The sequence below is a fragment of the Macrotis lagotis genome, chromosome 1, assembly GCF_037893015.1.
Source record: "Macrotis lagotis isolate mMagLag1 chromosome 1, bilby.v1.9.chrom.fasta, whole genome shotgun sequence".
NCBI lineage: Eukaryota > Metazoa > Chordata > Mammalia > Peramelemorphia > Peramelidae > Macrotis > Macrotis lagotis.
In genome coordinates, this window is record NC_133658.1 from 915,022,393 (window position 1) to 915,166,571 (window position 144,179).

General features: G+C 41.7%; 3 protein-coding genes and 2 long non-coding RNA genes across 12 annotated transcripts in view; 3 read left to right on the top strand and 2 right to left on the bottom strand.

Annotated features, from left to right (window-relative positions):
• Positions 1 to 5,157, bottom strand: part of LOC141509844 (uncharacterized) — a 65,616-nt gene extending 60,459 nt beyond the window's left edge. For all 6 annotated transcript variants that reach the window (XR_012474723.1, XR_012474722.1, XR_012474720.1 and 3 more), the window contains exon 1: positions 4,920 to 5,157. This is a non-coding gene — a long non-coding RNA (uncharacterized LOC141509844). The remainder of the gene's footprint in view (positions 1 to 4,919) is intronic.
• Positions 5,158 to 57,393: 52,236 nt separating this feature from the next.
• On the top strand, positions 57,394 to 87,329 carry LOC141509841 (uncharacterized). Of its 2 annotated transcripts, none has more exons than XM_074219665.1 (7): positions 57,394 to 57,462; positions 73,603 to 73,759; positions 74,427 to 74,514; positions 75,962 to 76,088; positions 77,290 to 77,385; positions 81,899 to 82,073; positions 82,527 to 87,329. In XM_074219665.1, the coding sequence occupies exons 3-7, from the start codon at positions 74,488 to 74,490 to the stop codon at positions 83,758 to 83,760; spliced, it is 1,659 nt and encodes a 552-aa protein (XP_074075766.1). In that variant the 5' UTR covers positions 57,394 to 57,462; positions 73,603 to 73,759; positions 74,427 to 74,487; the 3' UTR covers positions 83,761 to 87,329. The 2 variants fall into 2 exon arrangements, with proteins under 2 accessions (XP_074075766.1, XP_074075767.1); XM_074219666.1 differs by lacking the exon at positions 57,394 to 57,462 and adding an exon at positions 70,025 to 70,737.
• Positions 87,330 to 88,836: 1,507 nt separating this feature from the next.
• Positions 88,837 to 99,069, bottom strand: LOC141509845 (uncharacterized). Of its 2 annotated transcripts, none has more exons than XR_012474725.1 (5): positions 98,658 to 99,069; positions 98,115 to 98,260; positions 92,884 to 92,962; positions 91,166 to 91,249; positions 88,837 to 89,187 (listed from the first exon to the last, which is right to left on the bottom strand). It is a non-coding gene; the product is annotated as an uncharacterized LOC141509845 (long non-coding RNA). The 2 variants fall into 2 exon arrangements; XR_012474726.1 differs by lacking the exon at positions 98,658 to 99,069 and adding an exon at positions 98,493 to 98,640.
• Positions 98,987 to 101,506, top strand: LOC141509842 (platelet glycoprotein VI-like). The gene is made up of 6 exons (XM_074219667.1): positions 98,987 to 99,178; positions 99,435 to 99,470; positions 99,843 to 100,127; positions 100,490 to 100,777; positions 101,065 to 101,109; positions 101,256 to 101,506. The coding sequence occupies exons 1-6, from the start codon at positions 99,145 to 99,147 to the stop codon at positions 101,411 to 101,413; spliced, it is 846 nt and encodes a 281-aa protein (XP_074075768.1). The 5' UTR covers positions 98,987 to 99,144; the 3' UTR covers positions 101,414 to 101,506.
• A 4,896-nt stretch (positions 101,507 to 106,402) lies between these two features.
• Positions 106,403 to 114,860, top strand: SLC27A5 (solute carrier family 27 member 5). Its single transcript, XM_074219664.1, has 10 exons — positions 106,403 to 107,012; positions 108,137 to 108,346; positions 110,291 to 110,449; positions 111,465 to 111,589; positions 111,882 to 112,076; positions 112,379 to 112,469; positions 112,631 to 112,829; positions 113,066 to 113,163; positions 113,868 to 113,998; positions 114,110 to 114,860. Exons 1-10 carry the CDS (start codon positions 106,436 to 106,438, stop codon positions 114,284 to 114,286), a joined length of 1,962 nt encoding a protein of 653 aa, XP_074075765.1. The 5' UTR covers positions 106,403 to 106,435; the 3' UTR covers positions 114,287 to 114,860.
• Positions 114,861 to 144,179: the final 29,319 nt, after the last annotated feature.

The following is a 144,179-nucleotide window of genomic DNA, read 5'->3' on the forward strand; positions in this document are numbered from 1 at the left end:
AGCTTTCACCTCCTATTCAATTAATAGAGAGTAAAGTCAAGACCAGGAGAAGGGCAGGGACTGGTACAACTCTCAAGATGGACTATCCAGCCTCCATTTACCAAGAAACCCAGCACACTCCATGGATGCAGGGGATGCGGGTCTCCTGAGAAACCGAGTCAGTGTGTCTGCAAAACAGCAAGAGGCCAAGAGGGTCTTTAAACCATTACCTTTGTCATTTCACAATTGTGGTCCTCAAGGATCCCTAACAATTCCCCCCTTTTTATTTTTCCATAATTGGGTTTTCATTCGATTAAGATTATTCTGCAAAGCAGACCACGCAAATTGAGCAAGAAATGATAGTATGATTAAAACCAGAAGGGTTGCTCCTATAGTGGTAGCAATGGTGTATAAGGTGTGCTATCCCCAAGATCGATCACTAAAATAATCAATGGTTTTTGAACTGTCTTATCTGGTAAAAGATCTTGTTTAGAAGCATCATTAATTTGTTGTTCTAAATAATATTAATCTTCAATTTGCATAGAAATATAACATCATCTATAATTCCATTAAGATGATTCTTAATTCTTTCCCATGAGTGATAAGACTCATTATACTATAATTTTGTCAAGTGAAAAGATGAATATTGATAATCACATGCCAAACTATCATATCTATTTTATCCCCAACATTCTCAATAGTGTCCCTTAGTGCTTTCATGGCCTTATAAAATTCCTCATCTATAATTCACTGTTCCTTGAATCCCAAAGAGACATTCTTAGCTAACTCTTCTAGGAATTGAACCTGTACCATTTCATTCTTTCCAGTGCTTACAGACATTGCTAGAGAAAGTGATGAAGTAATAATAGATACTAATAAAAATATTCCCAGAATAACACATGAAATGCATCTTTTTCTTTTATTTCTATAGGATATTGAGATACCTTTTTTCTATTTCTGAAAACACATGATCAGCCCTACTGAGCTTTTACAGGTATCATCACATACCTTGGCCTAGTAATGATAAATATTGTTCCTAGGGTTTTACTACCAATACATTCTGTTACAGTACAATTTAGACAGGACTCATTGTAATAACCATTCATTACTGATATATTTACAGTAGATCCATACATGGAGGCATAATTGTTCCCCAGACAAGTCCTCCCCATCAATGTCTCATGTGAAGTGATTCTGTTGGAAGTATCTCTTCGTGTGATATTGCTTAGTCCCATAATCATAGCTATTTTCCAGTCATCTCCTAAAGTTTTTCCCCACCTACCCATATATAATGGAGCAAGGAATCCATGATAACATGTAAACATATCTATTATAGCAGGTAGCTTGTCTGCAGGAAAGGAATAACATCATTGGGTATCTCTGTTAGATGATAGGTTACCAGAACTACTGGAATACACATGCAGTTATTTTGGAGAAACAGAGAGGAGATTTTGCTGATAATCCAGTAAAATTAGAGCGAACAGGAGGATTAGTGTGATTGTAAAATGGATCATGTTCAAATTGTGGTTGAACTATTTGTGAAAGATTTAGGGGTCTTTTTGTCTTCTTCCACAACTCGGACCTAAAGATAGTTGAGGATAAAAAACCCCATCTCTTTTCTTCCTCTGGGCATTCTGCCATGCTAGTCTGCATTTGCGATAACAGCATCACAACAGTCTGTAGTTTTTGTATGCTCTGCTTGTTTTTTTTCTTTTACCCCTTTTATATAATCTTCAATGATAGATCTCACATTTCCTTGAGCAATCTGGCATTCACCTCCATCTGTAGAGATACAAAGGAAACCTGGCCCTTTTGTTAATACCTTGTTAGGTCCTCTCTATATTCCATCCTGATCCTTCCACATAACTTGTTCATTATGTACCTTTTGTACAACTTGTTTATTTAGTTTAGAATTGCTATTGCCATTCACTGGAGGATGGCAGTAGTACCTCATGGCCAGAGTTATCCATTGTTATTAATTGTATGTATAACATGCCATGTCTATTCTAACTTTAGGTTTATTCCCAAAATTTCCCTTCTTTTGTTTTTAGAGAAGGGTTTTCAATGTCCTGTTTGCATGTTCTACAATAGTCTGACCACGGGGGTTACAAGATATTCCTGTTATATATGTATTTAAATTCCTTACAAAAGGTTCCATAAGACCTAGAAACATATGCTGGACCATAATTTGTATTAATGGAAACTGGGAGAAACAGGAGATCAAATGAGAGCGATTTCCATTTTATTCTAGGGGAGCATTAATTTTTCTTTTCTTTCAGTGGCCCCTATGAAAAATCCATAGAGATGTTAAGTCCTGCTTGCATGACTAAGTCTCTTCCCTATAAGATCTTGGGAAGTCCTTGTACCACATATGGTCTAATTTTCCCCTGTTTATTTTCAAATTCCCAATCTCATACAACCTTCTTCTAAGTTTACCATTTTTGCCTCTTTAAAATTAAACATTAAATTCTTAACCTACAATCTTAAAGTTTCAAAAAGTTGTCTGAATCTGTTCTTATACAAAGTTTACTAATTATACATAACCCATTTCAATTCAATGTATATTCCCTTTACTCCCTAAAACTTTTATAATACATAAAAATTCTTGAGACCAGATGTTTCTAAAATCTTTTTTTATGATTACAAGATTTTCTTTATAGTTCTCTTAATAATCTTATAAATTCCAAATTCATATTCAAAGTTACCTTAAATTATTTTCCTTTTCAAAAATATAGAAGTTTACAAATCCTTCTTATCTGTATCAGTGCTTTTCTAACTTCTCAGTGCTCTAATGTAAAAGAACTTTCCATCCTCACTGACAAATGATGTTCTGGGAATTGGAGATTCCTCACGTTTTGAGATATCAAGGTAGTATGCACTAATTATTTAAACATGCTAATTAAGACCAATTCAAAAATAATTTTAGGGACAATTTCAATTTCTTCTAGGTCCCTTATAAGTATAATTTGCAAATCAGTAAATAAAATTCTATTAGTCTATCAGACCAGAAAAGAGACAATAGAAAATAAGAGAAAATAACAGAACCCCTTCTCCTCCAAAAACAATATTATTGTCAGGAAAATCTCCCTTTTTTGGTGCCAATCATAAGTTTTGGGGAAAAAAGATCTACTTTTGAAACGAGAGAATGGAAAGAAGACTGGTCAATCAGAACACAGAGAGCAACAGGTCTGAGAGACAGCTGAGGGTTTTCCTCTGACTGTATTTTAAGGGAAATACATATAGACATGTAAACAGAGTCAGAACATTTAGAACCAAAGAGGCCCCCAAAATCTGCTCTCATACTAGAGGCTCTCTTTAAACATTACACAAAGATACCAGATTACAACAAGATACCAGATAAACACACACACACACACACACACTCTGGCCAGAAAAACAAGACAAAACAAAACCAAAAGAAGCAAATCTTCCAAGAAACCAGAAGAAAAATGCAAAGAACATTCCATTTTTCACAATCCATTTTTCGATTCAAAGGTTTTGATATCTAACATTTCTTGATTTTTAACTATAAATAACTATAGCTTTGGAGAAGGCAAACAGTCATTCAAAAATCCCTCAACTTAATTATGTCCCTATTCAGCTTAGAGTAAACCAAATAGCTTCTTTTAAAGGAACAGCCCTCAATCTTTTCTGGGAGGGGAGTCTTCTAGTTTTAAATCCTCAATCGTCCCATTATTTTCTGTAATAATCAAATTATGTACTTCAAAATGAACCTGATTATCTTGTCTTTCTGATCTTAAATAGCATTTTTAACATTTTATTTTATCAAGTCTTCATGAAACAATTCTCTCTCTCCTATCTACTGCTTTTTCTTAATTCCTCTCTCAGTTATCTTCAAGCTGTCCAATCTCTCACAGCCCTTTGAACCATCTTTATGGTTATCATAGGTCTAGAGGACTGTATTTTTTTCTGTAAACATTCCCATTACTGGTGCGGAACCTGAATTTTCTAAGAATATTCCTTGTGCTACTATTTGGCTTCAATCTCTATATGATTTTGTAGGGGATTAAAAACTGAGCTTTCATTCCCTTCTGATATAGCAACCTGGATAGGTAAGCCAGTATATAAGACAGTATAGTCTGTACTCCGTGTGTTTGCCACTAAACATTTATTACGACCCATTTTTGGTTCTTGTATAGGAAGAGTAACTGTGGTACCAGCTCCAATTACATAATTTCCTCGGGAACAGAGATGAATTAAGAATGCTCCTTGTGAGCGGTTAATTCCCGATATTTCTTTCTTAATTCCTTTGTCCCTGATCTGACCTCTTCCTCTATTCCTAGCATTCCACATTTGTTTTCCTGGGCATTTGTTTTCCTGGGTGGGAGTGGCTCGGCCCGACATTGGGTTTCAATGACATTCATTTGCCCAATGTCCTGGTTTTTGCACTTTGGACAGGGAGTTATTGGCTGAGGACCTCCCCCCTTTTTTCTACAGGCCTTTTTTATATGTCCAATCTTTCCATATTTAAAACACTTTATACTATTTTTTTTCAAAATACTGAGCCATGGTTTGTGCCATGATTTGTGCAGAATAGGTGGCAGAACCTATGCTGGAACATTTTTGAATCATTTCTTCCAGTAAAGCATCCTGCCTACTCCCTATTAAAGCTTTTTTACAGTCAGCATTACAGTTAATTCTTATTAATTGTTTTAACATCGAATCTATGCCAAGGATATTCCCCTGTGCTTTTAACCACTGCAACCTACATTCCTGGCTTTAATGAGGCTGCCACAATTCTGCAGCCTTCTGTAATTTCTGGCATCTGATCTAAGACCCAGGGAGATGCTTTATAAACAATTTCCAAATATTTCTTTATGTCTCTAATTTCTACTGCACATCCCTTCTTCTTCAAAGCCTTGTATGAGTTTCTTTATCTGAAATTCCTAGTATTTGTCCCATGATAAGATTTTTCTTACCTCACCAATCCATATATACTGGGGCTGCAGCTGGAGACCTCTTTTGCTTCTAGAGGCTGATTCGCCCTATGGTAGAAGTAATCTTCCCCAGTCCCCTAGGAGACCCCATGTTATGGGCGCCACTTGTAAGGTGCACCGGCTACTCTGAGTTCTCTGACCAGAAGAGAACTGTTCTTGGCTTCAGTGATGAGACAGGGAGGCAGAGATTTTATTAGGTTCCCATAGCTGCTTACATCCTAGTCTACCTCCGTACTCATGGACAACTCATGCTACCAGCTTAAGCACCAATCATGTTAAAGATTACAAATTGGTTCAATCATTACACATTGGTTCATTGCTCTTGCCATAATGCGATTCTTGGTCAATGTCAGGAGATACAAAGGAGCCGGGTCATGCTGATCTTATGGAAAAGCAAAGGGGTTTGGGTCATGCAGGTCTCCTGAGAAACCGAGTCAGTGTGTCTGCAAAACAAGAGGCCAAGAGGGTCTTTAAACCATTACCTTTGCCATTTCACAACTGTGGTTCTCAAGGATCCCTAACAGGCAACTGATAGAGAAACTGAGAAACCTGGCAAGGAGAACATGAAGGAGGATGCCCCCAGGCTCAGCATGTCCAGCCTTGGAACCTTGGCGGCTTTAGGGACCTCTTCCTGTCTCAGGAACTGCACAAACTGCCCATGAGCAACAACCCTTCTGGGTTGGACTGATGTTCCCCTCCCAAAATTGTGTTGCTCTCCCATAGGTCCCCTCAATGACCCTTGCTTTCTCACATACTGCCAGTCTCTCCCTATCTACTTCTTCATTGCCTAAACACATGCCTGTGCTCCCCCACCCTTTCCTGTCTTAGCTCCTGGAGGAGGGGGGGCTGCAGGAGGAGTCTCCACTTTCTCTCTCTCACTTTCTTTTCTTGTGGCAAATTTTTTATCTATCTCTTAAGATTACAATGAAATGAATGAACAGAAAACAGATTATGGAACATGAATGCAACAGAATATTACTACAATGTGAAAAAAAGAATGGATGTTACATTAGATTGTTTTCTGAGGGGGATGGGAGGGAAGGGAGGAAGAAAATGTAAATCTCATCATTTTATTTAAAAATTTAAAAAATGAATGTTGAAAACTGTCATTTTGCATATAGTTGGAAAAATAAATAAATAAAATAAATAACATTTTTAAAAAATTGAAAATATAATTAATATAAAGATGTGAAATATCCAGAAGACTTAGATGAACTGATGCAAAATGAAGTAAGAAGAATCAGGAATACAATATCTAGACAAAGGTTCTTAATCACAGATATTTCCCTAAATGCCCCCTGCCCCTCATGCCTGCTCAGTACAGGGAGTTGTCCCCAGGGCAGCTACAGGGAAAAGAAGGTGGGGCTGAGGGTCGAGGGGTGAACTCTGGGAGAAGGCCTGGGAGTGAGCCCTGGAGAGGCAGGGGTCAGGGGGACCCTTTAGGCTCTGCTTTTCTTGAGGGCCCATTGCTTAGACCCTTCCTCAGGGCTGAGCCAGGCTTGGTGATCCCCTGGGTGAAGCCGGTGACCCTCTGGTGTGAAGGACCCCCGGGAGCTGATCTGTACCGTCTGTGGAAGGGAGAAAGCTACCTGAACATGGAGAAGTCTGGGGATGGGGGGGAGGCCTGGTTCCTCATCTCTTACCTGACAGTCCAGACTGCTGGGAGATACCAATGTGACTCCATGAACCAGTCATTGTGGTCAGAGGCCAGTGACCCCCTGGAGCTGAGAGTGACAGGTGAGAGGAGACTCCCCCCACCTCTCAGTCCCAGTCTTAACCTCTGGCCTAGCCAGGGCTGGCTCTGGGCCCCTGCCAGCCCCGGGCTCCCTAGAAGCCAGGAGAGGGAGAGGACCATGAAGCAGCTGCTGCTCCTCTTCTGCCAGCTCCTGCCTGGGCACAGGGGGGAGGGCTGTGCTGTTCTCATGCCAGGCTCTCTTTCGCCCCCAGGCTCCTTTCGCCCCCCTCCCTCTCAGCCTTGCCCAGCTCCCAGGTGGCCTCAGGACAGCAGGTGACCCTCCAGTGTCAGTCACGGCTGGAGTATGACAAGTCTGCTCTGTACAAGGAGGGAGAACAAATCACCCACTGGGTGTTCCAATCCTATGGCCGGGGGGCTCAGGTGAACTTCTCCATCCTGGCTGTGACCCTGGCTCATGGAGGGACTTACTGATGCTACAGCTTTATCAGTAACTACCCATATGTGTGGACAGCCCCCAGTGACCCCCCTGGTGCTCAGGGTCACAGGTAAGAGACCCCCAGCCCTCCCCACCCCTCCGACCCCCACTAATTCCCCTCACTGACCCTGGGGCCATACAGTCTGCTCAGGCTCCTGCCCCAGAGGGCCCCAGGGGCCAGGAGACTTGGGGGACAGGAGGCTCAGAGGGAGGGGGTGGGGAGTGGGCAATGGGTCTTCCTCAGAGAGAATGGCCTCCCCTCCCTGACCCCAGGACCATTTTCCACTTTGATCACCCCCCCAGACATTCCCCTGGATGCAGACCCCCAGGCAAGGTGCTAGGAAGTCAGGGGGCCTCTTTGAGGAGGACAGAGAACAGCCAAGATTAGGCTAGGGGTCTCTCCCAGCCTGTAAGCCCCTAGCTCTGCTCTCCTGCCCTTCCGGGGGGGCACCAGAACCTCCCAGCACACAGAGGCAAGTGGCAGGACTCTGACCCTCCTCCCCCCTCCCCCCACTGGTCCAGGAGCCCATTTCACAGATGGGAAAGTGAGGCCCTAGAGGGCAGGGACTTCACCCATCCCACTCCCCATCCTGGCTTCCCTCCAGACCAGGGTCCCCCAGCTGTCTCTTACCTAGGGGCCTCACCAAAGTGGGTCGGGCCAGATTAGTCAAGGGCCAGGAAGGGGTCATTCTGCCCCTGCTGCTCTTGTTTCAGCCCCAGCCACCCCAGGTCTCTCCAGGCTCCAAGTGGGCATCTTGATGGGCACTTCAACCCTCCTCCCCCTCTCCTGCCGATGCTGGCAATGCCGAACAAGACTCAGTGAGTTCTTGAGTCTGGGGCTGGGGGAGGGATGTGGGTGAACTGAACCCCACTAAAGGCTGACTCTTCTTTACAGGGAAGGGGGGCAGAGAGGTAGAGGCCAAGGCCACCAGGAGGTAGGGTCCCCGACACCCCCGATGCCCCCCAGCATACCTGCCCACCTTCCCAGACCTCCCCGTTCACATTCTGTGTCTTCTTGCTCTCCAGCTCTGACCCAGCTGGGAAGCCCCTGAAGGAGAAGTTGTGTGAGTATGAGGGGCAGCAGGGCCAGGGCAGTGTAGGACTGGGGTTCTGGCCCCTCATGCCTTCTCCTCTGGCCTCCAGATGCTGTTGTGAGCGAAAAGAGATAGACAGAGGAGGCCGGACCAGGGGTCATGGCTGTGAGTCCCTCCCAGAACCCTCCTCCCTTCCCCAGCTCTCCTGAAGGGAACAGAAAGGGGAGGCTCCCCCAAGGTCACACAGCTAGGGAGGGGTCAGGGTTCTTTGGTCCTTTCAGCCCCCCTGTACCATGTCCACCTCCATCCCCTCATCTCCTCCTGTTGGGCTCCCCCAGGGGAAGACCCTCAGGAAGTGACCTACACCAAGGTTAGGGGTAAGGACCCTCCCCCTGGCTGCCCTGAGGTAACCTTCACCAGAGCCCAGGGGACCCCAGGGGACCCCAGAAAGCTGGGGCCTCCCTAAGTCTGTGGCTGAGAAAACGGAAGCTGCCAGATGTGATGGGGAAGCTCCGTGTTTACACCCACCCCCCTCAGAGACACTGGGGCCACATCTGGAAGAGGTCCCCCCAGCCCCCAGTGCTCTTTGCCTTTGAACCCCAGGGCTGGGCTCAGCCCCTTCCCACTCATGGGGAACTTCCAGAAAAAAGGCCGTTTATGACACATTTTCTCTGTGCTAGGGAAAGGAGAAAAGCCCCTATTCTGAGGGGAGGAAGAGACCCAGGGAGAGTTTCAGCTGAAGATGGGAGTCATTTGTTGTGATGGAATGGCCTCAGGTTCTGATGTTGGGCCATTTGGTCTGAGGACTTGGGTGCAGGAACCTCTTTGTTCAGCATCTGTTCTGGCCTAAGATACCTACAGATGACTCAGTTTCCCCATTTGCCTGGTGCATGGCGGCCTGCTCCATTCAATGGTGGTGGTCTTCAGGGCCGGTTGCCTCCCTACAGATTGCTTTGCAGCCATGATGGGAGGGGCTGGGGGGCTGCAAGGCTCACTACCCCAGGGGCCAGGTGGCAGTCCCCCTGCCTCAGGTACCCCACCTCCCCACTCCATGCCTCCTCCAATGACCAGCAGAGTCATGTCCTAAAGCACTGAGTGCATGGCAGCCCCCTCCATCCATAAACCCCCTCAGAGACAATGCAAAATGGGGGGTGGGATTGCAGGCCCTTCAGGCCTAGGCCAGCCCCCTCCCACCTGTCCTCTCACACTTTCTCCTCAGCAATTGAGCTCACTTGTTGCCCCCTAATCAAGACCCTTGGGACTCTTGTGGCCTCATCTGGCCCCTCCCCCCATTCCTCTGCCAACCTCCGTTCCCCATTTCTCCTCCATGTGGCCCATTCTCTCCATTAGACTGGAAGCTGATTTAGAGCAGCATCTGCCTTTATCCTCTTTGGGGGGCCCTAGCCTTGGTGGACCAATGGGGTGGGGGGCAAGGTGGAAAGGGGGCTGCTGCAGGGGTCCAGTTTCAGTCCCAGGCCTGAGGAGCTGCTGCTGCTGCTGGTGGGAAGCTTTCTCCACTTCCACCCCCCTAAGGGCTGCAGGGGCTGGCAGGGAGGTGGAGGTCACCACCAGAGTCCCCCCCAGAGTCCCCTCATCTCCTCCCTCTGGGGGGGAGGGTGGGCTCAGCATCGTCAGGACACCTTGACATGTCAAAGAACTTTATTCCAAAGTGTAAACCTTGGGGGTGGGGGGCTTTATTTAATCTTCCTCCTCATAGTCCTTGGTGCCACCGGACCCCAGACCTTCTTGGCATTCTTCTGGAACAATTCTGGGCAGGTGGGAGGGGCAGAGGGGCAAGGACGGGGAGGCAGGTGCTGGGGGGGTCTGTGGATGCCCATGGAGAGCCATCTATTCATCAAGAAACATCTGGGAGGCACCTCCTCTCTCCCACACTGGACCAAGGGTTGGGTTGGGCTCCAGAGGCTCAGAGGAAGGGGTGCTGCCTCCTCCAGAGAGAGAAAGGGACTTGGCCTACCCCACCCTTCTCCTCTCCTACCTCACTTTCCTCTACCTAATACAGCTTCCGCCCCATGACTATCCCCAGCAGGGATGACCCTGGACATCCCTGACTTCAGTTCAACCAAAAAAATCCAAATGTGAACCCCCAAAGCAGGGGTGCCAGGAAACCCCGAGGAAGAAGAGAGCGTAGAAGCAGGGCAGTGCCCTGCTCCCACCAGGAGCATTAGTGAGGAAGAGCTGCAGCCAGCCCCCCCCCCCCCATGGAAGCAGGGATGTCTGTCTTGGGAGAAGCCCCAGTGACAAGAAGCCTGAGTCTAATCGGGGCTGGCTCCCAGAACAGGCCCCCGGAGGAGGGGTTGGCAGAGGGGCAGGTGCCAGCCACCAGGCTTTGGGCAGACACACTGGCACTGGAAGGAGGGGGACCTTGGAGAAGGGGGGCTGAGGGAGGGAGGAGGAGCCAGGATGAGCACATCACTTAACACAAGGGTTCAGTTTCTCTCATAAAATGGGGGCTCTGCTACTGGGGCTCCCTGTTCCCCAGGGCCATGGAAAGGAGAGCATTGTGTAGACTAGGAGTGTAAAATGTGGCCCAGGATCCGACTAATAAATGCTTTAGTAAATGAGACCCAGAGCTCTCACTAAAATGAAAGGTCAAAAATATATTATCTATTGTTTGCTAAAAACTTTAAACGTAAAGTTGTAGAGAATTGGAGGGAACCACTGGCTGGGACTCTGAGGCCCAAAATGAACAACATCATGGGACCTCCAGGGGCAGACACCCCCAGGCATCTGTTCTGGAGGGCCAGCCACCCCCACCCACCTGGGCCCCCTACCCACACACTCACTGTGCCCCCAGGGCAGGACCAGCTTTATTCTATCTCCTAGAAAGGGTAGAAAATGCAGAGGGCTCACAGAAACCCACCAACAAGTAGTGGTACCCTCCTCCACCCCCAGAACTTACTTCCCACAGGGAGGGCCTTATGTATAGCAAGAGGTAAATAAAGGCAAGGGGAGGGGGAGGGGAGCACACACATTCCTGAGAGTCAGTGATGAGAAAAATATATGTTGACCCTCCCTCTAATAGTCACTGGTCACATGGATTTATTGACTAGATAGCCAAGAAAAGTCAGATGTTGGAAGCAGCCTTAGTCACCAGCCTTGTTGGCTTTATAATATACATATGGAAAGAGAGAGATGGGCAGAGGTGGGGGCTGACAGGAGACCCTCACCCTAGATAATCTTCACCTGAGGGTAATTTGGAAGAAAGATTTATAGATGAGATGACATGGGCCCTGGTCAGGGACCACCTCCCCTGGTCATAAAATGTATTCTAACACAACTTCCCAGGTCATTTGACCTTCTCCGAAGTTCAAGAAGACTTTGGGGAGGGGGCCAGAAACAAGATGGCTGAGTGAGGGCAGGAACCCCAGAAACTCTTCCCCCCAAAAATCTGAAAACTGGTAAAATTATGACTCTAGTCAAATTTTAAAGGGGCAGAAGCCAAAGAATGACTGAGTGATGCATCGTGCCTGTCCAAGACAACTTGAAGATCCATAGGAAAGGTCTGTTTCCCCAGGACCGGAGCTTGTAAAGAGCTGCAGCATATCAGGGCCGTAGCAATTCCACATAGGAGAAAACCAGCTCTAGCTTTCCAGGAACAGGACCGAGGTGCCTGGGTCCCTGGGATGCCTGGGCCCATCTCACCAGGAACCAAGTGGGGTTCAGTTCACCCACATCCCTCCCCCAGCCCCAGCCCCAAGAACTCAGTGAGTCTGGTTTGGCAGGTGACAGAAGAACAAGAAGTCTGGGAATCCCTGGAGACAAATTGAAGGGACAGTGAGAGACCTCTGCTGTACCAGAGTGAGCCAAGCCAGGGCCGGTATGGAGCCCCCCAACACTTCCAGTGTGCTCAGCCCACAGCCACCGGTAAGGGGGTGTGGAGAGACTGCAGGGGTCTCTCTGCTCTCCCTGGGGAAGGACTCGATGACTTTGCCCAGGCTCAAATCCAGGGCCCAGTCTGGGCCCCCACATTACTGTAGAGAAGCATGGACCCTCCTCACAGCTCTGGGGCAGTTGGGGAGGGGGGGTTGTGATCATCCTCAGACTAGAGTACAGGCTTATAGAGCTGGTAGAGCCTCTCATAAAAACTTGAAGGAATTGGAGTTCCAGGCGTTATCCCCCCCCCCCAAAGCATTAGAAATACATTAAAATCAAGTCATAGGCCGGGGAAATGAGCAGACAACAAAAAAAGAAGACTCCGGCCATAGATAATGACTGAGGTCCCAAGGAGGATCAAAACTCACACTCAGAAGGTGATGAAGTTGAAGTTTTTGGATCCAAAGTCTCCAAGAGAAATAGGAAATGGGCTCAGTTTGTGGAAGAGCTTAGGAAAGACTGTGAAAAGCAAGTAAGGGAGGGAGAGGAAAAACTGGGAAGAAAAATGAGAGCGATGCAGGAAAATCATGAAAACCAACTTGGAGAAGAAGATACAAAAATACTGAAGAAAATAACATGTTAAAAACCATGACTGGCACATGGTGGTCCTCCATAAATATTTGTTGTCTGGTTGGTTTGGAGAGAATCAGAGTCTTAGCAGGGGAAGGGGCTTTGACCTCTGGTTCATTTAGCAAAGGGAGAAGTGAAGACCCAGAGAAGGGCAGGAACTGGGTCATATCTCAAGCTGGGCTCTCCAGCCTCCCCTGCCAAGAAACCTAGACCGCCTGTATGGATGCAGGGGAAACCACGAAAAAGGAAGGGCTCATCTCTTCTCTTCACTGAGGGCAGGGCTTGGGGAACTTGGTTTGGCACAAGCCTGACCCCACCGTGTGCTGATGACTCTCTACTATGAGGTTCATGTGTCCACTCTGTCCTCACCAGCCTTGGAGGGCACAATGGGCCCCACAATCTCTACCCACCACTGCCTTGGTAAGTTCCAGGAAGAGGGGAACTTCAAGCGGGAGACCAAGGCTGGCAGGAACCTGAGAGACATTGCACCCACTTCTCCTTCCCATTGTACTGAGAGGAAATGGTGGTACCAGGAGAAGGGGCACAAGCAGAACAGTGGCCCAGGGCTCCTGGTGCCTGTCTGCCCCCCCCCATCCAGTCCCAGCTGGAGCTCTGGGGCCTCATCCCCTTTACCCTCAGGTTTGGGGACAAGGATGTGGGTTCTGGGGCAGGAAGCTGAATCTAGCCCAGAGCCTCTCCTCCAGGGCTGTGTCTGTGCTGGGGCATCTGGGCACAAGAGGGAGAGTCCTGTCCCCAAATGCCCCCTGCCCCTCCTGCCTGTTCAGCACTGGGAGCTGTCCCCAGGGCGGCCAGAGGGAAAGGAAGATGGGGAGTGGGTCCAGGGGAGGATTCTGGGAGGGGGCCTTGAGGTGAGGCCCTGTTGGGGCAAGGGAGAGGGGGATGATGGGCTCTGCTTTCCTTGTAGGCCTATTGCCCAGACCCTACCTCAGGGCTGAGCCAGGCTCAGTAGTCCTCTGGGGGGTGCCAGTGACCCTCTGTGTGTGAAGGGCCCCCAGGGGCTGATCTGTACCTTCTGCAGAGTCACTGGATGGGGAGGATGTCAGAACCTGGGGACTCTGGGGTTTTGGGGGAGGGGATATTTCTTTTTGGTGCTTCAAATCAAGAGAGGACAAGAAGTCCATCAGTCCAATGTGAAGATTACAGATGGGAGGGAGGCCCAGGTCCTCCTTAGAGACCAAAAGCTACTAAGAGATATTAATGTCACTACATGAACCCATCATCTTGTTCAGAAGTCAATGAACCCTGGAGCTGATAGTGACAGATGAAAGGAGGATTGCCAACCACCCCCCAACATTCAGTCCCAGCCTTGGACTCTGGCCCCAGCCAGGGCTGGCTCTGGGTCCCTGGATCCCCGGAGTTCCCTTGAAGCCAGGAGAGGGAGAGGAGTATGAACCAGCTGCTGCTCATCCTCTGCCAGCTTCATCCTGGGCACAGGGAGGGGAGGATTATGTCTGTTCTCAAGCCAGGTTCTCCCCCCCACCAGGTCTCTATGACCACCCCCAGCCTTGCCTAACTCCCAGGTGGTCTCAGGACAGGAGGTGGTGACCCTCTAGTGTCAGTCAGATGGACGGTATGACAGATCTGCTTTGCACAAGGATGGAGAAGAGATCACTTATGGAGTGATCCAGTCCCATGGCCAGGGGGCTCAGACCAACTTCTCTATCCCAGCTGTGACCCCTGCCCATGGAGGGATATATCAATGCTACAGCTTTTTTTTTTAGATTTCTTTTTTCAAGGAAATGGGGTTTAGTGGCTTGCCCAAGACCACACAGCTAGGTAATTATTAAGTGTCTGAGGCCAGGCTGGATTTGAACCCAGGTACTCCTGACTCCAAGGCTGGTGCTCTATCCACTGTGCAACCTAGCCGCCCCAATGCTACAACTTTGACAGTAACCTCCCTTATGTGTGGACAGCCCCCAGTGACTCCCTGGTGCTCAAGGTCTCAGGTGAGAGAGCCCCACCACTCCAAACCCATTAAGATCCCTCACTGGCCCTGGAGCCCCACACGGCCTGCCCAGGTGCTGCCCCAGGGGACCACAAGGGTCATCAGAGGAAGTTTAAGCATTGAGGGAAGGAGGAGAGAGGCTGGGGTGAGCAGGAGCTCAGAGGCCTCCCAGGCTCTCAGGCCTCTGTCCCCCCGCCCCCCACACACAGATAGCGTCCCAGGCTGGGTTCAGGGAGGGGGAGCTGAGGGTCTCAGCAGGTGCTCAATTTTCCAGGGTGGGAGGCCTGAGAATGAAGCCATCTGACAGTGACTAACACCCATCCCTGTAGGCAATGTAGTCCCCCTCCTCGTGACCAGGTCCTCATTATCCTGGGCATCCGGCTGACTGAGACCTGGCTCTGCCTCTGCAGGCAGGGAGATGCAGCCTCATGGTAATATGAAAAGAGGAAATGAATCAATACATGAAATAATGAATGCATGAATGAATGAGTGACTGAATGAATTAATGAGTTCATGAATGAATGAATCCAATTTTTACTGATATATAATGAGTGGAGACTTCTGGTTGCTGTTTTGAGTACAAAGATACAAATATTAAAAAGATAAGGGAGATAGACAGAGAAACCAGAGAGAGAGAGAGAGAGAGAGAGCAGGTGAGGACCCCTGGCTTCCAGGAGCTGACCCCCTAACAGGACAGACCACCCCTCCAAGGGAGAACTCCAGGGAAGAGAGCTCCAACTGGGGAGGTGGAAGGGGGCAGAGGGGCAGGGAGGAAGGGGCAGTTCTGGGGGGGCCTGTGGATGCTCTAGTCAATCCAACCAACCATGGTTATTGTTCTGTTCTTCATTCTAGAAGACCATGACATTAGAGAGGTGTCACCATGAGAAGCATGTAAATTGAATTTGAGTAGGGGGGACTTTGCTAAGTCAGCAGCCTCAGTTTCTCCTCTAGACCCATGTGGGTCCAGGGACTCCATATGGATCAGAACTCTGGAATATGGCCTAGGATGCTTTGGGAGACCTTGGTTTCCCCAGGTTCCAGTGGACTAAGGCAAAGCCCTTTCAGTCACTAAGGTGAGGTAGGAAAGGGATGCAGCCAAGGTCTAAGGATGACCACATCCCCTGACACAACCTCAGCCTCTCCCAATGAGGATTCAGATCTGAAACACAAGGATTTGTTCAGCAATAAGGAAAAGAAATAAGAATAATGTAGGTCCTTAAAGAGAAAGAGAAAGGAAAAATTAAAAATCCTTGACATGTCACACAGAAGCCAGAACTCCCAGATGCCCACAATATCTCTGGGCAAGTGATAGAGAAACTGAGGAACTTGGCAAGAAGAACATAAGGGAGGAAGCCCCCAGCCTCAGGATGTCCAACCTTGGAACTCACAACCTCAGGGTCCTTTTCCTGTTGCAGGAACTGCACAAACCATCCATGAACCACAAAGCTTCTGGGTTGGATGGATGTTTCCTCCCCAAACTGAGCTGATCTCCCATAAATCACTTCAATGAGCCCCACTTTCTCATGTATCACCTGTCTTTCCCTATCTACTTCTCCACTGCCTACACACATGCCTGTGCTCCCCCACCCTTTCCTGTCTTAGCTCCTGGAGGGGGGGATGTCTCAGGAGGTGCCTCCACTTCTCTCCTCTCACTTTCTTTTTTGTCGTGGCAAATTTTTGATCTATCTCTTAAGTTCACAATGAAAGGAATGAAAGAAAAAACAAATTATAGAGCCCCAAGGCAAGAGGATATGACTACACTGTGAAAAAGAATGAATGCTATTTTAGATTGCTTTCTGAGGGGGGATGGGAGGGAAGGGAGGGAGGGAGAAAATTGTAAATCTCAAAATTTTATAAAAAAATGAATGTTGCAAATGGTCATTGCATATAAATTGGAAAAATTAATACATTTTAAAAGATTAAAAAATGGAATGAATATAAAGACTTGAAGGATCCAGAAGACTTAGATGAACTGATGCAAAATGAAGTAAGAAGAATCAGGAATACAATATCTAGGCAAAGGTTCTTAACCATTTTTATTTTTAATTTTGATCTGTCCTTGATTCTTTGAGCTCTCCTCTTTCATCTTAAGTCCCTACCATCTGGCTTCCAGCCTCATCATTGCATCACCCCAGCTCTCTCCATTTTCTTAATCCTCATTCTTGGTCTTGGAAATCAGAGCATTTGATGATGTCTGTCATCCTCTGCTCTTTGGGTTTTCTGGACACTTTCCCTGGGTCTCCTCCTGCCTATCTGACCATTCCTCTGTTTCCTCTCCCCAGTTGTGAGACAGCTCTTGTTCTGGGTCCCTTTCTCTTCTCCCTCTTTGCTACTTTGATGGTGACCCCATCAGCCCCATTCATTCAATTATCATCTCTGTGCTGATGGTTCTCAGGCTTCCTGAAAATTCTAGCTAAAATCCAACCTCTGGGATGATTTCAGGAAAATCTGAGAAGACTCAGAGGAGCAGAAAATGGAGAAAAATTTCCAAAATAATATTGTCTTAATCATCAGCTGCTCTGATCAATAAATGATCCACCACAAATCCAAAAGACTCATGGGGAAAAAAATCTCCTCCTCCAAAGAGAGAACTGGGGGACTATGAGTGCAAATTGAAGCAGACTTTTTCCATTTCTTACTTTTCATTAGGAGGAAGGGGAGACATGGTGAGCCTAGAAATGTTGTGCATGACTTTGTCGGTAAGGGCTCACATTTATAGCCCTCTCAGTGGAAGGAGAAGGGAATTAAGAGGAGAGAATGTGGAAGAAAAAAACAAAAATATAATGGAATTTTCAAAAATTCGAAGGCAAAAGAAAATAAAATCTCACCTCCTATAAGAAGATTGTTGGGTCAGGGGCAGCTAGGTGGCACCGACCCTGAAGTCAGGAGGAACTGGGTTCAAATCTGACCTCAGACACTTAATAATTACCTAGCTCTGTGGCCTTGGGCAAGGCACTTAACCCCATTTGTCTTGCAAAAATCTAAAGAAAAAAAAAGAAGGTTGTTGGGTCTCAGTGAGATTATCTCTAGTTTATTCCATCTAGTTCTTGCTTACCCATCTGGAATGTTCAATGTCTCCCCCACTGGACAGTCACAGGGCAGGGAATGGTCTTTAGTGTCTTTTTTTTTTCTTTTTAATTTTTTTAGGTTTTTGCAAGGCAAATGGGGTTAAGAGGCTTCCCCAAGGCCACACAGCTAGGTAATTATTAAGTATCTGAGGTTGTATTTGAACTCAGGTCCTTCTGACTCCAGGGCTGATGCTCTAACCACTGCGCCACCTAGCTGCCCCCATGGAGACTATATTCTGTTGAGAACCCCTGTGCAACAAGGGCTGACCTATGGGAGGTTACCTTTTTATGATAAATTGTTGAAAGCCTGGCAGCTTACCTATTTACAAAATGGCCCCAAAGAATGGAGGGATCCCAGCTGGGCTATTTCTCCCCCAAACCACCTGCGGCCACTATAGAGTAGATTGGGTTTTGTAAGGAGGAGACATCAAGAATTGCTGGGTCTCATTGGATCCTGACCAGTGTAAGTGTATGATGACATCCATTTTGCAAAGCAGCAAACTGAGGCAGACAAGAAGACAAGTGATTTGCCCAGGGTCTCACAACCAAGGAAGGATCTGAGGTTGTATTTGAATGGGGGTCTTCCTGAGTCCAATAGCAACAACAATTTCTCCCCTGGACTACTTAACTGTTTATTCTTTATTTTCATTCTTTTAAAATTAAAAAAAAATTATTTATTTAAGACAATGGGGTTAAATGGCTTGCCCAAGGCCACACAGCTAGGTAATTATTAAGTGTCTGAGGTCAGATTTGAACCCAGGTCCTCCTGACTCCAGGGCCAGTGCTCCATCCCCTCTGGTAACATTTTTATACCTTTTGCTTCCTAGACACTCCCTGCCAGGTCTGAATTTCTCAGATTTTTCCTTCATCTTGAACCCTGTCCTAATCCTTGGTTCTCCCCATCATTTCTGGCCCAGACCCAGTAGTCTGATTCACATTCCCCCACCTCCAGTTCTCTCCCCTTATCTCCCACTTCCCCCTTTCTTGCCAGGCTCCTCTCCGTCCCCACGGCTCCATCCAGGCTCCTCTCCGTCCCCACGGCTCCATCCAGGCTCCTAGCCTCTTCCCCGCTCTAATCAAGCAGTCAAGTACCTGGAGATGGGAAAGGAATGGAAGGCAATGGGGAGATGTGTGACTCGATGAAAGTCGGATTGGTCTAGGGCATGCAGAACCTTGTTTCTTGTGTTTCCAAAGGGAGAATGGCTGGGGGGGGGGGATGCCAAGCATGGACCTTGTAAGCTTTCAAGCCTTACCCTTTCCTCTTACCCAGGTCCTCTCCTCTTCTTGCTTGATTCTAGGCCTTGGGAGTGAGCTCTGAGCTTTTTGACTCTTAGTCCTTTGAAGGACCTTGTGGGGAACAGCCCAAAGGTAAGACATTTGCCCTCTGTGATGCTTCTACTTCCCCAGTTCGGGCTGCAGATCCAGACCTGACCCACAAGGAGAGCAGGAAGCCAGCAGTGATCAGGAGACATGCAGCCTGTTCACAAACTCTCAACATATTTCAACAAACAGGAATATTTCTAAATACACAGAACAGCAGTCTCTATTACATAGCAACCTTGGTGGTTTCACCATTTACTTCCCCCAGCCCCCACTCAACACACATATATGTCCTTTCCCTTGTGGAAACCACCTACAGGGGCAGCTAGGTGATTGGGACACTGACCCTGGAGTCAAGAGGACCAGAGTTCAAATCCAACCTCAGACACTTAATAATTACCTAGCTGTGTGGCCTTGGGCAAGTCACTTAATCCCCTTGTCTTAAATAAATTAAAAAAGAAACTATTTACAGTAAAAAACCAAGTGACCAACAAAAACCTTCATATCTTCTTATCTTAATGCTCTAAGACCAGTGCTGAAGCCTTCTCCAGCTATTTTCTTTTAAAATGCTGTAGAAAGGGGAGCAGCTAGGTGACAGTGGATAGAGTACCAGCCTTGGAGTCAGAAGGATGTGAGTTCAAATCCAGCCTCAGATATGTAATAATTGCCTAGCTGTGTGACCTTGGGCAGGTCACTTAACCCCATTGCCTTAAGCAAATAAAATGTTTTTAAAAGTTGCAGAAGTCATTGTAGGAATTGTCCTTGGGGTTCTTCACCTCATTCTGCATCTGTTCAGCTTTGTCCTCCCAGGTCTCTCTGAATTCCTCCGATTTCCAGTTTTTTTTTGGCACTGTTTCCATTTCTTTGATACAACTGATACAACAGTACTGAGAGTATTTTGGTCCGTAGAGGAACTTTGCCTGGGTCTTTGGTCTCCTTGAGTTAGCAAGCTTTTGTTCAACTCCTCTGAAATTGGACTGAGTTTCAGAATCACATCTCCAAAGCAGCAAGCACCTTAATAGTCAACAATCAATGCCCAAAGAATCCTCTCTTTCAATACTGGTGGCTCCTATTCCCATACCATACCCCAAACCCCTTGCTGGTCCCAGAGTGGGAGGAATCAATATCCCAGATTTCAAATTCCAATTCTCCACTGTCCCTATTTTAAATTTATTCAGAAATTTTTCCTCTTCCGTGTCACTGACTCACTGTCTGCCTCTCCAATTCCAACTCCAAGTTACAAAAAAGTTACTATCCTTTTAGAAGGATTCAATTTGTATCCTAATGTTCCCCCAAGTAACCTAACTTCCCAGTTCCTCAGTTTCCTCGGCTCTCCAGTCCCTTCTTCATTCTACCCAGGAACGGTTATCCCTTTGATTTGGTCATTTCTAGACAATTTTTCCTCTATTTAAAGGTATAACTATCACTTGGAGGTCCAGGTGATTGTCATTCAATGATATGCCACCTGATAGCAATGGAACCTTTAAAGTATGCTGAGGAAGATGGCTCGCTCTAGCTGATAGCAACTTTAGTTTCCCAGGGGACAGAGTTGGTTTTTATGACCTCAGGCTTGGAAGAGAACACAGCAAATCAACAGTATTCTGCGGCATCTTAGAATGAATAAGAAATGTCTTTCACAGGAGACCGGAGAGGTAGGAAAAGAAGAATAAATCAAGGAAAATAGAGGTTGATGGGGAATATTTACTGTGCAGTCGACAGAGTTTGTTATCTGAATGCAAAGTCATTTCCTATTCAAAAGGACAAGGCATCAAATAGTTTTCTTCTGTTTTTAAGATTTTTTTGCAAGGCAATGGGGTTAAGTGACTTGCCTAAGGCCACACAGCTAGGTAATTATTAAGTGTCTGAGACCAGATTTGAACCTAGGTACTCCTGACTCTGCCAGGGCTGGTGCTCTATCCACTGCACCACCTAACTGCCCCAATCAAATAGTTTTCTAATTGTGAAAGAAGGGTTTTTAGAAAATCAATTCAATCCAGTAAATATCTATTAAGCATCTACTCCTACCAGGGATTGTAAAGTTAATAAAAAGAATTACTAAAATTTGCCCTTAAGGAACTTATAGATAAAACAATACATAAAGGCAGGAAAACCTGACTGGGGTACAGGAATGGGACGCCCAAGGATGCTGAACCAATGGCATCTGCAGGGTGGAAGGAGATGAGAGTCCAGAAGGTGGAGTTGGAAGTAATGACCTTTACCTGGGAGAGGCCTCATCAGTGGAGAGAAAGCTGCAGGGTAAAGGACTGATGTAGACCAGATTGCAAGGACAACTAGTGGTTGTCACAACAGTGACAGTTTTATCATCTGTTGTTTTTTTTCCCCTCCTTCAGTAATCATTAGGATCTTTCCAGTATTAGACTTCTCAATTGTTGGGGGATTTTTTGGTGACAGTATATGACAATGTTAAGAAATGACTGTGGGACTTATTTTCCCCCTCTTCCATCCCCTACCTCCCATGACCAAGAACTCCCAAATTTTTGTCCACTCCACCTATTACCATCAGATGTCTTCCTAGAAGACTTGCTGCTTCTAAATCTATTCTTCATTCACTCTCACCCCTCTATTTGCCACTGATTGGTTATGTGTGACCCCAATGTTGGCATCTTAGAATAGTTGCTGTTATTCAGTCATTTGCAGTGGTACCCAACTCTTTGAGACCCCATTTGGGGTTTTCCTGGCAGAGTTATTGAAATGGTTTGCCATTTTCTTCTCCAACTCATTTCACAGAAGCAAACAGGGTGAAATGACTTGCCCAGGGTCTAAGTGTCTGGGAAGACTCAGGGCTTCCTGACTGCAGGTCTAGAATGTTATCTATTGTACCACTTAGCTGACTTTACCCCCGATTGGTCATATTCACGACCTTCCCAATCTCGTCACTTTAGTCAATTAGTTTAACTGTATACTGTAACTCTGATTCCGTGTTCTCCTGTCCTCCCACCGATCAAGTCCTGTAAAAAATAAGCCCTCTCCTCATCTATGTCCTTTGGTCCTACTCCCATGGTACTGAATGGAGCTGGAGAAGTCACCAAACTGCTGCCTGGATCCACTCTAAAGAAATGTCATCTCATCTCGCTTCTTTTAACTAGAAGGCGTACTTCCTTCTCCCTCCCTAAATTTGATCCTTTATTCCACTCACTACTGTAACTCTTCCCAACCTTCTCTTTTCCCCATGGAAGCCCATATCAAGGACCTTGACTCATTTGCCCTGAATTCTCACTTTCTCCATATCTTAAACCTCCCTGATGCCATCCCCAATGAATTTCTGCTTCAATTCAGTCTCTGAGGAATTGCCAACCCTCCCCTTTGACAAAACCCAGCTCTGTGCATCTATTCCTGTTTTCACTAGGCTTCCATCCCCACCCCCTCTCTCTCCTCTTGCTCTGTCTCCATCTCTATCTCTTATTGAAATCTCTCTTGAGTTCTCATTCTCATTTCCTGTTTTTCTTTCACTTTCTTTCACATTTTCTATATAACTTGGGTCTTTTCATCTATAATGCTAAGAAATCCCCTATGTCATTCAAGATTCATTTTCCCACCTGTTTGATTATATTAAGTTGATTGTTGGTTTTTTCCCCCCTGCCAAGTCATTATTGACCATAAATCTGTATCTTTTGCTTTCTGGAATATTGCATTCCAAGCTCTCTGCTCCTTCATAGTGGTGGCTGTTGTCATATGTAATCTGTATTGTGACTCCTTGCTCCTTTAATACTTTTCTGGCTTCTAGTAGTAATTTTAATTTGATCTGGAATCTTGGATTTTGACCCTTATTAGAATGTAAGAGTCATAAGGGCAGGGAATGGTTTCAATTTTGTTGCTTGTATTAAGGAAGTAATGAAATTGGTGTTAGGAAGATCTGAATTCAAGTGTAGTCTTAAACTTGGCAGATGTGCATGATCAATTTACCTTTGTCTACCTCAGTTTCCTTATGTTCTTGGAGAATTTTATTTGAGGATTTATTTCGTGAGTTCACTGGTGGGTTTTATTTTCATTTTATCTCTTGTTCCAATGTATCTGGACTATTTTTATTTCTTAATTTCTTCAAATGTTTAAATTTGTTTCTTTGGTTTTCTTTTCTTTAATTTCTTCTGGTTTCAAGTAAATACTTCTAGGTGGTTTCCTTTTACCTCTTTGGGGGAGGCATTGCTTTCAGGTTGTGTATTGATTATTCTCTCTCTCTATATCTCCCCTTGATCTGTTTTCCAGATTAATAGATAAAAGAATCCTTGTTTTTCTTTGATTTTTTTCATCCTTAGATCTCTAACATTTCTTTTCTCATGGAATTATTGGCCTATTTTTGGTTTATTCATATTTTCAAGGATTCAAGTGCTTGGGTGAAATTTTGTATTTCTTATGACAGGCTATTAAATGTTTCCAATATCTCTCATTTCTATTTCTTCCTTACTGTGCTACTGATTTTATGGACTTTGACATTGTGCCTCAGTTGCAGTCTCACCCAAGAACTTCCCTCATTTCCTAGGACTTCTTCACCTTGGAACATCCCTCTGCCATGCTTGCCCACTTCTCTCCCTCTGGTAAATTCTCAAATTCCCCCAAAGTGTCCAAGTGAAAAAAGAGGAGAAAGTGGCTGGTACAGGTGAGATGACCTGGGAGAGAAGTGAAGTGATGAGGGGTTGACTGGAAATCATAGTAAGGATGAAAAATAAGGTTTCATATGGGCAGGCTGAGGAAGAGAGGGAAATAGAGAAGGGAATTTCTGAATTCTTTTTTTTTTTTTAGGTTTTTTTGCAGGGCAAATGGGGTTAAGTGGCTTGCCCAAGGCCACACAGCTAGGTAATTATTAAGTGTCTGAGACTGGATTTGAACCCAGGTACTCCTGACTCCAGGGCTGGTGCTTTATCCACTGTGCCACCTAGCTGCCCCCATTCTGAATTCTTTAATATGGAGGGGGTCCATTTGTGGGAGATGGTAACATTAAGTTTTTATTCTGAAACCTTCTTTACTGAAGTTATGATTTTCTCACCTGATTTCTTTGCTGATTCCCAACAGTGTTCTAAGTCAACCACAATGTCAACAGGCAATAGAGAGAAGAAACTGAGATATTCATCTGGAACAGGGGTGGGTCTCTTTTTTAAAAAAGCAGTTCTTTCACAGGTAGTTCAGTTTCCTTTTCTTGAGATGTTATTTTATATATTGTCAGTTCTTTTTTGGATGTTGGGTTAAGTCAGGTGATTTCTTTGTTAGATAATTACCTAGTTGGAAGTCCCCTTCCCTGCAGGTAGGCTTAGGGAGTTTCCTAAAGTACTGAGAGGTGGATTGACCTTTCTACTATCACAGAACCTAAAGGAGGGCTTGAACCCAGGTTTTCTAGCTTTCAAGACTAATGCTTTACACCAAATGCCCTTTCCAGGTCTGGAGACATAATCACATTAATACTATCTCTGCTATTGGCATTGGAAATAGCATATCAGTCTATACCTTGTGGCTCTGCTCACCATCTCTGAAACCTTCCAAACCAGAATCTCCCTCCCCAGTCACACTTCCCTCCCTAAAGGTGTTTTATCCCCTTATTAGAATGCAAGCGCCATAAGGGCAGGGAATGGTTTCAATGTTGCTGCTAGTATTAGGGAAGTAATGAAATTGGTGTTAGGAAGATCTGAATTCAAGTACAGTCTTAGACTTGGCAGATGTACATGATCACTTTACCTTTGTTCATCTTAGTTTCCTTATTTGTAAAAATGGGATAATAAATATATTCTCTCAGGATTATAGTCAGAATAAAATATATTGGATATATATTTGGATATATGCATATATGTATCAAGAAATAGAATAAAATAAGATATATAAAGAGGGTTCCACAAAGTTTAAAAAGGTATACGGTACAAATATTACTGTCATTATCATTATTGTTCTTGTTCTATTCACTCAACTCAGCATATACTGTCTAAAAGTGATTTTTCCTTCCTTATATATGATATAAAGGATCTTTGGAAACCTCAAAGTTCAATATAAATTCAGCCTTGCCATCTGGGTCAGCTGTTGGGGCAGAGGTGATCTTGAAGGACTCAATACTTGGGAACTGACAGCATCCAGGGTGACTTTGGGATTTTAAAGGTGAAGACCCCCATTGATGTTACCATAATCAGCATGATGGAAAGAAAATGGCAAGGATTCTGTTTGATACCTAATGGAAATCACATCTGATTCATCGTGGGAAAGGCTTCCCATGTTATTCTCACCGGAAATTAATCATTGGAATATTATGCTCCTTTAAAGAATGCTCCCCTAAGTGAGAACAAATGAATTTGTTGTTGTAGGAATCAGTGACATTCAAGGATGTGGCTGTGGAGTTCACCCCAGAGGAGTGGGAATGCCTCAGCCCTTCTGAGAAGGAGCTGTATAGGGATGTAACGCTGGAGAATTATGGGCACCTGGTCCATCTGGGTAAGATCAGCTTCCCTGGGGGAGGCAAATTCTACCTGTTAGATTTACTTTTTACTTAGGAAATATCCTGGACCAGAGCAATTATGTTTTTTTAGCAAAGATTTCAGATTGCTAGTTCTTTCCCATCTTAGAGACAGAGAAGGCTGCTCCTGCATGAAAGACCTTTCAGCACTTCTACCCCCAGGTCCTATGTTGGAAGACGGAGATGCTTAGACAAAACAAGATCATTCCTGCCTACATTTTATGGGAGGTTTTTGCTTTACAAAATTTAAAACTGATCCCTAATTGAGCCTGGACCTTTTCTACTCTGTTCCCATAAAGTCTAAGGTTGCCTCCAAAAGCTCAAAGATCTGATATGCTTTTAACCTTATGTACTGTAATAGCTCCAATAGAGTAAATGGATTTTAGCTTGAGTCTAAATGCAATTTAGGGTGAAATCTCCCATAACTGCATCCTTGAGGGGTCAGTTGTCTTGTGGTCATGCCTAGTTCCCACTTCTCCCCAAAAAAGAGAGGAGCTAAGATTGAAAAAGCGAAACTGATCTTTCTTTTGAGCAGGACTCACTGTCTCCAAACCAGATGTGATCTTCCACTTGGAGAGAGAGGAGCCTCCTTGGAAGCCAGTGATTAAAGTTTCAAGGCCCAGCTCTTCAGGTGAGTGAGTGACCATCAAGCTATTGAGTAGTCTAGTCAACCTACTGTGTTAGTCTTAGTGTTGACAGCACTTACTAGCTCTAGGACCAAGACTGAATTCTCTTTGACTTCATCAATCAGTTAATAAACATTTATTCAGTGCCTATTCTGTTCCAAGCACTTTGTGAAATACCTCAGTTTCTTCATATGACACATGGAGATGGTAATAGCTCTTCTCTTAGAGGGTAGTCCTGAGGACCAAATGACACAACATTTGTAAAGTGCTTTGTTAATTTTAAGGTGTTATTTATACATTAGTGATGATGATGATGGTGATGATGATGGTGATGATGCTGTAGTCAAGACATTGCATATGGCAGCAAAACTGCTCATATGAAGGTTTGTTGTTCAGTCATGTCCAACTTCATGACCCCATTTGGGATTTTTCTTGGCAAAGATACTGAAGTGATTTGCCATTTCCTTCTCCAGATCATTTTACAGATGAGGAAATAAAGGCCAAAAGAATAAAGTGACTTCCCCAAAGTCACAGAACTATTAAGTACCTGAGGCCAGATTTGAACTCAGAAAGTTGAATCTTCCTTACTCCAGTCTCAACAGTTGATGCACTATGGTGGCCTGTCATCTAGGGTTAACTCTTTTTCATATATGGTTGTCTTCCAAGCTTCCAAGGCCTGGGCAACCACCTGAGCCCCTTGGGCTTGAGCTCCTTTCAGAAAAAATTCCATTATCACCAGGAGAACATAGTACAGGGTATCAAACAATATTGTGTGATGATCATCTATGATGGACTTAGCTTTTTTCAGCAATATAGTGATCCAAGATATTTCTAAAAGTTTTTTTTGGTTTTTGCAAGGCAGTGGGGTTAAGTGGCTTGCCCAAGTTCACACAGCTAGGTAATTATTAAGTATTTGAGGTCATATTTGAACTCAGGTTCTCCTGACGCCAGGGCTGGTGTTCTATTCACTGCATCACCTAGCTGCCCCTGTAAAAGATGTTAGATGGAAAATACCATCCACCTCCAAAGAAAGAAGTGATTGAGACCAAATAATACTTTTTTCACTGTACTTTTTCATAGTTTTTTTTTCCTGCTGTTCTGTTTCTTACACAAAATGAGTAATATGGAAATATGTTTTACATGATTCTATATAACCTATATCAAATTGCTTATTGTCTTAGGTAGGGGAAAGGGAGGGAGAAAATTTGGGTCTCAAAATTTTATATAAAGAAATCAATGTTAAAAATTGTATTTACATGTATTTGGAAAAACTAAATGCTATTTAAAAGATTAAAAAAAGCAGAAAATTTCATCATAACCTGAACAACCTCAAAAGATACCTTCCCATTTATGTACCTCCCTAGTTTCTGATACCAGTTTATTGTGATAGGTTATATGAGATTCTGCTTTAATTCAGGTGTTTAATTTTCCCCTCTATATAACTTCTAAGAAATTTTGTGATACCAAGCATTGAAGGTTCACTCTAAAATAGAACTTATCTTTTAAATCACTCAGGTTGAAACTATTCTTATTGTTTGCCAGATAAAAACGTATTTAATCCAGAAGAAAAAACAGTAACTTAGAGGTGCTCCTTCTAAGACCCATGCTACCTATGTAATATTGTATCAGGTTTTTTTTAAAAAAAAGCAGTTTGTATCTCACTTAACTTTACAAAATTTTATTTTTAACTTCAGTTCCAAATACTTTCCCTCCCTCTGTCCTCTCCCACAATTATTAAGGCAAGAATTACATTGTACATATGGATTCATACCATATTAGTTTTGTTCTAAAAACAAAACAAGAAAAAAGAAAATATATAGTTCAATCTGTACTCTTTACCTAGAGGTGGATAACATTTTTCTTTCTTTTTTTTAACATGAAATTTTTTTTTGCTGTCTTTTCTTTTTACCTACATTTTCTTTTTTCTTTTTTTTTCTTTTTGGTTCCAAATTCTGTCCTTTTCTAGATTGCTTCCCTCACCCATAGAAAAGACAGGAACTAAAATATTCATTACACAGATGAAATCATGCAAGAAATTTCTGGACTAGTCATTTTCTGGGGTCGGGGGAAACCAGGAAAAAATATAGAAGAAAAAAATTATTTCCATCTGACATCTTATACCCATCAGTTCTCTCTGTGGAGGTGGATAGCCCTTTATATTTTGAACCCTTAGGAGTTGCTGTAGATCAGTGGAATTGTTGATCAGAGTATAACTAAACCTTTCACAGTATTTTTACAATATTGCTGTGTAAATAGTTCAATATTAATGTGAAAATTGTTCTCACTTCATTTTGTATCAGTTCTTACAAGTCTTCCCAGGTTGTTTTCTGAAACCATTTCCTTGATCATGTCTCATAGTACAATTGTCTTCCATCACAATTATATATCACAACTTGTTCAGTCATTACTCAACTGATGGACATCCTTCAGTTTCTAAATCTTGTCCAGTTAGTCTAAATTATGTTCAACTCTTTGTGACCCAAGATTTGGATTTTCTTGACAAAGATTCTGGAGTGGTTTTCCATTTCCTTCTCTAGCTCATTTTGCAGATGAGGAAACTGAGGCAATAGGGTTAAGTGACTTGCCCAGGGTCATGCAGCTAGTTAGTATGTGAGGCCTGATTAGAATTTAGGAAGATGAGTTTTCTTGATTCCAGTCCTTTATGTACCATACCTGATTTTAGAGAGATACTACTTATCATTTTTATTATTTTATTTTATTTTTTAGGTTTTTGCAAGGCAAATGGGGTTAAGTGGCTTGCCCAAGGCCACACAGCTAGGTGATTATTAAGTGTCTGAGACCGGATTTGAACCCAGGTACTCCTGACTCCAGGGCCGGTGCTTTATCTACTGCACCACCTAGCCGCCCCTACTTATCATTTTTTAAGAAAAACTTCCTTTATTCCCATGCTTTTTGGTATATTCAGTAGTAATAGGTATTGTATTTTGTCAAAACCTTTTTCTGCAATTGTATCAATATTTTGTTTTTATTTTTGTTATTGATATCATCAACTATGGGTAAAATTTTTCTTATATTGAATCAACACTGCATTCCTGATATAAATTCAATCTGGTCATAGATTATGATCTTTGTGATATATTGTTGTAATCTTCTGGCTAGCATTTTATTTAATTGTTTTGTATCAATATTTCAATAGGTAAATTTTTTCATAGTTTCTTTCATTGTTTTTGCTTCCCCTGGTTTGAATATCAAAACCATTTATGTGTCATAGCAGGAATTTGGTAGTGTTCCCTTACCTATTTTATCAAACAGTTTTTCTTGTACTGGAATTAATTGTTCTTTAAATGCTTTCTAGAATTCTACTTGTAAATCCATCTGATCCTAGGGTGTTTTTCTTAAGGAGCTCATTTATGACTTGTTCAATTTTTTATTCTAAGATGTGAGAAAAATGAAAACTCAAAGGGACAGATTTCCTGAATAATGAATAAACAATTTATTAATTAAGCTAGTGAATAATTAACAAATTGCTGGCCACTCATTTCTCTTAGTATCCAATGCCCCCAATGGAGACTTTGAATGCTTTAAATATATTTTTTGAAAAGGAATGCCCCTGACAGAAGAAATCAGTCCCAAATGGTGGACAATTAGTGAGGGGGTGGGTGGCATATCAATGCGGAGGTGATCTAAAAGTCTTCAGCTGTCTCTGTTGAGAATATAGCTTGATCTTGAGACCCAACTGCCTTGAGCAGTCTGGACAGGAGTCCATCTCTACCTAGACCACTCTAATTGGTTTTCTCCTTCATGAACTTGGTTATCCTAAAGTACAGTGATGAGTTGAGGGGTTCAAGGGCATAGAATTGCTGTTTTGGGACTTGAATTCACATACATTAGATTCTGTTTATACTCTAAATAGAAGTAAGATCTCCTAGTTGGGTGATTTTAAAGCATATACTGGGAGGATTAAACCAGTCTCATCCAACAGTCTTATCCTTCAGAAACTGGACAATTGAATTAGAGAGGTCCCTGAATAAGGAAATAAAAAGCCTGAATCCTCATTAATAATGAATTATAAGAGAAAATAATCATTTCTCTCAGATACAGTTATTTAAGTATTTTATTTCCTCCTGTTCTATCTTGGCAATTTATATTTTGTGACTATTCATTTATTTCATTAATATTGTCAATTGTTTGGCATATAGTTAGGCAAAATTTCTCCTTAATTGTTGCCTTTATTTCATCTTCATTGGCCGTATGTTCACTCTTTTCATTTTTAGGGGTTTTTTGTTTGCTTTTTGCAAGGCAATTAGGTTAAGTGGCTTGCCCAAGGCCACACAGCTAGGTGATTATTAAGTGTCTGAGGCCGGATTTGAACTCAGGTACTCCTGACTTCAGGGCCGGTGCTCTATCTACTACATCACCTAGCCGCCCTTCACTCTTTTCATTTTTGATATTGGTAGTTTGGTTTTTGTTTTCAAAGTTGCCCATAGTTTATCTATTTTGGGGTTTCCCCCCCATAAAATCAGCTACTAGTTTTATTTATTAATTCAATTGATTTTTTAAACTTGCAGTTTTATTATCTCTTCCTTAATTTTTCAGGAAATCTATTTTGATATTTAATTTGGTGTTTTAAATGTTATTTTTCTAATTTTTTTAGTTGCATACCCAATTGTTGATCTGCTCCTTCTTTTCTTAACATAAGTATTTAGAGATATAAGTTTTCCCCCAAATATTGCTTTGGCAACATTGCACAAATTTTGGTATGTTGTCTCATTATTTTTATTATCTCCAATTAAATTATTCTTTCTAGGAATTATTTGGCTACCCATTCAATTTTTTAAATTTATGGAATACAAGTATTTCCATAATATAGTACAGTAAAAAAGATGATTGTGTATGAAACTGCAAATCTACTATGCACAATCTGCTACTCCTTTAAAATATCTAACAAAATTAATTATGCAAATTTCTTTTTTCCTTTTTGTTCTTCCTCCCCTCTCCCCACCCTAGAAATATGTACACACAAACACATACACCTTGTTTCACACCTGAAATTGCTGGGAAGGTCTCTAGTTTATCCTCATTAGAAATAGTGCTTGCTGATAGTTTTAGATTTATGTTTTTATTAATTAAAAAAATTCACTTATACTAATAAATTCAGGTGGTTTTAATAGAAGTGAGTGTTGAATTTTGTCAAAAACTTTTTCTGCACCCATTGATATGATCATGATTTAAAAAACTTTTATTATTGATGTAATCAATTATGTAAATAGTTTGCCTTTTATTAAAACATTCCTGTATTCTTGGTACAGCTTCTCATAATGAACCTTCTAAGTTCCTAACCTTGTTTCAGGGTATAGGGAGGACAACTGCAGTTATTAACCACCATCATGCCCTGTAATGAGTCCTTTACTATATCATCTCAGTTGGTCATCACAGAAATCCTGGGAGGCATTTGCTGATAAGTAAGAATTCCACAGCCAAAGAGTCACCTTGCTAGGAAGCATCTTAGGCTTGATTTGAATTCAAAACCTCAAACTTTCTTTCCTGTGGACCTCCCTCCTTATGGGACATCTACATTATCAATCAATAATTCTTTCTGGTCTTATGCTTGGTGGCATTCAATTTGGTTCGTTCCTTCCAAATCTCTCCCAGTCAGTGGCTGGTTCAGTGTACAGAGCACACCCCTGGATTCAGGAAGACTGGAGCTCTAAATCCATCTTCAGATTCTTACTAACTTTTCTCGTTATTGTTTTTCCCAGAGGTTTTCCATGCTTTTCCATATGCATCAGGTCATTTGTTCTTATACATATTGCATTCCATTCCATTCTGCCACAACAATTTGCTTAACCATTCCCCATTAAGGAGATTTCTACCTTGTTTCTAATAGTTTGCCATCACAAAAAGTTCTGTTATAAATGTTTTGGTTTATATAGGCATATTCTTCCTATCAAGGGTTCCTTGTTGGTAAGAACCAAGTCGTCTTAGTCTCTGAGACAAACAGCATGGGTGTTTAAGTCCCTTGATTTACACAATTTCAAGTTACTCTTCAAAACAGTTGTACTGATTCACAGTTCCACCCACAATGCTCTAGTGTGCCTATATTTGCACAGAACCTCCATCGACTATCCTCATTTTATGTCATCTTTCACAATTTGCTGCCTCTGAGATGATACCTTAGAGTTGTTTGATTTGAATTTCTCTTATTAGTGATTTGGAATGTTCTTTTACATGATTTTTGATAGTCTGAAATTCTCCTTTTAAAAACTATTTGATCTTATTCTTTGAATAACTGAGTACTGGGAAATTTTTGTCTTCTATATATCTTTTAGGCTTTATATGTCAAACAGTATTTTTTTTAATTTAAGGCAATGGGGTTAAGTGATTTGTCCAAGATCACAACTAGGCGATTATTTAGTGTGTGAAGCTGTATTTGAACTCAGGTCCTACTGACTCCAGGGCCAGTGTTCTATCCACTGCACCACCTAGCTGCCCTGTTGAATAGTATTGAATATTTTGTACCTATAAGTAAGAATTTAATTTTTTTTCCTAAGGAATTTCATTTTCTTCAATTCACCATTTTCTAGAATAGAAAAGAAGAGACTCATACTTGAGTTTATTTCTGTTCTAATTAGTTACCTACTAAATTTCTTTAGTCATGTTGTGAGGATGAATGTGAAAGAACTGCCTAAAGATGTGATTTTGATATGATTTACATTTGATGATGAAATATTTCTTCTTCAAGGAGATTCAAGTCAAGTATAAGAATACAGTAGGTAGATATGGGAGAAGGGATTATAAGCATTTTATATTTACTTGCAGATGGTGAGACTAGGTTGGAAACTATGGGGTCTTCTGTAAATGGGAGCATTTCTCTGGAGACACTTTCTCAGAAAAATCTCAAAAGAGCCAGTGTGTTGACCTCCACATGGAGAGAAGCTTGGGAACATGGCACCAATTTGGGCAGGCATCAGAACTCTAAGGAGGAGCATTCTTGGTAAGTGAATTGTCACATCAAACAAAAATTCAAATAAATTAAGAGACCATGAGTCTAGCAAATAGCTAAAGACTAGATTGAGCCCTTTTCCCACAGCACAGCAGGTCTATAGAAAATAGTCTTTATAAATATGAGAGGAAGAAATTCATTCTGCTATCAGACCAAATCACTATAATGGAAATTTTCCCCACAAAAATATTTTCTAACTATAATAGAAGTTATAGTTCCATTTAATAACTTTAAAAAAGATCACAAAGTATGTCTTGGAGAGCAATTAAAAAATACAAATAATTCTCACTTTACATAAATTCATATTGCACAAATTCAACTTTACATAAAGAATTCTAAAGACATCCACATTCCAAAAAGAAATTTTAAAAATTCCTTTATGCAAAGCAGATGCTTTACAATATGATACAGTATGGTGCAGGCAGTACAAATGGTGATGGGAAGCTGCGAAGCATCTCTAAGTTAGTTCCCTCATGTCTGTAGAGTGACACTGTACCTCTCCCTGTGTTCAATAGTGATCCTTATATTTTCATCACAGCCGGCGGCAAACGTGCTCTCGAGGGGAAAAGTGAACCATCTTGTAAACGAAAGTCAATAAATTTGGAAATGAAAATGAATATAATTAGAAAATATGAAGGAGGATAGAAATTGTCTTCGATAGCCCGTGAACTTAGCCTTGCAGCGTTGACTGCAAGAGCTATAGTGAAGGATGCCGCTCGGATAAAGGAGCATGCAGAAGGTAGTACTTGCATGAAGTTGATTATTTGTCCAAACACAGAGGAGCCATTCTCGAGATGGAAAAACTATTAACTGTGTGGATGGAAGCCCAGAGACAGAAGAATATTCCCTTAAGCTTAATGACAATCCAAGACAAGGCTCGAAGCCTCTTTCAAGATTTAAAGGTAAAGTACCCTGAAGGAACACAGGTATTTACAGCAAGCAGCGGTTGGTTTGCCCGATTTAAAAAACATGCGCGATTTCATAATATTCAAGTTTTAGGAGAGGCTGCAAGTGCAGCTAATGAAGCAGCAAAGAAATTTCCAGAGTTGTTCCAAAAAATAATAGAGGAAGGTCCCTACTTGCCAGAGCAAATTTTTAATGTAGTCAAAACTGGCCTATTTTATCAAAAGATGCCATCTTGGACCTATATCTTGGTAGGAAGAAAAGCCATGTTGGGGCACAAAGCTTCCAAAAATAGAGTTACTCTTCTGCTGGGAGGGAATGCATCTGAGACTTAAAAATTAAAACCTGTTGTTGTACACCACTCTGAAAATCCTAGAGCATTGAAAGGAATCGGCAAGGCAACACTACTGGTCCATTATTTTGCTAATCCTAGGGCTTGGCTAACCCTTAACATCTTTGAACAATGGTTTATGCACTGCTTTACTCCCGAAGTGGAGAAATTTTGTAATGATAATGGAATACCTTTCAAAATTCTACTGATTTTGGACAATGCCCCAGGTCACCCTCTCCATCTGGATGATTTTAATGAAAATGTAAAAGTGGTCTACCTTCCCCCTAATACTACCTCTTTATTACAACCAATGGATCAGGGAGTGATCATTTCAAGGCCTATTATTTACGCATTATATTTGCCCAGGCAATTGCAGCTTTAGATGCCGATAAAGACTTAACATTGAGAGATTTTTGGAAGTCCTATACTATTTACCATGCCATCCAGAATATTGCCAAGGCATGGGAAGATGTGACAGAAACATGTTTGAAGAGTTTGGAAAAAAGTGTGCCCACAGTTCATTCCTGATTTTAGTGAATTTGATAAAGATGAAACCTTAAAAGAAATGAGTTAACAAAATTATAAAATTAAAACAAGAATTGGAGCTAAAAGTAGATAAGGATGATGTGGAGGAGTTGATCAAGTCTCATGGAGAACTGTCAAATGAGGATCTGATTGAGCTGATAGCTGCAAAGATGGAAGAAGAAGAAAGGGAAGCTTCAGAACCCGAGGTTGAACCAAAAAAAAATTCACAGCAAAATAGCTGGCAGAAGCATTTCATCATCTAAGTGAATTTTTTTCTTCTATTGAAAAGATGGATCCAAATACTTCGAGATTTTTTAAAGTTCAAAGACTGGTCAAGGATAATATTGCTTGTTATCGGCAAATATACGAGGAAAAAACAAGAGCCACTGTCTAAACATCTCTTTCATAAAAAAAGTGATAGGTGCAGTAGGTGAAAGGTGCAGTAGGTGAGGCAGGAGCAACATAACTACCCCACCTCTGTTAACTTCACTGCACAGTATTGGTTATGCTTTATCATTAACTTTACCTTTCATTCCATAATTCTCCTTATATATGCATTTTAGTTCATTTTATGACTTGTGTAAAGGTGTTATTTTGTATTTGCCTTTGTTACATAGACTAAGTGAAGCGGTTGGATGGGGCAAATTCTAATTATATGAAAATCACTTTTGTAGAGGTCTGCATAACAGTTTACTTATGTAAAATGAGAACTGTCTGTATAATGAATAAAGGAAAAACCTTCAAGTCCAATCTTGAATTCTTATCTGATAATAGATCCTGGAGAGAAATCCCATAAAGATAAATAAATGTCACAAGGTTTCCTCTGAAAATGCAACTTATTGGACATCAGAGAATTATTTTTGTAGAGAAAGCTTATGAACATGATGATTATAGTAAGGCTTACAATCACAACCAATACCTTTCTTCACATCACAGGATTGATATAAGGGAGAATTCTTGTAAATATCTTGAGTGGTGGAAGGGCTTCAAAGGAAGCAAAGAATTTACAAAAGTACCCAAAATTTCACACTGGAGAGAAACTTTTTCAATATCAGATATGTGGAAGGGATTTTTTTAAGGGCTATTCTTTCTCCATGTATGAGAATTCATTCAAGAGAGAAACCTCATGAACATTGTGAATGTGGGAAGACCTTCTATAAAATGAAACATCTTAACCAGCATTCATTCTAGAGAAAGACTTGTAATGGACTGTAAGGAAGGTGAGAAGACCTTCAGACAGAAGGGAAACGATTCAATACCAGAGAATTCATACAAGAAAGAAAGTTTAGGAATGACTTCTGGTGATGATCTAGGACAAGACATTTTCTCTCATCAATATGATTTCTCAAGTGAATCCTAAAACCTTAATAATATAGGGCCAAAATAAAATATATGTAAGACATGAAGCTTTATTTTCTGGGATTTATCATTAACATATAGGTGGAGGCCATCATGGTAATGATCACCTCAAACTGAGACAGAGAATACTTAGCCAAAAACAAAGGACAGGGAAACTCATTAGTCTCCTTGATGGTCTGACAACGAAAATTGCATCTAGGTGAATTTGCCCAATTGTTCCTCAAAGACTATCATCCTTATACAATACTATCTGATGAACTGTTGTCTCTTCCTGGACTTTATGCAACATGAGGGGAGGATGAGTTTTCCAGTATCCTGATCATTCTCTGATTTTATAAACAGGGCAAAGATGACTACAATGTGAAAGTTGAGTACTTTCTAAAAAAAATCAACCTTTTTACCAAGAATATTGTTGTAAAAACATTATTATTATTATTATTACAATTTGACACCCAAAGCCTTCCAACATATAGTAATGATGTGAAAAAAAATTTCTATTGTTTCTATAGTTTAGGACACCAAGAACTCTAATTGATAAACCATGAGTATCATGAATTTAGGAATGCTATCCTCCATAGAGAAAATTTTATCTTCTATATTAACAAATGCTGGAAAGAAATCTTATGATTATAATGATTGATTATCAGTTGGTCCTTAGCCAGAGCATTTCACATTTATTGAATGTATTTTTTATGAAGTTTCTGTGCTTAGTGATGAGCACGGCCCTCAAGGACCTTATATTCACCTGAAAAAATACTATTCACTATACTGAAAAACTTGCAAATTTTGTTCAGTTTAAATCATGAACAATGCCCTCCCATCAGCAAATACACCCAACAAAACTTCAGAGAATTCACACCAGATAGAAAACTTAGAAATATGAGGCCTATGCCCATTTGCAGAACTTCATAAATATCAGAGAATTAATACTTCAGAATATACCAATAACGATTATCAGTTGACTTCCAACTGTTAGTCAACCTTTGCTTTCCATCTTGGATTATATTATATACACAGACTCTCTTGATGCAATGAATATAGGAAGGATTGGAGCTGGAACAGAAATGCGCTTTTTTGTATCATTAAACTTATATAACTCAGTATCCCAAAGCAGTAACTATTTTGAAAGCAATAAAAAAAAATGTATCTAAATCATGTGGCAAGATTGTTTTTTGTCCTGTTACAATAACAAGAAGCCTTTACAACATTACCAGCTCCACCCAGACAAACACTTTCATAAAAAGTCTAAATACTTGGATTCTTTTTACTTTGCAAATAACTCACTCCCAAGTTGCCCTCTCCCTGTAAAAAAGAAAACAATTTCTTAACTGTATCTGACAATTTATGCATGATTCTACCCCAGTAGGTGACATGTTATATCTTATGTTCTCAGGAATCAGTTTGGTCATTAAATTAATAGAAATATACATGATATTTAATAATGTTTTCTATTATTTCAGTGAAACTAGTATTCTAAAAAAATTATATAGATCCCTAGGTGAAGGTGAGATCATATCATCACCTTACATAAATGGGGTGTATAAGGAAGAATACATAATAAAGGGGGTGATGAGAAGTAGCAGGAAATTCTTGAACTTAACTGTCATCTGAACTGGTTCAAGGAGGGGAAAATGAACATGCCCAATCAATCATCTTAACCAACAGGGAAGTTGGAAGGAAAGAAGTGAAAGGAAGCGGGTAGGGGAGACAAAGGAAGAGAGAAGCAGTGGTCAGAAGCAAAACTGAATCTTGAGGAAGAATAGAATTAAAAAGAGAAGGATTAATATAAGAATAGGATGGAGAGAAATATATGGCAATTTTGAATGGAAGTGATCTCACCTATAAAATAAAAGATGATAGTAAAAAGGATTAGAAATCAGAATCCAGTAATATATTGTTTACAAAAATATACTTGAAATAAAAAGATATACAAACAGTTAAAGTAAGGGGCTAGGGCAGAAAGTGTTATGTTTCAGTTGAAGTACAAAAATAGTGAGGAATAGTAATTGTGATTTCAGAAAATACAAAAGCAAAAGTAGACCTAATTTAACTAGAGAATCAAAAGAGAATTCTAGGAACCTAACAGAATAAGTTAGGAAACACTGGGTCTCTGAATTCTCCCCTCAAACTTGATAAAAAAAATATTGTCTCCAAGGAACTTTTGAGGTGCAAAAATAATTAAAAGTTGGGGTGAAATATTTTTCTTCCTAAAACAACTGGGATGGACTTTAAGATCCAATATCTTGAGGTGGAGGCCTGGCAAGATTGAAATGGAAATAGCTCTATAAAGTCTGCTGGATGCTCAAGAGCAATAGTCTTATTTGTAAAAGGAGTCAGACAGTTGAGCAGGAGAAGATTGAAGGACTCTCAGCAGGTGATAGATGACAGGCACAGATGACCAGACACAGAACCAAGCTGCAGTGGTGGATGAGAAGCAATCCCATACCCAACTGACAGGGACCCAACTGGCTGGGGCCTTCACAAGAGAGCAGATTGGTTAGTATCACTTTCCATTCCAGAGCAGAGGGATGGTCTGAAGTTCACAGCCACAAGAGAGGCCTCAGGGAACTAAGAGAGTTGCAGGTCCTAGTCCTGGTTCAGAGTCAGAGAAGAATGACCAAAGTTGGACTCCCAAACAGAGCATAGAAAATAACAATACAAAAAACCTGAAACATCATCTCCCACACCTCAGGACTAGAACTTGACTGTACTTATGAACTGTTTAAAAAAAAGTTAATGGGCAAGAAAAAGAGAAAGAACCTGACCATAGGTAGCTATCCTTGGGACAGAGATCTGGATTCAAATTCAGAACATAGTGAAACTAAAAAACAAACAAACAATAACAAAAAAACACTCCTACTTCTAAGAAAAATGTCAAATGGCCACAAGTCTAAAAAGAGTTCTTCAAAGAGCTTTAAAAAAATCTTTAAAAGGGGCGGCTAGGTGGCGTAGTGGATAAAGCACCGGCCTTGGAGTCAGGAGTACCTGGGTTCAAGTCCAGCATCAGACACTTAGTAATTACCTAGCTGTGTGGTTGTGGGCAAGCCACTTAACCCCATTGCCTTGCAAAAAAACCCCTAAAAATCAAAGGAGGGCGGCTAGGTGGTGCAGTGGACAGAACAGTGACCCTGGAGTCAGGAGTCCCTGAGTTCAAATACAGCTTCACACACTAAATAATTACCTAGCTGTGTGGCCTTGGGCAAGCCACTTAACCCCATTTGCCTTGCAAAAACCTAAAAAAAATCAAAGGAGAAGTTAAGGAAAAATTAGGGAGAAAAAGAACAATCCATGAAAATCAAGAAAATTACGAAAAGAAAATCATCCAGTTGGAGAGACAATATAAGAATTGTTGGATTACCTGAAAGTTATGATTTTTAAAAAAGAGTCTAGATACAATATTATAAGAAAATTATTCAGGAAGATTGCCCTGAAGTATCAGAACAAGAAGGGAAAATAAAAATAGCAAAAAAATCCATTGATTACCACCTAAAGGAAATTCCAAGAAGAAAACTGAAAAAACTACTGTTATAGCCAAATTTCAAAGCTCACAGGTTAATGAGAAAATACTACAAGTAGTTAGAAGAAAATTTGAATACTGTGGAGCTCTAGTCAGGATAGCACAAAATCTAGCAGTTTTAATATTAATAACCAAAGGACTTGAAAACTACTCTCTGAAGAGCAAATGAGTTGGTTCTGTACTCAAGAATAATTTACCCAGCAAAGCTGAGTTTAAATTTTGGGTGGAGGGACATTTAATAAATTGAAAGACTTTCAGGTATTTCTGTCAAGAAAAAAGTCCACATTCATTGGAAAAACAAGGGGAAGCATAAAGTAAACATTAAAAACCAATAATTATATGGTTCTAGTTAGGTAAAACTTTACTTCTTATATAGGAAAAATGTTACCTATACTCTTTAAGACTGTTGTCATACATGGATAAATGGCTTGAGCTGGACTGAGAATGATGGGATGATTCTAAAAAATAAAATTGGTTAAGGAGAGGTAAAATGGAATAATTATACAGCTGAGGCAAGAATGGAAGAACTATTACAGTGGAAGCAGGAGGTAGAGGGCTGATCGTGCTGAAATTTTACATCAGAAATGGATTAGAGAGAGAATTTGTTATATTTAGAAAGGTATAAAAGTCTTCTAAATTTATAAAGAAATAGGAGGATAAGGGATGGGCTTTTAGAAGGGTGTGTGGATCAAGAAGTAGGAAGGTGAGGGAGAGGATAAGGAAGGGACTTTTACTGGGTGGGTTGATCAAGGAAGGCAAGGCAACAGTTAGAAGTAAATTTAGATGTGTGAGGAGGGAAAGGGTAAAAAGGGGGGGGAAATGATAAATAGTGAGGAAAAATAGGATAGAGGAAAATACAGAACTAATAATCCTAACATTGAATGTGAATGGGATGAACTCACCCATAAAATGGAAATGGATAATAGAATGGATTAAGAATCAGAATCCAACAATATACTGTTTACAAGAAAGACAATTAAAAAATGAGAGATACAGTTAAAAAAGGAGTGGAGTAGAATTTATTATGTTTTGGGTGATGTTAAAAAGGCAGGGGTATCAATCATGATCTTAAACACAGGTAAAGCTAAATGTCACCAATATTATTCAATATTGTTTTAGAAATGCTAACTATAGTGATAATAAAATACTGGATCTTAAATTATTATAAGCAGTGATTATCAGAACTATCTGGTACTGGCTAAGAAATAGAAATGGATCAGTGGAACAGAGTAGCCATTCAATACAAAACAGTAAATGATTATTGCAAAGTTTGTGCAAATTTTTATTGTGCAAATATTATTGTGCAAAGATTTCATTTTAGGGGATAAGAATTCATTATTTGGTAAAAATGCTGGTAAAACGAGAAAGCAATCTGGCAGAAATTGGGCACAGATCAAAATCTTAAGTTATTTACCAAGAGAAGGTCTTAATGAATACATGACCTGTACATAAAGGGGGGATATTACAAGAAAATTAGAATAACATAGAACATATTACCTATCAGATTTATAAATAGAATGATTTATGAATAAACAAGATAGAAAGCATTATCAGGTATAAAATGGTTAATTTCAGTTGCATTAAATTTAAAAAAAACTTTGTACAAGTAAAGTCATTATGGCCAAGATTATAAGGAAAGTAGAAAATCAAGGAAAAAAATTTAGTCTCTCAGATAAAAGTCTCATTTCTGAAATATATAAAGAAATTTGTCAAATTTATAAGAATACAAATCATTCTCCAATTGATAAATGATAAAAAGATACAAATAGGAATTTTCAGTGAAGAAATCAAAACATCTAGTCATATTAAAATATTTTTAAATCATTATTAGAGAAATGCAAATTAAAAATATTTTGAGATATAACCATCAGAATGGCTAAAGTAATGCTATCCACTTCTAGAGAAAGAATTGATGAATAGAAATGTGTATAGTATAGTTTTTACAAATATGTGTGTGTTTCTGTGTTCAATTATTACCTCCTCCAAGGCAGGGTAGGAAGTGAGGGAGAAAAAAAATAAAAAGTTCATGATAGAGAATAAAAAAGCAGAAAGAAGCATAGACAAACTGGTTATCTTTGAAAACAATTTTTAGTATTTATTACATAGTCTTTAAAACATGAACTGTCTGAAACAGAAGTTCTATTGAATCTTCTATGTTGTGCTATGTACATGAAAATGGTCTTTTTTTGTCTTTCTGTATTTAAGTTCAAAATGAATTAAAAAAAATTTAAAAAGAGATAACCAGGAAAGCCACATTTTGCTAAATGATACCATAGATAATGAACTAATATAAATAATGAATATATATACACCAAATGACATATCATTCAGATTCTTAAAGAGAAAATTGAATGAGGTATAGTACAAAATAGACAATAAAGTTATTAGTGGGAAGACCTCAATTTACTACTCTTAAATTAAATAAGTCTAGCCCATAATACAAAATGAAATTAAGAAGATAACAGAATATCAGAAAAGTTAGATATGATAGGCCTCTGGAGAATAATGAATGGGAGCAGAAAGGAGTGTAGATAGATAGATAGACAGACAGATAGAGAGAGATATATTTAATTTCTTAACTGAGCCTGATACAATTACAAAAATAGACCCTGCTTTAGGCCATACAAATTCACCCAAAAAATGCAGAGAAGCAGAAAATATTAAATCTACCTTTTATTCTGATATTAATGTAATTAAAAATTATATTTAATAAGTATCCTTTGAAGTATACATCAAGATTAATGGATAGGGGGTGGCTAGGTGGCGCAGTGGATAGAGCACCAGCCCTGGAGTCAGGAGTACCTGAGTTCAAATATGGCCTCAGACACTTAATAATTACCTAGCTGTGTGGCCTTGGGCAAGCCAATTAACCCTATTGCCTAGCAAAAACTAAAAAAAAAAAAAAAAACTAAAAAAAATTTAATGGATAACTAAATTAGTCAAAAAAAGGAATGTGTCAAAGATCAATTCACATAAACACCAAATTACAGATTAAAAATGAAAGAGGTGAATTTTCAACCAATGGAAAGAAAGTAAAAGAAATTATTAGGAGATATTTTGCCCAACTGTATGACAATAAAACTGGACATCTTAATGAAATGAATCAATATTTATAAGAATATAAATTCCCAGATTAATTGTGAAGAAATTAGAATGCTTATGTAACCTTAACTTTGAAAAATAAATTGAAAAAGCCATAGATTATTTCTCTGAAAAAAAAAAAAGAAACCCAAGGCTAGATGGATTTATTTGCAAATTCTACCAAGCATTTCAAGGACAAATAGCCTCAATACTACAAAACTATTTTAAAAAATAGACAAAGGAGTCCTAATGAATTCTTTCTATGACACAACTATAGTGTTGATATCTATACCAAAAGGATGAAAAAAAGAAAAATCTATAGAGAAATTTACCTAAAAGTATTTTTAATAAAATGCTTCCAGGGAAATTATAACCACAGATCACAAAGACCATAAACTTTGAACCAGGAATGCAGGCCTCTTTGAAAATTATGACCCCTATAAGCATAATTGACACTGTCAATAATAAAAATTACAAAAATCATGATTGTTTCAAGAGATGCAGGGAAAGTTTTTGACAATTGCAAGACCCACTCTTATTTAAAAATACTAAAGATCAAAGAAATAAAAGAAACTTTTAAAAAAAATATGACAAGCCATAACTAAAACACAAAGGAAGCCTTATCTGTAATAGGAATAACTTAGAAATCTTACTAATAAGATAAAGGGTGGAGTAAGGATATCCATTATCACCATTACCCTTCAATATTATACTACAAATACTAGCTATAGCAATAAGGCAAGAAAGTAAATAAGCATAGGCAAAGAGGAAATAAAACTATCACTTTTTTCCGGATAATATGATGGTTTACTTAAAGAACCCTAGAATCAACTAAAAATCTAAGGAGAATAATTAAGAACATTAGCAAAGTGGTAGTATATAAAATAAACCAATAAGAATCATCATAATTTCTGTATACTACCAACAAAACCCCAGTAGGAAAAGATAAAGAAATTCCATTTAAAATAACTATAGATATAATAAATTTGGGAGTCTACCTGGCCAAGACACAGATTGAGAAATTTATTAACATAATTACAAAATTCTCTTGCACAAATAAAGACAAATCTAAATAATTGTAGAAATATTAATTGCTTCTGGGTGAGCTGAGTCAGTAAAGTAAAAAAATGACAATACTGTTTGCATTAATTCAAACTACCAAAAAATTACTTTATAGTTAGAATAAATCTTAACAAAATTCTTCTGAAGGAACAAGCATATAAGAATGGGAAGAATAGGGGGCCTAACAATATCAGTTTTAAATAGATATAATGCTATAATCACTGAAAGGATTTGATACTGGCTAAGTAATAGGTTGATCAGTGGAATAGTTTAAGTATGTGGTATATAGAAGCAAAAGAACACATTAAGCTAGTATCTGAGGAACTCTATTCAATAAAAAAATATGTATTGGGAAAATAGTAAAGAATTTTGCAAAAATTAGACATAGTATAACATCTTACACTATATATCAAGATAATCTCCAAATGCATACATGATTTAGATATAAAAAGTGATATAAGAAAGGAGAGAATGGAAGAAAATTACCTGTCAAATCTATGGATAAGGGAAGGGTTCATGATCAAATGAGTTAGAGAAGTCCATGGGAGGCAAAATGGATAATTGTGATTATAAAAAATTAAAATATTTTTGCACAAAGAAAAACAATGTAGCTAAAATAGAAGAAAAGCCAGAAAGTTGAAGGGAAAAAAATCTTTGCAGTAAACAAATGAGAAAGGTCTCATTTCTAAACTATATAGGAACTGAGTCAGGTTTACAAGAATAAAAGCTGTTCCCCAATTAATAAGGGTTAAAGGAGATAAATGGACATTTGACAGAGGAAGATATCAATAATCATTTTTAAAAGATCTAAATTACTAAAAATTAGGGAAATGCAAATTAAAACATCTCTTAGATACTATCTTCTACCCATCAAAATGTCTAAAATGAGAAAAAGGGGAAATGAAAATTGATGGAGGGAATGTGCAAAGTGTCTGGCAGGTATTAGGTGCTTTGTTGATTGATTGCAGTTGTGAACTAGACCGACCATTCTGGAAAGCAGTTTGGAACCAAACCTACAAAGTTATTAAAATATACATACTCTTTGGTTCAGCAATACTGCTACTAAGTCTGTACCTCAAAGACAGAAAGGGCCCATATGTACAAAAATATCTACAGCAGCTATATTTATGATAACAAAAAATAGGAAACTTATATGGATGCCAATCAATTGTGGAATGACTGAAAAATTTATAGTAGATGACCACTGGGGTAGCTAGATGGCACAATGGATAGAGCACTGACCTTGGAGTCAGGAGTTCAAATCTGGCCTCAGACACTTAATAATTACCTAGTTGTATGACCTTAGGCAAGTCACTTAACCCCATTTGCCTTGCAAAAACCTAAAAAAAACCCAAATATATAGTAGAAGACCATGATAGAATGCTATTGTGCTATGAGAAATGATGAAGGGAATGGTTTCACATGCATATGAAGTATATGAACTGATATATAGCAAATATAAGAACAGTCTATACAGTAATAGCAAATTATAAAGATAATCACCTTTGACAGTCTTGGGAACTCCAACCTTCATGATTACCAACCATAATTTCAAGGTACTTATCATGAACCATGCTCTCCACATCCAGCTAGAAAACTAATAGACTTGAGAGCAAACTCATTTTTTTCCTCTTTCTTTTGATTGGTTTTTTAAAAATGTGCAATATGGCTAACATGGACACTTGTCTTGTTTGATTTTACATATTTATAAGTGTCCACTTTTTTAACCTTCATTTTTGGGCAGAGGGAGAGAAGTTGGATTTCCATTATCACCATTAACCCTCAATATTATACTACAAATGCTAGCTATAGCAATAAGGCAAGAAAGTAAACAAGCATAGGCAAAGAGGAAATAAAATTATCACTTTTTCCAGATAATAGAAATAAAAGAGAAATGTCTGTATTTTAAATAAGTTATTAAAAAGGAAGGAAAACAGGGAAATGGCTTAGAATTCAATTGCTGGAAAAACCAACAATCTTAGTCTGAAAAAAAAACATTTAGCCTTGGGTTTCCTTACTTTTTTGTGTGTTTTAGACAATCTTTGTTTTTGTGTTTTTGTTGTTTTGTTTTTTTGGTAAGGCAATGGAGTTCATGACTTGCCCAAGATCACACAGCTGGGTAATTATTATTAAATGTCTGAGACTGGATTTGAACTCAGGTCCTCCTGACTCCAGGACTGATCCTCTATGCATTGTTCCACCTAGCTGCCCTGTTCTGGACAATCTTTGACAGGATCTTGAAGTTAAAAGTATGTTTTAAAAAATTATATTTGAAGGAAACACTGAATTTCAGCTAGAAGTTAGTGAATATTGGAATATATTTTTTCCATCCCAGTTCATAACCCCTTGAACTCTATTCATGAACTCCATAGGGTTTGCAAACTTTAAGAAGCCCATATTTAAACTCACATTATATATTACAATTGGCTGGAAATGGATAAACTGGTTATCAGAAACCGAGAGACACAGAAATGGAGAGAATGGAAATGGATCTATCCATGGGAAGAGGGAATTCTCAAAGTTCAGAGCCAGTAGCCTAGCTGAATCAGCAGATCTGAGAAGCAGTTAGGACATCTCTTTGTGCAATATTTGAAAACCTGCCCTCAACTTTTCATGCTGTAGATCATGCCATACCTCATCATGGTGATACCTAGTCTTTAGAGTTATAAGCTATTTCCTCTCCATAAAACCATAGCTCAATATCATGCATTAACAAAGAAGGAAACAGTCCTATAACCATTGCTATTTTAATTGCCAAGTTTAATGGCCAAGTTGATCCCATTCACTCTACATCCAGGAGTCTCTAGTACCCTCAAGGAAGTTTGAGTTGTCTAGGATCTCTGCCATTGATGCTGGGCTTACATGGATGTTCATTAGATTCTAGATGGAAATCTCCTGAACCTGCAAGTCCATTTAATACTTAGCAGATTGATAAAGGAATATTCACTTCAAAAGTATAATAAACACTCTCTCTCCCCTATGTGGGGTTTATTCCTGCCACTCTTGCCCTCACTAAGTCACATTCTGGGAAGAAGAGAATTAGGTTCATGGCTAGATTCTTCTTTGTAGTCCAAAGTGCTGATGGTTTTCAATCCAAGGTCTTCAGGTTTCCCTACTGGGCTGACTGGTTGTACTACTTTAAGGGTCTCATATCTCAATTCCAAGTTCAGGGGGAATTTTTCACATACAGCCCAGTCTCTCCTTCCCAGGGCCTATAGTTGAGATGGACAAGCAAAGTAGAAAAGATAAATCAAGTACATTCTTCAAGGCTCTAGAAAAGACCTTCTCCACCACATTCATTGCATGGTGTCCATGTGAACATGAGCATCAATTCTCTATCAATGGAAAAAAAGAGTAAAATAGTTCCAATCTGGTTGTCTTACAGACTAGGTCTGTTCTGGCAGTCAACAAAAGAAAACTACTCCCATCCACTTTGTTAAGGGAACTCAGGATTTCTTTTTCCAGAAGCAGGGGGCCTCCACATTGGGTACTCCAAAGCCCTTGTTATACCCTACTCTTCTAGAAGGTTGACCATCAGACCACAAAGCAGTTTATAGGTCCAGTCAATGGATATTATGAAATGAATTCACCTCAATCTACATTGTCCAAGTAATTCATTCTAACAGTTAATCTGAAGACTAGGAATTTGGTTCCAAAAATATTTTATTACTTCATTTCATTAGAATTTGTTTCCATTTTAATATTCTTATTACATCCTCAGTGTATCAGCACAAGGACATATGGAGTTCACAGGGTGGCTGGCTCTATTTAGAGGAGTTACAAAATTATCCAAAACTAGCAGGAGCATGCATTAAGGGAAAGGACCAAGAAGACTGTTACTTGCAATCAGTATTAATTAATACTACATGAGGAAGGAAGGAAGAGCTAGGTAAAGTCAAATTCCAAGGGGAGACAGAATGAAATTTGAGCCTTTGTTTAGCAGGTCTAGGAGAACACCATATTCCTAATAAAATCCTTTATCTTTCATTTTATAAATTTTAAAATATCCTGAGAAAGAATCCAAAGATTGAATCAGATGGCCAAAGGGGTCCATGACACACACAAAAAATTGTTAAACCTGGGGTGGTTTCATGTCATTTGACAAAGCAGGGCAAGGCTTGGGTTCAACCACCTGTTTTTGATCATTGCCTCCTCCATCCTTATAGAAGACCTGTGGGCTGCCTTGAGGACTTAAGAACTCCTCACCCCTCAAACTGACAAGCCTGCACACCTTCATTTTCAAGGGCACCAGGCTCAGGCTCAGCTAAGTCCACACACAGGCTTTAGTTGCCATGTTTGCAGTCTACCATTTCAGCATCAGGGTAGAGAAGACATTGGCCTAGTCTCTACCCTACAAGGGGAACCCTTGGAGGGTTATCAGCATCCTACAGGGATTTGGAAGAATACATCAAGCTAAGACTTAAACCACTTCCAGGACTGACAGACTATTCTTTTCCCCAACTTTCTCCTCTCATACTTGTCTGATAACAGGACCTGCCTACTTGTTTTATATTAATGTTTCCTGTATCCTAATTGTGGCCTCAAACATAAAGGCTAGGAATGAGGGAAAAACGTCAGGACACAGAGCCAAATCTCAGCCTCAATATTAAAGTCTCTACACAGTGAGAGCCCATATGTGCTGACCAAAAAAAAACAACACCTCCTATTAACTCCAAGGATGAAGTTTTTCAGATTCAAAAACAAGAAACATTTGACAAAAAGATTACTGCTTGCTGAATATTAGAGTCAACTAGATAGACAGATGGAGAGATGAAGAGGAAGGGAGCAAGCAAAAAGCAGGGAAGGAGGGAGGAAAGAGGGAGACAGTGAGGGAGAAAAGAAAACTGCAAAGTAGTGTTCTATTGACAGAAATTCCAAATTTCTCATTAAATATGTGAAGGTGATGTTACAAATGTTCCTGGCAGTTTATCACAGGAGAAAAACCAATCTTCCTATATGTTTAGAGCAATTCTTTTCACATCTAACATTTTAATCAACTGTACACAAGACAGAAAGATATGACTACTGCTTCATGCTTTAGTATATTTACAGAGATTTCTCTAGTGTGTATTTTATAACTGTGCTTTTACTGTCTGGGTTCATATTATATATAATTAAGATCTAACTCATTTTTTCACATTCATTAAATTAATGGGGGTTTCTGGTCCAAGATGGGAAAAGTATCGACCAATAGCATATTCTGCAGTGTGAAATGTTCTGATTTTCATGAAGTCCTGGTTTGGGTAGAAAGCTTTCTTATATCACAATATAGTATAAATTCTCTGAAGCTTAGAGTGCTATGTTTCCTGTTGGAAAGGCAGTCTTGACGAGTTACATTAACAAGATTTATGAACCAGTTGATGTAGATTAAGGTGTTTTCCCCAGAAATATCTAAGTTTCTTGAAGGCAGGGTAATTTTGACTTTATATCCCATTAATAAGCCATTATTTGACAATGTTGCTTCTGTCATGTCCAATTATTTGTGAACTCATTTGGAGTTTTCTTGGCAAAGATACTGGAATAGTCTACCATTTCCTTCCCCAGTTCATTTTCCAGAGGAGGAAACTGAGGCAAACAAGGTTAAGTGACTTGCCCAGGGTCACATAGCTAGTAAGTGTTTGAGGTCAGATTTGAACTCAAATGAGCCCCAGGTCAAGTCCCTCTCCATTGCATCATACAACAGAGATTCAATAGGTTCTTGTTGAATTCAACTGAAATACTTTAGTAGGTCTACTGTTGTCTACTGGTAAACATTTCATAAGCTTTCTTTCAAGCATGTTTCCTAATGAAAACAAAAGTTCTTTATTGTGGCAGAAAGCCTTCTTAAATTCAAAACACTCTTAAAAGTTCCCAGTTGTGGTTCTTGGCATAATAGGAGACAGAAAATTGGTTTATCTCTTTCACAAAATTGCCTCTTTGGGAGAGATTTGAGAGATCATGGTGCTCAAAAAAAATGTCTAGTGCTCAATCATGACCCAGAAGTCATGCCTAAGCCTTTTATGAGGAATAAATTCTCTGATGATGAGTCAGGGATCATCTCTGGCTGAAGATTTTCCATAAGATCTCTCTTCAATATGAATTTTCTGATGATCAGTAAGTTCATTCCCAAAATAAAAAGACCTTTCCATGCCTATGACATTTGTAATCCTTCTCTTTGGTGTGAACTTTCTGGTGCTGAATAAGCACTGCTTTGGCACTAAGGGCCCTGCCATATTCATTAATTATCTTTATAAGGTTTCTATAAGGGTTGGCTTCTTGTGGAAAGTCTTCCCACATTCACTACATTTATAACTTTCTCCAGTGTGAATTTTGACATGTTAATTAAGAAGTTGTTTACAGCAAAGTCTTCCCACATTCATGACATTTGTAAGATTTCTCTCTAGTTTGAATTATCATGTGTTGATTGAAATATGAATTAAATGAAAAAGCCTTTCCACATTTATTACATTCAAAAGGCTTCTCTCCAGTATGAATTTTTTGATGCTGGGTAAAGACTCTTTTCCAATGCAAGGTCTTCCCACATGTATTCTATTCATATGGTTGCTCTTCAGTTTGAATTCTCTGAAGTTGAATAAACACTGGTCTCCTGCTAAAGGCCTTCCCACATTCATTACACTTATAAGGTTTCTTTCCAGTATGAATTCTCCTGTGTTGAGTAAGATATGATCTACAAACAATGTTGTTTCTGTCATGTCCAATTCTTTGTGAACTCATTTGGGGTTTTTCACATCCATGTGGTTTCTCTCCAGTATGAATTCTCTGATGTCGATTAAGCTCTGGTCCAGAGTTAAAGGTTTTGCCACATTCACTACATACAAAAAGTTTTTCACCAGTATGAATTATCTAATGTTGAAGGAAAGTTGTCTTTTTTTTGGGGGGGGAGGCTTTCCTACATTCATCACATTCATAAATTTTCTCTCCAGTATGAATTTACACGTCAGGTAAAGACTTTCTTAAGGAAGGTCTTCCCACATTCATTACATTCATAATTTTTCTCTCTAGTATGACTTAGCTGATGTTGGCTAAGGGCTGTCTTCCTGTGGAAGGCTTCCCCGTATTCATGACATTCATATGATTGTTCCTCCAAAAGTATTTTCACATGTGATATAACAGCTGCCTTTCAGAATTTCTTCCCACCTCTATCAGTGTGAATTTTGATTCTCTGTATTTTCTGTGTTACTCTTGAAGCCCTTTCCACATTTAGGATATTTAGCTTTCTCCCCAGTAGGAATCCTGTGATGAGAAGTGATAGGTGGTAACTGTCAGCCTCACTACATTCTCTTCATAAATTTTCTCTCTAGTAAGAATTTGCTGCTAAGTTATCAAAAAGTTATATAGTCTGAAGGAAAACCTTCTGATGTTTATGGGCTTTATCTCAAGGGTCTAAGTAATTCACAGATGGGCTGCATTTGAAGACTTTCTTATATTCATGATATTTACTTGACTTTCCTATAGGATATATTCCATAATATTTAATAAACTCAAATTCAGAACTGTAGAATTTTCTACATTAATTATTAGAAAACAATTTCTTTGAGAAGATTCTCATTAGATTTATTTTGGTCTGAAAATAGACTTAACTTCTATTTCATTTAGAGACCTTTTTTTTCTATAGTAGAAAAAAGATTAGGCCTAGATTCCAGCTTTTTCCATATTTACTACATTCATGGCCTCTCAATTTATTGGAAGTTTTCCTTACTGAGAATATTCCTCATCACAGGAATATTATTGTCTACCTAGACTGGCATCATAATTCCAGATTTCTCTCAAGCTGGAGACCAATAGATACCACCCTATACAATATGAGAAAATGTCTCTAGAGAAAGTTCCTCCTTTGCAAAAGACCCCTTAATTTTTTTTAGATAGCCTCCCAGCCTACAAATAAAATTTAAAAATCCATTAACACTTACATCCATCTGCTTTTTACTTCTACCAAGCTTATGTCTCTTTCATGAATGTTATCAAAATGTAAATAATACTAGAATCACTTGCTTGGGAAATCTTTGACATTCATCCTCATGATGGCCCAAAGAGAAAGAAAAGTTAGTTTTTACATTTGCCACATGAGGTTCAAGTATCACTAATTAGCAACAGAAACAAACTCAAACCTGAGTGACCTGATTTCCATTCCAGGAAATGGCAAATCAAAACAGATGAAATTCCATAGAACAAATGGGAAATCTTACACTTGGGTAAAAAATACCATCCTCAACAAGTATAGGATGTTGGTGTGCAAACATCATTCCGTAAAAAAGCTGGGGGTCTCAGTGCCCTAGACAGTTCAGGATCAGTCAGCAGTGAATTTAATCTTGGGTTGCAGTAAGAGAGGCATACATGCCAGAAATCAATGGAAAATTACTCTTCAATGGAATGTTCCCTAATCAGGGAATATGTGAAGGAAGGCATTCCCTTCTGGGCAGAGCAACTTAAGAAGGAAATGACCTAACTATGAAAATGAGGAAAGTATTCTGGCATTAGAGAGGTTCAGTGTAATGGGACCTCTAGAATCCCATGATTCTTCTGGCTAGCCAGTGTATAGAGCACTAAAACTGGAGAAAAGGAAGACTCATCTTCCTGAGTTCATATCCAACCTCAGACAGATAATTGTGTGACTCTGAGCAAATCATTTCACTCTATTTGCCTCAGTTTCCTCATCTGTAAAAAAAATGAGCCAGAGAAGGAAATGGCAAACTACTCTGTGTAAAACTTGGAGAAGTTGCAAGGAATAAGGTTGTGAAGGTATTTAAATGATAAAAAAAGTTTACATTTTATGGGAAAAGTAGTAGGGAGCCACTGGAACTTACTGAGAAAAGGGAGCAAACCCACCCTGTGGGAGAAAATTTTGGCACCAGAATGTAGTGTAGACTGGAATAATGGTAAGGCAGGGAGAATGACTGATGCCTATGGCAACAGTCCCTAAGTTGGAGACCCAGAGAAATAGCCAAGAGATATTATGGAGAGAGAGATAGCAAGATTTGGCAAAAGATTAGATCCGGGAAATCAAAGATTTTGAATATAAGGACTAGAAGGATGGTGAGACCATTTATAGGAAAACTTAGTTTGGGGGAAGAGAATTCTGTTCAGGGGCATGTTGAGGTTGGGATGCTTGAGAGAAAGCCAGTCTCAAATGTCCAATAGGCCACATTCTTTGGAAATACAGACCCAAATAACTATAAAAATATGGGTTGCCCATCAATAACTTGAGCCTCTATCATAAAAATTACAATAATGGCTAAACTCACTTTGTCAGAACCACCCCCCCAAAAAAAACCATCCAAAGGATTCCTTTACAGAACCAGAAGGGATAAGAAGGAAATTTATCTGAAAAACCAAAAGGTCAAGAATCTAGAGGGAAATGAAAAAAAAGTTGGAATATTAAAAGTGGTAGGATTATAAGTTGGTCCAGTTCTCTGGAAAGCTATTTGAGCTCTGTCCCCCACACCACTGTGCATGTCTCTTGACCCACTGATGCCCTTCACCTCCCAGCTTTGACTATTTCCCCAGTATATAGCTTTTTTTGGACAAATTGGTTTACTTATTATTTCTTCCATTAGATTGTGAGTTCCTGGAGGGAAATGATTGGTTTTTTTTCTCTTTCTGAATCCTCAGAATTTAGCATAGTGTCCGGTACATCGTAGGTCCTTAATAATGCTTATTGGTTGACTATGCTAACTAGGCCTACAAGAATAGTTCTATGCTAAGTGATTTACAATATCTCATTTGATCCTTGCAACAATGCTGGGAGATAGGTAGCTTTATTCTCTCCATTTCACAGTTGTGGAACCTGATGCAAACAGTCCAAGGATACACAACCAGTAAGTATCTGAAGCTGGATTTGATATTAGGCCTTCCTCACTCTAGTTCAAGCCTCTATTCACTATACCACCTAATATACCTATAAATCTTGCTAGTATACACATAAATATAAAACACATATACCACAAAGAGATTAAAGAAATAGGAGAACGACCCATGTGGACAGAAATTAACTCTTTGTAAAGAATTGGAAACCAAGGGAATGCCCATCCAGTGGAGAATGACTGAGCAAATTATGATATATCATAAAATATCTACACTAAGATATGAAGAGAACCATTTCAGATGAACCTGGGAAGACCTGTATTTACTTCTGCAAAGGGAAGGGAAAAGAACTAGGAGAACAAGTCTACAATATAATTAACAACATTGTAAAGATAACCATCTTTGGAATACTTAAAAACTCAGATGGCTGCAACGAGTCTATGCTACCTTTAATGACATTGGTTGCCTCCCTCCTGACAGAGGGGAGATGGGTTTGAGGTTCCGTGCAGGTGTAGATTTTTGGGGACACAGTCAGTATGGTTTGCTTTACTATGTAAATTTCTTTCCTTCTTTCGTTTTTTCACTGAGGCAATCAGGGTCACACAGTTAGCTAACTACTATTAGGGGATATAAAACAAACCAAAAATCTTTCACATAAATGGGCAAGAATTTTAAAGGATAAAACATAAAGAAGAAGGAATGAAAGGAATAAGTGATCCACATGCCATATTATAAAACAGTAGCCATGAGAGACTTCTGAATATTGCTTAAAAAAAAAACAAAGAGGGGAAATAATGGAATGAATTGGACTCAGTGATTGTAAAAAGTGATAAGCTCAGAAACAAACACTTAAACTTGAGTTCAGCTTTTTTGTGTATTGGGACCCTACTGGTCCACAGTATGTTTTCCTGTAACTATTTATCATTATTATTGATGCCTAATTAGTGAATATCCAGGTAGTTTCTTATTTTTTTCCAAGATCATAGGCCCCCCCCCAATTCTATCCACAGATTCCAGAGGGATATCTAATCTCAGGTGAAGAAGTCTTGATTGAAATCAGGATCTCCTGTTATCTCTTACGATAAACAGGTCCATATTGGAAAAACTGACATGTTACAAAAATAGAATAGTCTGCATTGACATGGCAAGGGAATTCTGTGAAAGGAGTTCAGGTGCAAGGCCCTCGGGTCTTTTCTTTCAATTTGGGAGGCCCTGAGCATCACACAGTACATCTGAAAAGAGTAACCCCCAAAGAAGGGTTGAATTACAGTTTGCAATGTCTCATCTGCATGATGAATATGATGTTGATAATAATAATAGTTCTTTTTAGGTACTGCTTTAGAATTTCCAAAGCTCTTTAAAAATATTATCTCATTTGATCTTCATGGCCACCATCCAATTAAGTTACTACTTGTCATTTGACCATTTGATAGATGAGGAACCTGTGAATGAAGAGCTGTGAGAGTCAGTGTCTTGGCCAGGGTTGTGGTCAGAATTCAAGCTCAAGTCTCCCTGACTCCGAGATCAGCAAAAAAAATTTGAGCAGTCTTCTTAGCTACTGGATCAGCTGGAAAGCTAGTCCTTGGGATGTTAAACACTGGCTTCCAAAAAGGCTCCCCTCTCTCCAGATCACATGTGACTTGGAAATACCGAGACCAAATCCTGCACAGAGGAAAGAAAAAAGAGACAAGGACAGCTTAGCTTCAAGTCTTAGTTCTTCTCTTTTTAGGGAAATCTAAGACAGGTCTACAGACCACAAATTGCCCCTCGAGGATGCTCTATATTCTCTTCTTAGCAATCTGTCCAAGAATAGATTTGGACTCATTAAAACATCCACCACTGGATTGAGCCCATTGTAGTATGAGAGGGTGGAAATGTTTCAGCTATTTCTATTTTGGGGGCTAATCTATGACCTCTAAGAAGAGAGACTGGAGGAAGTATTACCTCAGGTAATTAGGTGTTACTTTTTAGTTTTGTAAAACGAATATCTCCCATAAAAGGTAAGTTCCCTAAAAGAAGAAATGTGAGTTATGTTTTTAGGTGGCCATGAGGCCTACTGGTAGGAAAGTCCTGAAAGGTCTTTCATACAGGAACATATAACACAAATACCCTGTCTCTTAGAAATGGAAGGATTAGTGCTCTCAAATCTGCTTCCCAAATAACAGGCCTCCTAAGGAAGGGACCAAAGTTCATCCAACAGATAGAATCTGCCTCCCCCAGGGAAGCTGGTCTTACCCAGATGGACCAGGTGCTCCTAATTCTCCAGCATCACATCCCTGTACAGCTCCTTCTCAGAAGGGCTCAGGGATCCCCACTCTTCTGGGTGGCTACATCCTTGAATAGTACTGATTCCTACAACACCAAACATCCATTGGAGAATAGGGCTACCCAGCAGGGGGACAGTCCTTCTATGTGTAGCCTTTGGAGCATTCCAGGGAAAATATCTCTGGGACATCTCCCACATGCCAATCTAAAACAGATGCTGACTCATGTCAAAACTCATTTTTGCTAACATGCAGGTATGGTTGAGGGGACACTGCCTCTTGAGTTTGGGGTCCAGAGAGCATTTCCAGGCTGTGCTTGGGGGGCTCTGAGTGTCTCCTAATCTCTCTGGAACTGTTTATTCAAGAATAAAATGAAGTTACAGAATATGTTGATCTTAAAGTCCTTTCCAGATCTAAATCTCAGATCATGCAGTCCTTACAATCCTCAGAGTTAAATTGGGCCTTAGAGTTTATAAAACTCCTTCCTTATGCCAATGCTGGGATTTATCATCATTCCTATTTTATATATATAAGAAAACTGAGTCCAAGAAAGTCTAAGTGACCTGCAGCAGAGATTGGAGTCTAGTCCGGGTTTCCCTCTTGGAGCCCTCAGTTCTTCCCACTACGCCACACTGCCCTTTGCCCTTTAGCTCCTGTTCACTGCATCCCCCCCCCTTTTCCTCAGAAGAAAACACCAGACCCTACCCTTCAGTGCTCATGCCCAGATCATACAGTGGACCTAGTCACATCTCATAATGACATGCCCAACACCAACATAGACAAAGACCATCCCTCTCCAAGATGAATCAGATGGTATTTCCATTGGATTAGAGAATGAAACCAGGTTGATGGAGGCAACACCAAAGGGGGCCTTTTCCTTTACTCCCAAAGTCATCTTGGACATTCATGGTCAGTCCACAAATACTGTATCCCCCAGTGCATCCTCACCCTAACCGTTGAGCCAGGCAGCAAAGTTGACTTTAGACTGAATCCTGCGGTTTCCAAAGCACTTTTATATTGATTGCGAAAGAATGTAAACTCATTTATTAAAGATTACATGTTAAGTGGGCAGCTGGGTGACACAATGAATAGGGCCTCAGATACTTATTAGCTATGTGACCCTGGGCATGGCACTCAACCTCTATTTGTCTTAATCCACTGGAGAAAGCAATGGCAAGTCAGTATTTTTGCCAAGAAAAATCCCAAGTGGGATCACAAGGAGTTGGAATGACTAAAAAGAACTAAACAACAAATATTAAGTACTGGGAACATAGTAATAACAATATCAAGAATTTCCATATACTTCCAAGATTTGCAAAATGTTCTGTACGTATTACTCCATTTGATCCTCTCAAGAACCCTGGGAGGTATTTATGACCTCAATTGCACACATGTCGAAAGTGAGGCAAAACAAGGTCACAGGGGGCGCGAAACACTACCGTCTCCCAGAAATCTCTGCGAACTCAGCTTCCTCTTCCGGTAGTGGGAGGAGGGGAGGGGGTACTGAAGACGAACTTCCGGTCCACCCCAAAAGAGGAAGCAGGCGCGCAGCCTTCTGGGAAATGTAGTGCGGCGTCTCTGGGCCCGGTGACTACGCATGCCCAGCAGCGCGCGGGCCCGGGTGAGTGTCGGAGCCGCTTGGGCGGGTGCGGATCCCTCCCCTCCTCCCCGCGCGCTGCGGGGAAACTGAGGCCACTCGGGCAGGGCGATCCGGCGGGGCTACGCGACGCGCCTCCCCCCGCGGCCCCCCCGAGCCCCGACCCCGCGAAGCAGCCCCCCGCCCCCACTTCGGCCCCGGGCGGCATCGGCCCTGCCCCCCTCCGCCCCGGCGGCCCAGCTCTGCTCCCCCTTCTCGCCCCTCCCGATCGGGCCGGCCCCTTCCCGGGACTCGTCTTGCCCGTCTGCTCGGCCCCTCATATCTCTCCCAGAGCCCCCCAAACTGCCTGATGCCCGTTACCCTAGTGGACCTCCATGCCCTCCCTCTGAGCTTGGGGGAAGGGGTGGGCATCACCATGAAACTCATTGCCCCCCAAGCTGCATGAGGTGGAATTCTCTCGGGATCTGAGGGACCCAAGCCCAGACTGGGGAACAGCCTTGTAGGGGGCACAGCCTTGTGGATGGCACAGACTTGTAGGTGGCACAGCCTTGTAGATGAAACAGCCTTGTAGCTGGCACAGACTTGTGGATGGCACAGAGTTGTGACACAGACTTGTAGATGGCACAGCCCTGTAGCTGGCACAGACTTGTGGATGGCACAGAGTTGTAGGTGGCACAACCTTGTGGATAAAACAGCCTTGTAGATGGCACAGACTTGAGGATGGCACAGCCTTATAGATTACATAGATTTGTAGATTGCACAGCCTTGTGGATGACATAGACTTGTAGGTGGCACAGCCTTGTGGATGGCACAGATTTGTAGGTGGCACAGCCATGTAGTTGGCACAGCCTTATGGATGGCACAGAGTTGTAGATGGCACAGAGTTGTAGGTGCCACAGCCATGTAGTTGGCACAGCCTTGTAGATGGCACAGATTTGTAGGTAGCACAGCCATGTAGTTGGCACAGCCTTGTGGATGGCACAGAGTTGTAGGTGGCACAGACTTGTGGATAAAACAGCCTTATAGATGGCACAGATTTGAGGATGGCACAGCCTTATAGGTTACATAGATTTGTAGATGGCACAGCCTTGTGGATGACATAGACTTGTAGATGGAACAGACTTGTAGGTGGCACAGGGTTGTAGATGGCACAGACTTGTGGATGGCACAGACTTGTAGATGGCACAGCCTTGTTGATGGCACAGCCTTGTGGATGGCACACACTTGTAGGTGGCACGGACTTGTCGATGGCACAGCCTTGTTCATGCCACAGCTTTGTGGATGACACAGACTTGTAGGTGGCACAAAGTTGTAGGTGGCACAGCCTTGTAGATGGCACAGCCTTGTTCATGGCACAGCCTTGTGGATGACACAGACTTGTAAGTGGCACAGACTTATAGGTGGCACAGCCTTGTGGATGACACAGACTTGTAGGTGGCACAGCCTTGTTGATGGCACAGCCTTGTGGATGGCACAGACTTGTCGATGGCACAGCCTTGTTCATGCCACAGCTTTGTGGATGACACAGACTTGTAGGTGGCACAGAGTTGTAGGTGGCACAGCCTTGTAGATGGCACAGCCTTGTGGATGTCAAGGACTTGTAGGTGGCATAGCCTTGTAGATGGCACAGACTTGTAGCTGGCACAGCCTTGTAGATTACGTAGACTTGTAGGTGGCACAGCCTCGTGGATGGTACACACTTCGTAGGTGGCACAGACTTGTAGATGGCACAGACTTGTAGAAGGTACAGCCTTTTTCATGGCACAGCCTTGTGGATGACACAGACTTGTAGATGGCACAGACTTGTAAGTGGCACAGCCTTGTAGATGGCACAGCTTTGTAGGTGGCACAGCCCCTTGTGGATGACACAGACTTGTAGGTGGCACAGACTTGTAGGTGGCACAGCCTTGTAGATGGCACAACCTTGTTCATGGCACAGACTTGTGAATGACACAGACTTATAGATGGCACAGACTTGTAAGTGGCACAGACTTGTAGATGGCACAGACTTGTAGGTGGCACAGCCTTGTGGATGACACAGACTTGTAGGTGGCACAGCCTTGTGGATGTCAAAGACTTGTAGATGGCATAGCCTTGTAGATGGCACAGCCTTGTGGATGACATAGACTTGTAGATGGAACAGACTTGTAGGTGGCACAGGGTTGTAGATGGCACAGACTTGTGGATGGCACAGACTTGTAGGTGGCACAGCCTTGTTGATGGCACAGCCTTGTGGATGGCACAGACTTGTCGATGGCACAGCCTTGTTCATGCCACAGCTTTGTGGATGACACAGACTTGTAGGTGGCACAGAGTTGTAGGTGGCACAGCCTTGTAGATGGCACAGCCTTGTTCATGGCACAGCCTTGTGGATGACACAGACTTGTAAGTGGCACAGACTTATAGGTGGCACAGCCTTGTGGATGACACAGACTTGTAGATGGCACAGCCTTGTTCATGCCACAGCTTTGTGGATGACACAGACTTGTAGGTGGCACAGCCTTGTAGATGGCACAGCCTTGTGGATGTCAAGGACTTGTAGGTGGCATAGCCTTGTAGATGGCACAGACTTGTAGATTACGTAGACTTGTAGGTGGCACAGCCTCGTGGATGGTACACACTTCGTAGGTGGCACAGCCTCGTGGATGGTACACACTTCGTAGGTGGCACAGACTTGTAGATGGCACAGACTTGTAGAAGGTACAGCCTTTTTCATGGCACAGCCTTGTGGATGACACAGACTTGTAGATGGCACAGACTTGTAAGTGGCACAGCCTTGTAGATGGCACAGCTTTGTAGGTGGCACAGACTTGTAGGTGGCACAGCCTTGTAGATGGCACAACCTTGTTCATGGCACAGACTTGTGAATGACACAGACTTGTAGATGGCACAGACTTGTAAGTGGCACAGACTTGTAGATGGCACAGCCTTGTGGATGTCAAAGACTTGTAGATGGCATAGCCTTGTAGATGGCACAGACTTGTAGGTGGCACAGCCTTGTAGATGGCACAGCCTTGTTCATGGCACAGCCTTGTGGATGTCACAGACTTGTAGGTGGCACAGCCTTGTAGATGGCACAACCTTGTTCATGGCACAGACTTGTGAATGACACAGACTTGTAGATGGCACAGACTTGTAAGTGGCACAGACTTGTAGATGGCACAGACTTGTAGGTGGCACAGCCTTGTGGATGACACAGACTTGTAGGTGGCACAGCCTTGTGGATGTCAAAGACTTGTAGATGGCATAGCCTTGTAGATGGCACAGACTTGTAGGTGGCACAACCTTGTGGATGGCACACACTTCATAGGTGGCACAGACTTGTAGGTGGCACAGCCTTGTTCATGGCACAGCCCTGTGGATGGCACAGACTTGTAGAAGGTACAGCCTTTTTCATGGCACAGCCTTGTGGATGACACAGACTTGTAGATGGCACAGACTTGTAGGTGGCACAGCCTTGTAGATGGCACAGACTTGTAGGTGGCACAGCCCCTTGTGGATGACACAGACTTGTAGGTGGCATAGCCTTATGGATGTCAAAGACTTGTAGGTGGCATAGCCTTGTAGATGGCACAGACTTGTAGGTGGCACAGCCTTGTGGATAAAACAGCCTTGTAGATGGCACAGACTTGAGGATGGCACAGCCTTATAGGTTACATAGATTTGTAGATGGCACAGCCTTGTGGATGACATAGACTTGTAGATGGAACAGACTTGTAGGTGGAACAGAGTTGTAGATGGCACAGACTTGTGGATGGCACGGACTTGTAGATGGCACAACCTTGTTGATGGCACAGCCTTGTGGATGACATAGACTTGTAGATGGCACAGACTTGTAAGTGGCACAGACTTGTAGGTGGCACAGCCTTGTGGATGACACAGACTTGTAGGTGGCACAGCCTTGTGGATGTCAAAGACTTGTATATGGCATAGCCTTGTAGATGGCACAGACTTGTAGGTGGCACAGCCTTGTAGATTACGCAGACTTGTAGGTGGCACAACCTTGTGGATGGCACACACTTCATAAGTGGCACAGACTTGTAGGTGGCACAGCCTTGTTCATGGCACAGCCCTGTGGATGGCACAGACTTGTAGAAGGTACAGCCTTTTTCATGGCACAGCCTTGTGGATGACACAGACTTGTAGATGGCACAGACTTGTAAGTGGCACAGCCTTGTAGATGGCACAGACTTGTAGGTGGCACAGCCCCTTGTGGATGACACAGACTTGTAGGTGGCATAGCCTTATGGATGTCAAAGACTTGTAGGTGGCACAGCCTTGTGGATAAAACAGCCTTGTAGATGGCACAGACTTGAGGATGGCACAGCCTTATAGGTTACATAGATTTGTAGATGGCACAGCCTTGTGGATGACATAGACTTGTAGATGGAACAGACTTGTAGGTGGAACAGAGTTGTAGATGGCACAGACTTGTGGATGGCACGGACTTGTAGATGGCACAACCTTGTTGATGGCACAGCCTTGTGGATGACATAGACTTGTAGGTGGCGCAGCCTTGTAGATGGCACAGACTTGTAGGTGGCACAGCCTTATAGATGGCACAGACTTGTAGGTGGCACAGCCTTGTAGATGGCACAGACTTGTAGGCGGCACAGCCTTGTGGATGAAACAGACTTGTAGGTGGCACAGCCTTGTGGATGTCAAAGACTTGTAGATGGCATAGCCTTGTAGATGGCACAGACTTGTCGGTGGCACAGCCTTGTAGATTACGCAGACTTGTAGGTGGCACAACCTTGTGGATGGCACACACTTCATAGGTGGCACAGACTTGTAGGTGGCACAACCTTGTTCATGGCACAGCTCTGTGGATGGCACAGACTTGTAGAAGGTACAGCCTTTTTCATGGCACAGCCTTGTGTATGACACAGACTTGTAGATGGCACAGACTTGTAGGTGGCACAGCCCCTTGTGGATGACACAGACTTGTAGGTGGCATAGCCTTTTGGATGTCAAAGACTTGTAGGTGGCATAGCCTTGTAGATGGCACAGACTTGTAGGTGGCACAGCCTTGTGGATAAAACAGCCTTGTAGATGGCACAGACTTGAGGATGGCACAGCCTTATAGGTTACATAGATTTGTAGATGGCACAGCCTTGTGGATGACATAGACTTGTAGATGGAACAGACTTGTAGGTGGAACAGAGTTGTAGATGGCACAGACTTGTGGATGGCACGGACTTGTAGATGGCACAACCTTGTTGATGGCACAGCCTTGTGGATGACATAGACTTGTAGGTGGCGCAGCCTTGTAGATGGCACAGACTTGTAGGTGGCACAGCCTTATAGATGGCACAGACTTGTAGGTGGCACAGCCTTGTAGATGGCACAGACTTGTAGGTGGCACAGCCTTGTGGATGTCAAAGACTTGTAGATGGCATAGCCTTGTAGATGGCACAGACTTGTCGGTGGCACAGCCTTGTAGATTACGCAGACTTGTAGGTGGCACAACCTTGTGGATGGCACACACTTCATAGGTGGCACAGACTTGTAGGTGGCACAACCTTGTTCATGGCACAGCTCTGTGGATGGCACAGACTTGTAGAAGGTACAGCCTTTTTCATGGCACAGCCTTGTGGATGACACAGACTTGTAGATGGCACAGACTTGTAAGTGGCACAGCCTTGTAGATGGCACAGACTTGCAGGTGGCACAGCCTTGTGGATGACACAGACTTGTAGGTGGCACAGCCTTGTGGATGACACAGACTTGTAGGTGGCACAGCCTTGTGGATGTCAAAGACTTGTAGATGGCATAGCCTTGTAGATGGCACAGACTTGTAGGTGGCAGAGCCTTGTAGATTACGCAGACTTGTAGGTGGCACAACCTTGTGGATGGCACACATTTCATAGGTGGTACAGACTTGTAGGTGGCACAGCCTTGTTCATGGCACAGCCCTGTGGATGGCACAGACTTGTAGAAGGTACAGCCTTTTTCATGGCACAGCCTTGTGGATGACACAGACTTGTAGATGGCACAGACTTGTAAGTGGCACAGCCTTGTAGATGGCACAGACTTGTAGGTGGCACAGACTTGTAGGTGGCATAGCCTTATGGATGTCAAAGACTTGTAGGTGGCATAGCCTTGTAGATGGCACAGACTTGTAGGTGGCACAGCCTTGTAGATGGCACAGAGTTGTAGGTGGCACAGCCTTGTAGGTGGCACAGCCTTGTGGATAAAACAGCCTTGTAGATGGCACAGACTTGAGGATGGCACAGCCTTATAGATTACATAGATTTGTAGATGGCACAGCCTTGTGGATGACAGACTTGTAGGTGGCACAGCCTTGTAGATGAAACAGCCTTGAAGATGGCACAGACTTGTGGATGGCACAGCCTTGTGGATGGCACAGACTTGTAGGTGGCACAGCCTTGTAGATGGCACAGCCTTGTTCATGGCACAGCCTTGTGGATGGCACAGACTTGTAGATGGTACAGCCTTGTTGATGGCACAGCCTTGTGGATAGCACAGACTTGTGGGTGGCACAGACTTGTAGATGGCAAAGCCTTGTTCATGGCACAGATTTGTAGGTGGCACAGTCATGTAGTTGGAATAGCCTTGTGGATGGCACAGAGTTATAGATGGCACAGATTTGTAGGTGGCACAGCCATGTAGTTGGCACAGCCTTGTGGATGGCACAGAGTTGTAGGTGGCACAGCCTTGTGGATAAAACAGCCTTGTAGATGGCACAGACTTGAGGATGGCACAGCCTTATAGGTTACATAGATTTGTAGATGGCACAGCCTTGTGGATGACATAGACTTGTAGATGGAACAGACTTGTAGGTGGAACAGAGTTGTAGATGGCACAGAATTGTGGATGGCACGGACTTGTAGGTGGCACAACCTTGTTGATGGCACAGCCTTGTGGATGACATAGACTTGTAGGTGGCGCAGCCTTGTAGATGGCACAGACTTGTAGGTGGCACAGCCTTATAGATGGCACAGACTTGTAGGTGGCACAGCCTTGTAGATGGCACAGACTTGTAGGTGGCACAGCCTTGTGGATGTCAAAGACTTGTAGATGGCATAGCCTTGTAGATGGCACAGACTTGTCGGTGGCACAGCCTTGTAGATTACGCAGACTTGTAGGTGGCACAACCTTGTGGATGGCACACACTTCATAGGTGGCACAGACTTGTAGGTGGCACAGCCTTGTTCATGGCACAGCCCTGTGGATGGCACAGACTTGTAGAAGGTACAGCCTTTTTCATGGCACAGCCTTGTGGATGACACAGACTTGTAGATGGCACAGACTTGTAAGTGGCACAGCCTTGTAGATGGCACAGACTTGCAGGTGGCACAGCCTTGTGGATGACACAGACTTGTAGGTGGCACAGCCTTGTGGATGACACAGACTTGTAGGTGGCACAGCCTTGTGGATGTCAAAGACTTGTAGATGGCATAGCCTTGTAGATGGCACAGACTTGTAGGTGGCAGAGCCTTGTAGATTACGCAGACTTGTAGGTGGCACAACCTTGTGGATGGCACACACTTCATCGGTGGCACAGACTTGTAGGTGGCACAGCCTTGTTCATGGCACAGCCCTGTGGATGGCACAGACTTGTAGAAGGTACAGCCTTTTTCACGGCACAGCCTTGTGGATGACACAGACTTGTAGATGGCACAGATTTGTAAGTGGCACAGCCTTGTAGATGGCACAGACTTGCAGGTGGCACAGCCTTGTGGATGACACAGACTTGTAGGTGGCACAGCCTTGTGGATGACACAGACTTGTAGGTGGCACAGCCTTGTGGATGTCAAAGACTTGTAGATGGCATAGCCTTGTAGATGGCACAGACTTGTAGGTGGCAGAGCCTTGTAGATTACGCAGACTTGTAGGTGGCACAACCTTGTGGATGGCACACATTTCATAGGTGGTACAGACTTGTAGGTGGCACAGCCTTGTTCATGGCACAGCCCTGTGGATGGCACAGACTTGTAGAAGGTACAGCCTTTTTCATGGCACAGCCTTGTGGATGACACAGACTTGTAGATGGCACAGACTTGTAAGTGGCACAGCCTTGTAGATGGCACAGACTTGTAGGTGGCACAGACTTGTAGGTGGCATAGCCTTATGGATGTCAAAGACTTGTAGGTGGCATAGCCTTGTAGATGGCACAGACTTGTAGGTGGCACAGCCTTGTAGATGGCACAGAGTTGTAGGTGGCACAGCCTTGTAGGTGGCACAGCCTTGTGGATAAAACAGCCTTGTAGATGGCACAGACTTGAGGATGGCACAGCCTTATAGATTACATAGATTTGTAGATGGCACAGCCTTGTGGATGACAGACTTGTAGGTGGCACAGCCTTGTAGATGAAACAGCCTTGAAGATGGCACAGACTTGTGGATGGCACAGCCTTGTGGATGGCACAGACTTGTAGGTGGCACAGCCTTGTAGATGGCACAGCCTTGTTCATGGCACAGCCTTGTGGATGGCACAGACTTGTAGATGGTACAGCCTTGTTGATGGCACAGCCTTGTGGATAGCACAGACTTGTGGGTGGCACAGACTTGTAGATGGCAAAGCCTTGTTCATGGCACAGATTTGTAGGTGGCACAGTCATGTAGTTGGAATAGCCTTGTGGATGGCACAGAGTTATAGATGGCACAGATTTGTAGGTGGCACAGCCATGTAGTTGGCACAGCCTTGTGGATGGCACAGAGTTGTAGGTGGCACAGCCTTGTGGATAAAACAGCCTTGAAGATGGCACAGACTTGTAGGTGGCACAGACTTGTAGATGAAACAGCCTTATAAGTGGCACAGCCAAGAAGATGGCACAGACTTGAAGGTGGCACAGCCTTGTAGATTACACAGACTTGTAGGTGGCACAGGCTTGTAGATGAAACAGCCTTATAAGTGGCACAGCCATGAAGATGGCACAGACTTGTAGATAGTATAGCCTTGTAGATGGCACAGACTTGAGGATGGCACAGACTTGTAGATGGAACAGACTTGTAGATGGCACAAACTTGAGGATGGCACAGCCTTGTGGATGACACAGACTTGTAGGTGGCACAACCTTGTAGATTACATAGACTTGTAGATACACAGCCTTGTAGGTAGCACAGCCTTATAGAAGGCACAGCCTTGTAGGTGGCACAGCCTTGTAGGTGGCACAGACTTGTAGATGGCACAGCCTTGTTGATGGCACAGACTTGTAAGTGGCACAGCCATGTGGTTGGCACAGACTTGTAGATGACACAGCCCTGTAGATGGCACAGACTTGTAGGTGGCACAGCCATGTAGTTCGCACAGACTTGCAGATTACATAGACTTGTAGGTGGCACAGACTTGTAGATGACACAGACTTGTAGATGGCACAGACTTGAGGATGGCACAGCCTTGTGGATGACACAGACTTGTAGGTGGCACAGCCTTGTAGATGGCACAACCTTGTAGATTACATAAACTTGTAGATACACAGCCTTGTAGGTAGCACAGGCTTATAGAAGGCACAGCCTTGTAGGTGGCACATACTTGTAGGTGGCACAGCCTTGTAGATTATATAGACTTGTAGGTGGCACAGACTTGTAGATGGCACAGCCTTGTAGATGGCACAGCCTTGTTGATGGCACAGACTTGTAAGTGGCACAGCCATGTGGATGGCACAGACTTGTAGATGACACAGCCCTGTAGATGGCACAGACTTGTAGGTGGCACAGCCATGTAGTTCGCACAGACTTGCAGATTACATAGACTTGTAGGTGGCACAGACTTGTAGATGACACAGACTTGTAGATGGCACAGACTTGAGGATGGCACAGCCTTGTGGATGACACAGACTTGTAGGTGGCACAGCCTTGTAGATGGCACAACCTTGTAGATTACATAAACTTGTAGATACACAGCCTTGTAGGTAGCACAGGCTTATAGAAGGCACAGCCTTGTAGGTGGCACATACTTGTAGGTGGCACAGCCTTGTAGATTATATAGACTTGTAGGTGGCACAGACTTGTAGATGGCACAGCCTTGTAGATGGCACAGCCTTGTTGATGGCACAGACTTGTAAGTGGCACAGCCATGTGGATGGCACAGACTTGTAGATGACACAGCCCTGTAGATGGCACAGACTTGTAGGTGGCACAGCCATGTAGTTCGCACAGACTTGTAGATTACATAGACTTGTAGGTGGCACAGACTTGTAGATGACACAGACTTGTAGATGGCACAGACTTATAGATGGCACAGCCTTGTAGGTGGCACAGCCTTGTAGATGGCACAACCTTGTAGATTACATAAACTTGTAGATACACAGCCTTGTAGGTAGCACAGCCTTATAGAAGGCACAGCCTTGTAGGTGGCACATACTTGTAGGTGGCACAGCCTTGTAGATTATATAGACTTGTAGGTGGCACAGACTTGTAGATGGCACAGCCTTGTTGATGGCACAGACTTGTAATTGGCACAGCCATGTAGAATGCACAGACTTGTAGATGACACAGCCCTGTAGATGGCATAGACTTGTAGATGGCACGGCCTTGTTGATGGCACAGACTTGTAAGTGGCACAGCCATGTAGATGGCACAGACTTGTAGATTACACAGCCCTGTAGATGGCATAGACTTGTAGGTGGCACAGCCTTATAGATTGCTCAGCTTGGAGGGGGTGCTGACCATAAGGCTCACTCTGCTGCTTCTGGGGAGAATACAAAGTCAAAACCCAAACAGGACCCCCCCCCCCAGGAGCTTCCATTCTACTAGTGTGAATCTGGTGGGAAGACCATGTGTCTTCCCATTGTCTGCCCTAATGAGGAGAGTGGGGGGGGTAGACTTTGACGTGGGGAGATACCTCATGAGGAAGGTAGCTGCCAAGCAAGTTGACCCTTGAAGGGTCTTCCAGACAAGCGTTAGATGGGTTTCTCCTATGGGAAGCCACAGGTAGGTCAGAGAGGAATGTCCAATGATTCTGCAAAGGTTGGCCGGAGCCAAGAGGTAAAGAACCCCAAGGACCACCTAGAGGAGGGGCCCCCTGGGAGCCAAGAAAGCTCTCAAAAAGAGGGGACCCACACTTGTGCTTTGAGCTGTCGTCTTGGAAGCTATGTGGAGATGAGGGATGTAGAAAACAGAAGCTGGAGGTCGGGAGGCTGTTATAGTAATCCAGGTGACAGATGATAGGGCATGAACTGGCAACTGTTGGCACAAACCTTGACCTGGAATCAGATCCGAGTTCAAATCCAGCCTCAGGCACTTCCTGGCTGTGGGATCCTGCTGGCAAACCCCTTCACCTCTGTCTGCCTTAGTTTCCTCATCTGTAAAATGAGGATAATCTCAGCATCTACCTCAAAGGGTTGTTGTGGGGATCAAATGAAATAGTTGTAAACCATTGTGTCTGGGACATAGTGAGCGAAAAAGAAATGCTGACTATTACTGTTATTATTGTTCATTAAGGTAATTTCCATGTGAGTAGAGAGACAAGTAAATAGAAAAAGTGAAGCAGCTGATGGGCTGGGGCTTCAGGACTGGAGGAAGGTAAGGATTGAGGGGGGACCCTGCCAGGATGGTAGTTCCCTCCACCAAAAGATAATAGTTAGGAAGAGGGGAGTTTTGACATTTGGAGTTCACCCATGAGAGACCAAGTCTAGAGATCTGGGAATCACCTGCAGAGAGAGCTTGGTGAGCCTGAGGGAGCTGAGGAAATCCAGCGGAAATGATGGAAATCACTGATTTAGAGCTAGGAGATCGTCTGGAGGCCATGGGACCCACTGAGGCACAGAGGTTAAGTGGCCTGCCCAGCTGAGTGTCCGGGGATGTGAACCTGGGCCTCTCTCACCCCAAGTCCAGCGCTGCTTCACCCAGAGAGAGAAGAGAGGCCAGGTCAGAGACCTGGAGCAGGACATGGAGGACAATCCAGTCAAGGAGTTTGAGGCATGGCTAGATGAGAAACAAGAAAGCTCCAGAGAAGTGAGACTCCAGGGGAGGAGCTAATCAAGAGACCTTTGGTTTTAGCCATTAAGAGATCTTTGGTAGGTCTAGTTTTAGATGAGTGGTGAGGTTGGGAACCAGGCTATTATTAAAGCTTAAAACCATTCTCAGAGTTTGGGGACACCTTGTATATCTTGGAAATGAGCCTTTTATCAGAGAAGCTTGCTTCAAAGATTCTCAACGCCCCAGTTTACTGTGTTACTTCCTTGGTTTTGTTGGTGGAAAACCTTTTTAGTTTTATGTTTCTTTCTATAATCATGAACAAATTATCTCTAATAATAAACATATATATAATTGACTATATCTGCGCATACAAATATAATTATCTAGTAATCTTATCCATAGATTTGAAGAGTAATTTATTCCTAATCCCTCTCTTTTTTTAATGCTGGGACTTTTATGTCTAAGTTTTGAACCTGTTTAAAGTTAATCTTGGTATGAGGTATGAGATTTTGGCATTAATCTAATTTCTGCCACATTTTTGCCACTTTTCACAGCAGTTTTTGTCAAATACTGAGTCCTTCCCACAGTGCCTGAGGTCTTTGTTGAATAATATTGATGTGTTTGTGAATGTTGTATGCCTGATCTGTCCCTCTGTGCTGTTGTGTTCTCTGTTTCTTCTCTCTCTCTCTCTCTCTCTCTCTCTCTCTCTCTCTCTCTCTCTCTCTCTGTTTCTCATCAGATCATTTTGATGATCACTACTTTGCAGTATAATTTTTGAGTTCTGGTATAGCTAGGTCCTGTAGTTTCTTCTTTTTCTTTTTCTTTTCATCATTTTCCTTGAGAATACCTTTTTCTTTCTCCAAATTAGTTTCTTTTTAGGTTTTTTTTTTTGTAAGGCAAATGGGGTTAAGTGGCTTGCCCAAGGCCACACAGCTAGGTAATTATTAAGTGTCTGAGAATGGATTTGAACCCAGGTACTCCTGACTCCAGGGCCAGTGTTTTATCCACTGCGCCACCTAGCTGCCCCTCCAAATTAGTTTTGATGATGATGATGATGATAACTAACATTTATTTAATGCTTTCTTGTGTTAGATTTTGTGCTGAGCACCGTGTGGGATAAAAATCCACTTTAAAAAATATAGAGAGTTCTCTGAGCAAAAAGAAAAGTTTATTTTGGCTTTTCTTTAGCAAAGGACACACTCCAAGTCGCACAAAGGTGGTGAAGATAAAGGAGTTTCCTGGAATCTACAGTCAAGCAAGATTAGACCTAAAGAAATCCCCTCCTCCTCCCTATCCTCTGTCTGTCAACTCATTGGTTAGTCTTCAGAGTTACATTCTACTTGTGAAAATCTACCCCAGCAACAAAGAAAAGAATGGAAGGTTTTCATAAAATTTGACCTCCCCATCCAGATGGTGAGAATAACCTTCAAGATTATAACTATCTTACTGAAGTAACAGTCTACTTATCATCCAACAAGGGAAGTCATATGAGCTTCAGTTTTTCTCACGGGAACAGTCTACTGTTCTCCCAGTTAAGATAGTTTTGTCATCAAATGGGTGACTAACCAAAAATGCAAGGTCTCTCTGAAAATAGTCCACTGCCCCCCCTCCCCAGCAGAATCGGGAGGGTGCCTGGCTTGGAATGCAAGGTCTCTCCCTCTTTCTTCTAAGAATAGTCTAAGATTAATAGTCTGTCTTTGTTTTCATGATTTTTAACCCTGAGAGGACTTCACCAGGAATATAACTCTTAAGAGGGAATATTCCACTCAGCACTTTATCTGATTTGATCCTAATAAGTTATGGGGGTTCAAGGAAGACTATCTGAAAAAAAGAATTCAGAGACACAGGTTGTCTCCCTGGCCAGGGATATTATGATGGCTCATTGGGCTGAGAAATGGGAGATGCTCTAGCAATGAGACATTCTACATATGCTTTTTATATAGAAGAGAGAAGGAAGGAAAAAATGATCTTAGTAAGATAATGAAATTCATTTAAGAGACTGAATGTCAAAAGTTGCCCTAGGAATGGATGGTGCTGACCAGAACAGAAGTGACAAAACTTGTAATTGAGTTATAAACATGCTTGTTCAAGAGGGCTTTGGGACATCAAAGGAGACCCCTGGCAGACCAGGTGCAGATAACCAGTAACTTTGGCAGACCTGGAGAAAAGTAAAAGACAAAGGACAAAGATAGCCCTAAGCTGGCCTGACCCTAAAGGGAGCAGGGGCAGAGGGGGCCGAGACAGAGGGGTTTTGGGCAGAGGCAAAAGTTGCAAAGCCTGTAATTAGGTCATAGCTAGGATTCCAGATTTTTACCAAGGGGTTTAAAAGGAGACACAGTGTAGATCAAAATGTTGGGGGGGAGAGGGTTCATTAATCAGAGGGGGAGGTAAGGTACTATCATGGTCCACATTTTACAGTTGAGGAAACTGAGGCAGACAGGGCAAATATTATTTCCCAAGGGTCACAAGACTAGAGTTGTGAAACTGGAGATGAATTTGGAGCCTAAGTCAGGCTTTCTATTCACTGTTCCACTTTGTCTTTATACTTCTGTAAATTAAACCTTTGGTAGGATTTTTTGGTTTGTTTGTTTTTGGTATGGCGTTGAATAAGTAGATTAGGTATTATTGTCTTTTTTATTAAATTGGCTCAGGTTACTCATGAGCAACTGCTGTTTGTCCAGTTGTCTGGTTTCTTTACTTCTTTTAGGTGGTTTGTAGTTATGTTCATATAGGTGTCTTAGTAGTAGATTCCAAAACATTATGCAATCTGTAGTTATTTTAAAATAGAATTTTTCTTTTTATCTCTTTCTGATGGGTTTTATTGGTATTAAACAGAAATACTGATTATATAAATTTATTTTGTATTCTGTAAGTTTGTTGAAGTTATTTCATTTTATTTTTAGTTGACTCTGTAGGGTTTTATAAGTTGTCAAAACTGAAATATATATTCTCATGAGAGCTTGGTCTTCATTCAGATAAAAGCAGAATTTAGACATAAACAAGTATTCTAAACCTTCTAGAGTTTTGTCTTAAACAAATTAAGTCTTGAGCTTAAAGTGTTCGTTATTATTTCTCCAAAGTTCACAATACTCATGAGTGGAGTCAGTTCTAGAAGCTGACTCAAGGTGAGAAATTCATCGACATCTTTTTTATAGAAAACAGACAAAGAAGCCATCAAACTTTTGGCCAGAGCCAATGAAATGCTGTGTTTGTTTATAAAGTTGTTATATTCTACATTTATGATTCCCTTCCCCAAGGTATAAAACCTGTTTCTTATCAGGATTGACAAAGATCCAATTAGCACCAATTAGTGTCTCCTCCTGATTCGGGGTGTTTCTGTTTTATCAGATTTGTTACAAACTTACATAAAACATAGGCTTTTAAAGAGATCACCAGGCAAATTTCCTTTTCTCAGGATCTGTCTCCCTGCAATTAGAGGAGAATCAGGCAAATTGACACATACAGAGTCAGCATTCAGGTTTATAGATGGAAAGAACAGACCTTGACATGGATGGAATTAATATTATATTCTTAAAGACTAAGAAAGCAGACTTTGATCAGAAATATGTTTAATGGCTTATTCACATTGATAAAGTAAATAAACATATTGCCCACAGAAAGCAATAAATGTTTCCTCCTTGCCGGTGCTTATTCTCTCAAGTAATTTTTATTGTTCTGTCCTGATAACCATTTCTAACACTGTTTCTATCCAGTCCAGTCCAGTAAACAGTTATTAAGCACCTATTATTTGTTCAGTCTTGGGGATCCAATGAATAAAAAGAAAGCCAGTCCTTGTCCTCAAGAAGTTTACACTCTAATCTGCCCCCCTCCCCCCCAATAAGACACCAAAGGAAACTGGAAGAGGGCCAGGGCAGCAGCTGCAGAGAGGAGTAAGCCAGAAAGGTCAGTGTCCACATCAGATAGTGGCATTGATGATGGACAGCCTTCCTTTGCCCCTGATCTTATTGGAAAGAACTCTAGGTTATCCCTATGACATGCCCCACTAGGCCTTGGTTTTTACATGACAATGGCATTAGTGACCGATGGTCATTCAGCCCTTTAAGGTTTACAAAACACTATGTGTGTTAACTCATTTACTAATTAAATTCCTTATTAAGGAGAAGTCTGTTCATCTCAATATTTTTTTCATGTTTTTAGCAGGAATGGGTGTTGTATTTTGTGGGAATGATGGGTGGTGTTGTTCCTCAGCTACTTTGCATTGCCTCATCCCTGGATGTCTAATAGGGACTGTCTTCTTTTATTTCTCTCCATCTCTAGCTTCCAGCCCAACCTCACTGATGGAGGAGCTTCTTGCCACAGCCCTTTGAGCCAAGTCTCTCTCTGAGTTCAAGATTTAAAACAATGAGAAAGTCCTTCATTGTCCTTCAGCTCCTTTGCCTGGTGCCCGAGGCCTCTGCCCATGAGTGACCATGTGGTGAGTTGAGCCAGCATCCTCACTAGGGAAGAGCCCATGCCCTAGGAGGCCCAGGAGGCCCAAGGACAGGGAGAGACAGGGTCAGGGAGTGCCAGGGCTGCAGGGTGGGAAAGGGGGCAGGTCCACTCCCAAGGCTTCCTCCCTGCCCCCTTCATGCAGGGAAGGTCCCACCTCTGACAGGTGTCAGGGATGCTGCCTCCTCTGGGGAGCTGGAGGAGCAGTGGGTGGACCAGGACAGTGATAGATGGCCAGTGTGGTTATTAATATAGCTATCTATAAATGGACCTGCGTGGAGGTGGTTTGCAGCAGGAAATATGGTTCATTTGCTTTCCTTGGAGGACGACTGGCTGGCAGACAGCAGCAATAACATCAGTCCCAGCTAAGATTTAGGTACTGGGCACTAAGCACTTTATAAAGATGATCTCATGTTATTCTCATGACAGCCCTGGGAGACAGGTGCTATTTTCTCCATTTTACTAATGCAGAAACTGAGGCAGGCAGTGGTCCAGGGTCACACGGCCACTAAACATCTAAACTTGCTAAGAAGCTCCTGTTATTGAGACATGTGCCCCCCCAGAAGGGCCAGTTTCCTCCTGGCCCCTGCAACTGGGGGGATGGTCCAGCCCTGGTTCAGGCTGCCTCCTCCTCCTCCTCTGCTTCTCCCCAGCTCTGCTGCCTGGTGAGTCCTCCGTCCGTCCCTGTGAGGAGCAAACTGGTCACCAGCCAGGATGGCCTTGGGGCTCCTGAAGAAGCAGGTGAGTGAGCAGTTCCTGTCGACCCTTGGACCCCAGTTGGGTCTCTGGGCTGTGTCTCGTCATTCTGAAGGCAACAGAGCTGAAGCTGGAAAGAGGCCCACAGACCTGGGGCCCAAATTCTGAGTTTTACCCAAGGGGAATACAGGGCCCTCCTTGGGGAAAGAATTGCCGAAAAGCACCCTTCTGGTGTCAGTGTCATCTCATCGACCCCTGATCCCCTTTTACAAAGGGGGAAGCTGAGATCCAGAGATAGTCCTCTCCTCCTCCTCCCCCTCCTCCTCCTCCTGATTCTCAGTCCTCTTCTCTTCCCCCCTCTCAGCTGATCTCAGCTTCCATGACCATCTCTCAGCTGGAGGGTTCTAACCCTCCAACTTCTCAGACTGGACTCATCATATCCATTGAGTTCAGTCTCTGTCCCCCTTTTCCTTTCCTCCCAGGCCTGAGGCTCCTATCCAAGCTGTCTTTCTCAATTCCCCACGTCCCCCCTCACCCGCCATATCTGATTGATTGCCAAGGCTTGTTGGTTGTACACTGCCATTGCCACCCCATCTCTCCACACCCTGCCTCGCTTCACCCATCCTCCCCTCAGCAGCCAAATTCATCTTCCTGAAGTTCAGGTCTGACGAGTCACCCACTGCCTCACTCTCTAAACTTCTGTGGCTTTTGATCTCCTCCAGCATCAGTCTGGGTTTGAAAAATCTTTTGGCTGCTGATTCCTGCCTTCCTCTCCAGTGCCACCTGTCACCTGCTCTGAAGTTTCCTTGGTATTGCTTGCACATGACCCTCCACCTCCAACTGCAGGTGTCTTCCCATTGTCTCCCCTCCTCTATCTCCTGATCAACCCCCTATTACAAGAAGCCTTTCTCTATCCACCTTAATTTTTGTGTCTTATCTCGAATATAGTCTGTCAAGGTCTTGTATGTGTGGATGTTGGCTTGTGGTCTCCCCAGTTAAAGAGTCAGCTCCTGGAGGGCAGGGACCTCACCAGTGACTGGCACAGCCCAGAACCTGCCCATAGTTGGTGCTTAATAATTAAACATTGTTGACTGAAGAAAGCAAAAGACCCTCTAAGAAAAACAGCTGATGGTCACCCACTGCTCAAAGATCACTGGAGCCTCTGTGTTGCCCAGGGAGAGTGGAAACCATGTGTGTGAATTTGTGTTTGTGTGTGAATGTATGTGTGTGTGTGCATGAGATGTGCGTGACTGTGTGAGCATGTAGATCTGTAGGCCTATATGGGGGGGGTGGGATGTGGATGTGTTAAATGTGTTGGTTTTGCCCTCGCCTCAGAATCTCTCTCAGGCCAAGGTCTAACTGGTGGTCTGTAGGACATGACCCGGGAGCTGGTGGCTGTCTCCCCGGCCCCCACGTCACCGAGCTTCACCTCCCTGCTGGGCTCCGGGGAGCCATGGTCCCCGGGTCAGCCCAGATGCTCTTGGTTTTCCAGGGGCTGGTGAGATTCAGGGATGTGGCTGTGGACTTCACTGCGGAGGAGTGGGGATCCCTGGCCCCATCTCAGAAGGAGCTCTATAGGGATGTGATGCTGGAGAACTATTTGAACCTGGCCTGTCTGGGTGAGTGAGGAGGCCTGGGCCTCTGGCTTGGGGTCTGCTTCTTGGCGGGGAGGGGCTACTTTTCCTTTCTCCCCTAGGAAATGGTGGATCAATATTATTTGAAACCTGAAACCAGATTCCCCTAATCTGAGAAGAATACACTTGTAACACCCTTGCACCTGGCCCCTTCTGGTCCTCTGCCATCTCCCCCCCCCCAAGCTGGCCTTCTGGGGGCTCCTGCCACACACACCCCCATCTCCCATCCCCAGGCCTTTGCCTTGGCTGTTCCCCCTGCCTGGACACCCTCCCACTTATCCTGCCTCAGAGTTCCACCTCTTATTCCCACCTCCCTCCAACGACTGCTCCTCGTCCTCTCAGACTCCTGTGGATGTTTGTATGGATAAACTTACTTATTCTTTGAATATTTTTAATATGCCCTTGCTGCTTTGTCCTGTTTCCAGTCCCTGGCCTGGGGCCAAGCAGGGAGGCAGGGGTGGGGAACCTCCGGCCCATGGGCCATGTTGGTCTGGCTGGCTGGTTGGGAAATTCAGTAAATCTAGAAGCCTTTTAGGGGTGATTAAACACTTGACCACATATAGCCCGAGAGTGATGTTTTAAATATCCAATGGTCTTTGGCATAAAAAAGTGTCCTCCTTCTCGCCCCCCCAACCAGAAGACTTCCAGGCCTCTTCACAGGTAAAAGACCATTTCATGATTCAGAATTTCTGGTCCCTTCTGAGGTGTTTGCATAATGGATACTAATTCAGTAATAATTCTTCAACAAAGGAAAGTCCTTCCTAGCTCCCTCCCTCCTCCCCTTCTTCCCTCTCCCTCTTTCCCTTCTCCATCCCCACCCCCACTTCTAAAGGGCATCAAGAGAGAATCCTTGAAAGTCATGGGTGCCTCCCTTGAGGGATCCCCCCTTACAGTGTGCCGACTCTGTCCCCCCAAAAGAAAAGATCATGAATTCACAACATTAACAATAGTGAATGTTGAGGGTGCCCGGCCCTGAGTGAGCCCCAGGGGTGGGGGCATGCTGTTGTCATCCCCATTTTACAGCTGGGGAAACTGAGACAAGCAGAGGTTTCAGGACCAGTGTAAGGTCATGCTGCTAGTCATTGTCTGAGGCTGCATTTGAACTCGGGTCTTTCTGACTTCAGGCTCAGGTTCTTTGCCCTGTTCTCAGCAGGGCCCTCAATACTTTCTCATTTTCAATGAGCAGGACTGGCTGGTTCCAAACCCACAGTGATCTGTCAGCTGGAGCAAGGGGCAGCTCCGTGGGTACCCCGGGGAGAAGCCCCAGGACGCTGCTGGCCAGGTGAGTGAGGGATGCCTGGTCTCTGGGAAGCCCGCTCAGCACCTGCTCCATGTTGAGAAGGGAATTGTCATCAGAGCCCTGAGGCCTGGGGAAGAGGAGGAGGGGAGAAGGGGAAGAGAGGAGGAGGGGAGGGGAAGGAGGAGAGGAGGAGGAAGAGAGGAGGAGGGGAGGGTGGAGGAGGAGGAGGGAGAAGGAAGAGGAGGGAAGAGAGGAAAGAGGAGGGGAGAAAAGGAGGAGGAGAGGAGCAGGAGGAAGAAGAGGGGAGAAGAGGAGGGAAGGGGCAGGGGGAAGAGGAAGAGTAGGGGAGGAGGTGGGAAGGAGGAGAGAGAGGAGCAGAAGGCCTGAAGCTGGGTCTCCCCTTGCTGCAGCTCTGGCCTCCCCCATTCAGTCTGTCTCCCGACCCCTCAGCACCCCCCCCATCCTGCTGATGCTGGGGCAGAGGCATGAACCATTCCCAGTTCCCTGGGCTGTGTGGCCAGGGCTGCTTGAATCTGTGCCCCCTCCCCCAGTGCTTCTGCAGAGAGCCTCACCTTGAGGTTGCCCAACTTGCGTTGAAGACCGCCGACCTGCAGTGAATATTTGAACTATTTTGTGGCATCAGTTTACCCCTTTAAAACCTAAGATCAGCCCACTCTTCCAGTTGTGACCAGTAGCAAAGTATCAGATAATCAACAGGCATCAATGAAGGGCTTCTATATGGAGGACCAAATACAAAAGTGAGACCCGGTTCCTGGCCTCAGAAGTCTCCGCTCTCCTTGGGCAACACAGCAATTCCCAGGGCAGTAAATCTAGAACTAGCACAATATATGTAGCATTTTACAGGGATGGTGTTGTTTGACGAGCTGTCTTCATGGGAGACATAGGCAGGATGCTCAGTGATGGCGGAAGGCTGCCACACCTGGGAACTGAGACCGGAAGCTTGAGCTTCAAGACTGAACATCGAGGAAGGGGATCCTTCTAGAGGGGAATTTACTATTTGGTCAAAATTGCTGGGAAAACTGGCAAGCAGTCACACGGAAAATTGGTGTAGAACAGTATCTTACACCATTTAGCAAGATAAGGTGAAAAGGACCTTATCTGATCTATATATAGAGAGATATTGTAAGTAAATTAGAAGATTAAACATATAACCCAGCAGATTTATGGATAGGAGAAAAATGTATAAGTAAACAAGAGATAGAGAGCATCGTGAGATATAAAATGGACAATTTTAATTTAAAAAGTTTTATACAAATAAATAAACCAATAAATAAATAAAACCAATGTAGCCAAGATTAAAAAGATGATAGAAAATTGGGAAAACATCCTTATAGTCAGTCTCTCAGGAAAAAGTCTTATATCCCAAATATATAGAGGAGTTTTTCAAATTTATAAGATTATGAGTCCTTCCCCAAATGATAATGGTCAAAGGATATCAATAGACAGTTTTGGGGAGAAGAATTCAAAGCTATATGTAGTTATGTGACAAAATACTCTAAATCATTTGATTAGAGCATGGATGTCCAACCTTTTGGCTCTTCTGTCACCCAGCAAAATCTTGCCAAGGAACACATACAGAATTTAATACTTATTTATGATTTCATTGTTACCCATATCATTCCAGCGAGTAAAATAATGAAATTTAATAATGCCACTTAATGGGCTTTCAGGTTCACATGTGGTTTGCAGAGGAGTGGGCACATCTGAATTAGATTGACTAAAATAATAAAAGGGGAAAATGACAAATGGTGGAGAGCTTGTGGAAAATTTGGGACACTAATATACTATTGGTGGAACTACAAACCGAGCCAACTGTTTTGGAGAGCAATCTGGCATTATACCCAAAGACTAATAAAGCCATGGGTGCTATTTGACCTAGCAATACCATTATTAGGTCTTTTCCCCAAGGTGATTAAGGAAAGAAGAAAAGAACTACAATATATCTACAGTAGTTATAGCAGCCTCTTTGTAGGGGCAAAGAACTGGAAATGATGGATATGTCCATAATGGGAATGGTTGAACAAATTTTAGTATATGATTATGATGGAATACTACTATGTTGTAAAAAATAATGAACTGGTTGTTTTTCTTTAAAATGTGGAAAGACTTAGGGCAGCGAGGTGACCCAGTGAATAAAGCACCAGTCCTGGAGTCAAGAGGACCTGAGTTCAAATCCAGCCTCAGACACTTAATAATTGCCTAGATGTATGACCCTGGGCAAGTCACTTAACCCCATTGCCTTGGGAAAAAAACCAAAAAACTGGAGAGATTTTATGAAATAATGAAGAGTGAAACAAGTAGAATCAAGAAAATATTGTGGATGGTGATAGCAATTTTGTTCAGAGAGTAACAGAATGATTAAATTATTCTGGATTACATGAACATTCTGATCAACTATGAAGGACTTAAGAAAGATGTTCTCCACCTCTAGAGAAAGAACTGATGAATGGGAGTATATACTGTTTGGATGATTTGCAGAGATCTTTTTAACTCATTCATCTACACAATCTGTCTAAATTATTGCAACACCATCCTAACAGATTGTCTTGTATCCCTAATCAAAATCTTCCTCATCTAATTGCTTGGTTCAAAACTCTTTTATGATTCCACAAAGATAAATATATATTTTAGGTGTGTGCCTAATCTGTCTATCATCTATCTATCTATCTATCTATCTATCTATCTATCTAAATGTGGCTTTCTCTAGGTATAGGTTGGGATGGAGTGAGACAGCTCAGAACTCAAATTGTAACCACAAAAAAGAGCAATAGACATTTCTGAATGTAGTATGGTTATTCCTAGTTCTTTTTCTTTTATAAAGTAGAATTCTATGACAGAAGTGTCTTCATCTTGCATGGATGAGATCATCTCTCACAGAAAGCCTTCCCTCTTAATTCCAGTGCTTTCCTTCTGTCAGTTTTCTCCTATCTGACATATATACTATATACTATATACATATATACTATATATAGTATTTGTTTGTATTTATCTGTTTGACTTTTCCATCTCTCCTCTCTTCCATTGTGTTCAGACTCCCCATGTCTCAGTCTCTCTCCAAAGCATCAGGCTACTTTTGAGTGCTTTCAAAGTTGTACATTTTCCAGTAGGACTTTTTGGTTTCTTACATAAGTTCACATGTCAACTATTCTTCACTCTCCGCATTCATCCATTCAGATCCAGATGGATCTTAGTTTTTGTCTCATTAAGCTTTCTTATTTAACTCTGAAGCCTCCTACAGTTCAGTTCCCAGGAGCCTGGGCCCTTCTGTTGGAGAGTGTCTATAAATGATTAAGAAATACCTAAAATGTGAGATTTGCAAAGAATCTAAGGAGCAAATCAAGTCAGCCTTCACCTCCATGAGGCATCTAGAAGCCAGGGAGCACCTCTGGACCCAGAAGCCTGGAGTCGGGCAGGAAGACTCACCAGCTGTGTGGTCCTGAATGAGCCACTTGGTTTGTATTCGCCTCAGTTTCTTCATCTGTAACAGCACTCACCTCAGGGTTTCTGTGAAGACAAAGCAAGACAATACTTGTAAAGTACTTTGCAAGCCTCAAGACATATAATCACTATTTAAAGTATTATTATTATCAGCTAATAATGATTCACTTGCTCCTTAAATATTTCCAGCCCTGCCAAGGTCATTTGGAAAAGCAAAGCGGCAAGACCCTAGGACCTTTAATATGAGATCAAAGATTCCCAGAGTCAAATGGGTATCTGTTCCTTGTTAGTTGTGTGACTGTAGGAACCTTCAAAGTCACTCACAGCCTTATTTGGAAAATAATGGAAAGTACATTCCCATCTCAGATAGATAGATAGATAGATAGATAGATAGATAGATAGATAGATAGATTAGGCACACACCTAAAGTTGTAAGAATCAATAGGAAAGATTGTAATAATCTATAAGTATTAGTACTGCTAATTGCCCTAACCATTTTTTTCAAACAAAGAGGTTGAGATGATTTATTATATCATTCCACTACTTGGTCGGAAAGAAAACAATCAGTCTAGAATGTCAAGAGGGTCCATGGCCCAGAACTAAGTGAAATAAGTTCAGGCAGATTGCATTAAAAGATGCCACATCAAAAAAATAAAAATAAAAAAACTAAAAAATTTAAAAAAAACTAAAAAAAAAGATGCCACATCCTCTGTCAGACAGGAGTCCAGTGATCCCATATCAGTGATAGAGGTAAGGGTTTTGGATCAGGTGGGAGAGCTGGTACAGACTCTGTAGGGTGATGTCTCCAGAAGCTTTGGTTTAGGTATGTCCAGGGATCCAGCATTCCACTTCAGCTCTATTTCCTCTGGGGTCAGCCAGTCTGGCTATTTGAAATTCTGCCTCATCATCCTCATCTTGTGTTTCAACTTATGCATTCACTTCTTCCTCTCCTTGGTCCCTGTGGGAAAATGGAAGTTGACAAAGTTTTGCCAAGAATGAGAGCCCACACACACTAAATTCTAGCAATTTTTTTTCATTTTAGAGAGCCTGTATCAAGTCTAAGTGGGTAAAATTTTATTTATAAATTTCTTTTCAGATTGGAAAATTCGGTCTGGAATCAGATTGTCTGAGTCAAAGATGGGCATTTCCACAGAACTATCATTGAAGAAAAGTCTCAGAAGGAAGGATGTCTTCATCTCCAATTTGGGAGAGTCCTGGAAACATGATGCTAGGCTAGGGAAGCGAGTGAGCAAGGAGAAGAAACATTCTCAGTAAGTAAAAATCGCCCAACAAAGTGAGAGGCCTCAAGGATAGTAAACTTAGAGGAAGCTTCACTCCAGGGCCAGTCTTTTCTTTAAAAAAAAAAAGACTTAAAGGGAAAAGTCTCCATAATTGTTATTCACATACAGAGAACTTCAAGAGAGTAATGAATGTGGTTAACATTTCAATTCTAAATTAAACCTCATTACCTCTCATAGATCATATCCTGGAGAAAATGCTATGAATGTGAACAATGGATATGATTTGGAAATCTTCAAGTCCAGATATCAATTTATATAGGTCTTTAGACACCCCATAAAAAGAACTCCCCCCAAATGCCATATAATGAATGTCTAAAGGGTTTCCCCTCATTTATTGTGCTTTAGACAATTCGCCCAAGAGATCCTAATGAATTGAATGTGATAAACTCATCCTCATTGCCCATCTCTTCCTTCCCATCACAGATCTTGTATTGGGGAGAAGTACTATGAATGTCATGAATGTGGGAATGTCTTCCCTCGGAGAGCAGCCTTAACTCGACACCTGAGGATTCACACTGGAGAGAAGCCTTATGAATGCAGCGAATGTGGGAAGGCCTTCCGAGTGAGTGGCATGCTTACTGTTCATAAGAGGATTCACACTGGAGAGAAGCCTTATAAATGTATTGAGTGTGGCAAAGCCTTCCGTGTGAGTGAGCATCTTAGCCAACACCAGATACTTCACACTGGAGAGAAGCCTCATAAATGCCTCGAATGTGGGAAGTCCTTCTACCGGAGCACGGAGCTTACTCGACATCAGAGGATCCATACTGGAGAGAAGCCTTATGAATGTGGTGAATGTGGAGGAACCTTCCGCTGGAGGGCAGCGCTCACTCAACATCAGACAATTCACACTGGAGAGAAACCTTATGCATGTCGCGACTGTGGCAAGGCCTTCAGACGTAGCACCGACTTTACTCGACATCAGAGGATTCACACTGGAGAGAAGCCTTATGAATGTCTCGATTGTGGAAGAGCCTTTAGCAGGGGCACAGAGCTTACTCGACACCAGACTATTCACACTGGAGAGAAGCCTTACGAATGCAGCGAATGTGGCAAAACCTTCCGCTGGAGGGCAGCGCTCACTCAACATCAGACAATTCACACTGGAGAGAAACCTTATGAATGTAGCCAATGTGGGAAGGTCTTCCGCCTGAAAATACAGTTTTCCCGACATCAGAGAATTCATACTGGAGAGAAACCTTATGAATGTCACGACTGTGGGAAGACCTTCCGCCGGAGGTCACAGCTCACTCAGCATCAGAGAATTCATACTGGAGAAAAGCCTTATAAATGTCCTCAATGTGGGAAGGCCTTTTGCTGGCGAACAGAACTCACTCGCCATCAGAGAATTCATACAGGAGAGAAACCTTATGAATGCCATGAATGTGGGAAGTCCTTTCGGGAGAGTGGGACCCTTACTGTACATCAGAGAATCCACACTGGAGAGAAACCTTATAAGTGTAAAGAATGCGGAAAGGCCTTCTGTGTGAGTGGAAAGCTTACCCGACACCAGAGGATTCACACTGGAGAAAAACCTTATGAATGTTACGAATGCCAGAAGGCTTTTCCCCAGAAGGAAGAACTGATTCGACATCAGAAAATTCATACTGCAGAGAAACCATATCACTTAATCAGTCAGTCAACAAGGATTTATTAAGCACTTTCTATTTTCCACATTCTATGCTAGATTCCCAGGTTACAATTCCAAATACAATGCCTTAGAAGCTTGACTTTTGCCATGGAATTCCAGCTCAATTCAACAGATATCTATTTTTAGAAATTTATCATGTGCCAGACTTTCTACTAGTTTCTATGAATACACACACAAAAATTAAACAGTTCCTTCTTTTAAGAAGTTTACATTTTCTTAGGGGCGGCTAGGTGGTGCAGTGAATAGAACACCAGCCTTGGAGTCAGGAGTACCTGGGTTCAAATGTGACCTCAGACACTTAGTAATTACCTAGCCGTGTGGCCTTGGGCAAGCCACTTATAACCCCATTGCCTTGAAAAATCTAAAAAAACAAAAATAAGTTTACATTTTCTTGAAAAAGCACCTTACTCAATGATGGACAGTTCCCATTGAAGCTAAGTCAATGAGTCAAACTGATGAACTGAGAGAATTCTTTCAAAATAGAACCCTGACAACTGTGGGAAGGCATTTGACCCAAGCACAGGATTTATTGATCCCCAAAATTACTTGCCAATTCTGCGACCTTTTTTCAATTCTTATCCTTCTTGACCTCTCCTGCATTTTTCCTTGTCTATCATCAGTTGTCTTGGTGCCTCCTTTCTCTTTGTCAGTTTTTGTGACCCTGCTCTCTCCTGGCTCTCCTCCTTCCTTCTCAGTCTCAGTGTTCACATGGTTACGCATTCAAACACCCTGATCACCCAATCCTTCCATCTTCCCAAGTCCCAAGACCACCTCCTCCCCTCCACTTCAAGGGATGGTCATACCCTAGATCTTATTAGGATCCTCTAAGATTCCTCTGACCTGCAGTAATTTCTTCTTTGTCTTTTGTTCCTCTCCTCCTAAACTTGCTCACCTTCCCTGAGGCATCCATCCCCCAGGACTTCATTTTTCTAACTTGACCATCTGAACTTTACATTTAGCCAGGTCAGTTCTATATCCTTTACTCTTGAATCCTTTGCCCCTTTGTCCAGTAACCACTCAGCCTCTGCCAAGCCCCAACCCAGGATTACTCCCACAACTCACCTCCTCTGTGCTTACTCATGAGTTGCTGAATGAGCCACACAACCCTGCTGATTCCATACATTAAACATTCATGTTAGCCAATGTCACATGGGCCCTCACTGCAGCAAGGCAGTCCTTTACTCTTCCTCTTCCATAATTGGTTCCCTCTCTCTCCTGCTCCACAGAATCTTATTCCAAATCTCTTCTCAAGCTTCCCAGACCTCCTCCCACCCTCTTAGCTAAGGATTTTGCCTCTGCAGAGAATACTGAAGACAGTCCCTTTGAGCTCTCATTTCTCCCCTTATTTCCAAACCCCACTGCTATCCTTCTTGCTCAGCATACCTGCCTCTTGAACATTGCAACAAAGAACTTCAGGTGCTGTGAAGTCCACTATCACCCATGTTGAGCCCATTTTCTTCTGCATTCCTTGTCTTTGTAGGAATTTGTGTTTTGCCAGTTCTTTAAGGAAAGTTTTGTACCAATTTATTGCTGTATCACCCTAGGCAAGATCCCTTGATCATTGTTACTAGCTGAGGGCGATCTGACTATTCCAGGAGATAGGGACATAAGAGAAACCCTTCTCTGGGTGCCCCAGAACCCCATGGGCACTCTAGCTCAGTGACCCCATGACTCTTCCATCACACAGCGGTTGGGACTGCACATCATGCATTGCATTGCCAGTTTGAGGTCTGCCCTTTAGCCACAGCTTAGCTGTTCATTATTCCTTTTCTTAAGTTCTTCTTGTCCCATTTACTCTTTCTTTTTGTTTCTTTTTTTTCCTTTCCTGAAATTTGTCTTGGTGCCTCCTTTCTCTTTGTCATCATCATCCCATTTCCCCCAGAAGGTTGTGTAGGGACCTGTCTTTCCAGCCTTATTGGACATGTTTGGTCCTTCTCCCACACTCTTCCATCTAGCCGGACTGACCTTTTCTTTCTCCCCCTGAAGTACACTCCCTTCCCAACATCCCCTCCCCAAAGAAAGATTTCCTTCCAACAACATCTCCCTCACTACCTCCTTTCTACAGGAAATCCTCCTCAACAATTATGTATTTAATTGCTTTTTTTATTAATTTGTATTTATTCTTTTATTTATTCTGAATATACTTATGAATGTAGTTTTGCCTCCTCTGTTGGAGTGTAGGCTTTGAGAGCAGAGAGGGTTTCCTACTAGCGCTGGCAGAATATGAATGCTTGATGATTGACTCCCCAGGAAGAGGAAGGAGTACTTGTGTAAATGTATAAAGGCTGGAAATACATGTGGAGTAGCAAGGAATCCTCCTTGTATGGAAAGTATAAATTGATGAGAAATGAGTAGGTGGAAACCAGATTGGGAAAGGCTTTGAATCTGACCTGAAAAAATTGGGACCCCAAAGGAGTCAGGGGAAGGAGATGAGCAGGCTACGCAGGATGATTGTGTCATTCTGTGTGGTGGGAGGATGGCTGGAGAACCTGGCAACTGACCCCTTGAAAGGAATGCATTATAATGTCAAGGGCTGTTGGGGTTTGATGGGGAGGAAATGGACAGCATGGCTGGCCTAAGGTGGGAGTATCTCCATTGGCCAACTTCACCAGGCAGGCCAGGGCAGCTCAGAGGTCTTTGCTTCCTCAGTTCCCCCTCTCTGCTTTCCTAGTCTAGAATCATTCATCAATACTGACATTCATCATGCCCCCTAACTTAACTCCTCTTCCTGACTACTTCTTCCTTCCCTATGTGGATGTCTTCTCCATTAGAATGGAAGCTCCTTAAGGGCTGGGCAGGAACTGTCTCCTTTTGCATGGGGAAGTTAAGGCCCATGATGGGAACTTAACATTTTTTTTATTCATTTATTCATGTCTTTGTTAACTCAGTGGTTCCTTCATTCATTCATACAAGACACCAGAAAGCTACCACCTCCTAACATTCTTTCTGGAAGGATCATCAAAAATTGCTAGGAAGAATCCACCAAAGAGGCATTGGGAAGACCTGGGTTCAAGTTCTGCTTCAACCCCCAGCCCAAGGATTCCAAGCTAGACTCCAGTTCCTAAAAGCCTCCCCCCATGGAAGATGTTGGATCTCCCTGTCTCCATGTCTTCCACGTGGAGAGAGCAGAAGCCTTGACTCTCACATCACTGACCCCTTCCTTCCCTTCCCTCTAGTCCAATCACTATTCTGTGTTATTCATGTGACAAATTTCAGGTCAAATGGAAGAACTCAACTCTCCCCAACCACCTCAACCTTCCATCTCCAGTTTCTATTGAATATATGTGTATAAGCCTGCGCCCCATGCTTGTAATGTATTCCTTCATCTCTATCTTTCTGAATCTTTCAGATATCAGTTCCTACCTTCTCTGATGTTCTTCCCTACCCCTAAATTTCCCATTAAATGTTTATTTCTGATTCTCTTCCTAATTTTACTTTTTGTTTAGAATTTCACAAAGCTAACAAAACACGTACTTTCATATTCAAAGGAGGACAAGACATGAAATCACTGATCTGTTGCCTAGGCCTCATGTTTCCAGTTGAGTCTAAAATAAATTCAATGTGTGACTTTCAAAGCTGTGCTGGTCATTGTCTGTCTTCCTTTCCTTTTTTTAATCCTATCTTTCATCCTTTCCTTTCCAATCAGGTATATCCCCTCCCATCCTCCCACTGAATGAACTATACTTATAACAAATACGTTTAGTCAGGTGTAATGAATTCTTTCCCATTGGCTGTGTCCAAAGCTGTAGGTCTCATTTTTCATGAGGAAAGGACTGGCATGATCAGTCCTCTGGAGTCATGGTTGGTCCTTGTATTGATCAGAGTTCCTGGTCTTTCAAAATGGAGGAACCTTTATTAGGCACCTGTGGCATATTGGACATTGTCCTGGGCACAAAAAGATAATTTGATCTTGAAGGGTATTAACTATAATTTTCTTAGGCTAAAAATGAAATGACAAAAAGTTAGTTTTACCCATGAAGTTTTATTGTCTAGGATTTTACCAAATTCACGGGTATATTAAGGATACCAACCCTGATACAAATTTTAGGGGGCATTTTATACAGAAAAGACAAAATCATAAAACTGAGGCAACCAATGAGATTTCATATAGATGACATAGTTCTACATTATGATCTTCCCATAAGTTATACTATTTGTTTCAAATTGCTAGTGATAAGAATCCCTGCTTAGGCTGGAGAGGAATTGTTTGTTTACAAACAAACATAGGATTGTACTTTCCTCATCCAAGATATCTCTTATCTTGTGATTTGTTGACTCAGGTAAAGGAATATATTGCTGCCTTTACAAAGCTGACCAAATAGTATTGACTGAGGCCAAGTCCACATTCAGAGGAAGAAGACAGGCCTTGATATGGCAGCTTGACACTTTTGCACAGAGATAACATCCAGAGTTACAACTCTTAGTTGGAGGCTGAGAAGCCAATTTTGTTAAAATTAGAAATATTCATGGAATAAGTCTTAGAATCTCGGGGTCAGTCCTACTTAACCACTGACGCGTACAAACAATTATTTACTTGGAAGGTATAATCGCTAAGGTGACCTTGCTCCTCCAATTCAGTTTAAACCCCCACCCAAGGGAGTTGAACAGCTAACACAGTGAATCTAAGTTCTAAGTCCAAAACTCCCTAAGGGACCCCAAGCCTTCTTGCTTCTCCAGGCTGGGTAAGTTGGCTGCAGTAGTCCATCTGTACTCCAAGGTCACTCCTTGACACTGAGATGGACAGATAAACACGATGGACAACATGGGGCCTAGAAGAAGAGAAAAAGTGAGGGGAGGGATTTCTGTTTGATTCGGTTCATGGCCCTCACCCTGTAGGGGAATCATGGGGTCTTCTCCTTCTGACAGCAGCAGCACAGAGAAGCTCCCAGGTTTGGCAGCTTTAAAAATACAGCAGGCTGGAAGAGGCTAGCCTTGCCCACTTGGGAGGAGCAGAGCAGGGTATCTAGGACAAGAGTGAGGCAGGATCCATTATGCCATCAGCCCCAAAACCATGTTCTGACTTCCTGCACCATCCTCTTCTACTCTCTTAGTACTTACACACAGAAATATCAGTAGGACTAGTTTGTCTTTTTGTCATTTCTTTACCATTTGGCCCCAAGCCTTGCCTAACTGAGCAGGGGGAGCGGGGAAGAGGGAGAATTGAGGACAATTCTGCCTCTAGGACTAGCTGTCCTTGCCAACCTTTGTTTTTGCTTCTCAGTTGTTTCCAGGCCTCAGTCCTTTCCCAAGGCCAGTGGACGGTGCCAAAGCAGACAATGACCTTGTTGCTGTGACAGCCAGAACCCACCAGATCAGTGGGAGTGTCCCATGTGTCTTCAAAAACAGTCGCATTTCTGTCCCCTGGTTTATCATCTGAGAATCTGGTGCTGCGCATTTGGAACTGGCAGGAACTTTAGAAATCGGTTCTATTTTCTAGAAAAAAAGGTAAACAGGCACTAAGAAGGCAAATTACTTTTTAAAAATTTTCCTCTGCAAGAAACCTCAGGGAGCTTCATCTAATTCCTCCCCTTTATCCTTTAGATGAGGAAACTGAGGCCCATGTAGGTCAAAGGACTTGCTAAAGGTCATGTAAATCACCCGACAGAGCCAGGGCTACCAAGTCCACATGTAACCAGCTCCCTCTCCTCTCCAAAGCACCATGTCCCCATGTGATGCACTTCATGAGAAATGTTTATTTTTTTTAAAAAAGCTCCGTCCACTTTTCCTGGCATTGCTTCATCTACTGTTGATGCATTTCTTGTTGAGGAACTCAAGTCCACTGGGTGTTCAATGCAAACAAAGGTGGTAAGAAATGCAGACTAAATTTTGTTAAGTAGGACTGCATGTTTTTATAGCATAATTTGGCCACACAAGGAGTGCCATTTGTATTTTACAGTAAAAGATACTGAGGTTCAGAAAGAATTTCACAGGAACACACAGAGAGTAAGGTTGGAAGGACCCAGGATATCAGCAGGTCCCCACATGCCTTAACAATCAAATGGTCAACAGACCAGAACATTGCACCACTTCTAATGAAATTTAATAGGCACAGATGTATAGTCATATAATATCACACATAATAATATTTATGTGTGTATATGTATATATGTATTAGATATGTATATATCCTTAAGGTTCAAGGACAGTATTTGTAAAATGCTTTAGAAATGTTATCTTGGGGCATCTAGGTAACACAGTGTATAGAGCACTGGCCTTGGAGTCAGGAGGGCCTGAGTTTAAATTTGACCTCAGATACCTGATAGTTACCTAGCTGTGTGCCCTTGGGCAAGTCACCTAACCCCATTGCCTTGCCAAAAAAAAAAAAAAATCAAACAAACAAAAAAGAAATGTTATCTCATTTGCAACTTATAAGAACTATTTTACAGGAGAAGAAAATGAGGCAATGACTTGCCCAGTACCACATAGTAAATGTTTGAAGTAGAATTTGAACTTGGTTCTTCTTGCCTCCAGTTCCGGTGCTCCATCTACTGATTACCTGGCTGACTGTGGTCGCATATATGATCAAGTGACTGTGTGCTCCGTTCTCACTGGGGAGGGGGAGTTCCACTTGGCTTTATTTCAAAAAGAATTGTCCATATTTACGAGTCTTAGATGCAGATGATCATATCATCTTTTTAACTATTCTATTATCAAGTACATTTGATGGCCTTTTTTTTACAATTATATATAATGCTGCCCTGAGTATCGAAAGTGAAGAACAAAAAGGGGGTGGGAGGCAGAAAGGGGAAGGAAAAAAAGGAAGGAGGAAGAGGATGGGAAAAGGGAAGAGGGAAGCTGAAGGAAGGAGGAAGAAGGGTAAGGAGGAAGAGGAAAAGAAGATAGAGAAGGGAGCAAAAGAGAGGGATGGAAGGAAGAAGAGGGGGAGGAAAAGGGAAGAGAAAGAGAGGAAAGGGAAATAGAGACAGAAAGAAAAAAGATGAGAAAGGAGAGAAAGAATGGGTAGAAAGGAAGCAGACAGTGCAACAACCAGGGACAATTTGGGGCTGTCTACAATGGAGAATGCCATCTGTATCCAGAGAAAGAACCATGGAGTTTGAACAAAGACCAAAGACTAATACCTTTAATTTAGAAAAAAACTGGTATCTTATTGTCTGACCTTGCTATCTCTTATACTTTATGTTTCTTCCTTAAGGATATGATTTCTCTCTCATCACACTCAATTTGGATCCATGTATACCATGGAAACAATGTAAAGACTAATAGACTGCCTTCTGTGGGGGTGGGGGAGGGAAGCAAGAATGGGGGGGAAATTGTAAAACTCAAAATACATAAAATATAATTCAAAAAAAGAAAGAAAGCAGAGTGAGGGAAGGAGAGGTAGAGCCTTCTTTCTCTTGTCATTGCAGTTTTCAGTATTACTTTCAAGATGTCTCACCAGTGACCAACTTACCGAATCCAAGAGCCAGCTCTTTTCTGATAGTTCTCTTGCACACACATAGAAGAGAATGAATACACCTTTTCCTTGACTTCCCAGCTGTGACAAATTAAAAGGTTTGAAAGGCATAGTTTCTGGGTAATTTAATAATTGTATTATGTCAAAGTTGAATAAGTTTTACAACTTATATTTCTAATCAAAGTCTGATTTTTCAGCCTGAAATAGCAAATTCTAAGTCTGAATGTGATCTCTCCATTTATCTTTCCATTTGTCAGTTGTTCTGACAATCACAGAAAGACTGAAGTTAGAAACAAGAAGCTTGCCTGGTTATCTCATGCTTACATCTAAAAGATTAAGTTGGCTTTTTTTAAATTTAGTCAAAAACCAAATGAATTTGATGAGTTGATAATTGAAGTAATCTCTATGAGTAGATAAAGTATAAGGATGACATTTTTACAGATCTATGGTATAATCCGACTGACTAGCCACCAAAAAGTTTATTTAAAAATATATTCTTACTTTTCTCTGAGTAGTCATCTTCTCTGATGACTTCTGCCTATAGGCAGAAGATTCTGTAAATCTTTGAGAATAAATTCATATCTTATCTTTTTGTTGGTTTATTTTATATCTAAGTGAGATTAAAGTTTTACAATTAATAAGGTTAACACATTATTAATAAAAGATGACCACTTAGTTATCTCTCTCTTAAACCAAAGACTATTGTGGTGGTGGACTCAAGGCTTATATATTCTTTTGGAAGAGGGATGACAATCAACTCTGATTGGTTAACACTATAGGAGATGCATTATATTAAAATGAGGGGCTCAGAGTGATATCATGTCACCCTTGGACAAAGAAGGATGGAAGGGAAGAGAGGGAGAGGAAATCTCTGTACCTAGACCACCTCCAACCTTGGCCCATCTATTTAAAGAATTTATGCCCCATCCAAGCAGAGAGTAATGACTGCCCCACCTTTGTGGGATCCTCCAATCTCATTATCAGTAATGTCCAAGAGACTGAACTTTTAAAATCAGGACTTTAGAAAAGGGAATAGAGCTCATGATCTCCCCTAAATCAGTGGTTATTAATAATCATTGCTCTCAAAGCCCTGAACTTCATTGTTTTGAATCATTGTTGCCAAATTGACAGCTACGGGGTGTTTCCTCTGAGTTGTTTTAATTTGCACATTTTTTTCCCAAGGGAAAATGAACAATTTTTGTTCACTTAAGTAGCAAAAAATGATTCTAATGCCAACTCTAGAGGCACCTATGTCAAGTTGCCTCCTCTCCCAGGAGACAGAACACATCTGTTAAATCAAGGCTCTGACTGACCAGTTCTTCCCCAGGGACCACCAGCCAGGACTGAGCAAGCTCTAGAATCTGTCCTGGGAGACAGAGACCCAGAAAGGAAAGAAGAGTTACGATGGGCTCCCCATTATTCTTTTTTTTTGATTTGCAGGGCAATGGGGTTAAGTGACTTGCCCAAGGTCACACAACTGGGTAATAAGTGTCTCAGGCCAAATTTGAACTCAGGTCCTCTTGACACCAGGGCCAGTGTTCTCTCCACTGCGTCACAGCCACCCCACTCCATTATTCTTTAGCTCTTTTTAGAGGGAGGCAGTTCTAGGTCCATCTTCTTGTTACTTGGGAGATTGCCTGTTTTCCCCACACAGAGTTCCGGCTGAGACCCTGGCACCCAACTTTCCCTTTTTTCCTGAGGTCAGGACTTATCACCTTTATTGATCCCAAGGACACCAGGTAGGAGCTGACTTCCTCACAGTGGCCTGGACCATCGTATGAAGAGGAGGAGTGTCTATGATAAGACAAAGGACAAAAGTAGGATTTAAAAGAGCCTTTTGAGACTTGGAGACTGTTGGGGCAGGGAGGGGATGGTGAAGGGTTTTGCCTCTTTGCATTATTTCTGTCAAGCAAGATGGACTCTTTATCCCAGCTGGCTGTATATCCCATATCTCTCTAAATCTATGAGCTGCGATTCTCTGACAGGCCAAGCATCGTCACTTCAGATGGTGACAGGTGGAATTATTAGGAGTCCCTGTCACCGAGGCTGGTTTCCTCTCCACCAGAGATTTGGAGGATGTCCAGCCTATGATTCTGCTCCATCTATTAGATAGAAAGATGAAAGATTATTTTTAAGGTTATGGGTTAGCAACAAAAAGACAAAAGTGATCCTTTTTTCATTGAGCTTACCTTTTGGGGGTGATGGTAAGGAGGATTTCACATGTATACAGAAAACTAACACAACTTAATTTTAGTGGGAGATGAGAGCACTAGAAACTGAGGAAATCTTGGGCAGCTTCAGACAGGAGACAGCATTTAGCTTAGCCTTGAAGGGAGGAGACAGAGCATCTCAAGTAGCAGAATCAGCCTATGCTATTTCTTTTCAAGAGAGAAGAACAAGAACAAAAACATGAACCAGAAGGGGAGGGAGACTTTTTTCTTCTTCGAAAGCCAGGAGGGAGATGAAGTGGGGGAGGGTAGTGTCAGAGTGTGTGTGTGTGTGTGTGTGTGTGTGTGTGTGTGTGTGTGTGTGTCTGTGTGTGTCTGTGTGTGTGTCTGTGTGTGTCTGTGTGTCTGTATGTGTGTGTGTCTGTGTGTGTGTCTGTCTGCGTGTCTGTCTGTGTGTGTGTCTGTGTGTGTGTCTGTGTGTGTGTGTCTGTGTGTGTCTGTGTGTCTGTGTGTGTGTGTGTGTGTCTGTGTGTGTTTGATCAGTTTGGAAAGCTAGTCAGAAGCCAAACTTCCTAGTTCCTAAACTAGAGGTTAGCATGGCAAACAGGAGCTTGCATTAATTAATCCTAAAGAAAACAAAGAGGGAGTCACTGATACCTACCCCCCTTCCTCACACCCCCCCATTAAAATTTTTATTTATTTTAAAAATAAAATCAAGTTCCAAATTCTCTCCCTCCCTCCTGCCCTCCCCCATACACTGAAAGGACAAGTGATATAATGGATGCTCATTATCCTTGTGAAGTCATTTAAGACACACTTCCTTATTAGCACACCACTGATTCTTCTAGAACCAGGGAAGCCACAGAGTCAAGTACATGTTTTAGATCAGTTTGGTAGCCCTGGAAAGTACAGATTGGAAAGAAGAGCTGAGGTCAGATGCATAGGAAGCAAAGCAAACCCACAGTCAGAGCCCGTATCAAGGGGGCAGCCTGTCTCTAAGACCCTCACTCCCTTTCTGTCCTAGGAATTTGTTCTTGTTTTTGTTTTTGCAAGGCAATGGGGTTAAGTGACTTGCCCAAGACCACCCAGCTAGGTAATTATTAAATGTCTGAGGCTGGATTTGAACTCAGGTACTCCTGACTCCAGAGCTGGTGCTCTATCCACTGTACCACCTATCTGCCCCCAAGAATTTGTTTTCTCCTTGGGATAGAACATCCCTTCAGGTATTTCATAGTGGCTACCTTCCCTTTCTATGCCCCCTGAACAAGCACAATCTACCCCTTTTCTCTGCCGCAATGAAGATAATGTAGATATGACACTCAATCAGTATTTATTCAATTTATTGTGATTTAATGGGATTAGCAATTGTGTTAGAAACTAGAGTTATAATTAACTCACCATATATTGATGATTCTATTATTTGTGATTGATTTATAGGATGGATTTATGCTATGTTCAGTCTTTAATTCAGTCTTTTATATTATTATTATTATAGTCATTTATATATTGTCTTCTTGGCCCTACTTTCTTGACTCTGCTAATTATTTTTGCAAGATTTTGTGCCTTAGATCTCATATCTCTGAACTAATTGATCATCTCTTCTGATGTAATGTAATTACATTTTTGTGCCATGCTATTGTACATTTTACCAATTGATAAGCCCAATTGAATATATTTTCTTTATATCTACAAATGTATAAATATATAATCTATCTATATACCTAGAAATATCTGTCTACAAATATATATTATCTATATCTCTATAGATGCTAACATAGTTATTAGTTGATATATGCAAGTCATGATATTAAGTAATAGGAACACACATTCAAACAAGTAAGACAGTTCTTGCCTTCAAGGAGCTTACATTCTAATGGGAGAATTTAGATTACAAAGGGAAACTGGAAAAAACACTGAGGAGAAGTCATGAATGGAGCTGAGGGGGCCAGATGGGCAGCTTGTGGACATGAAGGGAAGTGAAAGTAGGCTCAGGTCAAGAGAAGGTCACAGTTTCCCTGGCAGATCCCAGAGTGGTTCCAAACGGTAGAATGCAGGACTCTGGTAAGGTGGTGGCAGTGATAGCATGTGCAAATTTGTGACACAGATTGGGAAATATCCACTGGGTGATGGTTTTTTCTTTTTTTAAATCCCTTTGGATCATTTCCCCTGATGTGAAATTGCAGAGTTAAATTTGATGCATTTTTCACATAGTTCTAAGGGGCTTTCAGAAAAATTAGATCAATTCATGGTTGGTTGGTTGCAGTCCTTCATTGTCAAAGAGGACCAAAATGGCATCATTATATTAGAATCTTGCAGTATGTCCAACTGTGGCTTATCAGACCACTATTAGCTCGGAATGCTCTACCACAGGTCGAGCACCATTAGGTCAAGTGAAAATTTGGGGTGGATTCTCTAAATCTGCACATCTCGCATTTCTTTTGAGCTACTTCAATTCTACCGTGCTCATAGAGCAATCCCTCTCTTATGAGGACATGCCAGGCTGAGTGGTTCTATGCCAATGTCTCTTATGCTGCACAATCAATTCCAAAGTTCTTATATGAGATCTTGAGAATGTCCTTGAATGGCTTTTTCTGACCACCATGTGAGACTTGCTCTGTGTGAATTCTCCAAAAATATAATCTTTTAGTAGAAGCATAGGTTTGTCATTGAAGCAACATGGCCATGCCAGCTCATTGGAGTTGTACTCTCTGTAGTAGTTTGAATATATGGCAGTTTAGTTTGAAATTCAGTTCCCTGGAATGGCATTGGGAGATTTTCCTGGTTTCACAGTGAAGTATAATATTAATATTTGTGTAATTCCTGGGTAAAGGGAGTCCTTGACACTTTTCTGGGCCTTGAGAAACTCCTCAGTAATACAAATTTGACTGGTGACTTTGGGTATGGGAACATCCTGACAGGACCCAAATGGTTGAGCCTGGGAAGGGGGTGGGTCACGAGCTATACCATAACTTTTTCTGAGACTCGCAAAACACTCTTGTTAACCTAATCCTTTAGCTGTGTCTACAAAATTCCTGCTTCCTCCCAAACCTGCCTCCCCCTTCCCCAGATGCAGCTGGAACCATGAGATAGTTAAATTCCACTCATCCTAAGCCTGTGGGAAGCCCATGGGTATGTGACCCCCTATGTCACAGGAAACAAGACCCTGACCTTCCAGCCTCAGGGAAATATATCTAACTGCTATCTCTACTTCTTAAACCTACTTGCTCACAATACCCCCCCCCAAATACTATAACAACCTTGTTCTCTAGACACTTAGTGCTTTGAGGATGTCACTTCCCAGATTTCATAGCTTGGTCTCTGTCTCACTTTTTTGGGGTACAACAATGAAGTCAACACAACAGCTCTATGAGCCTTAGTTTGGTAGTAAATCTAACACCTCTTCTTCCCCCCCCCCCCACTTTCCTTCAGAAACTTTCAAACACTGAGCTGGATCAATTCATAACTCCATAGTGTAGCAGTAGACATCTATTCCATTGTTCTAAGGCTCCAAGAAACTAGCATGTGCAGTGTCCACACACTGGTAAACTCTCAGTAAACAAGTTAAACTAGGAGATCCTGTCTGACTTTAAACTCATTGTTGAGTTAGGGGGATGCTTTCTCCAAGCATAGAAGATGTGTCCTCACAGAATGGGGGAATAATTTGGTCATAAAGGTGACTGTGGTGCTTAGAGTTTGGTCAGACATAGAAGACACCTAGGTCATTCACAGCATGCTAGACCATCATCATCAGTCATCTTGACTTTGCCCCTGGACATTGATGACTCCAAAAGAGAAAGTGAGGCTAATGATTTGCCTCCTTTAAAAACAATTCACACATAAGTCAAGATATAACTCATTCGTGATGTCATTGATCTTCTTTGAAAATGATGTCAGAGGGGTGGCTAGGTGGTGCAGTGGATAGAGCACTGGCCCTGGAGTCAGGAGTACCTGAGTTCAAGTCCGACCTCAGACACTTAATAATTACTTAGCTGTGTGACCTTGGGCAAGCCACTTAATCCCATTTGCCTTGCAAAAAAAAAAGAAAAAGAAAATGATGACAGAAAAAGAGAATGTAAGGAAAATGAGACGTGTTGAGGGGTTATGAAATGATTCAACCATTCTGTAGAGCAATTTAGAACTATCCCCAAAGAACTATAAAACTCTGCATACCCTTCAATCTAGCAATGCCATTCTTAGATCTGCATTTCCAAAGAGATGAAAAACAAAACGGAAAAGAACCTATGTATATAAGGATATTTATAGCAGCTCTTTCTGGTAGCAAGGAATTGGAAATTGAGGGGATGTTCATCAGTTGGAGAATGGTTGAACAAACTGCATTATGTGATTATGATGGAATACTATTCTGCTATGGAAAGTGATGAACAGGATGCTCTCAGAAAAACCTGGAAAGACTTACATGAGCAGGGGGCAGCTAGGTGGTGCAGTGGATAGAGCACTAGCCCTGGAGTCACAAGGACCTGAGTTCAAATTTGGCCCCAGACACTTCACAATGATCTAGCTGTGTGACCTTGGGCAAGTCACTTAACCCTATTACATTGCAAAAAAAACCCCAAAAAAACAACAAAAAAAAAATGAGCAGATGCAATGGGAAATGTACTGTGTACAAGCGAACAGCAATATTGTAGGATGATCAGCTGTGAATGACTTAACTTTTCTCAGGTGTGCTGTGACCCAAGACAGCTCTGAAGGACTTACAATAATGCTTTTCAACTCCAAAGACAGACTTGATGGTTATCTAAATGCTGAATAAAACATACCATTTTTTAAGTGTAAAAACCCCCAGCAATGTTGGGTGATGATCAACTTTGATGGACTTAGCTCCTCAGTGGTTCAGATGTTCAGTGATCGAGGACAATTCAAAAAGACTTGGGATGGAAAATGCCATTCAAATCCAGAGGAAAAACTACGGAATATAAATGCAGACCAAAGGATACTATTTTCATTTTTCAAAATTTGTTTTATGTTTTTTTCTTTTTCTCATTTTTTTCCTTTTAGTTCTGATTCTTCTCTCACAACTTGACTAATATGGAACTATGTTAAACATGATTGTACATATATAACCAAATCAGATTACTCGCTGTCTTGGAGAGTGGGGAGGAAAGGGAGGTAGAAAAATATGGAACTTAAAAGCTTACCCAAGGGGCAACTAGGTGGCACAGTAGATAGAACACCGGCCCTGGAGTCAAGAGTACCTGAGTTCAAATCTGGTCTCATACACTTAATTACCTAGCTGTGTGGTCTTGGGCAAGTCACTTAACCCCATTTGCCTTGCAAAAAAAAACCCCTAAAAATAAGCTTACCCCCAAAATGAATTGAGAACTATTGTAATTGAAAAATTAAAAGAAAATACCATTAAAAAAAAGAAAATAAAGGCTAAAAACAATGACTATTGACTAGCACCCCCCAGGCCTGAGCCTCTTCTTGGGTGCCTTAGAGCTCCCAGGCTCTCACCCAAGGCCCTTTGCAGACCTGGCCCCATTTTCTGTGCCTTGGGACAAAGTGACCGTCTTTCTTCTCTGTCCACCCTCCCCCTGGCCAGCCCCACAGCCTGACTTTCCCCAGCCAGGCAAGGCAGCACAGTAGACTTCTGTGTCATCATAATAGCATCTGCAGGTAGTGGGGTAGTTGCTAGGAGAATGAGACATGGTACAAGAGGAAAGAATGTTATGAGGAGGGAGCTCTGAACTTGGCCACAGGGGAGGAAAGGACAAATCTACCACCGGCCTCAGCCCATCTTCTGCCCCTGTCCAAGGTCCTCACAGTTCCTCAACCCCTCATTTCAGGAGCATGCTTGGGTCCTTAGCAGCCCTGCTCTGTCTTGGTGAGTTCAAGGAAATTTTGAGGATGGGAAATGGAGTCACAGATCATACAGGAAAAGATGTCACCTTTGATGATTCCCTGAGCGGCCTTGGGTGTTCAGGTCACCTTCCTGGGCCTCAGCTACCTCATCTGCTGGATGATCTGTGATGTCCCCTCCATCCTAGGACCCAAAGGTCTTCTCCAGAGTGGGGAGGGAGCCTTGGGTTTGGCTGGGAGTGGAGGGAACCTCTCTTCTCTCACTGGGTTTTCTCCAACAGGATTGTGTTTGAACCAGAGTGTCAAGGCACAAAGGGGTGAGTCCTTCTCAAGCCCCCTTTTCTGTCCTCACAAGCTTAGTATCAAACTGGCTGCTCCAGGGGTGTGGGCTATGGATAGGGGTACCCAGCATCTAGGCTCTTTGAAGAGCTGAGGATGGAAGATAAATAGAGTAAACCAATAAATTTATCAGAAGCCTCTTTTCTTGGATGGATTGTGGGGGGGGGGGGGGTGAGGCACCTTGACCAAAGGACATTCCATCTGGGACCAAGTGAGGGGAGCTCTCCTTAATCCCAAACTCAAGTCAGGTTTCCCCTAACTGCCCCATCCTGTCTGGGTTTCACTATTTTTGAGGGAGACCCAGGAAGAGGTTCTTTTGGAATGGCAGGTTCCCTGTGCTTCACTTCCAGAGAGACTCGCCAAACCCACCTTGTGGGCTGTGCCTAGCTCTGTGATCCCCTGGGGGAAGTCTGTCATGATCCGCTGTCACGGTTCAGAAGGGGCCCACAGGTTCCTTTTGGAGAAGGATGGGAGTGCGGAGCTGAGAGACATGCAGGAAGTCCCTGGCCCCTTGGAAGAGGCTGAGTTTTTCATTCCAGACATAGCAGCAGAGACAGCAGGTCGTTACCGGTGTCGATACCAGGCTTCCAACTTTTGGTCAGATCTCAGTGACCCCTTGGAGTTGATAGTCACAGGTGAGGAGGATGAGCCCAGTTAATGATCCTCTCTCATGTCCTCCCCCTCCTATGCCCTCCTCTTGGAGGGAGAGTTAAGGAATCCAGGATATGTACAGCTGGGAGGGATCCAAACTACTCACTTGCCCAATGGAGAAACTGAGGCCTAGAAAGGGGAGGTGATTGGCTTAGAGTCACCCTGCTAGTTGGGGGCACTCCTGAGAATCCTCCTAGAAAATCTGCCCCAGTTTATTGACCTCAGGAGATGGGTTGGAATGGGGAGGGATGGTAGAACTAAATAAGAATTGCAGAGAGGGATGGGATGCAAAGATGAGGTCAGAACTCCACTTCATTCAGAAATCTCTTTTTCTCTCCACTTCTAGGATTATACCCCAAACCTTCCATCTCGGTCAGACCAGCCTCCAATGTGGCTATAGGACAGAATGTGACCTTGCATTGTGAGTCACAACTCGGGTCTGACAGAGCTGTTCTCTATAAGACAAGTGGGGCCAATGCACCCCAAGCCCTGATCTCCAGTGATTACCAGGCCAACTTCCAATACTCCTCTGTGACCAAAACCCATGCTGGCATATACCTATGTTACAGTTTTGATAGTGACTTCCCCTACCTCTGGTCAACACCCAGTGACACCCTGTTGCTCAAGATTTCAGGTAAGAAGTAAGCCTAGCCTCAGTTTCTCTGAAGTACTAGGTGGTCAGGTTCACAGGAGAGAGACAGGGTCTATAGGAGGTCCATCATTACCTGGGGTGGGGAACTTCAAGAAGCCAGGATCTTTTTCTTCCCAGGTTGCCTCAATCTTCAATTTCTCCCTTGCCCAGTCCTCAGGAGGTCAACTAGTGACCTCCTTTAGCTCAATTTAGGAGTAAGTTCCAGATAGACCCAAGAAAGGAAGGAAAGGGAACCCCAGCCTCTCATCTTTCTCCTTTTCCGCATCCAGGAAGCTCCAAGGAAAGGGACTTAATCCATGAGACTCCTAACTATGGTGAGTGACCAAGGGTCTCCTAGCTCCATGATGGGCCTGGCTGGCTGGTGGGATGTAGGAGGGACCTAAGATCTGAGTCTCCTGTCAGCTTTCTGTATCAGTACCAGCTTTTCTTCCTCTCTTCCCTTTTTTTTTCCTCCTCCCAGAATATAAGACTCGGCAATATACCTTCACCAGCCTCCGGTTAATAATAGTTGGTGTAACCTTGGCTATCCTGGGGGCTCTGATTAATGAAGCTTGGCGTCACAAGAACTCATATGAAACTAAGAAATCCTTTAAACCTGAGCATCCAGAAGGACAATAGGTGGGATTGGGAATGGATGGACCTCTGGAAGACCCCCCCCTAAGGCCACAGATGGAGAAAACCAATAAAGAATCTGGGGAATGTCTGGTCTGACCTTCTAGGATCCATAGCTTTTCCATTTGGGGGCCCCCTCCAGCCCATCCCCAAATCAAACTGTTCCCCCAAACTCCCAGATGGTCACTCTAGTCCTGGTTTCCCTGATCTCATCCCAGGGACTAACATCTTCTCAGTATCCCAGGCCAGACATTCAATAAGCTGACCCATAGTGCAATGCAAGAAAGATTCAACAGACCTAACCAACCAACCAAGGTTAGTCTCATGAGCTGATGCTCAAAATCCAATGATGAGTTAAACATAATTTTCTTAGGTTAAAAAGTGAAATAGCAAAAACTTAAGTTTTATCCATGAAGTTTTATTCTTTATAATCTTACCAAACCCATGGGTGGATGGTATCATTAAAAAATACTAGCCCCAAAACAAAATTTGGGGGAGCATTTTCTACAGAAAGCACAAAGAATCACAAAACTAAGTTAGGCGACCAATGAGATTTCATATAGATGACATAGTTCTACATTATGATCTTCTCATAAGTTACAAAGTTTGCCTAAATTCCCAAATTGATAAGAATTCCCACTTAAGCTGGAGAGGGAATGCTAACAAACATATCTTGGCATTTGTTGTCCCAGTTAAAGGAATTTCTTGGAACCATGACAAAGTTGACCAGGTACTACTGACACAGGTGCTGACCAGATTCAGATCTAGGAAACAGGCCTTAACATGGCAGATTGACATATCTATTCACAGACACAACATTAGATTTGTAACTCTTAGAGAGAGAAAACAGTTTCTGCTTAGGAATATATAATGTTTGCCCCTGAGTGGAGGGGGCTAAGATGAATGTTGAAAAAAGAGCAATATAAGATAAGCTTTGGACATAAAGGTTAGTCTTATGAGCTGATGCTCAAAACACAATGACAAGTGTTAAAATAATTTTCTTAGGTTAAAAAAATGGAATAGCAAAAAGTTACTCATGAAGTTTTATAGTCTCAGCCCAGGGGGCAGCCCTGATCTGCATGGCCAGTCCAGGCCTCAACAACCTGACCTCTACTGCTGCCCCCTTTGCTGTCTGATCCATCCACCCTCTTAGTGGGGATAGCAGCAGTCCCAAGAGAGGTGGAAGTGATGGGTCAGTCTTCAGAAAAGGCTTTCAATGGAGCTGAGGGCTCTTAAGTTGTACAACAGGACCTAGGCCGGTGGGGCTCACTCCCCTCCACCTCTCTTCTGGACAACTGAACAGGAAAGTGTTTAAAAAGAATTGACAGAGCTTTCTTCTTCCCCTCCCCCCAAGCCCCCACCCCGGGCCAGATATGTGCCTAATGGGTGGGGATACAAAGAGGATGGCACTTAGTTTGATTGATCTGAAATTTGAAAGGAAGTCGGGGATGCCAATAGGTATAGAGACACGAAAATGGGCACTGTCTAAGGACTGCCTGCAGACCCCTTGTGTCTGGATCCTGGAGTGTGCAGTGTGGAGGGAGGGTAGATTACTATCATAAGGGTCTTCTCTAAGCAAGGCTCAACTTGACACATCAGCAACCCAAGCATGAAGTGTGTGCTGTATATCAGTGACCTTGCTAGATACTGGATCTACTGAGGCAAAAGTAAGATCATTCTTGACTGCCAAGAGCTTCTAATCTACAGTGGTGGGGAGACAACACAGCTAGGTCACTAAGGGAAAGACGTAGAAATGGGGACACCAGCAAATGTGAGGGGATGAGTTGTGAAAGGCAGTTGTGGGTTTCAAGAGGTTGGAGTATGACTTTGTATTTGATCCTCGAGGCAAAAAGACTGACCTTGGTTCAGAGCAGAGTGACCTCCCTTCCCTGGCTCCCCCTACTTTACTAGCTGCCTGCTCAGTCCCTCCTCAGTGACCTCCCTCTCCCCCCCTTCTTTAACCTCTCTGTTTCTATTGAAAGTGCTACCATCCTCATCCTCTCAGCAATGACCTGGCTTCACAGCCTTGGAATTGTCCACGAATAAATTCAGTTACCAAATTTGGGGAATGCTATCGCCACTCCACTCATCAGACTCCTCCACCTCCAGCTACCACACTAGTTCAGACCCGCTACCTACTTGTCTCATTGGCCACTCTTCCTTCAGGATCCCCATTCACCTGTTGGAACATTCTCCTGAAGGCTCTGCCCTTGATCCTTTGCCCTTGGGATCAAATCTAAAGTCCTCACCTAGCTCATAGTAGGCATTTGATGACTACTCATTGAATGTTCTGATGAGTGAATGGTAAAAATGATATTCCACTTGGCCTCTGGAGCTTTAAGATTTACACAAAATGTTGATCTAATGGGAGTCCCATATAACAGATGGGAGAAACATTAGCCCCATTTTATAACCAAAGAAACTGAGGTTCAGAAAAGAGATAAACAGAAACAGGATGGAAGCATTTCAAGGAGCATACTTTACATGGACTTTGGGGGAGACAGCTCATGTCTCTGTGGAATTTGATGGAACCAGACTTACCCAAAGGAAGCCCTCAACTCATGGACCTGGAGTGTCCAAGGAGCTCTCCCAGAGAGCCTACCATAAAAAGTATACCCCCAATAGTTCACAATCTGTACCCTTATTGACCAGAAACCCCTCATGAGGTACCCAAAGATCTTGTAACAAACATCACCAAAGACCAGATCTTCCCAGTCCCACAGACTCCAACTAGCCTAGAGACCTCTAAATAAGTAGTCAGTGATGGTCCAAGCCTGAGAGCTCATTACCGGGGTGGGGGTGGGGGGGAGACAGGGAAAATAATTCATGTTAATGGAACTGGTGACATATGGAAGTGTTTTGTGATGTTGTCTTTAAAGAATTATGACTCAAGTCTCCAAAGAATGACTCAAAGCTGTCTCCAATGGGTACTATCAGGGAGTCAGGGAATTGAGGCTGTGATATATTCTTATTGGCTGACCCCTGTGGCAATGGCTACACAGGATGATGTGACCAGATGGTATGGTTAGATAAATGTATACCTTTTTATTCTAGTGAGGGTCCTTTGAAGGAGTCAGGAAATTGGGTCTGGGGTTTTGACTAGAATCTCATGAGGACTGTATGTGAATTGGTTGATCTATACTGAAAAACAGTTTGGAAATTTGAGAAAACAAACTGTTCTACCTTTGGCCTCAGGGGGCCCTTTGCTGGATGTAGGGGAAGAGTCAGTAGGAAGGTTCAAAGTTTATATGTTGAACTTAAAATATTAACCTCCCTTGAACCAAAAACACACCCTCTGAATGTTTATCTAAGTTGAGGATTTAAAAAACCTTGAGAATAGCAGCATGATCCTGACCCCTCCCCCATTATGCCAGCTCCTACTTCGGGCCCAGCCCTCACCACCATCATTTTGGAACTTTGACCCCCCCCAAGTCACCAAATTATGCATGTTCTTAGGCCCAATTATACCAGTCCTAGGCCAAAGATCCCCCAAAGAGATCAGAGAAAAGAGCAGGACCCACAAATATGCTTATGGTGACTCTTCATGGTAGCCAACTATTGGAAAGTAAGGGGATGGCCATCCACTGGTGAAAGGCTCACTCGTGTATAGTATGTGAATGGAAGAGGCTATGACTAGTTCCATAAGAAATAGGACAATGGACAATTTCAGAGGAAGCTGGGAAGATCTCTATGAACTGAAGTAGAGAGGCAGGTCAGACAAGAGCAGCCAACAGAATAAGAGTTGATAGTGAAAATACACTTGGAAAAACTAGAGAACTCTCACCGGACTGATCAGCCACAATCCAGAGGCTTCAAGCTCAAACTCATTGGCATTCACAAAAGGCAATGTCACTGATGTGGGCAAGGCCAGGGGAGGATTATTTTTCCACTGCACTTTGCACTCCTGGTAAAGATTTATTAGACATTGTTTTCATTGTTTTCTGGGGAAAGGGATGAGTTGTAAAAGGCAATTGTAGGTTCCAAGAGGTTGGGGTGTGACTTTGTATTTGATCCTCAAGGCAAAAAAAGGGAAAGGGAGAGGGAGAGGGAGAGGGAGAGGAAAAGATTAAAAAAAGGAAATCTCTCTAGTGAAGGTTCCAGTTGGGGGACCCAAGACCTCCCTATGAGAGGGCTCAAGACCCCAGACTCTGAACTGTCAATACTTAGGGAACCCATAGCATCCCACATCCATTGTGGAAATGGGGGGGGGGGACATGGGGAAGGGCAGAACCAGATCTTGGTCAATGTCTGCCCAGGTAGGCCTGCACCCAAGCTCCTAGCTCCCTTCCCACATCTACCTTTTGCAAGCCTCAGATTGGACCCTGAGAATGTTGTTGCCCCATTCTTGGTTTCTACTCAGTTATCTGGGTACCAGAGTTCAGCTAGAGACTCCCAGAATGCCAAAACTGGAGGAGCCTCAGGGGCCCCTGGGTCCAGCCTTGGCTGGACTGCACCAGGAGGAGAGCCCATTGCCCCTGACGCAGCCAGGCCCATTCTGGGAAGGCTCTGGCTGGCATGAAACCTGAACGCCCCGCTGCTCTTGGACCCAGGAGAGCCAGCCCAATCCCTCCCACCCTCCTCTGGATGTCCTGAGATAGACAGAATCCTGTATCTTTAAGGGAAAGGGGCAAAGGAGAAGAAGAGAAGGAGGCAGATGGTGACAGAGACAGACAGACAGAGAGAGGACACAAAGAAGACAGAGACAGAGACACAGACACAGACAGAGAGAGGACACAGAGGAAACAGAGACAGAGACAGAGACAGAGAGACAGAGAGAGAGGAGACAGAGAGAGAGGAGACAGAGAGAGAGGAAACAGAGGGGACAGAGAGAGGAGAGACAGAAACAGACATACAAGTCAGAGAGAAAAAAAGAGAAAGTCAGAAAGAGCCAGAGAGAAAGGCAGGGGAAGGACTTCAGGCACCAATGATAGCTGCTTCTAGGACCTGGGTTAATCATTAGTGGTTGATCAGGCTCACCTTCCTTGTGCTGGGGCTCTTCCCCTCATTTGTCTGTAGGTTGGGTCAAGGATGGGGCTGAGGCTATTAGCCTTGCTTCTCCTGCCCTTGGCAATGCTGTGGCTGTGGACATGGCAGTGGCTGTGGCTGTGGCTGATTCCTACCTTAGGGTTCCTGTGGCTTCCTCGCTGGCTCCCTGAGGGTCTGGCCCAGAGATTCCCGGCCTGGATACGTTGGCTTCCAGAGGACTTGACATATGTCATCAGTCTCCTATACCTCAACCTGGCCCACAAAATTCACTACAAGTCCTTTATGGACCTCTTTGAGTCCAGGGCCAGGGCTAATCCAGACAGGGTGATGTTGGTGGACACAGCCTCTGGTCGCCAGGTGAGCCTGGGGGAGATGGATCAGAAGAGCTGTCAAGTGGCCTGGGCCCTGGGAGCAGCTCGCCATGGGTCTGTGGGCTTGAAGGAAGGAGATGTGGCTGCCCTGTTCTTTCTTGGGCCCCAGGGCATCTCTGCCCTCAGTCTCTGGTTTGGCCTCAGTAAGCTAGGCTGCCAGGTTGCCTGGATCAACCCCCACATCCGAGGGCAGCCTCTTCTCCATGCTGTGCTCGCTTCTGGGTCCTGCATCCTATTGGCTGACCCAGGTAGGTCAATGTGTGATGGAGTCCACCCATCCAAGAGCCTGCCCTTCTGCCTGCTTCTGTCCCTGTCCATGGTTCTTCCTCTGCCTCTATCTCTGTCCATCTCAGTTTCAGGGACTGTCTTAGTGGGGTCATAGCTTCCAGCATTAGGATGCTGAGCCTGTCCTCCATCCCTGCCAGTCTGTCCTCAGCTCTGGGCACCATGGTCTAAGAAGAACATCAATGATCTGGAGAGATTTCAAGGGAGGGCAGCCTTGGGGGTGAAGGGTTGGAGACCATGTCATATGGAGAAGCTATGGGGATGAAAAGTGTCTAGAGAAGAGAAGACTGTGGGGGAGGGGAAGGAGAGCTTGCTTCAGATTTTTTTTTAAATTTATTCTTACCATTGATTTTTTTAAATCTTCAGTTTCAAATTCTCTTCCTCCCTCCTGTCCCTCCCCCATTCATTGAGAAAGCGGCATGATGTAGGTTGAACATAACAAATTTCCACATTAGAGATGCTGTGGGGGAAAAAAGGCTAGAGAAAGAGGGAGGAAAAAACACCTGTTTCCATCTACACTAGAGGTCATCATTTCTCTGGAGGTACATAGCATTTTTGTTCATGGGCCCTTTGGAACTGTCTTGGATCATGAGTAGCCAACTCTTACCCAATTCAGATGGTTGAAGGACTGTCAGTCCCACAGGACAGACTTTCTCTGTCTAACTCCACAAGGCAGAGCCAGGAGGAATGGGGATTGGGAGAAGAGAACAGTGGCCAAGAGACCCCTTGAAGCTGGATGTGAGAAGTCACAGAAGGACTTGACAGAATATGCTGAGCTCCCCATCCCAGGAGGTGTTCAAGCAGGGGTTAGAGGATGCCTTGTCAGGATGCTGTAGAGGGCTCTCTTCTTCAGGGAAAGGTTGGATTAGATAACCAGAAAGGTCTCATCAAGTTCAGAGATTCTGAGTCTTACTAGCCCTTTGGATCCCTCAGTCCCCAGATGTCTCAATCTGAATCTCCCACTTCTCTCTCTCTCTCTCTCTCTCTCTCTCTCTCTCTCTCTCTCTCTCTCTCTCTCTCTCTCTTTGTGGCTCTTTATGTTTCTCCATGCCTCAGTTTCCCTGGGTAACAATGACTTCCTTTCTAGAGCTCCAGGAGGCAGTGGAGACTGTTGCTCCAGAGCTGATAGCCAAGGGTGTCCGGTGCTTCTACCTGAGTTCCACATCCCCCACCAAAGGCGTGAAGCCCCTGAAGGACTGCATAGAGGCAGCCCCCTCTGACCCAGTACCCCGCAAGATTCGAGCTGGAGTCACCCTTAAAAGCCGGGCTCTGTTTATCTATACTTCTGGGACTACTGGTGAGGAAGACTGCTCTGACAAGCTCTCATCTTTGACCTCCATGCCCATCACCTTGAATTCCCAGATCCCCTTTTGTCTATCCATCTTTCCCCTACCCATTTGTTTGGAGGAGCTTTGAGAAAAGCTTCCTATAGAAGGAGGGGTTGTAGTTAGCATTAAAAGAAGCTAGGGGGAGGTTAAGCAGACTGGAAAGGGTGGGCCAAGGATCAGGTTGGAAAGAATTTTGATCCTGGAGGGAATAGGGAGTCTCTTGAGTTTATTAAGTAGGGGACTGTGCTTTAAGAGAAATAACTTTAGTGGCTGAATGGAGGATGGTTGAGAGGGGAGGCACCTGAGGCAGACAGAGCTACACACACACACACACACACACACACACACACACACACACAAACACACACATCTATCCAGGCTATTATCATAGGGAAGGTGACAAGAGGATTAGGAAGAAAGATGATGGATTCCATTTTAGACCTGTTTGAGTTTTAGTTGGAGATGCAAAATGGAGGTCAACAGAGAGGTGAGGGTATAATGGGCAGAATGGAAGATCTTCAGCATAGAGACAATGACCTGCATGGCTCTCTCTGGTCTTTTGGTCATGCCACCTTGCTTCTCTATATACCCATCATGTTCTTCCCTCTTTTTCTTTCAATGATCACTTCCAGCCTCACCAGGCTCTCGAGCCCTACTCTCTTGATTAATTTCCCTATTGCTGTCCATGGCATTGCCCTCCTCCTAGTCTCCCAGGTTTGAAACTCAGCATCATCCTGAACTCCTCCCTGTATCTCGCACACAAACCCAACTGGGGCCAAAGCCTGTAGACCACCTCTGCAACATCTCTCCAAGATGGCCCTTTCTCTTCTCCATTTTAAACTGCTCTGGTGCAGATCTTCATCACATCATCCCCTCATCCCAGAACTATGATGATAGATGCTAAAGGGTCTCCCCATTCCAGTCCATCCTCCAACTATTTCCAAAGAAATATTCCTAAAGCACAGGTTTGATCATGTCATCTCTACCCCACCACACACACACACTCTATAAACTCAAGTGGCTCCCTCTTACCTCCAGGATCAAAAAGAAAGGCTTTGACAGCCCTTTCCCATCTGGCCCCTTCCTGCCTTTTCAGTCTTCCTAGATCTTACCCCTTTTTTGCATCCTCTGCAAAACAGTGACATTGGCTTCCTCCATGTTTTTCGCCTGAGACATTCTAGCTACTTACTCATTTTGTGCATTTCCACTCTCTGTCCTTTTATACCTCATTTCTTCCTTCTGACTTCCTTCAAGTCTCAGAGCATGAATCTTGGGATCTGAAATCAGGAAAATCTGAGTTCCAAGTCAAGCCTCAGACATTTTCTAGCTGTTTGGGCTACTCACCTAACTTCTCAACTGCAAAATGAAAATGATAATAGTAATAATAATACATCCCTCCTGGGGTTGTCATGTGGATCAAATGAAATAATAATTATTCAATACTTAGTACAATCTTAGCCACACAGTTAATAAAAGGGTAGACATGTGGTAAAGTGGAGAGAGTGTCAGGTCTGGAGTCAGGAAGGCTCACCTGGTCTTAGATAGTTACTAAGCTCTATGACCTTGGGTAAGTCATTTCATTTTTTGTCTCAGTTTCCTGAGTGAGCTGGAGAAGGAAGTAGCAAACCACTTCAGTATCTTTGCCAAGAAAAACCCCCAATATGGGATTATGAAGAGTCAGATACAACTGAGTGCATTTGCATAACAATGATTAGTGAAATTCTACCTTCTAGAGGCAAATTTTCCTGGTCTTTCTTATTGCCCCTGTTGATTATTTCCAATTAATCATATCTAGAGCCTGTCTGTATACCGTTCATTGCCAGTTGACATCCCAACAGCCAGACTTAGGCATCTAATCAATGCTTGTGACCTGACTGGTTTGACCTTTCTCTTTGCATGTGCCCATTTAACAGGGTTCCCCAAGGCAGCGATCTTGTCCCACAATCGGATTTTGATGGTATCGTCATTCCTGACGGTTTTGGGGATCCAGCAGAGTGACATCGTCTACACAGCTTTGCCTCTTTACCATAGTTCTGCCTTGTTGATTGGTGTCTTGGGCTGCCTACACCAAGGTGAGGGGTTTGGGGGTGGCTACTGGGCTTCATTAACAGGCAGGGTGACCCAGCAGAAATTCAAGCTGAGTTGTTTACTCATCTAACTTACTTTGGACAAGTTCTTTCCCTGAATTTCATGGTCCTCAGTTTTCCTGTTATCAAAAGAGGAGCCCTGGGGGCTGCTAGGTGGCACAGTGGATAGAGCACTGGCCCTGGAGTCAGGAGTACCTGAGTTCAAATCCAGCCTCAGACACTTAATAATTACCTAGTTGCGTGGCCTTGGGCAAGCCACTTAACCCCGTTGCCTTGCAAAAAAAAAGAGGAGCCTGGATAAGATGGTCTCTGAGGTCCTTGAATTCTCAGCCTTCTGTTCCTATCTATGAGCCAGGTTCCCTGGGTTACTGGTGCTCCCCAGTTCACCAGCAAGGGCCAGAGCTCCCTTCCTCTGACCTTTAAGGCTCATCCCCTGCATTTGGGTTTGGGGGAAGGAAAAAGGAGCTCCATCTTAAGACCTGGGTTAAGGCCTGAGAAATCAAGGAGGGTTTAATTTCCCAGACTATCTGGGAGATGAGTAGGAAGCACAGAAGTCACTTGATGTGTGACACTGAACACTTCCTATCACTTCTCTGGGACCTTCAAAGGACCTGCTTCCTGGGGAAGTGGGTGTAGAGGGGTTACTGGGGAGATGGTCCCCTTACTCTTTTTGCCTATTTGGTGGCATTGTTCTTTAGGGAGCTAATTTCTGCCCTGGGCTCATCTCTCAAGGACAGCTTGGCTCACTCCCCAGGGGCAAGACAGAAGCATTGACCCTTCTAGGAGGTTCAGTTCTCAGGCAGGACACCAGTTTCTAGGGTCCCCAGGTTGCAATTCTGGTGTCTGGGTCATGCCTTGTCTCTCCACATCCTAACTTCCAGAGACTCCTTGACTCTTGACTTCCTGGGAGTACAAGAGTGGGATGGGTGTTGAGGGATCAGATAGAGTTGGAGATCCTTCAAGAGACTGATAGTGTGACCATCCCTCCTCCCTGACCCAGGATGCCCTTGTATTCTGGCCCCCAAATTCTCTGCTTCAAAGTTTTGGGATGACTGCCGGAAGTATCAGGTGACAGTGATTCAGTATGTTGGAGAGGTCCTTCGCTACCTGTGCAATACCCCTGAGGTGAGTGAGATACTTCCTTTGTAGGATGGCCCAAGGGAGACTACAAACCCCTCCTCGTCCCCAGATAAAACCTAGGGCAACTCTTGACCATGGAAATCTAGAGGAGGCCCCTTCCATAAGACCTCAAGGTAAGACTGCTTTCAGGTAAATCCAGAGTAGATTTATATCCTACATGTCCGGAGGGAGACCTTTCCCCAAATCAGCCCCCTAGTGCCCTTCTCCCAAATGTCTCCCAAGGGAGGAACCTTTCTATCCTCACTCCCCTGGGTGACCTTGGGCCTGCTCCCTGCAGCGCCCCTGTGACCAAGAGCACAAGGTACGACTGGCTGTAGGCAATGGTCTTCGGCCAGAAGTCTGGAAAAAGTTCTTGCAGCGCTTTGGGCCCATTCAAATCTGTGAGTTCTACGGCTCCACCGAAGGAAATATTGGCTTTGTGAACTATGTCGGACGTATGGGGGCTGTGGGCAAGAACAGTCCTCTACTTTCGGTGAGTGGGATCTGCCCCCCACCACACACACACACACACACACATACACACAGACACACAGTAGATCCCCTCCCAGATGTCCATCCTGAGGGCCATGACTGGGAGAGCTTTGTCCCCAGGATGCTGAACCCTTGATCCTTTGGACCCTGACTCAAAACGAGCTCTCATAACTTCAGACCTCAAAGGAACCCCTCTCAAACTCTCACCCAAAGCACTTCACACAGGCCCTGGCCAAGAGGCAATAAACTTGCATTCCCTCCTCTGTCCTCCCTTTCCACACATTTTCTCTTTGCTTCCCTCAGCTACTCAGATCCTTTGAGCTCATTCAGTTTGATACTGAGACTGAAAAGCCCATTCGGGACAAGAATGGTCGTTGCATCCCTGTGAAGCCTGGTAGGAGGGCCAGGGATGGAGACTGGGTCATAGGGATGGGGTAGGAGGGAAGCAGAATAAGCTACTTCTTAGCAGAGAAACTCATCTCCTTAGCCCCTTCCGGATCCCAGAGACTTTTCCCCCAAATACTTTCCCTGACTCTATTTCTCTTCTCTCCCTAGGGGAAACAGGACTGCTGGTATCACCTATCACCAACTTCTCCCCCTTCCTGGGGTACCTGGGTTCATCGAAGCACACAGAGCAGAAGCTGCTCCGGGACGTCCTGAGACCAGGGGATGTCTACTTCAATTCTGGGGACTTGCTGTCTAAGGATTCCGACGACTTCCTCTACTTTCAAGACCGCATTGGTGATACATTCCGGTCAGGGAAAAGACCTTCTGGACTGGGGTTGGGGGAGTAAGGATTCCAAGTTTTGATGGGAAGAGATGGATTCCTACCCACTGAGAAGGATGACAGGTCCAGGGTAGTTTCTAGTATGGGAGGTGTCTCCCTTGGGAGACATTTGGGAGAAGGGGTACTAGTGGGTGGATTTGGAGAAGGGTCTCCCTCAGGACCAAGTTGGCATTGACCCAGGAAGACATCTTTTGTCCCCATAGCTGGAAGGGAGAGAATGTGTCAACACGGGAGGTGGAGGCTGTGTTGTCCTTGGTGGATTTCCTGGAGGAGGTGAATGTCTATGGTGTTCCTGTACCTGGTGAGGAAGGCTAGAGGGAGGAGGTTCCGTCCCCTCAAAAGTGAGAACTCAGGGATGCTTAGGAAAGGGAAGGAAGGAAAGGCTATGGGGGGGGGGGAGCCTGGTCTAAGACTGCAACAAGTGCTGTCCACTCGAGAAGGGAGTATCTCCATCCTGTGATAGCTGTTATACTAGGGACTGGTCTGGAATAGTTGAAAAACACCAGTCAAAGGCAAGGGAGGATGATTGTTGGGGTATCAGAGAAGGTGATAGGACTATGATTTGTTCATAATTCCCCTCCTGCTCCTGGAGGATTTTTTTTTTAATCAAAAGAGTTTGTGTTTAAGACCTATTATGACTTCAAGGAAAGAGCTCACTTTTGAAAATGGTCCTTGGTGGCCAGGGTGGTTTCTGGTGTGGGAAGAGAAGATTTCTGAGGGACTTAAGGTGACACTGACCCAGAAAGATACCCTCTTTCTGTGTTCCCCATAGTTGGGAGAGAGAGAATGTGTCTGTCAACATGGGAGGTAGAGGGTGTGTTATCCTTGGTGGACTTCCAGGAGGAGGTGAATGAGAGGCCTCTTTGCCATATTTTCCCCCTTCAATGTGAAAAACCAGACTAGATAGACAGGAACCCCAGAATCTTAGGCCTGACCCATGCTTGGAGAAGCACAGAAAGGTGACCAGATGGGAGCAATTTTGCCCATCCTCTCCTCACCCAACAGGTTGCGAGGGGAAGGTTGGGATGGCAGCTATGCAGCTGAGACCTGGAAAAGCATTTGATGGCCCAAAACTATATAGCTTCATCCAGAAGGAGCTTCCTACCTATGCTGCCCCAAACTTCATTCGAATTAAGGTGAGCAGCTAGCCTGAGAGACGTGGAAGAGCTGGGAAATCATGAGAGAAAGAACGGGAAGGACTGGGATTAAGGGGGAAACCCTCAGTGACTCTTCTTTCCCTTCCTCAGGACTCCTTGGACATGACAGGCTCATTTAAGCTCACTAAGTCTCGACTGGTTCAGGAGGGTTTTGACTTGAGTGTTATCCCTGACCCCCTGTATGTGTTGGATAGTAAATCCAGAACCTTCCGGCCACTGACCCCAGATTTGCACCATGCCATTTTGAATGGAAGCTTCCACTTATGATGTCCGACTGTAGATCCTAAGGCATTCACAGTGACCCCTGACCCAAAGCTTTCAAGTCCTCTCCAGCCAGGTGACCACACACTCCCTATCTAGTTCATGCCTCTTTTCATCTCTGAATGGTTGGGGGGAGGGAAGTGAAGAAGAAATGGGTAACATTTTATAGGCAATAGGAAGTATAACTTGTCTGGGATCAGGTCAATTTGGTGAGGATATGGAGGCAGGGAATCCACCACGTTTATCCCCCTTGGCTTTCTCCTCATGCTGATGAGCATGCTTTCCTATGCTCCCCAAATGTCCTCAGAGAGACATCTGTCTCAGTACTTGGGGACGACACAGGGGAGATAAAAACACAAATGAAACACAATGCTATCTCCATCCAGGGGATGGAGCCTTTGACCTCAAGAACTGTATGATCTAATGTTTAAATACTTGAAGGAAAGAGGAGGAGGAGAATAAGGGACAATGGGGAGGCTGTAGGTGACATGATTTTGATAAAGATGGTGGTAGTGAGGATGTTGCTGAGGATGAGGATGCTGCTGCATTTCTATACTATAAATAAATAATATGTAAGACTGGCATTTCTGTCCCACCTTTTGTGATTGTAGAGTTCTCCATAGACATAACATGGATGCACACATTGCATATAACTACCTGCATGAACACATTTATGACTAATAATAAATCATGGGAACTTTTTCACTCTCAGGTAACATTTCTAAATTATGCCATTTGATTTCCATGCCAACCTAAGAACCAGTGGGATAGCCCCCAATGTTTGGAGAGAACCTTCTATAACTCACCTCACTTGATCATCACCACACCACTCAGAGGTGGCTATCCCAGGTATCCATATTCCCATTTTATGTGTGAGGAAATTTGGGCTTGACAGAATTCAATGATTTATACTTGGCCTCACAGCTGGTTAAGAGACAAAAACAGGATTTGAACACGGGTCTTATTGAGTGTCTCTGAACATGTAGGAGTTGAGCCAGAAGCAGTTCCATTGAAGCAAAGATCTTCATATCTCAAGTGACATTGCAAGGACTTTCTTATGGTGTCAATTAAAAGATGAAAAGACCGAGGACACGCCAGTTGAATTCCCAAGCATACAGCTGTTTCAAGAAATGCATGCCAATTGCCTAAATAATTAGAACCACATTTCTCTTTTTTAATTGATATTTTATTTTTCTAGATACACATTATGAAAGTTTTCCAACATTCATCTATATGCATATACATATTTTTAAGTTACAGAATTTCCTTCCACCTTTCTTTCCCACCCCCCTCCCGTCAGTGACTATGGTCAGGTGAAAATTGTACATACACAGTTGTGCTAAACATGTTTACAGATTAGTCATTTTGGGGATGAGGAATTAGGATTAAGGGGAAAGAATGAAAATCATGGAATAGGAAAGATACATAAGAGAAATTTTTAAAAAAGTGAATGTAGTGTTTAGCAGATTCTGAAGGGTTTTTTTTTTTTTGTTTATTTTATTTTGTTTCTTCCTCTAGATGGAGATAGTATTGTCCATAGCCAGTCTAATAGGGTTTGGACCACATTTCTCATCTTAGGGCTGGACCCTGAATACGGGGTGGGGGGGGGGGGAGAAGACTTATGATTAAAAGCAATTACTCAGGGGCGGCTAGGTGGCGTAGTGGATAAAGCACTGGCCCTGGAGTCAGGAGTACCTGGGTTCAAATCCAGTCTCATGCACTTAATAATTACCTAGCTGTGTGGCCTTGGGCAAGCCACTTAACCCCATTTGCCTTGCAAAAACCTAAAAAAAAGCAATTACTCAAAGAGAACAGCTAGCTAGGATACAATATTAGTAATCTGATTTGTAATTGGAGGACAGATTAGGGAGGGTGAGAGAAAAGAGGAAAGAGGTGCTATCCCACTTCTGACACCAGTTGTTTTTTTAAGACAGAATTTTTACATTTCTCTCTATTTCAAAAATTTTTTATTTCATTTCAATATCTTTTGCTGACTTGTGGAGTAATCTAATTGTGTTTGTTCAATTCTATTTTGTGGGAATCCATTAACTACTGACATACCAATATAAGGAGGAATTTGGGTGAATGGATGGGTCAGTGTGTCTTATGGATAGTCACAGTCAACTGCCGCATAAGACAAGACAGTCATTCAATCAGAAATTGAATCAAAACTGACTTCTTTTGCCTCATCATCCCTAGGGGAAGTGAAAATAAGTAAGATGCCCTCTCTCACTGAATGACTTTGGTATACACCATGTCTCCTCTGCTGCTTTCCTCTGTTGAATTTTACCCATCTTTCTTCTAAACCCCTTAAAATTTACTGCAAGATATCAAACTGAACTCACACTCCCTCTCCTGATTCACACACTTTAGATCACTTTCCCTCTTGATTTCCACCATTTTCTTTCCAGCAACAAATTTTTCTTAGCTTGATTTAAATCCAGGAGAGAGTGTCCTCTCATTGTTTCTCTACACTTTGAAGGATGATATTATCTTTATAGCAGATGAATGAGTTATTTGATGAAGTTATTTGTGTCCTATCTATGACTTCCCTTGCTCATTCCTTTCTTGGAAAATTTCCTGGGGGTTCAGAGTTCATGGTTCTTTTATTTCTCTTACAAACTTAGTTTTAGGACATTTTGCCAAGACACACATAATAAGACATCATACTTTCTATCCTGTGGATCCAGTCCTGGTTTGATGAAGACAATATGTTTCCAAGGGTTCTAGAAACTGGGACACCCTTGATAAGGAGCTGAAGACAGAATCTCCAGCAAGCAAGATTCGGGTGAGACTCTAAGGAAGAAAGTTCAGAAACCTCAAACATCATAGTATAAAAACATGTCATCAGAATGCATAATATTGACATTATAATTGCTCAATCTACAAGAAAAACCACTGAGGCAGAACTCTGAGACAGTGGCAATTTATTAAAGGATCCATGGTTCCCTCTAATGAAGAGTGTCTCAGACTTTCCTCATAATATTAACTGCCCTTACTTCCAGGACTTTGTTTTAATAGAATTTGATACTCAAAAATTCAAAAGAGGCATGATGAAATACAGAATCTCATTGGTTGATAGAGCCAAACAAGAAAGGATGTTGTTTATAGAGTGATCAGAGATGACCAGGTCTTCAGCAAACAAACAAAAAACCCCCCCAAAGAATGTTGAACTCTAACAAGACAGAAGCTTGGAGGATTGGATCAGGGACAAGGGCAGAGGACTCACAAGATTTGGGGGTGGGGTGGTGTCTGACTCTGGAAAAATAAATTTCTGGTGATGCCTAGTCCATTCCTACTGTGAACCAAAAATGAAAAATACATAAGGTCAGTCACACCAAGACATCTTCACTGACTGAGTGGTCACAAGTGGTCATAAGATAGTCATCTGCTCATGTTGGACAAGAGAGAATGGTTTAGAAGTATCAAAATAAGATGGGGAATTTTCCAAAGAAAATTCTGGACATGGACTTTGAACAAAACAAGATGAGATCTCTATCAACCTTCCTGTGGTTGTGCAAGTGAGCCTTCCTAACTTGTTCATCAAGTAGTGAATATTACATTAAAGTCTGAGGTCTATTATAAAACCTACTATAAGAATTTATCTTATCTAATTATCCCTATATGATCTGGGTAAAATATCATACTGATTAATATTTCTTGGAATAGAATGGAGGTCTAAATGAATCAATTTTCACCAGGAAATCTTATTCCTCATTAAGTTTCAGTATAAAGGACCTCAAATCTTTTCAGCATGAGTTTGTGGTGAAAATAATGTCATTGTAGTGACCTATCCTCAATTGGGCAAGAAACAAGGATATATTTAAGGGGAGGTGTATGGGAAGAAAAATCCATAATGACTGCCTTGCAGTGTTAATCTAGGTGGCAGAATGTCAAAAGACCTAGAAGACTATTTGTCCTAAGTGGCCATTTTTTCCCCAAATGACCCTTTTTAAGGGAGAAGAATATTGATGCCAAAAGAACAGAAGAGATATTTAATTTTGGGAGCATTCATTAAGCTTTGGTCACATTGTATTAGGTAGAATAATTTCAGTAAAATCTGGAATATGACTTATCCAGACTGAAGTGAGAACCAGGAGAATGGTTCATACAATGTTGAAAAGTTGTAAGTTCAACCAATTTTGAAGCATCATTAAGTTCAAACCTCTTACTTTCCATTCTTTTTTCTTTTTTTTTTTTTTTAGGTTTTTGCAAGGTAAATAGGGGTTAAGTGGCTTGCCCAAGGCCACACAGCTAGGTAATTATTAAGTGTCTGAGACCAGATTTGAACCCAGGTACTCCTGAGTCCAAGGCTGGTGCTCTATCCACTATGCCACCTAGCCGCCCCCCAGGCCACCTAGCTGCCCCCCTTATTTTCCATTCTTAAGAACAATGTTGAATGTAGCAATCATGGATGATTCAAGAGATCCAATTATAATCTTGGCTACCCACCTCCTGTCAGAGGTGATGGATTCAGGAAGAATGAGATAATCATTTGGGGGAAAGAACTGAGTAAGAGCTTGTTTCTTGTGATTATGTATATATGTTATAAGAGATTTGCTTTTCTTTATTTTTTTCAAGTGAGGGTTAGGGGAGATTTGAGGAAGAAAAAAATGCTCATGCATTAAAAATTAAAAATTTTCAAAAACTAGATCCAAGAGCAACTAGGTGGTGCAATGGATAGAGCACCAGCCCTGGAATCAGGAAGACCTGAGTTCAAATCCGACCTCAGACACTTAATAATTACCTAGTTGTGTGACCTTGGACAAGTCACTGAACCCCATTGCCTTGTAAAAACCAAAAAGGAAAGAAAGCCCAGTTCCAAATTAATTGGTGAATTCCATGCGAAACCATCTCTTCAGAAAAATTCCATTTTTCTTCTTCATTGGAACGGTTCCCCTTTTCCTATTCAGAATTAAATTCATGTATATGGTCTGTGCCTCCTGAACTTATTTCCTTTGAAGCCTTTTTATCCCTTGGGATTTATCCTATATTCCTTACTTCCTAATACTCGGAAATCTGCTATGCCCAAATCTAGGGAGCTAGATGAACTGTGCCTGGATTTCCTCCTCTTATTGAGAAAATACTCTAGGACACAATAATCATTTCCTTCCTCTCAAAATTCTCCTTATTTCTTCCAAAGCAAGTAGTTCTTGGCAGTTAGTGAGAACTGAGATCTATTCAGGATCCCCTGCTGTTTCTTTCATCTTTTGAAGGATTAACTGACCAAAGGACAATTTAGTAAAATATTAACTATTCTGAGGTGCTACTACTGCTAGTGTCTGTCCTTCATTCTTGAAGGAGACCAAGACATAAAGAGGTGATGCCATGATTAGCAAATGAATTGGATTTGAGTAAAGGGGCTGTGCTAAGATACCAGCCTCATATTCTCCACCAGAGTCATCTGGGCCAAGTGGCTAGATATGAAACAATCAGGGTTAAGTGACTTGCCCAAAGTCATATAGTGTGAGGCAAAATTTGAACTCAGATCCTCCAGACTCTAGGGCTAATGCTCTATCCACTGCACCACCAAACTGCCCCCCCCAAAGCACTCTGTGCTTGCTAGGGAGAGAGACCCTAAAACTGAATATCTGACAATCCCCCCAATCACTTCTATATTCTACCTCTATGGCAGTCTTGGGATCTGTTCATATCCTCACCTTTTTCCAGGTGGTCTGTAGGATATATACTTTAATAATAAATCACTTCTGTTTCTCCTTCTTTGGGTTTTCTCCCAAATGCCTTCCTTCATGCATCTCTGGCCCATTCTGTGTTAATCCTGTATCATAGGCTGTGATCGAGAGAGTCAAATCTTAGTCTTATGAGTCAGGAATTCACTTTGCCAATTAATTTTTTCTCTTTAACATTTCTTAACTTCAATATGCAATTGGAAAGGAAGGAGAGTCAGGTGTCCTGTGGTCTGTACCTTCTTGCTTTCTTATCCCTGGTCTAACTGGATATCATGAATCAAAGCTTTTCTGAATCATGTTTCCTATTCCTCTTGAGGACTCTTACTATTGTTTGAGAATAAATACTGCAAGTTTCACCTCTGAACTTATAAAATTGGTCACTGAAATGGGATGAAAAATACTGCTCCATTTTTGTGACTAGATCACTCCCCACAGCTGTTGAATTTATTTTCTAAACCTCAGGTCTGACCATGTAATCGATAAACTCTAATGCCTCTCTTTTAACTCCAGAGTGAAAAATAAAATCCCTTATTTACCATTCAAAGTTCTTCATAAGCTGGCTTCCTCCTACCTTTCCAGGCTTCTTATCACATGCCACCCTAGCCCACCCTATCCCTCCTCCCTCTATCTAGCCATGTACTTTTAATCCAGAGACCCTGCCCTCCTTGCTGTGTCTTGAACAAGACCCTCCACCTGTCCCCTCTGGACATTATCTCTGGCTATGGTCTATACTTGAAAAACTCTGTATTTTCATCTCTGCCTCCTGGCTTCCCTGACTTCTTTTGAATCCCAGCTTCTACAGGAAAACTTTTTTCATCCAACTTAATTCTAGAGTCTTCTTTCGATTGCTTTTGTTCAATTTATCTTGTAGGTACCTTGCTGTTGTTTACGTGATGCTTCCCCAATCAGATAGAGTTCCTGGAGAACAAAAACCAACAGTGCTAATGACTTGCCCCATTTCATACAGATGAGTGCTCCTGATTCCAGATCTGGCACTACACCACCTAACTGCTTGAGACATGTTTGGTGTCTGCACAATGTTTATCCATTGAACGATGAAACTTACTTGTGAAGTCTCTTGGTCAAAGAGTCTTAAGCTGACTGAGGTTTGCTGCTAGCTGATACCACCCAAATACCATCCTTCATAATTATTTCTTCTTTTGATGCACTATAATTATGAGAAATAGAAAGTTCTACACATTTTCTTTTCTATTCTATTTTTTCACTTTTCTACACTATTTCTACACTATTCTGCACTACACCATTTGCCATCCATTCTCTTTCCCCTTTTCAGATCCTCATAATATCAATTATCTACTCCAAAAGTGCTCTGTTCATCTTGGCTGTTCATTCATTTTTTCAGCTGTGGTCAACATTTGGTGACCCCACTTGGGGTTTTCTTGGTGAAGATATCGAGTGGTTTGCCATTTCCTTGTCTCTCATTTTACAGATGAGGAAACTGAGGAAAACAGAATTAAGTTGTCTGTGACCATCCAGTTAGTGTTGAGGCAGATTTTCATTTAGAAAGATAAATTTTACTGACTCCAGGCTCAACACTTCATCCATTGCATCACCTAGCTGCCCATATTGATCTTAGCTCTCCATGCCCTTTGACAAAGTTAAGATTCTGGGAAAACACCTCTTTCTTCTCCCTATATCTTCATACAGCTCCTTTCAAATGCTCAAATAAATTTACTTTTCTATATTTCTCTGATCTCTTGTGTTTTTATTTCTAAGGTTCTACCTAACTGGCTTATATTAGAAATGCCTGAAAGTTCTTTATTTCATTAAAGAGACATTTTTTCTTCTAGGATTATACTCACCAGAGAATAGTATTCTTGATTGAAATCCTATATCTTTTATCTTTTGGAATTCTGCATTCCGTGATCTCTCATTTTTTTTTATTTAGATTTTTCAAGGCAATAGGGTTAAGTGGCTTGCCCAAGGCCACCCAGCTAGGTTTAAGTGTCTGAAATCAGATTTGAACCCAGGTATTCCTGACTCCAAGGCCAATGCTCTATCCACTGCACCACCTAGCCACCCCGATCTCTCATTTTTATAGAAGCTACAAGATCTTTTATGATTTTGACTGTTCTTTCATACATGAACTCCTTTCTAGACATTAGCAGTCTTTTTCCTTACACTTTGGGTTCACATGAATCTATTATAGCATAATTATACATGTATAGTTTGAATTAGATTACTTTCTGTCGGGGGGAAGGGAGACGAAAGAGAGAGAGGGAGAAAAATGCAAAACTCAAAACCTTGCAGAAAATAATTGTTGAAAACTACTGTTCTATATAGTTAGAAAAATAAATAAAACATTTAATTCTTACATTAGGGTAGCTCCATGATTTGGTTTTGACATTCCCAGGACTTTACTTTCCTGTTTTTTTGTTGTTGTTGCATTCAGGAGAAGAATTGTCTTTCCTCATCATGGCCTTTTTGCAATCTTTCGATAACTTTTCAACTTCTCCCTATCATTAATAATCTGTCTTTGTATGACTTAGTAATGTTTACTTTCATTTTATCTTTTTTTTGGGGGGGTGGGGCTGGGTTTGCAAGACTTACTCAGGATCACACAACTACTAGATATCAAGTGTCTGAGTCTGGACTTGAACTCAGGTCCTCCTGACTAGGACTGGTGGCTTTATCCACTATACCACCTAGCTTCCCCCAACACTTACTTTCTATGGATTGTCAACTCTGAAGATACAATGAAAACCATAGGACTATCCCAGCCAGCACCTCAGTGTATCACATGGTCCTAGGAATACCTACCTACTAGAAGATATCTTACAGATGATCTAAGAATAAACACTGCAGGATATTTTGCAGATAACTTAAGAATAAGCACTATAAGATCACTTACAGATGACCTAATACAACCCTCTCATTTTTGAGATGGAGAAACTGAGGCCAGCAGGAGTAGATTTGATTGATATAAGTGGATTGGCATAAGCTAAGGTTTGAACTCATGTCCTCTAATGTAAATCTTGTGCTTGTCCCATCATGCTGATGTTAACTTTTAGAAGGTATTTGTGACCTTTGAAAACCAAATAATTATGTAATTCAACAAATATTGATGTTTGCCCTCATGATCAGAAAAAGATCATTACATTTTACAAACCAAGCATTATTCCACTCAGTGAGATAAATATTGCAGAACATCTTCAATCTTCATCTCTTAGAACTCCAAGGACAACAGGGGAGATGAACCAGGAATAGGAATATCCCTCATGCCAATAAAATGTACTGAGTGACTGAGAGATGACAAAGATGATCCAGGGAAGAGTTTTCTTGGGGGAGATTCTATGATGGCAGATATAGGTGTCTTTCTCCTAGTTCCATTTTGGATTGATTTCTAGACTAATTTTCACTTGTCCCAAATTCTGAATTCTGTTCCTCTTCTGAGGAATGGAGAATTTAACTGGGTTGAAAGCTGATGGACAAAATCATATTCCTGTTTTGAACGGTCATTAGAGTTTGCCATTACATAAACCCAATTGGACTCTTCTGCTGTGATACCTCCCTTATCAACTCAGTCTCCACAAAGAATCTTTCAAAACTTTCCATGTTTTCTCTGACTTCCAGGGCTTTCCCTTTCCTCATTATTTTGGCTAAGACTCTTGCCTCATATTTTTTTTTTAAATAATTAAGTCATTTGCTGTGAATTCCCTTTTCTCCACTCTTATCTTCTATCATTCAGGTGGCTTCTCTCACTATTTCCTCCTTCACCCTTGTCTCACATGATGAAATGTGAGACTCTTTAACAAGACTATCATGTCTGTTTCTTGAAGGAATCCCATTCCATCATCTCTCTTCCAACATGTTGTCACCCTTTATATTATTTTCAATCTCATCTTCTTTATTGGTTCATTTCTAAGACCTAAAAACATGCCCATGTATCACCTCTACTGAAAAAAATAACTTCATTTGATATTTCCATTCTTGCTGTCATTCTATACCACTTCTTTGCTTTGTATCCAAACTCCTTGAAGAAGTCATCTATAATATTTGCTTACACTTTCATTATTTTCACTCCTTTTTTTAACCCTTTATGGTTTGGCGTCCAACTTGTTCCACCAAATCTCACTCTAAATTTACTAATGATATCTCAGTTGTTAAATTCAATGGCCTTTTTTGGGTCCTCATACTCCTCAACCTCACTGTAGTCTTTGATGGTGTAGATCATGCTTTTCTCTTGGTTTTCAAGACAGCCTTCTCTCCTGATTCTCCCCACTCTCATCAGATCCTCTTTCTCAGTCCCCTTTGCAGGATTCTCTTCTAGAACACAGTATCCATTGTTGTATCTCAGCCTTTTGTCTTGGGACTTCTTCTCTTCTCCCTTTATTCTCTCAGACTTGGTGATGTTATCACCTCCCAAAGATTTAATAACTATATTTGATTTGATGGTTCTTTTGTTTTTAGTTTCATTAAAGCTATTTTTAATAAAATTATTTTAAAATTTTATTACTTTTAATTTTAATCTTATTTGCTCTAATTACTTGTAAAGACAATTATAACATTCATTTTTTGGTTTATTTTTGGTTTTGGTTTTATGGGACAATGGAGTTAAATGACTTGCCCAAGGTCACACATCTAGTAAGTATCAAGAGTCTGAGGCTACATTGGAACTCAGGCCTCCTGACACTGGGGCTTGTGCTCTAGTCATTGTATCACCTTGCTGTCTCTTAACATTCATTTTTTTAAAAAAATTTGAGTTCCAAATTTTTCTCCTTCCCTTTCTCCCCTCCCTCTCCCTAACAGGGAGGTTACAATTTGACATGTTACTTATGGACAATCATGTAGAACATATTTCCATATTAGATATTTTATAAAGAAACAGACTTAAAAAGGGAAAAACCATGCAAAAAATAAAGTGGAAAAAAAGTATGTTTCAACCTGCATTTAGATTCTTTCTTTTCTTTCTTTGGATGTGGATAGTATTTTCAAACATGAGTCATTTGGAATTGTCTTATGTCATTTTCTTGCTGAAGAGAGCTAAGTCTATATAATTAATTGTCACACAGTGTTGCTGCTACTGTGTGCAATGTTCTCCTGTTTTTGCTCATTTTTTTTTAAGTTTTTGCAAGGCAAATGGGGTTAAGTGGCTTGCCCAAGGCCACACAGCTAGGTAATTATTAAAAGTCTGAGACCGGCTTTGAACCCAGGTACTCCTGACTCCAAGGCCGGTGCTTTATCCACTATGCCACCTAGCCGCCCCTATTTTTGTTCATTTCACTTAGCATCAGTTCACATAAATCTTTCCAGGTTTTTCTGAAATATATTTGCCAATCACTTCTTTTAAAGAATATTAGTATTCCATGACATTTATATACTAAAGCTTCTTCAGCCATTTCCCAATTGATAGACATGCCTTCAGTTACTAATTCTTTGCCACCATAAAAAAGTGTTGCTATAAATGTTTTTGAACATATAGGTCCTTTCCCCCATTTTTATGATTTTTTGGGGATATGGACCTAAAGGTATTTCTGTATCAAGGGATTTACACAATTTGATTGCGCTTTAGGCATAGTTCCAAATCACTCTCCAGGGTGGTTGGATCAGTTCACAACTTGCCCAACAGTTATGTTGATGATTCTCAAATTTATCTATTCTGCCACAGGCTTTTTGCTAATCTCTAATTTCGATCTTCAACTGCCTTTCAGATATCTTAAACTGGAAGAACAGTAGGCATCTTAAACTCAATATATCCAAAACAAAACTAATTCTTTTTCCCCTTAGATCCACCTTTCTTCATACCTCTCATATTACTGTAGAGGAAAACATCATCTTTCCAGGTCCTCAGATATCCAACCTAAGAATCTTATCTCTCAACCCTCTCATATACAATCTGTTGCCAAAACCTAAAGTTTTGAGTGACTGGAGTTTAGACAGGAGAGTCAGGACACATATAAAATTTTAATTAATTTCAGAGTGAGGAAGATGATGATGCCTGTAGGAGGAATCACTCCTCTCCTAAAAAGGAAGGTTTACCACTTCTGATACTGAGGTAACTTATATACATAAGAGGTGTTGACACACAGCACAGTTATTCATATATCTTGAGATAGTTCTCATGATTAGTATTTCTTTTGGCCTTTATAGGTGTTCTGTCTCAAAGGATAGAACCAGAGCTCTATGATGGGAACTGTAGTACAGCACCTGTCAGTGATAAGGAACATATGATGGATGATCCTGGGAAATAGGAGGAACTAAATCCCTCAGAGAACAACTGGTACTGGTCCAAGAAATAAACTTCCAGAGAACAAAGTTTTATTATTATACCAAGGTCAGAGTTCAGCCTGCTTTCTGGGTCTTAGCTCTGGGAATCATGGTATCTCCAAAATATCTTGACAGAATCCAGTATTCCATGATAAACGTGACATCCTTTTTGGTGTTATTTCTGGGGGTTTTTGACTGTTATTAGTGTTATTTCTAGAAAATAGATCTTCATAGAACTGATGAACTTTGGCCTCTTTGACATGTGGTTGGAACATAGACTTGTATTACTAATAAAGTTAAATGATTTGTCTTGGACTTGAAAAGATACAACTCTGTCATTTTAGAGATTATACTTCAAACTACTTTTCTCACATTTATATTGTCCATGAAGATTACTCCTTTCCTTCTTGGGACTCTTGCCCACAGTCATTTATGTAATGATCATCTGATTTAAATTGACTCATTCCCATCCAATTAAATTCATCGATCCCCAAGATGTTGATGGTTAAACTTTCCATCTCATATTTGAATATAACTAGCTCACTTTACATTCCAAGCTTCCAAGGAGACTTGGAGCTTACATTTCAGGTTCCTATATAATATTGATCTTTTCAACAAAAGATTTTCTTCTAGTTACCAAATGCATCCCTAGCTGAACTTCCTTTCAACTCTGTTCCAGTCAGTTCATTATTTCTGGAGTTACTTGTAGTTGTCCTCTGTCCTTTCCTATTTGATACCTTCCAGCTTGAGGAGTTCATCTTCTGATGTCATATCTTATATCATTTTGATACTGTCCATGGGATTTTCTTGGCAAAAATAATAGAGTGGTTTGCCATTTCCTTCTTCAGGATGTGATAAACTTTGTAGTAAATATTCAGAAGCAAGAACAGTTGGTATCAAAACACACCCCCTAAAATATGAGAGCAATGCCCCCACAAGTACATATGGGGTCCATGGAGAGCATGGGCACAAACATCAAATGCAAAGAGAGTAAGTCTACTTGCCTAGAACACGTGGAAAAGGAGTAATTCCAATTCTTGATTCTAAAAGTCTGTTTTGTTCTTTGTAGAGCACTCCTAAAGTTCTCTTCAAAAATTGTTCTCTGCTGGGTTCCAAAGATCATGCCTTTAGATACCTTAATTAGTACTACTCTGCTGTGAGGGGGAGGAGAGGTGCCTTGATTGTTCCTCCACACAATATGTATTGTTTTCTAATGATCCATGTTATCAGATTGCTGTGGGATATAGTCTTCTATTAGTCTAAAGCCTTCCATCAGTAGAGGTGAGGAAGAGAAAGAGTGAAATAGAAGCTCTATCTTTATGGACCCCCTTATCTCAGGAATAATTTCTTTTGATGATGGAGCTGAGATGGTGAAGAAAAAAGCAAGTTCTGGCCTGAATGCTCTAGAATTTCTTTCTAAACAATTTTAAAATAACCGTTGCAAAGAAATCAGCAAAAAGACAGGGTGAACACTTTCCATTCCAGGAAAACTTAGAACACGAGCAGGTAAAGACTATCTAACAAAGGCAAAAATGAAGCATAGTCCAGATTAGATCAAATCCCAGCAAGACAGCAATAGGCTGACCCTCCAAAAAGCCAACAGCAGGTCTGGAGGCAACTGAATTGACCCACGGATGATAAAGGTGTTACAGAACTAGTCAGAGAATGAATTCCAGGATTCTCTTTGCTGACAATGGATGCATGTTGAAGTGCCTATATGTGGATCCAGGTTGCAATCTTAGATTGCCAAACCAAGGCAAGAAGGAGCAATAGCTCATCAGAGTTTGTGGCTTCAGGAGCTAAGGCTATATGACTCACAGTTCCAGAGTAAGAAAGAATATTTTTTGCCCCTCACAGAGTAGAACACAGGCCAGGAGAGTAGTAAACACAATTTTCCTTAGATTATACCAAATTGGTAAAACTGAAAACTTAAAGACACTCAAAACTAACTCTGAAACCACCTGGACAAAAAACCCTGAAGACTGAGACAGTGTTTCCTCAGCCCCAAGCACAGAGATGAACATTAACATAAAATTAGGATAACTTGGTACAATAAGCAAACAGCAAAAGAAAAATCTGACCCTTGCTAAATTGCTATATTGAGAGAGAAGATCAAGACGCAATCTATATGAAGACAACAAAGGTAAAGCTGCTACATTCAAAGCTTCATAGAAAAATGTTAATTGGTCTCAGGTCCAAGAAAAGAATTCCCAAATGAGTTCAAAAAAATTTTTTAAAAATCAAATAAAAGAGATAAAAGAAAAATTAAGAAAAGAAATAGGAGTAATGAAAAAACAACATGAAAAAAGTGTCAATAGCATGTAAAGGAGGCACAAAAATTCACTAAATACAAGTCTTCTGAAAAGCAAAAATGACCAAATGGAAAGAGTTTTACCAAAAAAAAAAATAATGAAAAGAAAAACTCCTGGAAAAAAAAAAGCAGAATTGATCAAGTACAAAAATAGGGGCAAAAATTCACAGGATGAAAGCAAAACTCCTTAAAAAGTAGAATTGGCCAAATGGAAAATGAAGTAAAAAAGTTCATTGAGGAAAATATTTTTTAATTAAAGTTGAGAAAGTGAAGTGGGAGCTAATGATCCCATTAGACATAAAAATTATTAAACAAAATCAAAAAGCATAAAAATAGAATAAATTATAAAAAAGCTCATTGAAAAAAACAACTGACCTAGAAAATAGATTGAGAAAAGAGAATTAAAACCAAGATAAAAAGGAGTTAGACATTATCTCTCAGAATATTATCTGGTAATATGGAACAAGAACATAAAAGAAATATTGAAAGAGTTCTCTGATTTCAACATGAAAAATTCCAAGGAATATTATAACCAAATTCAAGATATTATAAGCAACCAGAAAAAAACAATTCAAATATGTGGAACCACAGTCAGTTTCTATGTTAAAGGATTAGAGGGCTTTGAATATGATATTCCAGAAAAAAAGGAGTTAGGATTACAACCAAGAATCATCTACCCAGAAAAACAATATAATCATTCAAGAGAAAAATGGACATTTAATAAAACTTAGGACCTTTAAGCATTCTTAATGAAAAGGCCACAGATAAATGGAAAATTTGACATTCAAATACATAACTAAAGAGAAACCTAAAAAAGTAAACAAGAAAGCAAAAACATAAGGATTGGGGGGGGGGGGGGCTAGGTGGCACAGTGGATAGAGTACCAGCCCTGGAGTCAGGAGTACCTGAGTTCAAATCTGACCTCAGACACTTAATAATTGCCTAGCTGTGTGGCCTTGGGCAAGCCACTTAACCCTATTGTGTTGCCAAAAAACAAACAAACAAACAAACAAACATAAAAAAATAAGGAATCAATAAGGTTAAAATGCTACATGGGAAGATATTATAACACCTAAGAACTTAATCATTATTAGGGTAGTTAGAAGGACAAGAGTTGAATATTATGGAATGATGTCTTGCAAAATAAAATGAAGGATTGGGAGAGATGAATGCCCTGGGAGAGGTGAAAATGAGGTTAATATCTCACATTAAAAAGATGTCTTACTGTGGAAGAGATGATGCTCTGAGATGTAGGATGGGAGAATGCTTGAACCTTACTCTCAGTGAAACTGGCTCAAAGAGGGAATATCACACTCATTTGAGTAAAGAAATTTATTTTTTCTTAATGGAAAGTAGTAAAGGAATGAAATAACCTAAGAGGAAGTGCTGACAGAAGGGAGTGTGGAAAATTCTCTCTTAAAAAGAGAGAAAGATAAACATGAGGGGAAAATAGAACAGAGGCAAATGTAGTCATCATAACTGTGAAAACTATTTGTGACAAGTTTCTCTTATAAATGTCTCATTTCTCAATTATATGGAGAACTTAGCTAAATTTATACTAATACAAGGTATCCCCTAATAAGTGATCAAAAGATATAGTTATTAAATGATCAAAACCTATTTGTACTCATGAAAAGGTGCTCTAAATCATCATAGAACAGAGAAATGGATGTTAAAGCAACTCTAAAGTACTACTCCACAACTATTAAATTAGTTAAAATAATGGAAAAGAAAAATGACAAAATTTGGAGGAGATGAGACATTAATGATATCTTAAATTTAGTGGTATTGTGAACTGAGTCAAATATTCTGGGGAGCATTTTCCAACTATACCCAAGGGTAATAAAACAGGGAATTTCTTTAGACCCAGCCGTACCGCTCCTAGACCTGTATCCCCAAAAGATAAAAAACAAAAAGGAAAAGGACCTGTATGTGCAAAGATGTTTATAGTAGCTCTTTCGTGGCAATAAATCCTTGGAATTTGGAGTTGAATAATTTGAATTTGAACAAATTGTAGTATGTGATTGTGATGGAATACTATTGTGTTACATAAAATAATGGGTAGGATGCTCTCAGAACAAAAATTTACAGGAAGTTTTGCAATGTGAAAATAAAAGAACCTGGAGAATATTGTACATAATAAGAGCAATATTATGTGACTTTACTATGAATGACAAAGCTATTTTCAGGAATACAATGAAATAAGACAATTCCTAAGAACTTATGATAAAAAGTAGTCTCTATCTCCTGAAAAAGAACTGATGGAGTCTCAATGCTGAAGAAAGCATATCTTTTCTTTTTTTAAATTTTTTTTAGGCTTTTTTTTTTTGCAAGGCAAATGGGGTTAAGTGGCTTGACCAAGGCCACACAGCTAGGTAATTATTAAGTGTCTGAGGCCAGATTTGAACACAGGTACTCCTGACTCCAGGGATGGTGCTCTATCCACTGTACCACCTAGCTGCCCCCAAAAGCATATTTTTTCATGCCATCTTTATTTTTCTTGATTTTTTTCTGTTTATATTTTCTTTCACAAAATGAGTAATATGGAGATATGTTTTGCATGATTGCACATTTCAAATTGCTTGTCTTCTCAAGGAGTGGGAGAGGCAATAAAAGGAAGGAAAGAATTTGGAATTCCAATTTTTAAAAATGAATGTCAAAAATTGTGTTTAATGGGGGTGATGATCAACCTCAATGGACTTGCTCATTCCATCTGTATCCAGAGAAATAACTGTGGAGTTTGGACAAAGACCAAGGACTATTAACTTTAATTTAGAAAAAAACTGCTATCTTATTGTCTGATCTTGCTATCTCATTTACTTTATGTTTCTTCCTTAAGGATATGATTTTTCTCTCATCACATTCAGTTTGGACCAATGTACAACATGGAAACATGTAAAGACTGGCAAATTGCTTTCTGTGGGGGGTGGGGGGAGGGAAGTAAGATTAGGGGAAGAATTGTAAAACTCAAAATAAATAAAAATCTTTTTTTAAAAAGAAAATTAAGAATAAACATCAAAAAATTGTGTTTACATGTAATTGGAGGGAAATGAAAATATCCAAAAAAAGAATAATTTTCTTTTTAGAAATGAGACCATTATTAGATTCCCCTACCTATAAAAAATGTTTCCCAGCTTTCTGTTTTCCTTCTAATCTTGGCAGCATTGGTTTTATTAGTGCAAAACCTTTTTAATTTAATATAGTCAAAATCATTCATTTTGCAATTTATGATGTATTTTATTTCTTGTTTGGTCATCAATTTCTCCCCTTTCCATAGATCTGATAGAGTATTTCTTGAGTTATTAATTGGCCTATTGCATTATCCTTTATTTCTAGATCCAGTATACATTTTGACCATATTTGGGTATAGGGTGTCAGATGTGGATCTAAGCCTAGTTTTTATTCATACTATTTTCCAATTTTCCCCAACAATTTTTGTCAAATAGTAAGTGAGTTCTTGTCCCAGAAGATAATATCGTTGGGTTTGTCCAACGCTAGATTATTACTAATACTCATTTACTACTGTTTCTTTTGTGCCTGCCCTAATCCATTGGTCTGTTATTCTATTTCTTTACAATTTGTATTCTATTTTATGTTCAGGCTCTGCCTATGCAATGGTTTGTTCCCAACTCAGTCCTTTTTTTATGCCCCAAGTCTTCCCAGTGTTCAGACTTTGTCTGGGCTTGGGACCCTCCCTACTGGCTTTCCATCTAGCTTCTAGGACTTGTACTGTTGTCCAGCCTCTGGAATTTGGACTTGTACTGTGACTAAAAGCGCCCCCACTGGCTTCCCCACTCTTCAGGCTAGCTAAGCTTTAACTTTACCTTTTTAGCTGAAAAGATATATCTTCACTGAAGATCCTCCACAATGCCTACAACGGAAAGCTTGTTTGGATCTTTTCTATTTTTGGTGGGATCTGTAGCTTTAATGACTGTGTAGAGGTTTCATTTAACATCGTATAGGGAAAAACTTCAGGAGCATAATAACTTCACATCACCATCTTGACTCCACTCCATAGTTCTTAAACTCTATATTTTTAAGGCTTTTTTAGTTTTTGGTTTATCACTTCTCTCCTCAAGCTTCCCATCATTGATTCTTTATCCTCCCAGCAAGAGACCTAGACTTGTATTTGACTGGAAAAATGCAAGTCATTTGCCATGAAATCTCCCTTTTTTCTGCTTTTGCATCTCAAAAATCCCTTGATATCATTCCCACCCATTTAATCTCTGATAAAGAGGGAGCATTTCTTCTTTACATGTGCAATCTCACTTGTACCTCTGTCCTCATTTTCTTCAGCAAGTAGACTCTCTCTCACCTTAAATCTCCCTATCTACTGATTCATCTATGCTTCTTACTCTTTTTTGGCCCTTTTAACCTGAGTTTTCTCATTTATGAAATGAGCTGAACAAACCACTCCTGTAAAAAGAAAATAGGGTCACAAAGAGTTGTATGATTGAAGCACCTAAACAATCAACAGTGCTTCTTGAAAACATTTTTATTAGCAAAAAGAAAAAGAATTGATCCTTCCATTCAATTATTAAAATTTGTGCTGTGTCAATCCCAGTGACCCCATTGTTTCCAATCTTACTTACCTTCAGGATTATGTGACAGTTAGAACTTCTAAATGGACTTGCTCTTTTAGACCATCTTCTTATCTATAATCTCATTTTCCTATGATGTTGTGTTTGATGAAGGAGTTTGGGTTTCAATTTGCTCCTACAAAATGACATGTTCACACCAACAAAACTAAAAAGAGTATATTTAATAAAATACAGGTAGCAATAAATCAGTTTTAAAGTAAAAGTAACCAATAAGTGCTAATATAATAAAAAAAAGAAGAGCAAAACCTACATAAACATAGATATTAAAAGAAAACATCACCATCGGGGTAACCTCAATATCTGAATCAACAGTGACTGGGGAGTCCTGGGTTACAGCCTTCAGAGTCCCAATCGGGAAAAGCCCCAGGCAGAGCGTCCTCTCCTCCGAGGGGCTGCTCAATGCTAGGGACTTTTAAGGGGTCCCAGACAAAAATGGTACACTGCCATTAGGCTCATATAAGCTTGTGTAGCACTTAACCAGGACACGTGAAGAGTGTGTGCATGATCTGGGAAGACTCATGGCTGAAGTTCTGAAATTAATTAAACATTGAACCTCCCAGGATTCAACTTCCAATGGCTAGTTCCTAAGAGTACTTGGCACACACAAAGACAACTAAGTTCATGCAAAGGTGATGGGGGACCTTGGGTGGGGAAACCAGCATATGGCCTTGACCGGGATCAGGATGGGTATTAAGCCTTCATGTGGCGATAAGGGAAGAGCTGTAACTAGGTTAGTTCATTGCCTTTTAGAAATGTGCACTTATTAGGATTGTCTCTCCCTTACTGTGAAACTAGTCTGGGTGTCTGAGTTGAAATTTATTGCCCAGCAGCAATGAAAAGTTCTTGTTTTTATATATTTAAAAAAATACCTTTTGATTTTTTTCTTTCTGAAGATTGTCACCCTTAATTATTTGGGGCTAAAAGTGAAAAAAAAAACCCAAATTATACATGAAGTTTATTGTCCAAGATTTACCTACAGACCTACAGGTAGCATCCATCTATATGAGATGAATACTTCAATACAAAAGTTTATGAGGCATATTTATACCAAAAGGTCAAAAAAATCATAAAACTGAGTTAGACAACTAATGATATTTCATCTAGATGACAGTTATACTTTATGATTCTCTCATCCATTATAAGATTTGCTTCAAATTCCTATTTATAAGAATCCCACTTAGAGTGGAGAATGTTTACAAAGAAACATAGGATTTAGCTGTTCTTATCCAAGATGTCTCTTATCTTGTGATTTGTGGACTCAAATAATGAAATTTATTGTGCTAACATTCCCACTCCTCATTAACCCCACCCTTCTTCTCTGTACTATTGAACAGTTCCCATGGGACAGAGGCAGGAGTCTTCAGGACTCCTGAGTTGAGCCATTATCCCAGTATTTGCCCCCTTAAGAGAAGTAAATGTGACATAACCTCATGTTAGTTTTACCCAATTAGAGGATTACGTCCTTGAGGACAATGTTTTCTTTTATTATCTGTATACCTAACACTTATCATGATCTTTAGCACATAGCAATTTTAATTTGTTCACGTACTCATTCATTTTTAGATATGACAGATGATCCTTTTCTAGAGTCTTGCCTCATTATCAGTCTTGTCTTATCATCAGCGTTGCCTTATTATCACTCACACTTCTCACCCAGCTTTATTTCCTAGTCAGCACTAGTCAATGTTTTTCAAACAGTTTCATTAATACTTGTCTCCTTGGGCATGCTTGAATGATTGAGGGAGTTTACATAACAAAGCTAATGTTTCCTTTTCACAGAAGTGACTATATAAGGTCAAGCCCCAGACTCAGAGTTTAAGGATACCTATTTTGACATCCTGTTTCAGACATCTTTGGGATCTATTCCTCTTTCCTAAAATAGCTTTCATTTTTTCTTGGTTTTCTATCCAATTTTGCTCTGATTTCAGCCTACAACATTCTAACCTTTTGTCAGCTAGCCCTATTGCCTTTCCATTTACCAAACACAAAATTCTGCCATACAACCAGAGTTTTCAAATGCCTATGGATATATTGTCATTACTCTTGCTAAAAAAAAATTCTAATAACAGCTGTGTTAGGAAAGAAGAATAGGTCCCAGAGGTCTTTCACTTATATTAATGGAAATTTAATCAATCAATTAATGGAGTGTCAGTGACAATGCTCATTAGTCACTTAGAAATGACCTTCACCATAGAAGTCAATCCCTAGAAGTTCCTGCCCATTGGTTCTTTATTTCATGAGAAAAAAAGAAAGATAAGCCTCCCTAGGAGTGCCAAAGTATCAACTCACTTCTCTCTCTATGTCCAACAGAAATCACTGGAAACTGGAAAAATCACGTCATAGAAGCTCAAAGTGAAGTCTTGACAATCTGTTTTAGAAAAGGATATTGGAACTGAACCAAAGACTTCCAACTTAGAGTAGTGCTGAAAGGCTGAAGACTTAATGTTACCTTTGATTCTGTAGCTGATGGCTACTTGAGTTTGGTTCTGCCGATGAGGAACCATTATTCAGACTCAGGAAAGCATGGGTGGGAATAAAACAAAAAAAAATTATTTAAAAGGTTACAAGACCTAGGAAGGGCTAGGGAGAGAGAGAGAGAGAGAGAGAGAGAGAGAGAGAGAGAGAGAGAAGAACAGCCAAGCAGTGTTGGCTGGGCCATGGTCAAAGAAGACTGTGGCCCTGAACCAGGGTCCAAACTAGGTTTTTATATCTTGCCTCTCATCCAGAGGGCAAAAGGTGAACTCCCTTCCCCTCTACTGGACCCAGAATTAGGTAGAGGGTAAAGCCCAAGGAGATCAGGATACAATTTTATATTAAACAATGAATCAATGGTCCAATAAGAATGGGAGGAGGGGGTCTCCACCCAAGATCACAACTGTTTCTGTTAAATCATAATTCTCTACTTCAAGTCAATTTACATCTCAAAAGTCTATTGACATCTCCACCCAAACTCTTTCTGTTACATTCACAATTCTCTTCATCTTTCCCCTGCATCAATTCTACTTGGGATGGGTGACTGGACAACTTCATCTGAGCCTGTGTCTAACCACTAGTTTGGCTTTGCCTAAGTAGCCATGACTAAAAGATAATTGACTACTTCAATCATAAGGCCAAAATTAAGGCTTCCCTACCTTGATTGACAATAACTCCCAGACCTGAGACAGAAATAATGATTTTCTTTTCATTCTCCTGGTCCTTTCCTGTCCCAAATTATAGTTTGCATTAAAAGAAAAACTATCAAGATCTAAGAAGAACATGATTAAATCAGTTAGTTCTGGTAGATCCACACTTTAGCATTTACCTGTGTTCCACATCTGAATTCTGAGTATTTGATATCTGGTAAACATGTATGTTGTTACTGTATAGCCATTTCAGCCATGACCAATTCTTTGAAAGCCCATTTGTGGTTTTTCTTGGCAAAGGTACTAGAATGTTTTGCAGTTCCTTTTCCAGTTCATTTTACAGAGATGAGGAACTGAGACAAATAGGGTTAAATGTCTTGCCCAGGGTCACAGATCTAATACCAGATTTGAACTCAGTTCTTTGGACCCACATTCTACCCAATGTACTACCTAACTGCCCAAATATTCCTTCACCAAAGCAGACTTTATTCAACAGGATGCAATTTCCTGAGAAGTTATCTCAGGTAATCCCCATTTCTAATGACAGTCCTTCAGATATTTAAAAGAAATGGTAATGGTCCTCCAGCCCAGGAATTCTCTTCTCTCTGCCAGTTTCTCAGCAGAATCATGTGAATGTATCATTTCCAATGAATCCCTTATTTTCTTCCCCTTTATGTTCCCAGATGAGTAAGGAGATAGAGTTCTGAACTGGCAATTTTATGGGGGATATATGGAAGAAAGTAAGAAAAGTGTAGGTAATTGGATGACAGAATTGAGATAAGTGTGATAACGAGGGAAGTGAGACAAAAGAGAACAAGGAAACAAGGGCCTGCAGTAGAGGAAGGATGGTGGGATGAGAGGAAATAATATGAGATGGGTAGAGAGAACAAGAATAGAAGGAGAGGTAGTGGATGGGGGGATTGAAGAGTAACAGTGGGAGTATGCTTGAGGAAAAGTTAAAGGAAAAGGATTTTAAGAATAGGAATATCCAAGGTGAGATATAGAAAAAGGGAGAATGAGCTGGATTTAGAGAGCGGATTAAAATATACAGAATGAAGAAAGTATGGAGAGGATAATATCTAGATCACTGATATTCAAAACAGGGGAAATTAAAGGTGAGGGTGCAGGAAGCGACTGAAAATGGAAGTGAGTGAAAATAAGCAGAGTGTAGGCAGCAAGGAAAACTGAAAGAATAAAAGAGATTCAAGAGGTTGATAGACAATTATGGAGGAGATAATGCAAGAACCACAATGAGAAGCATAAATGAGCATTTGGAAGGGAATGAAGAGTCTGGGGAAAGAGTGGAGTTGGGGAATCTTGAGGTAGGTGAGAGGTGGGCAGAAAAAGGAGAGTGACTGGTGCTAAAGAGCTAATAGAAGTTGAGAGTTAGGAGATTGAGGAGCCTGAAGGGAAGAAAGTAAGTGGGGTGAGTGAGAATTAGAAAGGTGAGGAGAGCAGAAATTAAATTGAGTGTAACAGGAAAAGTAGTAAAATAAAATAAAAGAGGAAAGAGTAAAATAAAAATGGGAGAGAAAGAATGAGAAGAGTGGAAAGAATAATGGAGGAAGAAAAATGAAGGCAAGGGAGACATCTGGAGTGGAAGGTGGAAACACTACATTGTAGTGATTATTATAGTGGAAACACTATCATAGAACTGAAAGAGTGAAGAGACTGAGGATAATGGTAGAATTCTCACACTGTTTCCTCCTGATATGAAAGCTATAACTTTACTATAGTAAATTTCTGATCCCTCTGAATTTTTGTTCCTTTCCAGATGACATTAGCACTTTTTATATCCCATATTAGTCCCCAATTCCTTTTTCAAATAACTTACTTGGAAGGTAGAAAAAACTCACCTAAGAAAATAATTCCTTAAAAATTAGATTTGGGCAAATGAAAGCTAATAACTCCATAAGTCATCAAGAAGCAATAAAACAAAATCAAAAGAATGAAAAATAGAAGAAAATGTGAACTATCTCACTGGAAAGACAACTGATCTCGAAAAATAGATGGAGAAGAAATAACAAAAATTATTGACCTACCTGAAAATCATAAATTTTCTTAAAAGTCTAGGCATCATCTTTTAAAAATTATTAAGGAAAACTGACCCAATATACTAGAATCAGAGCATAAAGTGGATTTTTTTTTAATGAAGTAAATGGAAAGAGGAAAAAATCTACCAGTTGCCTCCTGAAAGAAATCCCAACATAAAAACTCCCAGGAATATTTGGAATAGCCAAATTCCAAATCTCCCAAGTCAAGAAGAAAATATTGCAACCAATCAAAAAGAAACAATTCAAGTATCATGGAATCACAATCAGGACAATACAAATTCAGCAGCTTCTAAATTAAAGGATCAGAGGGCTTGGAATGTGATATTTCAGGAGATAAAGGGGCTAGGATTAGAACCATGAATCACCCATCCAGAAAAACTGAGTTTAATCTTTTGGGGGTAGAAAATGGAAATTTAATTAAATTGAGGACTTTCAAGTGTTCCTGTGATGAAAAGACTGGAGCTGAACAGAAAATTTAATTTTCAAATACAAGATCCAAGACAAGGATAAAAAGGTAAACAGGAAAGGAAAATCATGAGAGAATTCAGTAAACTATTTCCATTCCTAAATAGGGAAAAAAATGATATCTATGTTTCCAAAGAACTTTATCATTATTAGGGAAGATAGAAGGGGTTTACATAAACAGATCATGAGAGGATGGCATCCAAAAAAAAATCAAACTAAGGGTTGAAAAGAGGGATGTACTGGGAGAAGAGTTAAGGGAAAAGTAGAATGGAGTAAATTTTCTCACATAAAAGAGGTATGAAAAAAGTTTCTATAATAAAAGGAGAAATAGGTGGGTAGTGGCAATGCTTAGGCCTTTTTCTTTTAGATTTTTCAAGGCAATGGGATTAAGTGACTTGCCCAAAGCCACACAGCTACATAATTATGCTAGGTAATTATTAAGGGTCTGAGGCCATATTTGAACTCAGGTACTCCTGACTCCAAGGCTGGTGTTCTATCCACTGTGCAACCTAGCCACCCCTTGAACCTTACTTTTATCAGAATTGACTCAAAAAGGAAAAAAAAATACACTCATTTGGATATAGAAATTTATCTTCCCCTACAGGAAAGCAGAAGAGGAAGAGATTAATAGAAGGGGCACTGATAAAAGGGAGGTAGAGTCAGGTGAGATGGTGGTCAGAAGCAATACATTTGTGAAAAGTAAAAAAGTAGGGGGGGGGAATAAGATGGAGGGAGATATATATTTAGTATTGAGAACTGCAAATATTAATGAAATTAAATCATCCCCCCAAAAAGAAAGCAAAAAACAGTGGATTAAAAAACAAGAATCCAACAATATGTTGGGTTACAAGAAACATACTTGAAGCAGAGTAAAGGTAAGGGCCTAGAGAAGAATCTTTTATGTTTCAGTTGAAGTAAAAAAAGTAGGAGTAGTAATCATAATCTCAGAGAAAGAAAAAAACAAAAGTAGATCTACTTAAAAGAGATAAGCAAGAAAAGTACATTTTGCTAAAAAGCATGATAGACAATAAAGCAGTAATGCCAAGACGAAACACATAAACATTAAATGTCATATCATCCAAATTATTAAACGATAATATAAATGATTTACAGGAGTAAATAGGAAAACTTTATTGGTGGGGGACCTCAACTTTCCTCTCTCAGAATTAGATAAATCTAACCAAAAAATAAACAAGAAAATAGTTAAGTAGAGAGATAGACTTTTAGAAGAGTTAGATATGATAGGCAACTGGAGTAAACTGAAAGGTACTAATAAGAAATACACTTTTTACTCAATAGTACATGTCACCTACATTAAAATTGAACATGTATTAAGGTATAAAAACCAAGAACCAGTTGAAAGGCAATAGTTGTTACCATTCCCAAACTGTCAAATAGCAACTGACACTTTTCTGAATTTACTCTCTCAGTTTGTGCTGACTGACAGACTGGTTCCCCAGAAGGTTGACTTCTACTAGTCACTGAGTTTAGAGGTAAATCTGTGGGTTAGTATTCTTCTACTGTCATGAACCTTCCCTGATCTATTATACTTTACTAATCATCCAGGACATTCAGTTTTTTAACAAAGGAAATTCTTTTGTAAATTTGTAAAAAAGAAGACACTAAAAATAATAGTGGTCTTAAAGAATTTCCTCTAAAATTGGTGGCGCTCTTTAATAAGTACAGAGTCTCTGATGAAGGATGAATATGAGCTTAATATAGAATGGTAGTAAGGTTTGCATATAGTCAAGAAAACTCAACTCTGCATTGGAGACTCTCAGTGTTTTTTCTTTCCCACCAAATCCTTTCCAAGTTTTCTGTGGGGCATGTCAAAAATGAAGCAGAAATGTCTCCATTGCTCATCTGGGTTTACTCTTTCAAAGGCATGGTATCTTTGCTGGATAGATAGATCTACTGTTTTGCTGGGCTGGGCAGGTCACTCAACTCCTGGTCTCTGCCAGGCTCACTCCAGTGGTAACAATAGCAATAGAATTCTTTTATACCTTCAGCGAATTGATGTTCATCTCTTTGATTATTAAAATACACTTTTCCTCTAGAGTGGTGGTGTGCTTTTTCAAAGCCCAAGCTTGGCAAAAGTTTTTCTTTTTTGGCTTACCAGAGCCTCAATCCAGAGTTCTTACACATCCATGCAGGGGGCAGAAATAGCTCCAAATTCAATAATCCTTTGAGGTTTGAAGCAAGAATTTGCCTCAGCAAGAAATTCAACCTTTGCTTATGGTGATCAGTCCTAAAATCTCCAATTATATTCCATACTTCTATTGGGTTTAATGAGAATGCACAGTTAGGAACAGAGATATGAATTTCCTGGATGCCAGCTCATTGTCTATGCCACTGTCTTCAAGTGCAATTGAGCCATTGAAGCCTCAGATTTTTTTCTAAAGTGTGCAACACTTGGATTACAAATGATTCCCCTTTGAGATTTAGTGAAGCTCAGGATTGGAAATGGCATAACATGGGTAATTGTGATTATTATTCCCATTTTAATGGAGTGTGAAATTTATGATCAGTGAGGAAGCAAATGTTCTTTAAGAATTTACTATGTGGGGGGGGGCTAGGTGGTGCAGTGGATAAAGCACTGGCCCTAGAGTCAGGAGTACCTGGGTTCAAATCCAGCCTCAGACACAATAATTACCTAGCTGTGTGGCCTTGGGTAAGCCACTTAACCCCATTTGCCTTGCAAAAAAAAAATCTAAAAAAAAAGATTTTACTATGTGCTAAGCAGTGAGAAAAATGAAGGTAAAAAATGTCTCTGCTCTCATGAAGCATACATACATTCTACTTGGGAAGGCAATGTGAAAATAATAATGATACATGATAGGTACTAAAAAAGATAACTTTAAAAGGCAAGGCATAGTCAATAGGGGGAAGAGAAACAAGTTCTAGAGAAGATAAGCTTTTAGATGGGTCGTGAAGGACAAGAGGGAAACTAAGAGGTAGAAATGAGGAAGGAACAACATACCGGGGGGAGAGAAAGCCTGTGCAAAGGCATAGAGATGAGAGGTGAAGTTTTAAGTGTGAAGGACTGGTAGTATATATCTTGTTTGAACAAAAGTTGTCTACCCCTTTAAACTTGCTGTCTTTAAACTTTTTGAGAATTGTGACTTTCTAGAGGAGGCTCTTTTTGTCTCACTTAGAATAGAGTTTGTTTCATGGTAAGCATGGATTTCTCTCAAGACTCTTCATGTCTTTTTTGTAACTGTGTTGAACCTTCCATGCTACTCTGCTTGAAAAATCTCACTTTCCAGCAGATGGCAGCCAACACCCATCTTCACCACATTGGCTTCTCCCAGGGCAACTCTTCTGTTACTCATCAAATCCTTCCCAACACTGATTCTTGGACTCCCTCATTTTCATGAATCATTTTAAGCACCATGTACTTCATAAAGCCTTTATTAGTTCTCATCCACAGATTAATTCAGTCCCTTCCAAAACTGCCTTGTATTTCATTTGTAAATGTTTTGTATTTTTGTTGGTAGCAAGTTGTTCTGGAGCTGCTAAACTCTTTCCTTTCCTCATTGACATCAATTCCACAGAGTACTGTGAAACATTCTCTGAAATCTACCTATCTCATTTCATAATTCACAAAACTAATCTATGTTCTCCCACCAGGATTATCTATCAGTTGATATTATTTAATCATCCAGATGAAGTTCGCTTTGAGAAAGATTTTTTATGTGGTATTTATTAGATATATTTATTGTAAGAACAGCACCAATCAAACCCCTAGAAGTCCTTAACACACTCTCTTATCAGTTCATATCTAGTGTAGGACAAAGTGGGTTTAAGCTGAGTGAGGATATTTAGCAAAAAGATAATTCCCATTTCCTTGTTTCTAGAAGTCCTTCTCTCCCCTTTGTGGAGTGTCCCTAATGTTCTCTTGAGACATAGTGCAGCTTCTCTGCTACAACTCTTGTGGACCCATGACTCTGGATCCAATCAAGGATATCAATGGGATGGGTTATCATCAACATTTACAAACTTCAAATGGTCCTATTCCAAGAAAATAGTCTGAAAGAAGGCTGATGATGTCACATTTCTGTGTAGAGGGTATGCACATTTCTTAATACTCCTTAGAAAATTCAATCTTGTGTTATCCCAGGACCAGTCTGGGAACCCTGTGCTCACAAAGGGGTCCATAACAAAATCTGATCTCAGTTTCATCCTGGTATGATGCTCTGAAAATTCTTGACCTTTGAGTCTTAAAAAGAGAGTTCTTGGTCTCTGCCTCTATGAACTAAAGGAAAAGCTCTATTGGCTCAGAGTGACAGGGGTATAGGTTCCCCTTTGGCCTGGTAGTGCTTCCCTGGCTATTCCACTGGGTTGGATGCTGGAATTGAAACCCTGCTCTGAACTTCAGTCTGACCTACACCTCTACTGCTGCTACAACTGCTATTTTAGTTTTGATTTCATCCTTCATTAGTGTAAACTCTGAAACTATAATCTTTAAAAATATATAAAATATACAAAAATATTCATAGCGGCCACCACAAACAGGGGCGACATGGGGGTGATGATCAACCTTGATGGACTTGCTCATTCCATCAGTACAACAATCAGGCACAATTTTGTAGTATCTGCAATGGAGAATATCATCTGTATCCAGAGAAAGAACTGTGGAGTTTGAACAAAGACCAAGGACTATTACCTTTAATTTAGAAAAAAAAAAAAACCCCTGACATCTTATTGTCTGTTCTTGCTATCTCTTATACTTTATTTTTCTTCCTTAAGGCTATGATTGCACTCTCATCACATTCAACTGAGATCAATGTATACCATGGAAACAATGTAAAGACTAACAGAATGCCTTCTGTGGGGGTGGGGGGAGGGAAGCAAGAATGGGGGCAAAATTGGAAAATTCAAAATAAATAAAATCTTTCTTTAAAAAATATAGGGTTAAAATAAAATGACAGAAAATATAGGTTAGATGTGAAGTTCTATTCTTTAGGATTTACTCTAAACCCGTAGGCAGAAGCTATCTGTCCAAGATGAACTCCTAAACTTATAGATGGGGCCATCTAAAGATGACACCCATGAACAGAGGGAGATTAGAATACAGCAGAAAGGGAGGGGGGAATCCAAAAATACATAACAAGAATAGAGAAAATCTTACACTTCCCTGAATGTTGTTCTATTAATTTGTGCAAAATCTCATCAAAGAGAATCGTCCTTATGCAATGCTATCTTGTTTCAAGGAGAACACATTATATCATGAGTTAAAGTATAAGGAGAACAAAACAATTATTTGTTTCAAAGTCTAAAAGAGGACGCATTCCTTTCCTTACAACAGCTAAGATATCAACCTTTGACCAAGCCTTTAGTTTGACATTAGGTACACCACCTAGGTTCTCTCTGCCAGGAATGTCACCCTTACACACATAACCCTTCTCACTTGCTCCTGGGTCTATGA

What these genes read in the sequence shown, in the direction of transcription:
- SLC27A5 (XM_074219664.1), top strand. Translation starts at nt 106,436, where the DNA reads ATGGGGCTGAGGCTATTAGCCTTGCTTCTCCTGCCCTTGGCAATGCTG. An exon ending in CTTGGGCTGCCTACACCAAG is followed by an intron (nt 110,450 to 111,464) that starts GTGAGGGGTTTG and finishes TCCCTGACCCAG; the next exon opens with GATGCCCTTGTATTCTGGCC. An exon ending in ACCTGTGCAATACCCCTGAG is followed by an intron (nt 111,590 to 111,881) that starts GTGAGTGAGATA and finishes TGCTCCCTGCAG; the next exon opens with CGCCCCTGTGACCAAGAGCA.
- LOC141509842 (XM_074219667.1), top strand. Translation starts at nt 99,145, where the DNA reads ATGCTTGGGTCCTTAGCAGCCCTGCTCTGTCTTG. An exon ending in CCTGTTGCTCAAGATTTCAG is followed by an intron (nt 100,778 to 101,064) that starts GTAAGAAGTAAG and finishes TTCCGCATCCAG; the next exon opens with GAAGCTCCAAGGAAAGGGAC. An exon ending in CCATGAGACTCCTAACTATG is followed by an intron (nt 101,110 to 101,255) that starts GTGAGTGACCAA and finishes TCCTCCTCCCAG; the next exon opens with AATATAAGACTCGGCAATAT.
- LOC141509841 (XM_074219665.1), top strand. Translation starts at nt 74,488, where the DNA reads ATGGCCTTGGGGCTCCTGAAGAAGCAG. An exon ending in TTTGAACCTGGCCTGTCTGG is followed by an intron (nt 76,089 to 77,289) that starts GTGAGTGAGGAG and finishes TTCAATGAGCAG; the next exon opens with GACTGGCTGGTTCCAAACCC. An exon ending in AAGGAGAAGAAACATTCTCA is followed by an intron (nt 82,074 to 82,526) that starts GTAAGTAAAAAT and finishes TTCCCATCACAG; the next exon opens with ATCTTGTATTGGGGAGAAGT.